At 42.0% G+C, this 125399-nt stretch overlaps 6 protein-coding genes across 10 annotated transcripts; 4 read left to right on the top strand and 2 right to left on the bottom strand.

The window, feature by feature from the left end:
- The first annotated feature begins 4361 nt into the window (after nt 1–4361).
- Nucleotides 4362–10958, top strand: GRSF1 (G-rich RNA sequence binding factor 1). Its single transcript, XM_042870941.1, has 10 exons — nt 4362–4547; nt 4651–4798; nt 5226–5381; nt 5703–5843; nt 7468–7597; nt 9109–9260; nt 9403–9527; nt 9745–9880; nt 10059–10142; nt 10820–10958. The coding sequence occupies exons 1-9, from the start codon at nt 4362–4364 to the stop codon at nt 10115–10117; spliced, it is 1233 nt and encodes a 410-aa protein (XP_042726875.1). The 3' UTR covers nt 10118–10142; nt 10820–10958.
- Nucleotides 10959–11271: 313 nt separating this feature from the next.
- RUFY3 (RUN and FYVE domain containing 3) lies at nt 11272–64149 on the bottom strand. Of its 5 annotated transcripts, XM_042870935.1 has the most exons (20): nt 64082–64111; nt 57387–57574; nt 36211–36384; nt 34837–34954; nt 32096–32197; nt 31010–31133; nt 30661–30722; nt 29238–29303; nt 29051–29120; nt 27383–27475; nt 26593–26673; nt 25979–26146; nt 24306–24403; nt 20740–20859; nt 18409–18511; nt 16678–16757; nt 15695–15722; nt 14634–14708; nt 13577–13767; nt 11272–12997 (listed from the first exon to the last, which is right to left on the bottom strand). In XM_042870935.1, the coding sequence occupies exons 2-19, from the start codon at nt 57562–57564 to the stop codon at nt 13624–13626; spliced, it is 1884 nt and encodes a 627-aa protein (XP_042726869.1). In that variant the 5' UTR covers nt 57565–57574; nt 64082–64111; the 3' UTR covers nt 11272–12997; nt 13577–13623. The 5 variants fall into 5 exon arrangements, with proteins under 5 accessions (XP_042726869.1, XP_042726868.1, XP_042726870.1 ...); XM_042870934.1 differs by having other exon boundaries at nt 11272–13767; XM_042870936.1 differs by lacking the exon at nt 57387–57574 and having other exon boundaries at nt 11272–13767; nt 64082–64149.
- Nucleotides 64150–68028: 3879 nt separating this feature from the next.
- Nucleotides 68029–69714, bottom strand: UTP3 (UTP3 small subunit processome component). The gene has a single exon (XM_042871497.1). It carries the CDS (start codon nt 69675–69677, stop codon nt 68100–68102), a length of 1578 nt encoding a protein of 525 aa, XP_042727431.1. The 5' UTR covers nt 69678–69714; the 3' UTR covers nt 68029–68099.
- Nucleotides 69715–74026: 4312 nt separating this feature from the next.
- On the top strand, nt 74027–79778 carry JCHAIN (joining chain of multimeric IgA and IgM). Its single transcript, XM_042871390.1, has 4 exons — nt 74027–74128; nt 76778–76913; nt 77798–77878; nt 78365–79778. The coding sequence occupies exons 1-4, from the start codon at nt 74068–74070 to the stop codon at nt 78564–78566; spliced, it is 480 nt and encodes a 159-aa protein (XP_042727324.1). The 5' UTR covers nt 74027–74067; the 3' UTR covers nt 78567–79778.
- An 11671-nt stretch (nt 79779–91449) lies between these two features.
- SDAD1 (SDA1 domain containing 1) lies at nt 91450–109655 on the top strand. The gene is made up of 23 exons (XM_042871874.1): nt 91450–91485; nt 93718–93939; nt 94014–94118; nt 94651–94749; nt 94890–95000; nt 95756–95827; nt 95911–96011; nt 96748–96805; nt 97421–97495; nt 98585–98686; nt 99137–99206; nt 100158–100261; nt 101372–101429; nt 102003–102061; nt 102448–102524; nt 103243–103340; nt 103733–103809; nt 104197–104329; nt 105294–105391; nt 105838–106028; nt 106536–106620; nt 106930–107091; nt 108569–109655. The coding sequence occupies exons 2-23, from the start codon at nt 93850–93852 to the stop codon at nt 108617–108619; spliced, it is 2076 nt and encodes a 691-aa protein (XP_042727808.1). The 5' UTR covers nt 91450–91485; nt 93718–93849; the 3' UTR covers nt 108620–109655.
- A 639-nt stretch (nt 109656–110294) lies between these two features.
- NAAA (N-acylethanolamine acid amidase) lies at nt 110295–121680 on the top strand. The gene is made up of 11 exons (XM_042870872.1): nt 110295–110479; nt 110639–110803; nt 111659–111785; nt 112553–112643; nt 114768–114844; nt 115594–115766; nt 116599–116661; nt 117250–117316; nt 117876–117904; nt 118661–118757; nt 119566–121680. The coding sequence occupies exons 1-10, from the start codon at nt 110295–110297 to the stop codon at nt 118734–118736; spliced, it is 1053 nt and encodes a 350-aa protein (XP_042726806.1). The 3' UTR covers nt 118737–118757; nt 119566–121680.
- Nucleotides 121681–125399: the final 3719 nt, after the last annotated feature.

Raw genomic sequence — 125399 nt, 5'->3', positions numbered from 1 at the left:
ACTCAAGAGCTCGGACTAAACAAACCTATCAAAATGGCCTCCAACACTTCAGAAGCATGGGTGTTTGATTTTCAAGCAATCTTTAACTAAGCTGGGGCCCACAGTCAGCTCGGGAGTGACACACCTCACAATGGAAGATATGGGCAGCTGCAAACTACTGAAGTAAAACAAAAATCCAGTCATGCCCTCAAGCTCCTGGCAGCTCCTCAGCACCACCGCCACCCAACCTCTGCCCTGAACAGCCTCACCCTGTGTGAGCGTGGGCTGCAAACCATGCGTCCTCCTGCCTGCAGATATTTCAGTACACCACAGTCAGTACCCCTGCAGCCCACGATGTTTTCAGAATAAACACAACCGCATCTTCGCTGGTGTTGTCCTGTGAAGAGAAAACTGAGGAAGCACGGTGTGCCACAGGAGACATCCATGTCACATCAGGCAGTGACTGCAGGCTGGCTTTTCGGGGCATTCATACCCATCAAAACTGCAGGCTTAGTGCCACCTCCTGACAGCAGAAATGACAATTCCTGAGAGTCACTTCACATGAAAATCTGCCTCTTTTTGGCCAGCAAGAAGCCAGATGGATTCCAGAGAGGTAACAGACAGACCACAAGTTCTGTCCTGGGGCCTGCAGACCATCCTGCAAGTAACACACCCACAGGCAGATGAGAGGAAAATCCACTTTGGGATTCATTGCTGGGAAAATTCGGTACACCCAAACGCACTGCAGTCCCATGCAGCACTCAGTTTCTGTCACTGCAGGGGTTTCTCTCAGGTGGTAACAAGAAGACTTGTCAGCTTCTCATGCTTTTAAATGCTGAAATTGCATTTCCTACATTCTGGCTCCTTCCTCCTGACCAAGTCCAAATGCCAGGTCAGCGCATTTCTAAGCAAATAAAAATTACACTGGTGGTTTTGGGCACTTTTAAAATGAAGCATTCTACCAGGCAGCAAAGGCTCAACAAACATTTCATGACACTTGCCATTTTTCTTTTGCCTGTGTTAATAAAAGTGGGCATGAAACGGACCTCAGGCACTTCTAACAAAGTTTGTCAGACTGAGTTGGCCACAGAAATTCAACAGAGAAAAAAAAAAGTACTGCTAATCTTCCTGGCACGTTCACGCTGAGACGTGAATAACCTGCGTTCTCTGTTCCCACCCATACACTTCCTTCTACCCACAGAGCATTTTATTTTAGTGGCAAGTTAAAATTAAATGCCTCTTATTGCCACAGTCAGTAGGAAACACTTTGCCTGGGTGGCTGTCAGGAGAAACGGTTACATAATGTGTACTTTTGATGTCTGAGATTAGCATCGGTCTGCTCATGATGGCTACGGGCCATGAAGCACACGGACTGGCAGTGCTGCAGCCTTACATAAGGGCTGAGCTGCTCAGTGGCTCCAGCAAAGGCGCAGTGAATGTACCCAAACCCCGGCAGCTGTCATTTTGGTTTATGCATTGTACTGTAGGGCTGAAAGAATTGCTCTGAAAAGGCCCTCAAGCTGAGAAAGAGCTTTGGTCCCGAACCAGAGTTCTCAGCTTTTGTAGCAGAGATTATAACACAGCTCAGTAAATGCGGAACACTCAAGATGAACAAAAGTTTGAATAAGAACAGAATTTCAGTTTGAAATATAAATACTCTAAATACTGAGCTCTACAAGCATTCTCTCCACATTCTAGATTAAACCTATAGGTCTGACAATTTTTCAAATCAGGTACTTGACTGTGCATTGAGGTAAGGGATTTAATTTGCGTACAGGCAATCTCTAGAGGATAGCAATAGAAATGCAGCAAAGCGTTGAAGTATAAATATCACACTGAACCTGTGATCTGGACAGGTCACTGTTCTCTAAAAATAAAAATAAAATAAAAAGCAGCGCATGAAAGAATAACAGGAACTGCAAGGTATTATACAGTGGTCACCACATTCCTGAACCTGTGTTGCTGCTGGAAGTAGAAAGAGGAATAAACATGGTACACTGTTGCCTTCAGCGCCATTACAGCACTCGGATGCCACGCCTGCCGCAACCTTCATAGAAACCAGCGATTTGCGGAGGATCATCCCTACAAATCTCAACAGCATTTGTGGCACAGACACCATTTGCAGGGGCTTCATCTTAGTTTACCTTCTCTGCACAAAATATATTCTTTAGGTTTCATCAGGCCCAGCTTATCTCCTTCTGAATGCTGATAGCGTTGCACATACACAATTGTGTTATAGGGCTTTCCATGGAGAGTGAAGAGAGGCCTGATGCTAGAGTAACTTCAAGGAATAGTTCCAGAATATATCACACAGAATATAATTTTTCTCAATGACAGATTGTGCAGTAACCCAATAACCCGGCATCCCAATACAAAATAAGTCTGTTTAGGATGTACTTAGAGTGTTTTCTTTTTTCCTATGATCAAACAAGAGAATAGCTTGTATACACTAACTTCATGGTCAACAGCATGCTAGGGGCATCTTTTCAGTCCCTTTACACTTAGCACAACTGATTTACTCGGCTAGGTAGGCTTCATTCAACATCAGCACTGAAGAGTGAAGAATGCAAGTTCTGTTGCCTTAGGATGATTTTTTTTTTCTTCAGATCCTAGCGACAAATTCAAAACTTCTCCCCCCTCACACCAGCCAAGAAGCCCAGAGATGCTCTGGAAACTTCAATGTTGACAGATGCCCGGCAGAGCGGTGCCCTCTAAAGGTGACTGGCAAATACTGACAGGCTACAGGACGGAGTGGTGTGCTGGTTGTCACTGAACTTGGGATGAAGGTGCACTGGAGGCAAACTGGTCAGAAGACTTTTGTCTGGTAAGGAGAATCTGCCTTACACCTTGCTTGAACCCCAAACCTTCAAGAACAATTCATGTGCATAAAAGAGGAACACATGCAGCGCTCCCTTGACCTGTGGGATTCAAGAATCTGCTTATTCTGTGACAGCTTACAGTTCAGTCTCGAAAATAGGATGCTCAGGGGCCTCTAAAGTGATCTGAAAGGAGGCTGAGGTAAGGTCGGGGTTGGCCTCTTCTCCTAGAGAACAGCAATAGGACAAGAAGTAATGGCCTTAAGTTGTGCCAGGGGAGGTTCAAGTTGGGTATTAAAAGACACTTCCTGTAGGAAAGAGGGGTGATGCAGTGCCACAGGCTGTGCAGGGAGCTGGTGGTGTCAGCATTCCTGGAGGTGTTCAAGAATTGAGGAGATGTGGCTTTGCGGGACATAGTCAGTGGGCATGGTGGCCATGGTGGGGATGGGCTGGGAGTTAGAGGTCTTTTTCAACCTTAAAGATTCTGATTCTATGACAGCTAAAAAAAGGTAGACGTTGGAGAGAAATTACTAATTACCTAATTTTTTTTTTTGCACCTATGGAGTCTGCTTATTTAAAAACTTTAAAGATAAACCTGACGTTTAAAACTTGAAGAAAAAAAAAACACATGAAGATGAACCACTTTAAAATTGAGTTCAGTGCTCCTTTGAAAATGTGCATGCAATTCACATTGAAAACTCAAAAAATACTGGGAATCATAGTATCATGAAGGTTGGAAAAGACCACAAGACCACTAAGACCATCCAGTCCAACCCCAGCCCACCTCCACCATGCCCACTTTCCTCAGTGCCACATCTCTGCATTTCCTGAACACCTCCAGGGATGGTGACTACACCATCTCCCTGCGCAGCCTGTGCCACTGCATCACTACTCTTCCAGAGAATTTTTTCCTAATACCCAACTAAAACCACTCCAGGCTCAGAGTAAGGCCATTCTTGCTTGTCCTATCACTGTTAACCAGGAGAAGAGTCCAACCCCCACCTCACCACAGCCTCCTTTCAGGCAATTGCAGAGAGCCATAAGGTCTCCCCTGAGCCTCCTCTTCTCCAGGCTGAACAACCCCAGCTCCCTCAGCTGCTCCCATAAGACTTGTGCTCCAGACACAGCTCTGTTGCCCTTCTCTGGACACACTGCAGGCCCGATGTCTTTCATATAGTGAGGGGCCCGCAACTGAGCTCAGCACTCGAGGTGCGGCTCACCAGGCTGTGTCCAGATGGAACGCTATTGTCAGGTGAGCATATCCTAATATCATGGCAACGCCTGTCCTATAGGAGTCTGTGACATAAACAGTTTATAAAAGCAACGGCTGGAAACAGCGATATCACTTAGAATAAGTTTACGGTTTTGAAACACAGACAAAAAACACAGAAGGGAAATTAACGGGACGGCAGCACTACGGGACGACCCGCCACCCCTAAAGCCGCAACGCTTTCTCCCCCCGCGCACCTCAGGCCGCCCGCCCGGGCCAGTCGCTTCCCGCCCTCCCCTGCCGGAGCTTCCTGGGGAGGGGAGGCGGAGCCGCGCTTACCTCTCCGCCCGCCGATCATGGCCGCCGCCGTCGCTCGCCGCGGCGTGGCCGCGTTGCTGCTGGGCCGCCGCCCGTGGCCGCTGCCCTCCTGCCTGCGCCCGCCGCCCGCCCGCCGCCGCCTCTTCAGCGCCGCCGCCTCCCTCGGGCCGGGAGCGTCTCAGGCCGCGGCCCCGCTCCTCGCCGCCGCGCGCCGCTACAGCCAGGTAGGGGCCCAAGATGGCGGCGGGCCGAGGGGCGCTGTGGCGGAGGCCGCGGGGGACGGCCGCGCGACTTCCCGCTTTTCCGCTGATGGCTCTCGGTTGGCAGGTTATCGACTCGCCGACACAGGAAGGGCAGCTCGCGGAGCAGGACCCGGAGCCTCCCAAGGAAGAGATCGAGGACTCCGTGTTTCTCATCAGGGCTCATGGCTTCCCCTTTGCGTGTACTAAGAAGGAGATGATGGCCTTCTTTGATAGTAAGGGAGCTGCTTGGCCTCCGTAACGGTTCACTGTGCTCTTACAAAACGTAACGATTAGCTAACAGTTAGTTACCGGAAAGAAAATAATATAAGGGCGTGCATCGTCCATTTACACAGCAGTGGAAAGTGTGAGTCATAGAACCGGGGAACCATGAAGGCTGGAAATGACCTCTAAGATCACTTAGCTAATCATCGGTCCACCACCAACATTGCCCGCTAAGCCGTGTCCCTAAGGGACACCAGACCCCTCTCTTTGTGAAAAGCACTGTGTGTTAGAGTTCAGGGTAGAAATGTGAGTTTCTCAGCATGCGCTTAGGGGAGGGGAACAGCTTTGTGTAGAACTCAAATGTTTAGTCTGGGATCAAAAGCTCCCCGCGCTTGACACAGCTGCACATATCTCTGTCCTGTGTTCCCCCATTTCCAGGCTGTAAGATTCGGAATGGTGAGAATGGCATACACTTCCTCCTAAACAGGGATGGGAGGCGCAGGGGAGATGCCTTGATCGAGCTTGAGTCAAAAGCAGATGTCCAGAAAGCACTAGAAAAGAACTTGAGATACATGGGCACACGTTACGTAAAAGGTGAGTTTGAGCAGCACAAGTTAAATGGAAAGAAAACATGATAGTTGGAACTGCTTGACTACAGGAACAGGCTGGTACCAGGGGGACAGTGGGGAGCAAAAATTGGCAAACAAGGCACTGTGAAGTCAAAGCTTTGTGAGCTGTGTGGGAATAGCAAAGTCACTTGTGATGTGGAGAACCATTGAGTTATATGGGAGCAGTGTGGGGAAAGAAGATGAAGTTGTGCATGTGTGAGGGGGGAAGGAGTGATGCCTTAGAAGAAAGTGAATGCGGAGCTACCTTCTCTGTACCATGAAGGAAAACATGTTTTGTGCCTTGCAGTCCATGAAATTCATGATAAAGATGTAGATGGCTTACTGCAGAGCCTGCGGTATGAGTCGCAAGTCATGAGCGATGGAGTCGTACTTCTCAGAGGCCTTCCGTTCGACTCCACAGAGGATGACATTGCAGATTTTTTTGCAGGTAAATCAAACTAATTTTTGCTCTCTGTTTATGAGGTATTTTGTGCTCTGAGTTCATGTTTAGCTTAGCAGTCATTCCCCTAAGTGAGAGCTGAAAGAGCACATGCAGCCATGAACACTTTAAGTAGCATCACAAACTGCTATCCTCCTGCTGTTAGAAGCAACTAAAGCTTTCTGAACAAGCTTTTGGCTCGAAGATCATTGGCTGCCTTTGACTTTCTGGACGTCTGTCATAATGTCAGTATTTGCAGCACTCATTTAGGGGGAAAAAATAAAGGGAGGAATCTAAATTCAGGTTTTTTTTGCATTGAGATTGCTAATTGTACAGAAATTGCCAGAAAGAAAGATATATGCCTGTTAAAGGACAGAATCACAGAATTGTAGTGGTTGGAAAGGAATACTAGAGATCACTGAGTCCAACCCCCTGCTAAAGCAGTTCCCTACAGCAAGTCACACAGGAAGGCATCCAGTCAGGTCTTGAGTATCTCCGGAGGAGACTCTACTACCTCTCTGAGCAGCTGTTCCAGTATTCCATCACTCTCATAGTAAAGTTCTTTGTTGTGTTAATATGGAACTCCCTATTGCCCATTTTCTGCCCATTGCCCCTTGTTCTGTTGCTCACTGCCAAAAAGAACCTGCCATCAGTTTGACTCCACTTTAGATATTTGTAAACAGTGATGAGATTCCCCCCATCTTCTCTTCAGATGGAAGAGCCCCAGGTATCTTCAGGACAAGAGAGTGCAGCGTAGGGCTTTGCAATATTATCATAACAGATAATGTATGGTAACGTTAAAACTCTAGTAGCTAAGTTTAGTGGGTTTTTACAGTTTGGTTTTTTAAATAATGTCTTGTTCATGTGAACAGTCAGAATCATAGGATCATTTGAGTTGGAAGGGACTTTTAAAGGCCATCAAGTCCAACCCTCGGCAAGGAACAGAGATACCTAACCCACATCATGATGTTTAGAGCCTTGTCCAGCCTGACCTTGGGTGTTTCCAGGAACGGGGCTACCACCATCTCTCTGGGCAGCCTGTGCCACTTCTAGCTTAGTTGTTGCAGAACTGTTCAGCCAAGCAGCTGTTGAGTAGAATGTGTGTTCCCTGCCCTTAGGGCTGAAGCAAGCCAGCTGATTTCTGCATATATTTAATAGAAAAGAAGCTTTCCTGGTGTTTGCAGAAATAATCAGCATTTCTCAGGAGATCAGGTTGTAGAGTAAACTGAAACCACTTCTTCCTTCTGGCGTTTCTCCTACTGCCGGTGGGCATGGCCACAGTTCTCCAGCACTAAGGTTCAATGACAGCCAATATGATGCCAAATGTGAAGGTCACTGGCTGTAGGTTTTTTAATTGATCACCAACGGTCACATAATGTTTAAATCAATCTGTTGCAGAGCTATCACTGGCAATTAAGGCTTCTGCGAAAGCTAACGTAAAACCAATAATTTGGAATTTTTTGAAAAGTTAAAAATACATATATATTTTGGCTGATGGGAAATTATTTCAGGATTAGGAGCTGCTACGTTCATTTGCCCAAACAAGGAGTTAGGGAAGAGATAGATGTCTTTCTAAGCCATAGCACAAGTTCCTAACAATGTAAATGCCTTCTTCTCCCCATCCTGCTAATAGGTTTGCGGATAACTGACATAACTTTTGTTTATCGGGGAGAAAGAAAAACTGGAGAAGCTTATGTGCAGTTTGCAGCTCCGGAAATGGTAGCTAAAGCCCTACTAAGGCATAAGGAGTACATGGAGAATAGGTAGGTGCTTTGCTATGGTTTAGAGGGTAGAAGAACTTGGTATAAAGCATGTGGTGTGACTTATAGCTTGCCTCTCAGCGTAATATCAGCTGCTTTGCCTGTTATCTCATACTCAGATTTAGTTTTTCTTTGTGTTTGTCCCCCTGCCCATGTTAAGCCACTGCTCTGCAGGTGTACCCAATAATTCAGTGACCTGACATATTTTCCTACCCTCCAATAGGGATTAATTAATTCACATTTTGCCATTATTTTCTTTTTTGTTGTGATGGAACATGGAACAAGGCTTTAATTGACTCACCTACCCAGCTTCATATACCTGAGTAACTACTGAAGAAACTATTTCCAAAGTTTCCAAAACTGCTGCCAACATTTTTTGTCATTTGTCCAGAAAAGTTATTTGTGCTGAGCCCTGGTGCAGGATGCTGAGCTGTGAGCTCAGTCAGGCTGTACATGAGATTATTTCCTTTATTGTGTCTGCTCTTGCTGAGAAGAGAGGAAATATGGATAGCCACATTCCCCCCTTCTCCGTGGCATTATTTCTTCTGTTCTGTGGAAATGTCTGACTAAACACCAAATAGTTAAACCTATGTGAGGCCCAGCTGGTACTGTTGCCAGCTCTGAAACATTGGAGGGTCTGAGTAAGGGGCTCTGGCATAGATGGCTAGAGATGGAAGTGCAACTTTAATACTTTATATATGTAATACTTTATACTTAAATTGGGGAATAGGATGTTTTTTTCCAACTATTTCTTTCTGCAGCATAAGTGGGATTTTGCTAGATTTCCATAACATTGCATTACATCTTGGTGTATTTCTCCTGCAACTTTTATGCACACCTTATTACATTTCATCCTACCAATTTCATAGCAGTAAAATCTTAGGCTCCCCTGAAGTATTCAGTATGGTCCTATGCATCTTGTGTATCTGCTTGCTTAGTTAGTCTGCTTTGGGATTAAGTCATATAGATATATATAGATTTTTATTTATTTATTTATTTATTTTAACTGAAAGTTGGAGTGATCAGGATAAACAGTTTGCAGAAGTACATTGGGGGAAAAGAGACTCCTTTATAAGGCTGTTCAAAAGGCTGCATGCTACTGCAGGAAAGAGAATGTCTTTAAGTAGTGCTGCATTTCTGCAGCAAAACATAGCTTTGGCATGTAAGCCATTGATGTTACTCCTGAAAGAATTTCATGTAACACCAATCACTAAAGATCTTGTCAGAACAAACTGGCTCACAGCATGTGGGTTTATACATGAGATTGAGTGCCTCATTACACATTGAAAAGCGATGTCATAGGCATTACTGTGCAATCTAAATAAGTTCTTCAAAAGTACTGCTTGCCAGTTAACCCCAAATTGTAACTGCACACCATCTGTGGCTCTCACAGAAAATATGTGAGCAGAGATGAGACAGGAGAACATTGTGCACAGTAATTGTACTGTTTCAAATGCCTGAGTTCTTTGTGGAAGTACAGGGAGTGCCATGTAATTGTTTCCTTGTAATCCTAGATATATAGAAGTATATATAAGTACAAAGCGTGAAATGCAGAGACATTTGTCTCTTCGCAAGGAGATGATAAGACTGAGAAGAGAGCTTGGATCCACTGTGGAAGAAAGGGAGTTGGATTCCACCAGAGGCTCCAGTGCCGAAAGAGAGAAGGGTGAGCCTGGCCCTGTAGCATGCGTGTGTTCTTTGAGGCACCGTCACTGTCTGCTGCTGAGAGCACGACCCTGCTGTCACAACCTTCATGTAAGGAAAGCGATAATTGTAGGTGTTAATGATGTTTCTCCTCCTTTCCACAGAAGTGGCTAGCGAAGCAGCAGAAAGCTCAGGGCCTTCTTCGCAATCTGGGAGCATCTTATCATCACTACGCACCGTCCACGTGAGGGGCTTTCCTACACAAGTTAGCGCCCAAGACATAATAGATGTAAGTAGCAGTAAAAGTATGCATCAAATTTAGTTGTTGGCTGTGCATCGACTTCACCTGGAAGGGGAGGGAGTCTTGTGTTTCTCATGTGCTCAGTTCCCATGGCTGGATGTGGGTTATGAGCAAAAACGTGAGGTTTTCTGGTAATGGAGTGTATTCTTCTTGATTCTTTCTCACTATATTCACCTTTTGGATCCCTGTTTTTCCTTCTTTTCAGTTTTTTGCTCCTCTGAGGCCCAGAAGGATCCTATTAGAATACAACTCCGATGGAGTTGCCACAGGCGAAGCTGACGTGCATTTTGAGAGCTATGATGACGCAGTTGCTGCAATGGCTAAGGAGAGGGCACAGCTGCGTAAGTAAAGAGGAAAGGAGTTCCACAACTCCAAGACGTAGATCCTCAGGTACTTTGGCCGTTCTTGTCTAGCTACTGGTAGTACCCTATGCAACAGGATTGTTTGAAAACCAGATTTCCAGATTATCCTATCTGCAAGTCTCTGATTACAAAATACCTTTCCCATGTTGTTCCCTAGAGTTTGGTGCTGTTGAAGTATTCCCAAAGGAACATCCAAAGGCTGCAGGACACCACTAGTGACAGCGGTGAGATCTCAGATTTGGTGAGTGCATCCTTCTTTTCAATTGTTCCTTTTTCACTGTTAGTATACTTCATACTTTGAATTTCAAATAGCATCTGGGCTGTTAATTAGAGCAAGTGGCTTAAGCTGATCATCACAGCTAATCTGAGGTGAGGCATCAAGCCTAGGCACACAGGCCTGTGCATTCAGATTACACGAAAACAACTTTTTGTGGCAGAGGGGTAGCAGTGCATGTCTGAGGTGACAGCCAGAGCTGGCAGAGGTTGCTGCACTACAGTCACCACACCACCTCCCTGGGACTCACCCTGGCACAGCTGAGGCCTGCTGGAATGTGCCAGAATGCTTTTTCCACTTGCATTTTCCTCTTCCCCTTGCAGCTGTGCTAGTTTTCACCTGTTAGAATTTCTGATGTGGCTGCAGTCTCTAGCATGGAAGTAGAGGAGTAGCACCCAGAACTGCTTCTGGCTCCCCTCTGTGTATGACTTACTTCAGCTGCACGTGGCAGTTCTCTCTCACAGGCTGTTTGCATCTTATCCTTTTGGGTGACATTTTTTGAAAAATGCTAAATTCTACAATTGCAGTATTGGCAGCAATACTTTGAAATAAAATGCAGTGGTGCATTTTCAGAAAAAGAGAATAATAAGCTGCAATGAAGTAGTGATGGTTTCTCTCTTTTTTTCCCCCCACTGTCTTCATAGGTCAAAGTGAACGCATTCCTAGGGTACAAGCAAAGATGGAGTATGAGAGTTGCTGTTCAATTACAAGGATAAGCTGTATAAAATACCATTTGGATTTATGTAACAGCATGTAATAAAGCGTGTTGATACATCATAGAAAGACTGTCTGTCACAGAGGTAGAAAAAGCTGTTCTGGAGGAATGGCAAATGCTGCGGGACAAAGCAGTTCTAGTCTTAAGCTGCACAGTGCTAACAAAGTATTAACAAAACACCAGTGTGGACAACTAACAACAATCAAGTGGTCTAAGATCCCAATACACAGAAGGCAGCAAACATAGCTTATTCCTTGTTCCTGCTGGCCACGTATCTTTAATTTCTTTGTTGGCATCTGCTACTGGTTTTGAAATACTTTCATAGCCATAGCCAAAGCAGAAGGCCAAAGCAGAAGGGAAAGACCACTCAGGACACAGGAGCCAGATGAGAAAGTTTTTATTACTACATGTGGAACAAAATTAATATCAGAAAAACTGCTATCTGCTCCCCCCACTCCAAATGTCCAGGTATAAACCCAAAAATTCAGCATTACCACCAGTATGTGAGCAAATGTGCCTTGAACATTTGCAGCATCATAAAGCACAACAACCAGTACTTAAAAGCAGAGCCCTTCACTGAGTCAAAGAAATCAGGAAGGAGTTGTGTGTGAACACAGATAGCTGACATCATCATCTCACACCTTTTCAAATGCCAGTTTTAATTACAGCAACCAGAGCCCTATTTTGAAGGATTTTCAGCTGCCTCTGTAAAGGGCTGTTTGCATACTGTAACTGTAAAGGACCTGCTCGAGAACTGTTCTGCTTTAAAGATAAGCAGAATAAAGAATAAAGACATAAAGATCATTTTAGCCTTCACTTCAAGCAAGAATTGCAGCAGCCACTCCTGCTGAACAGTGGGAAGTTATGTAGAGGTCGCAGATAAGCTGTCACTTCAGAGCTGTGAAATTGCTCAGATGTACCAGCATTAAAGTTACTTCACAGTAAGTGCCTGGTTTCCAGTTAAATCCTTCAGCACTGAAATTGCCTGGGTCAGACTTTCTCCTGCAGAATGAGTCTCTCTGGATTTGGATGCAGGAATTTGCAATCTCTTAAGCGTGTACCAATGTGTACACAAAACTTACAAATTTGGTATCTTGTGCCTTAGCTATGGCATCTCACCCTGTGAAAGCAGTGTTTGCTCACACTTGAATTCTAGGCTTCTCAAATTTCAACACCACTCACAATTTCTTGCCTACTTTAAAGGATAGCAGCAAGGTAACTACCACAAAGGGCAGAAAAAGGAAAACTCTGAAGCTTGCTCCCCTTTGTTTAGTGCTCTGTCTATGAAGGGCAATGAGGGGAGGTGGAGCGCTTGGACAGCTGAATACACTGAGACCTGCAAGGAACTAGGAAAGAAAAATTTCTGGGACAAACTAACTCTAGCACCAACCATGTGAAAAACCCCAACTCTGATATACTTTTTAGTGCAGTTCCAGCCAGTCTAATGAATTCCTCTGAGGAATTACACAAATTTTATTAGGGGATAGTAGCTTAGAGCCAGATGCCTTTGTCACATATAAATACATCAATTTTCTATAGTTTACAAAACATCCTGTGGCCCTGAAGACTGATGTAGGCTTCCAGTATCAGACCAAATAAACTGACGTGAAGCATATGTGCTTTATGAGGAAGTCACCAATACTTTTTGGAGTAACGTGTCCTTGAAGTCACAGCAACAAAGATTGATGGAGCACAAAGTATGAAAACTTTTAAAACTGTTTTACATCAGGATATCTTAAAGGTGAAAAGCACTGTTGAGTTCATCTCACTTTCATTTTGATCTAATGCAAAACCAGTGAAATACCAGCTGTATTAAAATCACTTTTTTATGTACACAAAGGAGAGAGGTGCGAAGACGTGGCCTTAAACTCTTTGTGCAATGGTAATTTGTAACTAAACCGTTGGAACTCCTATTCCCCCAGAACATCAAGATAGAGGTTCTGTAGCTCTTTGGATTGGCCACCATTTTGTGGTCACGAAGTCACAGTGAGGGTCTCCAGTAGGAAGGTCAGAGATGCCTTTAAACATTTGTGTGCTGGATCAGTGTGGATCAGTTCTCCAATGTCACACACACCAAAAAAGAAAATCTTAGCCCTCTCTGAAGTCCCTAAAAATAAAGGATCATTTCACAGCTTTGTTTGATAATGATTTGCATAGCAAGCCTACTGCTGGAGGACTGGATCAAAGAACAGTGTCAGAAAATGCTTTTTTTTGTTGTCGTTGGTATTGTTACCTGGACTCCTGGCACTGAAGGAGCACAGTTGAGCCAGATTGTCAAAGACAGCAGGAAAAGGGGAAATGGTGTTTCAAGTGCAGCCAGACATGAGGATTAGAAAATGCTCTCATTTTGCTTTTAGTGAGCCATTGCTTAGCAGCAGCATGCCCTCACTTGACACGCTCCTGCCTTGCACACACAGACACATGGCTCTTTCTTGGGTGGGGGCTCTGTTCTTGCAGCATCCTAAGGCTGCCTGATCACACCTTACGGCCACTTGGTGTGACATTCCTCAAGCAGTTCTCCTCAGCACAAGCCCAGGTCAGAGAGCTGGCAGATTTTTGTAGAGGGGAAGCTCAGGGTGTTCTGTTTGCAGTCTCTTGAGTAAAACAGCATAAAGCTGCTTTCCCCCTCCAAACAACACAGGTAAGCGTCTTCAAATTCCCCTTGAACAACTCCAGAGACAATCACCTGCTACAACAATTTGTATGGTCTCACCACACTCTGCAGCCTGCCTCCTACAAGGGACTGTTGGAATACTGCTGGATGAGTTGCTTGTGACAGGGATTGCAGACACGCTCTGGGTTAATACTGGATGGGAGGGGCAGCTCGTTTGCTGAACAGGCTTCACAGAAGATACCACCACAGTTCTTGCAGATATTCTGGAGGAAGAGTACAGAAAAATTACAGGATACTAAAGACACAGGTCAAAAAAATAAACTTGAGTTTTCTCTCTATAACCTTCAGTTAACTCAAATCCTCTACTGGACGAGAGAAAGATGCCCCCTCTGAAGACCAGAAACTTGTCCTTGTGCTCAGGACCAGGCTACCATGGAGCTCATTATGTCAAAGAGTAGGTGAAGACTTGTAGTAAAGGTAGGTAGGAGTTACCAAAAATGAAGCATTCAAGTTTTAATTGCTTCAGTCCAGTTGCAGCTAGAGCATTTTGTCACAAGTGATGCACATTTATTTTATAGCCATATAAATATACTGGACAGACTAGTCACCACTCTGAAAGCTCCCTAGCCAGGTGACCTTGCTGTGCTCCCTTACTTCCTCCTAGATATTTCCAGGGGCTATTTGGAAACGTGGTACTGGTCCACCTCTATGCAAGAGTGGAGGTCAGAGCCCTGCATGCCAGAAGCTCACTCACACTGCCTGGAAGGAGCAGTTTGTCCCCAGCTTCCCAGCAAAGCCCTCTGGTTCAAATCTTGGTAGGTGAGGTAAACCAGGGGAAAATACAACCAAATGACACCTGCTTCCTCATCTCTTAAGTATGCAACAACAGTGAGACCAGAATGTTCACTGCACTGATAACAGTTTTTAAGAGTGCCTTGACTGTTTCCTTACAAACTGCTCCTCAGCATCAATGAAGGAAAGTGGAGCTGCAAGTGTTAACAATCCTTGCTTCTAATTGATCTCAGAGACTGCCCGGGAAAACACCTTGACCATCTCATTAAGAATATAAATAAAAGGAAATGCACATTCACCACACAGCTGAGATGACAGTGTAAATCCTTGGAGTTACCTTTTTCTTGCTTCGGCTGCTTTCTTCCTGGCAGAGCTGGCAGATCTGAGCATTTCCAGGTCCTGATGGCTGTTCCTGAACCCACAATAAAAGCCAACACATTCTGCTTTATTTGCCTGCTTTCCATGGCTTTGGTAGCAAAGCTCTGTGGATGATCCTTATTTTATAACAGGGATGAAGACTTCACACTGTTGTGTTTTTAAGCCCTCCCTTTTACACAGTGCACCAGGAAGCCACACAGGACTAACACATTTATTTGCAGGACAGCTGCACTAAAATCTGAAGGGTACCTGTAATAGTGATATTACCTTTTGCTGTCCCTCACTAAAAAGCTTAGAAGTAACCAAAATCAACTAAGAGGCTGAGTCCTAAAAAGTCACCCTCTCCTCTTCAGCACTCAGCCCAGCTGGCAAACCTGAGTTCCAAGGGTGGACCAAGAAGCACAGTACAGCTCTACAAGCCATGCACTATGCAGCTTTGTTTACAGACCTACACAGAGATTACTGGGCCCAGGAGCAAGGCAGGAGCTTTGGGGAACAAAATCTCTTTTTTCACCAGGAATAATTGGTGATGATGGTAGAAATTCCTAGTAGATGGGACTAAATGTGCATTGTAGCATCCATTTGAGAGTTGGTGGCTCTAGCCAGGCTTTGCCAGGCACCCAAGGGAGAAAGAGCACGCTTGGGTCAATTTGACATACACAGAAGCAGCCAACCAAACACAAACAAATAACTCTTCCCCTGTAGCCTCCAAAGGAACTTGCAAAACCCTAACCCAGACCAAGGCTGTTACACACTGCCATTTTCACAAAATACAAAATTATGCCTTCCTTGTTCTTTTTCAAGACACTAACCCAGAAAAGGCATGGGGCAAAGGAATTACAAAAGGATTTAATATTAGTTCCAAAATAACACACTTTTGTTGAGGGAATGAAATAGACTCACATAAATGCAGCGCTGACAACTAAAAGCCTTTCTACTGAGATAAGCAGCACTGTAGTGACCCAGGAGCTCCCCCAGCACACTCGCTAGTATTTGAATGCAAGAAAAGGCATCACCAACCTGCTCCTCCTGAGTGCTGCTCTGTAACCTACAAGAGAAAACCATCATTAGTTTGAGCCAGTGCCTCAATCACGCTGCTACTTATGAGAAAAACACAGGGACTATGTATCAAAGGACCCTTCATCCTGTTATTAAAATCCTACCTGCGCTCATTTCTGGTTTTATTTCCTCAAAACCACACTGCCAAGCCTGCTCACACATGAGAGCTGAAGCACATATAAGCTTCATCAAACAGGAAAGCAAAGAGGCAGCAGTGACTGGTGCTCTAGAATGAATACTGCCAGCTGAGGCAGCACGCTCTTGGCTAAATAGAAATGCTTGTAAAATGACTTCAGAAGAGAAGAAAAAAGGGGAGCGTGAATGTGGAAAAAGCAATTTAGACAGCACGCACAGTTTAGAAGTAGCTTTGAAGTTATGACTGCAAAATGTTTGATCCTCTAGATCTGGGAATGGTTATGTTCTGTTGTTATGAAGACTTCCAGACAAATGGGCAGACCAATGTTCATAGCTTACACACTGTGAGACAGGTGCAAAAAGCACAAGACTGGAAGGTATTTAATGGCCAAATAAAAAGACCTGAATAGAGCTTATGATATTTTTAAGACAATACTTTTCCAATCACCATTTTATCAGCATTCAGCACACTGTCAGAGCAGGGCACATTGTCACTGGCATTGAGAGTAGTTCAAAAAAGCTGTCTCTAAGCAACACCCTCATTACAGAGTTCTTCCCTATTTGTCTTTAAACGTATCTTCACATTCAAAAACAAATCTTCATCTTACCTTCCAAATGCCAAACAAATCCTATCACAACAATCTGAAAATGTGGAGAGATTTTAACAATGGGGCAGGAGGCTGAAATGCTTTCTTAGCCAGGGAAATCATGCTATTCCAAAATTCCCATCCAGCAACAAAGAAATCAGAGAAGGAGGAGCAAGAATCAGAAAGAGAGAAGACAAAAATGAGATGCACTTTCTTCCATACTTATGTGGCAGGACACTGTTTTCCTCTCTCGGGGGCTGCTTCAGTTTGGCGTTTTCCTCTTGGATTTTGAGCTTCCCATCCTACCAAAAAGGATTTACTGGTCAGTCAAACGATGTTAGCATGCTAACAAAGAGTTCACCTTTGCCACACTGCTGACACTGCAGAGGGAGACTTTAGTTTTGTACTTGGAGAACACTGATCACACTGTCCCCCCTTGGCATGGGCATACAAAAGCATAAAAACACAAATGCACCCCAGGAGCAGCTCTGTATTTTATTTCTGCTATGAAGAAAAGTTGATTTCAAGTTTCAAAGCTGGATTCTTAATCATGTCCAATGGTTTCCTTTTACTAGAGGACAGGAAACTTCAGTCACTTTTTAAAGTTATTAGTTTGTATAGACTGATCAGGGCAACAAATCCTCTCAGCAAGGAAAGAAAAATCCTCCCTTCCACTCCCCAGCTAAGAACTGGGTCATAGCTTGAGCCAGGCAGGTACATAAGAACACTTGGAAACACAACCAGGTCAAAAACAGTCTGCAGCCTACATGTCAAGCGCTGGCAGTTACTAATGCATGCACGGTTCTGGTGTTGCAACTATAATCTCAGTGAAGCCCTTACATTCTTGAAAATGCAAACTTCCATTGTACCTAGAACCATTTACAAGTTCTGTGGCAAAAGAAAAATCTGTTATGAAACCCCTTTTTTTTTTTTTTTTTCCACATTGCCCCATCTGCTCCCAGCAGGATCACCCTTGCTGAGTAAAGGAGGCAAACTTTACTTTTGTATTTGGAGAATACTGATCTCACTGTTCCCCCCTTGCCATCAGCCACTTCCACACCCAGTGACACACCGTCAAACAAGCAGCAGAAAAAAGCAGCTAGTTATCATGATGTGTAAGTAACTTCACTGAACACTGGATAGGGAAAAGGGAAAAAAGAAACAAAAACAGAAGGGAATGGTTAAAGCAGCCCAGGGGAGTCCAGTAAAGGTAAGTCTCAAGTGCTGCAATGTACATCAGACTTTTGGAAGCCACCTCTGCTATTTCCCAATTCTCAAATTTATGAGTATTGCTCTCCTAAACAACTGCCAGTTCCCAGCAAGAGAGCCTCTTTCAGTTTACAGAAAAAGCTGTAGGGCAGATTTTCGCTTTCAAAGGCAAATGACTTCTAAAAAGGGAGTTTCACTTGGGGACTATCAATCTTACTCATGACATTACCACTTCACTTTCTTTTTTATTTTTTTTATTTTTTATTTTTTTTTTAAAAAAGAAAGCACAATCAATGTGCTAATGCATTAAAAGCACTGCAAGTGACTTGTGATGCCCTCAAAAGATAATTTTGTTTTCCAAATTGCATTGCTTTTCCAGGAGAATCTCCCTTTTTATGACACAAAAATCACAAGTGAGCAAGCTTGCTTTTCATTAGATGAGGTTGCCTTATGCTTGGTTTTATTAAACTATTGAAGGAACTCACCACCACAGGCAAGATTTGGTCAGGTACCCAGCCTGAATGAGGAAATCTGTTCTGCAGTTCAGCGTAATGCTTATAATCTTTTTTCTTTTTTTTAAAGCTCAACCAAATGACTATTTGGCATGTGCAAAAAATGTTCCAAAACTCATCTTGTTCTGACAAATTAACAATGCGTATTTAATATCTAGTAAAGCTCAGGAAGAGAGAACAAAGTGAAACCATAACCAAAATATAAACCAAGAAGAGAAAAAAGACATATTACCGGTTTTAACCAATTCTTTGGGCCTTTTTTGCTTCCTTGGCTGCTTTGGTGACTGTGCGACCATCTCTCTCTTTCCCGCTTCAGTTCGATTTCAAGGTGGCTCCTGTAATATCAAGGTGGAACTGTGAATAAAGTTAATAACACTCAACATCAGGAGCCACTACATTATTAAAACTATTTAACATTCTCTTTACCTAAAAGCAATTGAAGCCTAATTCTAGAGCTAAAAAATGCTTCTCAATAAAAAGTTGTTTAATGTGCATTAAAGCTACAAAATGCCAGGATGGAGGATCTGAATGGTTTTAATCTAATTCTAGCACCACTTCGGGGAAAATAAACCTGACAAATAAGTCTGTGCATCCCTACAAAATACCAAGCTATGAGCACATCTGAGGCCTCCTGCACAACCTGAAGAAAAGAATGACAAAATCCAGCTATTGGTAGCAGACCCTTTACTCTGAGGCACCAGAAAGCTCCACTGCTGCACTGCCAAAACAACTCTGTTTTCTGAAGTCCTTAGCAGTGAAGTGAACAGAAATGCCATAGCTACTTAGGGAACAACACTTGCTCTAAAATCAAAAGCTTGGAACTGGTAAATGTACTGGCAAGGCTCGCACCATAAAAGATTCAGAATCCTCATTTCCATTAAGTACAAATGTATCTCTCCATTATTAACCTCATTAGTCTCAATACAGCTGCAACAGATTATTAAATAACTCATTTGACTGCAGTCTCATTAACTACATAGCCTAACTGAAGTGAGCAAAGCTGGTGGAAACTTAGATCTCGAAATGAGGCCTCCTCCAAGTGGGCATTCAAAAACAAATCAGTTGCTTATAATTTGATTAAAAACAACCTAAAACACACAAAGCCTCATTTCTTCTTAAAGGAACACAATTCAAGCAGCACTACTCACCACCATCCGTCAACTCAGTGCATTAGAATCTCACTTACTTACATCAGTAACAGCCCCCAATAAAGTAGGCACTGTTATTTTCATGCTGCCACTTCAATTTAGCATAAGGAAGACAGTTATCAGAAAAAACTGAATTGATGCAAAAAAACCCCACCACTTCAACAGCTACACTAATTCAGTAAAACTGCAGACATAGTGCTAGATGCACATACAGATAAAACGCATTCCCCACCCACACCTAGTGCTATCACTAAGCTCACCCACACACACCAGGGATGTGGAACAGATTTCTGATCAAAGCCATTTGCTGGCTTTGTGGGTGGCCTCTGTAGCTTTGAGAAACAGGAGACAAAAGCAGATGTGCCAGGATGTTAGAATGAAAAAAGAAAAAAAAAAGAGAAAAAAAAGCATCCAGTAACACATCCACACTGTTCACTTCAGCAACCTTGTTGCAGAACAGAGGATACCTTATGTCTGCAGACAGAGAAGCGCTCTGCCTCTTTAAGATAAGAAGACTTCTCTGTTTTCCCAGCATTGATAAGCAGGAAAAGACGGACAGTTCTTGCTAAGATCCCTGCATTTCACTTCCACCTTTTTAGTTGTCACTGGCAAAATTCCTATTGGATTCAACTAGAAAAATCTTGGCAGTTTGTCAGACCAGCACCCAGGATTGCTTCCCTTGCTCCTTAACTCTTAAACATCGGCTCTAGGCAAAGACTTCTTCGAGCTACATCCCTGATGACAAGCAGCCAACAAATCATCTGCTTCAGGTTCAAGGTTACGTTATTACATGACAAGTCTGGCATAATGCTAGATTTTGGAGAAGTTTGTATGGCAGAGGCCTTACAGCACTCCAAAGCACATATCCAAGATAACTTGAGATCCCCAGAGTAAGTTAACTCGCAAGCGGAGGTGCCTCCAGGCAAATGAAGAACCAACCAAGCTTCTTCCCAAACAGGTTTTGGATCACTTATGGTGGTGATCTCCATCCTTCTGCATCTCTAGCACTGTCAATTCCCAAAGAAACTGTTATGGGCAGATGCCCAAACCATAGCAAATATGCATGGAAATTTCCATGTTTGAAGGGAACATCTTGACATTTCATTTCTATTCAAGAGATGTTCTGCAGCCTCTTTCTGATAACTCACTCCTATACAGATTTGTACCTTTGCTCGTGGCTTCTGCTGACCTCTCAGTTCTTTTGCATTTCCTTCCCATCAGATTTTTCAAGTTTCAATTTCAAAAGCCTTACTACCTCTCAAAGCATTCTACCTCCCTAGCTTTAACACCATCTGGCGCATAAAACGCCATTCATCTCCTTCCAGCCCCTTGCTCATTTTGGGACCGACCCGCCTGGTTTCTTCTAGACACAGGAAGAACAGCCCAGAAAATAAATGAGAAAAAGATCTTTTCACCGCTGCCTGGAGAGCTCTTCCACTTCTAGCTGGAGGCTGTTGATTTTGTCCCCAAACTCCTGCTTGAAGAGACGGTTGTCCTGCTGTGCCAACTGACGGTCTTTCTCCGCCTGCCGCAATCTGGATTTGAGCCACATGAACTTGTGATAAAAAACAAAAGCCATGGTGGGGAGGAAGACCGACTTTAACCAACAAATAAAAAAACCCAGTGAAAAGGTAAAGCCAAAAAAAGGGATGGTAAAAACAATGGGAAGGGGGAAAATATTTTAAAGAAAAGTAAAATGTAGGTGAACCAGGCAGAAGCTCCGATTTTCAATTTTTCTTTTTTATTCTATTACTACAGTTTACAGCCATTAGATGAAAAACATAAAACATCACTTTTATCCAGATTCAAAGCAAACCTGAAGTACACAAAATTTTAAGTCAAATTTGATTTTAATGTACGTTACATCTCAGCTTTACACATGTAGCTGGAACTTGCAACATAGGTTAGCTAATATACTTAGAATTAGTGCATCTTCCTGGTCTCTTCCACTGACTGTCACACTGACTCAAGTGCCTGGGCATTAAGACACCAAAGCTTCTGTGCTTTGGGCCTGACATCAAACTGCCAGATGCTTAATTCTGTCTTATTTTAGCATTGTTGTGACAGCAAACAAAATGAGCCCAAATCCCAATTTCTATAGAAGAAATGTGAGGAGAGGGGCAGGGGTGTTAACTGTTCTAACTAACTATTTGGATACCTTGATGAAAGCTTTCGCCATTTTTTTCCCCCCCAAATAGTTTAAATGCATTCCTAGTGAAAGATTACAGAAGGTTAAGTCTATACTCTCAAGCATGAGGCTTGGGCATCACTAGAAGATTTAAATCCAGTCTCCAAGTCTGCTCATGTGCAGGAGTCCATTAAACAAGCTAAGCAGTGGAACGCACTTGTGCGTAGGAGGACTAGGCCGAGCCTCAAAGATTTGTAAATATATCTAGAGAGAATTAGTAGATATTTTTTCCCAGTTGTATTTCAGTCGCATCTGCTGTCTGCTGCCCTCAGGAAGCACTATCCAACAAGATAAATGGGGAACTGGCACCAAATAATTTCTGTAAGTGTCTCATCTGAGCAAAAAACTCTCGATTTTACTCAGAAAAACCCCAACCATTATTCTCTTGAAAGAAAAAAAAAAATCTCTAGGAGCATTTTTAATGTAAAGCCTGTAACAGTCCTGCACCTTGAGTTTCTGTGGCTACAGGGAAGAGGACATTAAATTTATAATTGTCCACACTACAGTTGCTAAATGTTTTGCACTGGAGTGTTAAGATGACAACTACTTTTCCCATTCTGAGATGTTTCCAAGCTTCAGTTGTTCTTTCGTCTTTCATCAGCAAATTCCATATTTGAGCAGTGGAAACATAGAAGCAAATGAAAGAAGTTTAATAGTAAAAGGCAACTCTTCTTTTAAGCCACCAACTACTCAGATAAGGAGCAGTCAAGTACCAAATTACCATTTCCACTCCCCACCACTGCACTTTTTTTTGTTTATTTGTTTGCTTTAATCACTAGAGTATAAAGATCAGATTTGTTGTTGTTGTAAAACATGTAACTTCCCATTCTAGAAAGAGGAGAGACCTATCAAAACACCCCTCCTCAGCTTCCTTCAGTAAGGAAGAACAGCAACATATGTCTAGAGGGATTCATGGCAGAGGTAGAAGGCAATGCAAAGATAAGGAGGTTTTCACTGAACTTACTACTCTATCATGTTACTCTAAGACACCTAACTACTAATTTTGGACACATGAATTTTAAAGGAATAAGGAAAGTCCCCCCCCCGTTTCCCCACCAAGTCACTAAGGCAAAATCATTGCAAGCAGTCCTGGTTACAAGAGGGCTGATCTTCGTGGTGATGAGCTACTGGCCGTGCCCATCTGTCTTAAGACTTGGGGCTGAGCCCACAAAACAGAAGTGAATGGGTAACGGCTTGGGGTACGCACACAACTACTTTCAACAACTTCCAGGGATGCATTTGCTCCTCTAATTCACAAAAAGGGTAACACAGAAAACTAGTTGACTTTCCAGAGCTGGCCAATGCAATATTGACTTGACCAACGCACCTAGTATCCATACATGTTGAAGACTTGTGCTGCTGTATACGGCATGCATCACCAGGATGTACAGAGCCACATTCCTTATGCTTTTCTGGTGTTTATTGGCCAACTCGCTGGTATTTTAACACAGTTTAAATGGCAAAGTTAGGGATTTTTATATCCAACTAAATCTCTGAAGAAAAACTCACTAGTTTTAAAAATTCAGCAAAATCCAAATCAACTTTAGGTGACAATTAACATTTTAACAGTTGATCTTAGCAATTCTAAAGTTCTCCTCTCGTGAGTTCTGATGTCAGAGCTGTGAGGTGACCAGACACAAAAATGTCTAATGATGCTTTTGGATCAGTTTGTTTGCTGCACTGTTTAAGGTTTTTGCCTGTTTCACCAAATCCTTTTCACTGTGTAAGTAAGTTAGAATGAGGATGAAGAGGAAATGGAAAAATAAGAACAGCAAGAGAAAAAGAGCATATCAATTAGCTGAGAAGATATAATGCATCATAAAATACAAATTTTCTACAAACAAACTGACCTATGTCACTAAGAATCATTCAAAATGCAAACCTTAAAAATGAGAATATTTACTTAATGAATAGTTTAACGCACTAAATTAATTTCAGACCCATCTTGCTGAGACCTAAGCCTTCCCTTGGTTTGGCTTGGAGCTACCACTGCAGTCAAGGTAATTCACAGAGACTGAAGACTTTGGCCAAATAAGAAAAACGGGAAAAAGGAGCACTGCTCCTCACTTCAATTCAACTTCATTGCTGAAGCCATCCAAATTACGTGATATAGTAACACCAAAGCAACAGAGATATTAGGATGGGACTTGTCTCAGACCAAATAGATGTTATACTTACAGGATATTTTTACCAGCTTCTACAGACAATCAGCCTGTTCCTTGACTTATTTTCATGTGAGATTTTTTTTTTTTTCCCCCAAGCATATCTTCCTCAGAAACTATAGGGACCTGATCATTTGTCTGCTCTTAAAACAAATGGTTCAAAATTTGGGGTACTTTTTTCAAAACGGTACCAAAAAGATCTGGAATAATCATGCATCTTCAGAATAATTTCTGTTTTACCTTTCTCCTCCCTGCTCCCACTGCAATACTGTCATTAATAGTCAAGCACTTCTTTAGATGCTTATCAGTCTGCTCACTATCAGAGATAGTAATTGACTTACAATGTCTGAATAACATACAAATACGCAGCTGACAGATAAACAAAGCTGCTATGTTAATTACTGTTTTAGTAGTATATTCCTTTTTTAATGGAAGCTCCCCTTGAACATGCAAAACACTTCACACCATGCCACAAAATTATTGCTCAGACTGAATCCTGTTCTCTTTGTGTTTCTCTGTTTAGCAGTGTCTTAGCAGCACAGTAAGGTTCTCATCTTTTCTATGAAGTTCAGTGTGACACTATCACTAGTATAAACACTATTATCATAATTGCAGAAGTTTCATTTTTTACCTTTGTTCAAGCTGTTTGATGGTAGCAGCCATCTGATTTGTTTTTTCTTCTAAACGGCTATTCAGTTCACTCTTCTGTTTCACTCCCATGTCTGAACTCTACAAAAAGTAGCAATGTGTTTTATATAAGTATCAGTAAAACCAAAATAAGCAAGAACAAATCATATGGCAAATGGCTAGTCGTAGACAGAAGCCATTAAGACAGAAGGTGCTCAGAAAGCAAATGCCACATCAATATAGCATCCTGCCCTACAGGTGTAGGCTACATTTGGACCTCACAGAACGTCAATATTATAATCAGATCTGCTTCCTGTAAGTGGTGGTAATGCAGTAACTGTTAATGCCCCTACAACGTTTCACATGGAACAATTGGCTCAAGGAGCACAGAAGCAACATTTTTCTGTTCTATAATTTATGATTTGTTTCCATGCACTGTGTGCTACTCTGTGTCCTAAAGAGTCTGCTTTCCTCATTATGTAGTAATGTATAAGTAATATATTTCAAATAAGGCAGTAATAGTTCAGTATCTACATCATAAAAACCAGAAGATACTTTCCTCACTGAAACATGCACATTTCTGAATTACCATCAATCTTTCTCCACAACGAATAGCATTTTCTTTCAGCTCCCCAAAAGGGACAATTGCTTAAAATGCTACAGCTTCTTGTTTGGCCCCTCAGTAGCTCACGCCCTCTTTAACAAACTTTTAACAGTACCACTAGGAGTACAGAGCACAGCCACAGCCTAGAAAGCAGCCTGAACCAAACCCCCATGAGAAAACACTCTGTATGGGAAGTACTGAATCACAGCCCTGAACCTCTGATCGATCACCTGAGGGAAGCACTGAGTCAGCCGTGGGAGCACAGGTGAAGGCAGTTCAGCTCTGTGACCAGAAGGGGTGGAGCCAGGCTGCACCTCTCCTAGACCCATTAAGGGCTGACTGCCACTGAGGAAGGATCTCTCTCCGGAGATCGCTCCTCTTGGAGTTTTTCCTGTGAACCCAGGACTTTTCCACTCATTTCCTATTATCCCTTTCCAACGTGATAATCTTTCCAGCTATACGTTCTCTAAAGACCAGCCTAACTTCTCAGTATATTTGTCAATCATACATCTGTTTACTCGTTGATTATACACACTCCCAAATGAAGAGTAGCAAAGAACAGCTCACTACTGAGATACCCTTCCCAAAGCATGCCTACTTTGCATATACTTCCCCACAACAGGGAAAATCCAATGTCCACTGCCAGATAATGTTACTTAACTGAAACAGACACCTGTCAAGGTAACCTCTGTGGGGAAACATTCCTTTCAGTTAAGGTTTGTTGTTTTGTTTTTATTTTTATTTCCCCTGTAGGTTTACAAATTTGAAAAAGGTAAAAAGCCTATCAGTGCACATGTTATTAGAAAATTCTTATCTACCCTAAAGATTCTTACACAAATCAAATTTAACCAGCACTTAAGAATGCCAGCCCAACATGATCAACAAACAGAAACAAATGCAGAAAAAAGTGTGGGTAGGGATAATTTTGCAAAGGAAACAAGACAGAAGTATGGAATATATCCAGTCACTCTAGTACACACCCAGTACTTTTCAAACACAGACGGGGAAGAAAAGAACAAGAGCTACCACTTTTATTTGGAACTCATTCTATTCTTTTTAATTATTTTTCTTACCTGCAGCTTGAAAGACAGTTCATGCTTCAGGGCCCTGAGATCATCCAGTTGCTGTCTGAGTGCCACCAGTGCATCTTGCTTCTCGCAGACATCTTTCTCCAGCATCTTCATGGCTAACTCCATCTCCTGTCTCATCCCAATCTGTGCCTCCAGTTCCTTTTCCACATCCTGAAACACACAGCACAGTCAGTTTTCTTCCTCATCAACAATGTAACCACTCTTAACTGGTGCTTTAGCAATGAAGTCAACACCCCTAAGTGTGCTACACTGTTACAGCATGACATTACAGATTTGACATACCAGAAACAATTAAGGACAAAAAATTCACAATTTTAGTCCAACATTAAAGAGTGATTAAGTATGCATTCTGAGTAACTGAGTAACGTTTCTGATAGTGGCAATAGCAGTACCTGCATGGGGGATGTAAAAACAATTGCACTGCCCATTTTGAGCCACAAAATTAACATCACTACCAACAAGACTGTCTCAGATCAAACTGAAGTAGACAGGCAGAAATGACAATAAGCCGCTGGTCCTGAAAAATAGCTGTCTGGCATGCAGGAATTATGTAAAAAAGCCAACTGTAGGGAGCTTCAAGCTCACACTGTCCTTACCAGCCGCAGCTGAGTCTCCTCCTTTAACTGTTTTCGTGCCTCAGTCAGTGCCTGTCCATCTGCAGTTCTGTCTTTAGCGACCTAATTTAATGAAGAAACTTCATCAATGTAATGACAAACACTAACAATTCTCACATTGGCTGATCTGCTTATCCCACTTTTGAACCAAATCGTGCAACTATCTGAACACAGCGGCTCTATTCAGATAACGCAACATGCAGCTTGTGAGAAATCTGTTGCTCAGTGCAATTCAGTGCCTATAATTAAAATGGACAGACAGACCATTTTCAGACCTGAGATAATTGCTAAGTACGATTAGAAAAATCTCAGAAAAAATACCTTTCAGGTTTTAAAACTAAAACCAGATTCTATCATAGTTACCAATTTTCTCAGCAAATAAACTGAGAAAAGACTAACATATTTTATCATCCCATCCCTTCATTTCCAAAAAGTGTAGCATATCAGGTCAAAAAAGCAGAACTCCTATTTCTGAGCTTTTTTGCCACATCTCAGTTAGATCACCCTTCCTCCAGTCTGTTCTGACATCTTCACCTGGCAAGCCATAAAGATGCCGTGTTAGTTTTCAGCTCTGCACATGTACAAGCTACCACCAGGCAGGATTTACTACGGTCAGTGTCCATCTGTTACTCTCTGCAGAGGATCCACCTGGAGTCACCGTTACTTACTACAGGTTTTTTGTGACATGGATAAGGAAATTAAAGCTCTTCAAAACAGCTACTTTATATAAAATTCTGCCCAACGGGTTCAGGCATCATTTGCATGTACTGACCTTACGATTGGACTCCAAGATGTAAGAACTTTCTTCTTTAACTCGTTCCATCTCTTCTTGCAGTGTAATAATCCTGTTGTTTGCAACAGCAAGCTGTGAACAAACAGAACATTAATATATTAAAAACATATTTAGCAGATTTTTTCTTCTCCAGACAGATTATCCTGTACTTGTTTGCTAACATTCCCAGTAAGAAAAAAAAAATATTTCAAGTAAAAAAAAGACAATTTAGCCCCTAACATGGGGACAGACTATCTGAAAAAGTATCAGCTATCAGTGAAAATCTATGACACTGGTAGTAGAGCAGTGACTTCCTGAACTACTTCTGTTTGTGTCTTTTAGTAACATTACTAAGTTCTCTAGGTCACTATGTCCTAGACTCTATATAATGTGTGGTTAATACAACTCAGTGCAAATCCTCATTTCAATAAAAACTAGCCCAACAGAAGCATGAGCCTTTGGTACAACTCATGCCAAATACACAAACAGATATGACATGTGACACAGTTCATTAACTATTTCATCCTGCAAACAGCTCCAGTTGGCACAGCAAGTCCCAGTGTCGATTTAATTCTTAATTTGAACTGCATGCAGACTTGACTAAGAGAAAAGCAAGCTACTAAAAACATATAGATCAATAAATACCTCAAGTCAACACTGTAATCAGTCTCATGGGTATCATGATTAGTGGACAAAGCATTCAAATATGGACGGTAATAAATCAAAAGCCATTTATTGTATCAGCACCGAGAAACACAGCCTACTCTAAGACACCTTTCAAAAACTAAAATTATCCTTTTAAATCACAAAAAAAACCCTTTTTTACTTTACCTGCAAGAGTACATACGCTAACTTGCCAGTAAAGTTTCCCATCATTTGGAACACATCCTTTAGAGAAGGTGTTACAGAACCAGACACACACACCTCTCTGATGAGAGTGAACAAGCAAAAAAGAATTTCTATTTCATGTTTGTACTGCCGGAGCCCTGAGTTGTCCTAATCAAAATCATTCTGCTGAGCAAAGTGACATGCTGACACAGACACCGTCAAACCTTTAGGACGACACTTACTATTATCACTCGTGACCTAAAAATTATTTTATTACATTTATGCCATTACTGATGAATTGCAAGACCAATTTTAAGACACAGGTTACACCTACAACTCACGTACCAATGCCTTTCCATGCTCAGAGTGAACAACGTTTTGATATTTTATTCCTTGCAAATTTTGACAGACTAGAGGAAAACTCATTGATGCATGCAAGATAATATCAACACAGTAGTAAACTTCTGCATCTGTCAAAATAAACAGAAGTTTAGAAATGTCTCTGCCCCAACCTACTTCAGCTGTATGGCAATTCAAGACACGTCCACTGTGTAATTCATTTTAAGATATTTTCCACAAAATAGAAAACATTCAGAAGACTTCAGAAGGAAAAAAGTGGATTCATCAGCTTTTGATTTTGAGCATAAGCATTTGGCTGTTTTCCATCTCACATTTAGTTAGTGGCAGCTAACTGAATTCTCAGCAGTTCAGTTATTCCTGTTTCATCTTTAAAAAGACATCACAATGTACACCAGAATTCTGAAAATAAATCCTCCCTTTATCTTTTCAATTTCTAATTCAAAAAGGCCAGAACATCAGGTGCTTCCCTATTACACTTACCTCCTCAGTCAGTTTAGTGTTGGACTTTTCTAAGGCGTCCACTTTGGCCTGCAGGTTGTTTACTGTAGCACTGTTGAAGAGGAAAAAAAAAAACAAAAAACAACAGAAACCACATCAGTAATTCCTTCTTTTTTAAAAGCCTATTGTTCAGTCCCACATAACAAAAAATAAATAAATCATGTATTACCTTAAGTGCCTATTGAGTTCTTCTACATAATTCTTCTGGTCCAAAATAGCAGTTATCTGACCATCTCTGGAAAAAAAAAAATACCCTCAACTCAGCCTGAGTGTAGCCTTTCATACCTACAAATGCTGACTGTGTGGTGCATTTCTGAAGCTCCCATGCAGACTGGAAGGCCTTCTCCACCATATAAAAAGATTATAAGACAGAGATGAGTCAACTCCAAGTTATCCAGCCTACTTTTACCTCCACATTCCCCACCCTGATTGGCCTGCATGGGTTTCTGGCCCATACTATGCAGCATAACAGAGGCAAGCTGTCACTCTAAATACTTATGCAGCATTAAAGTCTACAAAAGGAAGAAATAGCATAGTTTTTCTTTGACTTCAAACCTCAATATCTGAATTAATAGATGTAAAGAGATGATGTAAAAGGTTTAAGAGGAAATGTGCCTGTACAGCTAACGTATCCACCAAAGCACCAAATGTCCTAAGACCGGATGAGTCTATGTGTTGCATGTGAAACAGCAAAGCTGAGTTGCAGTCTATGCCCTTCTCATCAGTTACCAACTTCTCAGAAGCTGCAATTACTACATTCAGGGATTTTGTGACACATTAAAAGAATAATTAAGCTGGACAACGTTCCAGTCATTACAACAGTACTTAAAAAGACTGGTTTTGAACCATATTTATATTGAAGAGGGACTACTTCACCAAATTCAATTCAAAGAAAGCTGTCAACAAACATGTATTTTGCATACTCTTACAGCAGGAAATCCTAACTAAATAAAAGCTCTATAAATGCATTTATTTCATCTGTAGTTTCAACCAAAACATCTGATATTGAGGTATAATAATTCAAAATATATCTGAATGTGAAGTGGCAGAATTTCTTGAGAAGAAGAAATACTCTTGAAAGCCTCAGAAAAATCACAATACATAAAGTGTGGATATGCTGACACACAGATCATTTTTCACCCTCTTGCTCTAAATGTTGCATAGCTACATTTATGTATGCTAACACAAGCACTCTGAATTATTATTACAATTACAGTCATCTCCAACAGCAGAATTTATTTCTGAAGATGCTATGGTGCTAAAAACCAACTCCTGTCCTCTGATACACAACAGGTAAAAGTTACTAAGCTGCTTACCGAAAATGTTTTCAAGAATGGCAAATTTAACTCAAAGAGTCACTTTTAAAGTATTTTCATCTTAAATGGCCGGGAGACTTTCCTCAGTCCTTCTACCTCCCATCACTTCCAATGTATTATTTACACATTATGCACTTACAAATATGAGCAATTTGTTCTCTATGAAAAATAAACCCTGAAGTGTTTTAATGAAAAACTTAATAGCTTGCAGGTTAGCTCAACATACTTGAAAACAAGTCATCAAGAGATGAGCAGGACAGCTGTGCACATGCTTACCCTTCACTGCCTTTTGTGCTGTTTCCATCTTTCAAATACATTGAGAAATCAATAACTCCAACCTAGGAGAAAAAAAATTGCATTTTAAATTAAACACTTTTGATATGACTAAACACTGTTCATAGCTGTGAAAGTTTAACTGTCATTCAGTTAAAACATCAATACATACTGTGTCACAAGGATTCATTATACTACTAATCTAGCCAAAATGGAGGAAAATATGAACCAGTTCAAGCAAAAATATGCTATAAGAGAAAGCAAATTGGCAAAAAAATCTTCAGAGGTAACAATAAGTTGAATTGTTACAATTTAAGTAAGTAGAAAAAAACATTAACCGAACACTACTCACCTGTGAATCCAGGTCTTCTCCCTTCATGCAGAAGTTTGCATCAATGACATTCAAACCTACAAGGAGGCCAGCAATGATCGCACCCTCTTCTTCCATCATCAGTGCATTAGGCTCATAAAATTCACTACAGGATGGACAATGAGAGAAAAGAAGCGTTGCACCTTTTAAAAAATCAACCAGAACAATGACAACTAGCATGCATGCCCTAGCATTTCACAGAATGCAATGCAAAGTTCAGGCTTAATGAAAAGCCAGGCAACAATAATTGACATAATTCACACAGAAGCGTACTGCTGCTCTAACCAAACATCTCTCAGTACTGTATAGCTGTTGGTGACACAAAGACCCATTAGAGGAGATCTGGACTCTCGGCTGTTAAATGGTGATGCAAAAAAAGCATAAGCACTGAATAGCAGTTCAGCGCAGTGAAAATTCAAGGCTAGGCTTAATATTGGAGTTTTATTAATAAGCAATACTTTCGCTACTCCACTAAATGCTTCTTAAACACCAGCTGCCACATTTTCCAGAGGAAAGTAAATTGCAAAGTAGGCTACGGATTTTCACAGTCAATAAAGACCTATGTCTGAGTAAAGAAACACCAACATATTTATCAAGTTCTACTAGTTCACACAAACATAGTAGTTCAAACCTGCGGACTCCTAATTACTCTACATAGTTAGTGCTATTTTTATGAGCGGGGAAGTAGAAAGACAGAGACTGATTGACTTGCTCCAAGTAAGATGGTGATAAAGTGACAAGATCAGAAATAAAACTACAGCCAAGATCACGTGAACAGAGAATGCTGTATTGGTCTGCAAGAGTTTTTCAACTGAACTGCCTCTTTGGACACAAAATTTGTTTATTCTAATAGATACTTGAGACACTAAGGGTGGAAATGCTGCCTCTCCTAGATACAGAAAGAATATTAAGCATTTTTACTCTCTGAGATGAAACTATGTTTCACAAACATTACCACTTCTGTGGAGACATGCATGTATCCTTCCCATTTGGATGCAAAACTTCTTCAAAAGATCTTAGAGGGCAGAAGTGAACCTTACCCAATCTGAGAGAGAGTTCAAGGCTCACCTGAGAAGATCCTTTCTGTTAATCAAGGCTTTCATGTACTCTGAAAGTTTCTTCTGCATTAGAGCAAGGCGAAGCCAAGCTCTTCCTCTACCCACAGGTGTCCTACAAAGGCCAAAACCAACACAATTACACATGTACTGTAATGCACACTCACAAATGACATTAATAACCCTACTTGGTGTCAAGTTTCTGTATCTTAAAATACAGCTGATGTTGTTGAAGAGAGGGATATACCAGATGTGTAAGCATAAATAGTTACAGACAGGATTATCATATAATCTTAGAATGGTTTGGTTTTGAACAGACCTTCAGAGAGCATTTAGCAAGTAATTATCTAAGCAACTATTCCTTCTCTCATAACTAATTATATATTTGTTACCACACTAAGAATATTTTCCTGACTTTACCCTTGCTGGATGCTACTGCACAGAAATCAGTTGCTTCAATAAATCACCTTTTAACTCAAATTCAGTTTTTGCAAGTCAGCAGAACACGAGTACACTTCAGCTCAGTGCTAATGTCCAAATATCAATCCTTTGAGTGTGTTAAGCCTACTAGGAATCTGTAAAGACAACTAAAAGCATAAATTCGCTGCTGTTCAAGTATTTTGCTCATAATACATTCATGGGATCCAACAGGGTATGGCCTTTGCTTCTCCAGACCACTTTAGACACATAGCTTTAAAAATACTGAGAACTGATATGACGCATCACTGTTCTGGCTCATCCACCCTGACATAGTGGCTGGGAGCCAGTACCAGATGCTCCAAAGGAAGGTATAAATCCCCTATGCTGAGCAGAGCTCCGAATAGAAAGAAATTTCTTTTCCATCTCCAGTAGTCAGTTGTCTTAGAGCAAATAGTATGTAAAACATTTTAGTTTTCAGTCTTAACTAGTATATGCAGCAATTGCACATGGAAATTATCTTCATCATTCCCCTTTATGGTCTTGACCTCAACTAACACACGACATTTTGTTTTTCAAAGGGTTAGTATGTGTATGTAAGACTGTTTTTTAGAGAATTATTCAAAAACCATCTTTTATTTTACCACAGAACTGTAGAGGTTGGAAGGGACCTCCAGAGATCATCGAGTCCAACCCCCCTGCCAAAGCAGGTTCCCTACACCAGGTAGCACAGGTAGGCATCCAGGCAGGTCTTGAACATCTCCAGAGAAGGAGACTCCACCACCTCCCTGGGCAGCCTGTTCCAGTGCTCCGTCACCTCACTGTAAAGAAGATCCTGAGCACATTTGTGCGAAACTTCCTATGCTGCAGTTTCTGGCTGTTACCCCTTGTCCTGTCTTCACACACTGCTGAAAAGAGTCTGGCCTCGCCACTCTGGCCCCCACATCTTAGATATTTATAGACCTGGATCAGGTCCCCTCTCAGTCTTCTTTTCTCAAGGCTGAACAGACCCAGTTCACTCAGCCTTTCCTCATAGGAGAGATGCTGTCCCTTCACCATCTTTGTGGCCCTCCACTGGACTCTTTCCAAGACATCCCTGTCTTTTTTGTACTGGGGAGCCCAGAACTGGACGCAGTACTCCAGATGAGGTCTTACCAGGGCAGAGTAGAGGGGGAGGATCACCTCCCTCGACCTGCTGGCCACGCTCTTTTTAATGCACCCCAGGATGCCATTGGCCCTCTTGGCCACAAGGGCACACTGCTGGCTCATGGCCAACCTGTCATCCACCAGGACACCCAGGTCCCTTTCCGCAGAGCTCCCCTCCAGCAGGTCATCCCCCAACCTGTACTGGTGCATGGAATTATTCCTCCCCAGATGCAAGACTCTACACTTGCTTTTGTTAAACCTCATCTGGTTTCTTACTGCCCAGCTCTCCAGCCTGTCCAGGTCTCGCTATGTCATGCTCCAGTACTCTTCTACAAGAAAAGCCAGGAGCTGTGATGTGACTCTCCTAGTACTCCATGTTGGTCCCTAAGCTGTTCCAGACAGATTCCTATGTAGTCCACCACTAACAGCACTTTTCCAAAGGTACATCATTAAACAATGAACTGAAATAAGCTGTTATCAAATGTATTCGCCTTTTTTTGGGGGGCAAAGAAGATTTGATGTTTAGTCCTGTCATTCATACAATGCATCCTCAAATCTTTTTTCCTTTTGCTAGGCTGAAAGCCCTCATCATACTAACAATTCTTCAGCAATGAACTAAGCAAGTCTGAACATGATGTCTAAAATGACTATGCTTTTTTTTTTTTTTAGAAGCAACATATCCTCACACAGGCTTTTTCCTCTCTCCTCTTCAGCAGAAGTCAGTATCTTCTCCACTCTGTGAGCTTCTCTTTTATACAAGCTCTACAGGTTTATCGAAATATATTTTAAAAGAAAAACTACCTCTATCAGGCTCAAATGCATGTAATCTGTAATCACCTCCCTTCCAAGTCCCTTTCTCTTCAGCATAGCTTCAGAAGGTGAGTTGGTAAAGGCTCACTCCATTCCTAAGACCTACTGTCATTCATTTAGTGCTAGCAATATATTTGCTGTTGTCCATATGACCTTTTAATACACAAAGAATGTACTCTTCTTTTCCTTCTGCAGTTTCTTAACTAAGGGAAAAAAGAAAAAAAAAAAAAAAAAAAAAGAGTAATGTGCCATTTGTATAAACAGCAAATGGCAGGTGGATTCCGGAAGATCAGGGTTGTCCTCCCTTCTCTTCTTCAGGATCACTCTTACAACAAAAAGTAAGGTATTAAGCATACTTGAGCAGTAAAAGAATGTACTTACTTCAGACCTGGGAGATCCTTAACACTTGCTGTAATCTCTGCAGCTTCAGGAACAAGTTTTTCTACTAGTTCTAAAGGTCCCCAAAATGACTTATTTTGCCCAAGAAAAGTCTTTTTAGCTAAAAAAAAGGAAAATACATAAAATTAGCCCATTGAGCCTGTGTTAATTATTTATATAATTATTTATATTCTCAAACATGATCAGAAGATCAGAACAGTTGACAGAGAGCCTACTGGCACTGCTACTGAGCAAGTACAAAAGATTACTTCTCATACCCAAAAGTGGCAATTACTGATATCATTCAAATAAAGCAATAAGGGCTTGATGTACATACCAAAAGTAGTTTTATACAAGCTAAATATTGCAAGACAACATCCAGTTATATCCAGCAACCGAGACTCACTGTGAGAGGCAGATTTCTCCTGGGATGTTGCCACTGCTCCTGAGTCATACCCCACATGTGCACAGGAATTTTCCTTCACCATTACATTTCAAGGAAAAGAACCACAACACTTAGAATCTAACTCCTCTATAGTTTCCAGGGACTCTTCTGGAGGAGGCAAGGATGCATAGAGGTTTCTAGTGACTCCTATATTTTAAAACTAGAAACTAATTTGCAGAAGTAAGGAATCTGAGAACTCAGCTAACTTAAAACCAGCAGTAGTGACATCAGCAAGAGAACAGATAAACAACCAAAGCTGAACAGTATGAACACCTCTTCCTTGCACAAATAACCAGCACAGGAATCATTTTGCCCATGTGCACTTTGCCCACAGTGCTGAACGAAGTCTTTTAAAAAAACACCACAGGAAATATGTGCTGAGAGGAAATTTAACATCCCCCACTTTTCATCTCAAGGAAAGGGCAGCAAATCAAGAAAACCAGCAGTTCTTAGCAGTTGCAGTTGTAACTCTGTGTTTCATAGTTAAATATACGCTCTGCTTGCCATTTTAAAAAGCAGCTTAAAAGGTAATAGCTGCAGTAAGTCAAAATGCTCAATTTTGATAGAACTAAGCAGTGCTGCAGATCCTCTTCCAGCAAAAGATGCATTGCTTCTCTGAGGAAGCACAGAAAAAATGGAGTCACAAGTCTGCTGAGGAGGCAGCTTTAGCCTTGATGACTTAGTTATACTAGAGTCACATCTGAAAAGCTGTTTTAAAAGTGACAAGCAACTGCAACAATGGAACTTTTCACCTGCAGCATTATACCTTCAGCAAATTTTCTCCTTTTTCTGTGCCCTGTCAAGTCACCTGTGATCACAGACACCCTGCTCAACCTCTGCTGAATACCAAGCCAGACTTTTAAAACTAGATTGCTCTCCTGCTCCTATGCTGTGACAAACAGGCCAGGAGTGCTCCTCTCAAGTAAGTTTACCTTTCAAGCCATGTTTAAGGCAATGCTCCATCACAACGAAGAACTGCTGAAGAGGTGCATAGTCAGAGTCCAGCGTCCTGCCCAGATTAAGTGCTGATTCGATCAACCCCTTGATACTCAGTTTTGCCATGTTCATCAGGTTCATGCGTTCATTAGCCATGAGATAATTAGGATCTATAGAAAACAAGAAAAATACAGCTGAGTAACAAAAGTTTTATTACAATAAGATATGCCATCTCTCTTTTCATGTCAGTACTGAAGACACTTTTAGTGGCAGTGATAGTTTGATGAGAGGTACTCTCTTCAGTCTTTTCCAGAAAAATCAAAATGAAGTAGCACCTTATGATGAAAGCCACACTGGCACAGGACTATGTGATAGTTTAAGAATTGAGAAACTCTTAAATTAACTAAAAAATCCTTCATTTTTCAAGAAAGAACAGTTTGAAGGCTGACATTAATATTGTGCTTTACATCTTGACAATGTATTCCTGAATGCTACAGCTGACACTTTCCCAGCTCAAAGCCCTGGCTACATCCAGCAATTACAACTCCATAAGAATTCTGCAGCTGTGACTTGTTCTTCACTCTAAAGACAAGCATGAATCCTCTCACACTTAGTCTATCAATGATCTTTTTTTCCCAGTGTTTCATCTTTCATGAGTTATTTAAGTTTTAATATTACAGAGCCAATTCCCATCTCTCTCTTCATTGTATCAAAAGCGTTTAAGTATTTTAACAGCAATAATAAGGAGCATGGCTCCTTTGGCAGCTTGCTTTCACATCCACCACACACAGACCTTCCTCAAGACTATATTCCTCCCTCTAACATTTTATAAAAACTCAGACATGTATACTCATTATCTGTTTCTCACTGCAAGAGATTAGCACTCATTTTCCAAAGCACACCCTATGTACAGAACCATAGAACCACAGAATGGCCTGGATTGAAAAGGACCACAATGATCATCTAGTTTCAAGCCCCCTGCTATGTGCAGGGCAGGCCTCCTGCTCCCTGATCTGTCTCAAGTACAGTACAGCGCACTGATGCCCAGACACAACCTGAGTGCCTCTCTTCCCAGAGGCCTTCAATTCACTTGCAACACCTGAAGATAGAATCTCACAAGAGCACTGGTCCTGTAACCACAGTGAAATTGTCCTACATCTACAAAGCGTGCTTAAGCTTTAGGCCTACAGACAAACAGTAAGAGAGACAAATCCTCCCTGTTAAAAGTATAGTGCCATATAAGCTGCAGATTTTCTGTTTGCATCTGTTCCATATGCAATCTTGCACCCAGTTCTTCAGCTAAAGTTCCTTGGCACAAGTAGCTCCATCTTTGTAAGGGATGTTTATTCTAGGGTTGCTATAAACAGCTGCATAATGGCAAACCAATTTACCAGCTTTCCCAGTGAGTTTACTACACTCAATAGAAGAAAATATGACCCTAAGACATCTAAGGATGGATGCATACCCAGTGCTTAGACATATCATTTGCTGTATTGACAAAGCATGCTTGCATTTAGCAAGCAATTAAAGCAGATACCCAAGCCTTACACCCTTCAATTAGAAGGACTTCCAAAAGGGAGCTGTATTTGTATTTAAATTAAAAAAAAAAAAAAGCCATGAAAATTACTACTAAGCTAAGCAGCGGAAGAATTTGCATGGCTGTTCCTGCAGTCCCTGCAGACTATTACCAAGCAGACCTGCCCTTTAGGGCATTCTCAAGCTCCTTATGACTGCTCAGATACCCTAATTCTTTAATGCACAAATAGCTTAGATAGGTTCTTATGCCTCACTCTGAAACATCCAGCACTGCTGAGAAGGAAATGCAACTCCCATCCTCAAAGTAAACTCTTGCAGATGTACTGCAGACAAGCATGCACATTTGCCACCGAGCAGGTGTCAAATCTCTACCAGATACATAGACTTAAGGCAACTGGGTTGGTCACATAACCCCTTGTATACAGAAGTGTGAAGATTTGATTTCTCTTAATTTAAAATACAACTATTTAGTCAAAAGAGACCATGGGGTATATTTTTTCCAGAATATTGCAAATTTCCCACAGGACTTGTCCTGCTGATGCAAGCCATCACTCTGCTTCACTGGTACTGATGACACCAGTTGCTCAGACACGGGTGAACACAGCCTCTTTGCTATCTCCAATGTACTTCCACTGCAGTGAGGCATCCACCAGCCAAAGACAATATGAGGAGCAAACCCTCACAGAAGCACTCAGCTATTAGAAATCATATCAACCCACTTTCAATTTTGTTCACATCCTGCAGGTTGAAACAGGCCCAGTAACCCAAAGCCAACTTAATTTTAGTGACCTAAAACTATATCCAAAACAAGCAACGAGAACTGTAGCAGCCATTGCCTGACTGAGACTTCCTATGCCAGAAAAAAGGAGATGATGAAAGGCACTTCAGGGTTAGCAGAAGAAAAGCAACTACACAAGTGGAGACAAAACCACCCCCTGAAAAAAAAAATATGAAAGGAGATCAAAACACAGCATTTGTGAAATCTGGTAACAAACAAAACCTGGAAACGAGTGAAACCTGCCTCTGCAGCATTCCACGTTCCAGTGCCCATGGGCCTAAAAGCTAACTGGCACCCAAGGTGGTGATGGCTCATTATTGCTGCATTGTTTTTGATGGTCTGTCCACCAGTGGATGGGTTGTTTTTATCCAGGATGCTGATGGCTCAAAGAAATACTCTGTGGCATCGCTCTAGCAACACTCTTATACCCTAACTATTACAGTTAAGGGCTGTAAAAAATATCCAGTTCAGGGAGACTGGTTGTGAGAGCTGCCACCACTCAAACTCGATACCATGGCTGCTTTTGCTCCATCTCCTCAGAAGCACGTAGGGCAAGGCCAGTCTTCTCACCTTGCTTCTCCTGGATGAAGCAGTACCCCAAGTCTCCTCTAAATTTCACCAGAACCATCCTGGCAGCTCCTGCACTGAGAAGCTCAAGGAGGGAAGACATGAAGAACAGGAAACATACCAACAATGCTGAGCAATGCGAACTGGAATTGCCTTTGATCAACAGCTATTACTGTAATCTCACTCCAGACCACTCCTGCTGCCATGGAGGAGCGTATCTAAACAGAGAAGTCTCTAAACAGAGAAGTATCAGACAAGTTCAGTTGTTCCTGTGTGCATCCATAACGGCTGCCTTCTAAAAGCACGATCCAGCATTTGATCCTATCACAGACACAAAATTATGCTCTGTGTTGGTACCATGATTCAAAATCCACTTAGAATGAGCTCCTCTACTAAAAACCAGCCAGCTTCCTCCTCCAGTACTTCTGCCAGTTTTACTCTACCTACAGCATACCTATGCTTCTGACCAGGCAGATAAACCAGCAAAAAAAATCTCTTATCTGAGACACTTTTCACGTGTGCCCACAAAGGAATATGGTGATGAGGTAAAAGAAAACAACAGGTTTATTATTTAAATACATTTTGAGATCTAGGGGTGAAAATTATTGCTTGCCTTGCCAGGTTTTAAAGAACAGGTCCTATGCACGAGCACATTGTGCAAACCACTCTCAGTAATGAGATGAGAGCATTTAACCTTAACACAGCTAACCGTTAAGTATGACTAGAGCTTAAATCTCATCAATAATAACAGCTTCTAATTCTCATTCCCTATTGGGGGAATGGCAAGATACAGAAAGATGAAAAGACCTTTATCTTTTTTTATCAGTGCTTCTCCCCCTGTAATAACAGCCCTGCTGCAGCACAGAGCTGTGGGAGCAATTCATTGATCTCACCAGTAGCAAGGCAGGTGTCCAAAGGGATTCTGCTTAAGTAGCAAATCAATCATAAACACAAAACTAAGGAAACTGTACAAGATAAGAGTATAATTTTCTACATAGCTATGTTATATGGATAGATTCCAAGAAGACTGCTTCTGAATTAGGATGCTGCTCCATTAACATAACTCACAGGGAACTATATACTTTTCCTCCAGTGTTGAGAGCTGCTGCCTTCTGCAGACTTACACTGAGGTTAAAAGATATCCTGTGTATTTCGAGGCAAGATGTACGGCTATCTGCAGGTCAAAGGTCTGTGACTGCCACGTACCAACTGGGGTCAATGCAACACTAATTTAAAAAGAGAAAGAAAAAATGGATGTGTGTATTTTCAAGACAAACAGATACCTTAAAGGACAAGAGCTAATGAACATGAGAGAATTAAAGCATTCATTTAAAGAAGGGAAAAGCAGGGCCATATGTTCACACTTAAGAGTTGTGCAATCATGGTCTGAAGAACTAACATATCATTTCACTGAAAGATGCTTTAATCACATTAACAAAATAAAGACTGCTTCTTCATCAGTATGTTGTGAATGATGGCACTCTGCGTATGAAGCTGCAACCCTGCCCACAGCACAGGGCTGGAAAGAGGTGACCTTTAAGGCCCCTTCCAACCCAAACAATTCTATGATTAACTATGATAATATCTCAAAGACATACTCAAAATCTAAAATCCTAAATAATGTATATCCTTGTTGTATGTGCTACAATGTACACAATCTCAAAATTGAGTCCGAAAAAGCAGAGTAAGCAAGCAAAGATGACTTTCCCACAGCAAGACTGTCCAGAATAACTCAGCCATCTTCTTCTTCGACAGACATCAAATGCGACTGACACCCCATTGAGATTCCCAGCCTGTGCCAGCATCTCCCCCAACTTTCTGTCTTGAACTGCAAAAAGCTCAGTCCATATTCTACCTACCATAAATGCCATGCTGTAAATATTAAGAGTAAAACCTTGGCCCTTACACTTTGTCTTTCAATGTCTTTTGGATTTCAGTTCAAGTAATCTTAAGTTTGAGACAATATTGCTATTTAAAAATTGCAGCTTCTAGATGATGGACACTTTTGCTAACCAGCAATCTTGAACATGATCACATGCAACTGGGCTTGCAATCCATTCAAACGATAGGTGTTAAATAATGAGATGATCCTGTTGTTTCCCTAAAATACCAAATTCACAGGTTGCCGAAGATGTAAAACTGTGCCACAATCATTCACGTGCAAACAGCATGAAAAGCAAATATTCCTGAGAATCTTCCATGAACAACCTTTCAAATCATCTAAGAATCAAAGGAACCCTGTAAAAATCACAGAAATGTAAGGTTGGAAAGACCACTAAGATCACATAATCCATAGGTGTCCAACCTTCCAGCTTGCCTGGGCTGCATGGAGTGAAGAGGAATTGTCTTGGGCCACATATACGTAAGCTGCTCTGAAAGTAATGTCTCCTATTTATTTCCATGGAAACTAAAACAGCTACAAAAAGCACAATAACACTACCAGATAGAGCAAATTCTCAGCTACAAAACACTACTTTTCCACACACTCATCACCATTGGCTGTGCCTTTTCACCAGTGATGAGCAAGAGTCTTCACGAAGCACTCATATAAATCTGAACCAGTAGAGGTAACCCACTGCCACTGTTGCCACTGCTGAAATGCACCATCAATATTCAGCAGGCATCAATAAACATCAATGGGTGCCACTGTTTCTAGGAATTCAGTGCCACCCCTTTGCTTCATACACACTTCCACATCAGACTCCATTCTATTAGACTGCCCCTCTGCTGCCATCTGTCACACAGAAACAGCAAGGAATGGAATACTGGTGGGGAGGTTCAACCTCTGCTGCTGCACCCCCAACATCCGCCTCTGATGTTGTGGACCTGCATAACAAAATAGGAAGTGCTACTTTCAGAGCAGCCCTCATAAAATACATAATATAGTTAATATATAAGTAAAAAAAAAAAAATCTTAATTTTTAATGTTTCAAGACAAATTCTGAAAAAAAGAAAGGAACAACAGCATAAGAGGAGTGGGATATTTGCCCTTGTTTTTGTAAAACTAACACACCAACCTGGTTCAATGGCAGTGCACACAATTCTCAGTGAGCTCTCAGGTGTTCAGAGATTTTCAATGAAATTTTATTCTTAATGTGATTCATCCTTGGTAACTGTTCACAAATGTGTGTACTGACATAAAGCAATCCCATGAATAAGGTGTGGTTGTGAAGCAAGAGATCTTTAGCTCTGCTAAGATATGGATTATGAAACTGTAGAAGAGAGACACGATCAGATTTTTGAGTAGGATATCTGACTGCAACTCTATGCATTTCATTTGAAAACTTGCAGGTAATGTATTTTTATCAACTGAAAATGATGTCACAAACATAAACGGATGGCTTTTTTGGCAATCTTGAAATGCATTCTCAAACTCCTTTATCAAACCAGAAAGCACAGCTGCATGTACTTGCTGTGACCCATGGGTTGGATAAGCTTGATCTAGTCCAACTGCCAACGCATCACCATACCACTACACCATGTCATTCAGAGCAACATCTGCCCTTTTCATGTACCTAGGAACCTAAAAAATCTGGAAAAAAAAAAAAAAAAAAAAAAACCACCACCAAAAAACAACTTAAATCTGCTCAAAGTAATGCCTATTGAATAGTATTTCATCAAGACTCTCCATATAGCAAATAAATTTTAAATCAAGAATCCAAATCTGAATTCTGCTTCGTATGGCAGAGGAACAATACCTTGCAAACAGCACATGCTCTACTCAGATTAACTGAGACACATCAGTGATGAAGCATTGGCTTTCTATGCAAACCAGCCTACCCACAGCACACTGAGCTTCAGTTCAGCAAATTCGCATTAGGAAAGACATTAGTTCTAGTTGCTCAGACTCTGAAATCATGAACATGTGTATAATTCCTAATAAATGCCTAAAGCAAATCCCTAGATAAATTAAGGACTTGAACCGCCTTGTTCCCAGCCTCTGTTCTGCCACACTTCACAGTGCAGAAGGTGAGAAAGTTCTCTGGGAAAAACCAAAGCTGTCTCTGTGCTTGTTACTGACAGGCAGTCAAGAAGCAGCAGCACAACATGCATTTTTCTCGGAATAGTTCCTTTAGATCTCCTCCTGGCAGCCTCAGCTCCCGGTCTCCTTAAAATTCCTGCACACCAGGGCACGGTACCCAAATTTGAGCTGCCATCAGGAGGCTGTGCTAACAGACTAGCTTTTGGCCAAGGTAACCAAGGTGTGGTGCATGTTCCTCTCTCCCACCCAGGTATTAACAGCCAGATGTCCAGCTGAATGTCACATAGTAGTAAGTGGGGGGAGAGAGGAGCACCTGCAACCTGAGCTATTTGCTTTCTTACCTGATCCACAGACTTTCATTCATCAAGGACAAACAAGCTGAAGCAAACTGAAGCTATCCAGTGCTGCAAAAGCAAACATGGGTTTAACAACCACATGTATTTTTGAAGCTCTTATGTTAGCTGAAACATACCTGGCACTTCCTTATATTCCAAGTCCTCAACTGCCTTCAAAGCAATGCACATCAGACTACCATTGTGAGGAAGAGGTGATACACCTTCTGTTTCTCATGAACAAACTCCCTTAGAAGTAAGCAGCAATTTAAAAAAAAAATAAAAAATTAAAAAAAAAAAATCAATGAATGTTCACAATAGAAAAGCAGAGGCATGTATATTTCTAGATGAAAATGTTATACTGTACTAATTTTTTTCTTTTGTATTCAGCATTCAACCTGCCTACTCTGAAGGATGGGATAACCTGGAAAGCAGTTGTACTAACAGCAGATTATAAAAATGACATCTCATTTCCGGAGAGAAGCAGCACTTATTGAGTTTACACGGTTGCCTCATTTGTTCTTGCTATTGTGCTCTTCATAATTCAGACACTGATGGATTGAAACCATCCTCTGCTAGGCTCTCATGTGATGGTTGGACTAGATGATCTTAGTGGTCTTTTCCAACCTTAATGATTCTATGACTCCTCGTGTTTGCTATGGGGAAGAAAGACACTCCATTACCAGGGAGGGCACACAGCGGGCATCTAAGACTTCCAGAAAAACAGAACAGAGCAATGGTCATGGCAAGCAGGTACAAGGAAGATAGACAGAGGACAGACATTTTGAATGTAGCTTTGAAATACATTTCACCACCACCTCACTCCACAAGTACCAAAAGCCTGTACACACTTTCACGGGGGGGGGGGGGGGGGGAAGAAAAAAGAAACCCAAATCCTTTTTTTCCTTAAACACAAAAGGAAGAAAGCTGGAGGTGCTGGGCAGAAGGAACTGTTGTGTCAGGAGACAGCACATTTCCATGGCTGAGAAGAGCCAGCCAAGTACACCAGCACACCAGGCAAGCGTGACCAGCACAGCAATTCAGAAAGGCGGCACCCACAGAAGGTTCTATCAGCACCTTACAAAACCCAAAAGGTTCTGTTTAGAACCTCAAGTCTTATACAAATGTGCTCCATTTAACTGTACTGTTTGGCTTTACCAAGCGTTATACAATTTATACAGTGTATAAATTGTGCTATAAAGAAACAAATGCAGGTGTTTCATTGATTGGTTGTTCTTTTGTTTCTCTTACTTACAAGACCCTAACAGCAATAATTAGACCAAAGCTGAACAAAACACTGGTAAGAAAACAGCCACTGTGCCACAGCCACTGGTTCAATCCACCAAATTGGCCAAAAGAGCTGAAATGCATCTGCTGGTGTTATTCCTTTGGGATTATCAGTATGAAATAACAAGACGTGTGCTCTCGCACCTTGTGGATGTCAACAGCCCCAGACTGAACTTCTAATCTGGGACGGCTGTTCTTAAGGAATTTGGCATTTGTAGATATATGCCCCATTCACTCTTCTACGTGAAATCTATATTCTTCCTAATGATGAATACTGAAACTTCTCAGCCACGAGAGGAAATCTTCGTTGTCTCCAAACAGCTCGTTAACCTTTTGCTGCAAACACTTCCAGCCCAACCATGCACAGCCACATTTAATTGTTTCTACAAGGTCTCATTTTGATATTTCTGAAGTATTTCAGAATCTTCAGGGTGATTTCTGAAATCTTAATTAAAATTGATCTCCTAAATACTGTTGTACCTTATAAGGTGCATTTATATCAGGATCAGGAAAATAACTGACCCAGAATCCACTTTATATGAGAAAACAAGTCTCTCCATTCATTTTCCCTACCTTCACTTGAAGGTCCAAAACTGGTAGCAAGTCTTCAGTTGGTTGTGTTGTTGGTTTTGTTTTGTTTTTTAAATAAGCAACATTGTCAGAGTACATCCATATTTTCAAAAAGAGATCAGTAAGAATCCAGAAACCAACAAAGAACCCATGAAGGGACTGGTAAAACTTATCAGAAAATCCTTCACAACACCCATTTTAAGTGTAAATTAATACAATTGAAAGAGTAACACACAAATGCGAGTGATCAAAGACATTTTCTTTAGCACACTAACAGTAGAAACCCAACAACCAGCATACATAGCACATTCTGCTGTGAACCTGGTACAACCAGACAAGCACGTTCAGAAAGCCACAGCTATGAGCACGGGAAAGGAAAAGTGCATTTTGCACCCAGGTTCAAAATCATAAATCAAAAGCCAATGGTAAGTGGAAATAGTAGCTGAAAGATGTTGGTGTGGCACGCACCTTCAGTATCATCACGCAATTGCTCCACCACATCTGTCAAATCCTCCCAAGAGTCTTTGCAAACAGCAAAAAGAAAGGAAAAGAAAGAAAATGTCATGCAAGCCATGATCTAAAGGAAAGATTCAAAATCAAGGTACAAGGGAAGGATAACTGAAAGGGAGATTCACATAATACAAAACTCAGTTCATATTAGCAAGAAATTTGCAAGACAAAAGGGTTTGTTAGTCTGCACAAAGCAATACAGAGAAGCTTTTTTTTTTTTTAGCTCAAGACAAATTAAGGCAGCCTTCAATAGAACTTGAAAAATTTTGCTGGGTTCTTGTTTTGTTTTTTTTTTTTCATTAAGACAATCAATGTTGTAATAAAACACATCCTAAAAGGAAAAACATTATTTTTTTAGAAGATCAAAGCACTCAACTTTTGGTATTTATGCAACATCAGCATTTGCTTCAGTTTTTTCCTACCCAGCTCCCAAAAGAACCCCCAAGATAAGAAATACAACTACGCAGAAAAGCAAGCATGGCAAGCTCTGCACATTTCAGGAAAACACCACCGAGAATTTTTTAAATAGGCTTTAGTGGAACTCTTAACTCTGTTACAACAAATGAAAAACGGTGCAGAGGTGATCCAGCTCAGCCCAGTCTTGGGTCACCGGTTTCATGCTGTCATTGCAACTTCGATTCATTGCAGCCTTGATCAGAAAAAAACCCTTTCTCCTCACTGGGAGCCTGCAGGTGGCTGGCAGGCACGGGGAGAAGGCAGGTATCCTGGGAGAGGATCAGGCAGGACAGGGAGAACTTGTTTCAGCACTCCCACTAATTCCCTACCTTTGAACCCACAAAGACAGACAAAGCCCCAGACATCCGAATCCTGCCTATCTCCAGCTCCTTACTTACATGCCTGCTCTCCTGAGCGCTAATCTGAAAACTGGTGAACGTCCAAACCACAAGAAAGGCTCTATTCCCCTTCACACACCAACCATGCCGAAGTCCTGAGCAAAGTACACATCCTGTTAGGACCTCCTCCCTCCCACAGAAAACCTATCGCTAAGCCTCCTTCTGCCACGGGACTCGGTGCTAACAAACAAGCAGTGCATTCACCGTCACTACAGTTAAAGAAAAACACCAAAATACCACTGTGAGCAGTAATTCAGCTGATCCCCAAAAGCCTCTTATGCTGCAATACTATTGACCAGCCATCATCTTATCCTCAGAAACTGTTTTATTCAAAAAGATGATTTTCAGAAATCAGTTTTGCACCAGTTTTCTTCATGGTCCAATGATTCCCTTCTGCCCTTATGAATAAGCATTACTGCAATAATGAGAACAGTAGAAGACAACCCTCCATTGTGTCCTGGCAATTTACCCACAAAACTGATAAACTGCTTTTCCTTCAGCAGGGATTTCTCCTTCTCTTGTTAGGGGCAAAGAGGGGGAGGATGAGTGCAATCAGACCTCCTGACCCCTGCCTTCCTACACACAGCTAAGAGTTCTGCTTGAGAAACTCCCTGCTATTGCAATTGCAGAGCACTGGTGATGCTCCCCCTGCCAATGGCTTCACTTCTGGTCCCTTATTACAGGTGTTAAAGCCTCCTGCAGTCTCAGGAAGTTTTTTGTAGCTCAATGCAGTGGTGAATGGACATTTCTCTTGCACTTTTCCATACCCCCCTGAACTCCTTTGGAATGCCACAGATTATACAGCCCATGGGTTACTTTGCCTTTTGCCTTTGCATATGCTTGTGTGATTCAATAATTCCTTATCTGTGCAAACCCTGTGTAAGACATCTGTATACACAAGTCCATAAAGTTAATATTTTCTAGCTATACTTCTAACATTTCTAACATTAAATCAGGTCAAAATCTAGGTGCACATGTGATCATTTATTTAATAGCACTTTCCACCAGATGTAAAGATCAAAATTAGATTCTGATCATCCCATAATCCCTACCTGACTACTGAGATCAAATTCATTGGTGAATGCTCTCTTATCAAATATTGAGGGCTTTATTCCTTAATCTCAAGCATAAATAGCAAAGAAAATCTCTGAACAGATGTATCTATGTATATATAACAATTAACTTGGCAACGTGTAAAGAGCCAATTGCCAGGTATCAGTAGACCTTTCACATCTTCCTCATTGGTGATTTTGCAGTTTCAAACCCCTCTCTAAGTGTACCACATAGGCACCATGTAAGCCAAGCATTTATCACCTCTGCTCCTCTAGGCCTCCATCTTTGCTCAACTCCACATCCAGCAGCCACCCAAGACCTCCACGTACAATGACAGCTGTGACAGATAGCGATGCTCACACATAGAACAGATTTTTATTTCTCATCAGCTTAAAAAAATACACAAACTAAATAAAGTCAGCAAATTCCAAGCAGTCCAATCCCCCCCACCCCCAACCCACAGACATCAGGTCTGAGCTGAATGTTTCACAGAAAGGGGCAAGAAACCTCTAGTGACTGCCAGCTACAGCTGAATGATCGCCTCCTCCTTCACACTAAAAAACGGAGGCTTTTACTTTTATTTAAGAAAACAATGAAACCAAAACCCTCAGCAAGCAATTCCTGTAAAGCTTACGAACAAATGTGCGGATCTGAGCAACCTGTGTAGCTGTAGGTGCTCCTGTTCACTGTCAGGAAGATGGACCAGATGGCCATTAAGGGTCCCTTACAACTCAAACCATTCTATGATTCTATGAAATGTCCACTGCAGATTCAATTTTATTTGTTTGGCTTTTTGTTTTTTGTTTTTTTTCCATACCGGCAATAATCTCATCCTCTTTCTAGTGAGAAATTCATCAATTTACACTGGCACTGAAGCACTATGGTATTTGCAAAGATTTAGAGGAAAAGAAACAGACTGAATTAGCATCTCCTTGCAAATTTGTGTTCATTGCCTCATGCATTTAACTGAGGCTTTGCATACGTTTATTTCATCTCTTCTTTTACTACGTACAGCTTTCTCCACTTGTCTAGAATATTAAAAAAAAAAATCTTCCTAAAGAAAAAAAAAACAAAGCCTCAACTTGACGGCTCCCATGCTCCTCCTCACAGTACATTTAAGATCAATATAATACTTTTGGTATGATGGTGATAACACACCAGTGATAACATGGATACCAAGTTTAAACCCAGATGAAGTTTTCATAGAAGAACTGCCACGCTCCAACCAGATTCACAGGAAGAGCAGTAGTGGGGAACTGAGTATCACACTGCAGCAAATGAAAAGGCATTGAAGAAACTGAAGCACTTTAATGACAGATATATTAATATGAAAATCCTATCCATTATTTTAAGAATAATGCATTTTAAAGTTATTTTCTTAACCACTGCAATGTCAGCAAAACAGAGATCTCAACTGGTTGGAAAACAAGAGTCAGTCCAGTAGCATCAAGGGCTGGAGCTGATACATCCAGCTTCACACTACAGCAAGGAAGCTGTATACTCGTGTATTACACTGCTATTAAACAGAAAGAGCTCTTGATTATTATTAAGATTGAAATTATGAACCTAGCACAAGGTTGGGAGTAGAAGCCAACTAACACCATACCTCTCCGAAGCCCAGCCAGCTGTGCACCACAATACAATGCTCCTACACCTTCTGGCAGCCCCCAACACCATTACAGAAAAGTTTCATTCCAAAGGTAACACCACTCTGTGACAAGCTGCCACACTACTAAGCAGTGTCACAACAACACACTACATGCAAAAGCTGACTACGTGCAGGGGAAGCCAAGGCTGTGGATTTTCATGCTGTGGGTAGTGCAGGGATAAAAAAAGCATCAGATTCATTTTACAGTGCTTCGTAACAGGTGTCTCAAAAGAAGGAAACTGCTTGAGTTCCCAAATATGCAGCAGAAGCATCTCTGTGGTATTTTAAATAGATCTGAACAAGTGAACATGTGTCTTTTAATAAATGCTCAGCTACACATTGACTATAGAACGCTACTCATAGACCCGAGCTATACAACAACTTAACCTGTTTCCCTCAAACTGCCTATGCAGAACACGTTCATTAAGAAATGATGTGCAACGAGCACTGCCAGCTTTAACATTTCTGACCCATTAGCTTCTCCTTACAGATTAATTAATGACTCTGTATATCTGTACTCAGACCTCAGGTACTGTGCTCAGTTGTGGGCCCTCACTACAAGAAAGTCATCGAGGCCCTGGAGCGTGTCCAGAGAAGGGCATCTTAAGATTGTACTGGATATCACCTACAAGCAAACTCCTGGGATTTGCAGTAAGCCTAACAAAAGAACTGCAAATTCCCCAACACACACTGCCTCCCAGTCCATGTGTTCTGTTCACATCTGAAGTCACTGGACCACTGAATCAAGAAGGCTGGAAAAGACCGCTCAGATCATCCAATCCAGCCCCAGCGCATCCTCTCCATGCCCACTGACCACGTCCCTCAGTGCCGCATCTCTGTGTCTCTTGAACACCTCCAGGGATGGTGATTCCACCATGACCTTGTGCCAGCACATCACCACACTTCCAGATAAGTTTGTCCTATATACCCAACTTAAACCACTCCAGGCTCAGTGTAGGGCCATTTCCTCTCATCCTATCAACGTTACCCAGGAGAAGAGAAGAACCCCCAACTCACCACAGCCTCTTTTCAGGCAGCTGCAGAGTCATAAGGTCTCCCCTGAGCCTCCTCTTCTCCAGACCGAACAACCCCAGCTCCTTCAGCCGCTCCCCATAAGACTTGTGCTCCAAACCCCACAGCTTCACTGCCCTTCTCTGGACACGCTCCAGGGCCTCGATGACTTTCTTGTAGTGAGGGCCCACAACTGAACACAGTGCTTCAGGTGTGGCCTCACCAGAGCTGAGTACAGACATACAGAGTCATTAATTAATCTATAAGGAGAAGCTAACGGGTCAGAAAAGCAATAAGGAAAAAAAAAACAAAAAAAAAACACACCAATTTTGAGAAGTGAAAACAGAGCCTGATACACAAAGTATTTTGGCTGCTATGAGAAACCTGACCTAAATCCACTAGTTTTTGTACAGATGCTTACACAAAGCGTTAACTGTGCTGAAGATTTACAAACAGAAATGCAGCTTGTTTTGGGGTCCCTATGTTCTGCTTACCAATAAAGAGGTTATTTTTAAGGTAGCCCACAGCGGTTGTTGTGATATGTAGGGAAGACATCAGCTAAAGGCCAAGAGCAGGAAAGACAGCCATATTGCATTCAGGCTGTCTCAGGGCACTTCTATCAAACCCCCTCTGCTCCTGGTTATCTGCCTCAACTGACAAAAGCTCTGAGCAAAGCAGTGAGAACAGCTGACACATGGGAAATAAGACCTACAGAAGAGCTGATGAGTCAATTACGGCCAAACAACATACTCAGGAATCGAGACAACAGTGAACTAAATCTAACCAAACTGCAAAGAAAAATGGCAAGCAACAAGGGGAGCTGTCTTGATCCTCTTCTCCCCCTCAGTACACAAACACACTTCTTTCATTTAAGCACCAATACCCAAAGCACTCTGAGATCTTTTTCCTCTGGAAGGAAAGAACACTCCTCTGTGCCTCATCAACAAACCACAGCACTTCTCAGATTCACTCAAAGGTCCTCTGAGCAGTAAGTGGAAACCTACAGCAACCCTAAGTACAACCAGAAGGTACGGACAGTTTCACTGCCAGTTATGCCTTATCATGCCCTAAAGGGAAGAAGCACCATCCATGCTGGTGGCCAGATGGATGTGAGTGGAAGAAATGCTGACACATGCACTCATTAGAATGTAAATTATAGGATTATTTCTCCAATTTTAACTTTTAGTCTGCTGCCTTAAACACTTGCTTGTTTTCTCCTGGGCCAAAGCATCCCACAAGGGAAGAGTTTTCTCAGAAATAGGACAGACTGTATTCATGTCTTTTAGCCTTCCTTCTTTAAGACTAACATTTTCCTTCATTGCATGGACAACTAATAGCTTTACCACTGAAGGAAAGCTATAGTCATATTGTTGTGTTTATTTACATTGCACGATCCCCTTATTTATTGCCTTAGGAATGAGAAATAATACATTTAATAAGGAATAATTAAGCTGGTCAGTAAAGGTATGCACAGAGAGAGGTAATGAGTAATTCTTTCCAAGAGATTTGCAAATCAGGTAGTTCATGTAGCGCCAGCAACAAAAGGGACAACCCAAAGAGGGGTTCAGCATCATGCTGAAATAACGTGCGATCCAAAACCACCAGAAATGGCCACTGTACATAGATCAGAATAAAATAATATTAAAAAAAAAAATAAAACCTACTACCTAAAAATGGAGACAGATAGTCTGCGTACACTAGAAACAAGAAGTCAATTCATTTCAGCCTGCAGTTTCTGCCTGGGCAAGCTATATCCAAAACTGGAAGGTTGAAAAATGGCTACCAAAACTGCTTACCAAACACATTCTCCCACCCTGCAGCACTGCCACGTGCCTGCAAGGCCACAGAATTACACAAGTCCCAGCTCTCTTTGCAGGGCAGGAGACCAAAAGAGAGAACATAGCATGCACAGGTACCAATGTGCCCCCGCAAGCCTCTGCTTGCTCTCAGCTGATGCTGCTGACTCTGGTGCAGTCTGCTCTCTGCAGATAACAGTTGCTTTTATCTACTTCTTCCAGCCATGCATCACACACCGACTCAATCCCTGTGCTGTCACACTGCTCCTACTGCCACTGTTCTCCCAGTCACTGCATCTTACCCAGCATCTGGCCATACAGAGCTGAGGGACATAGTAGGCCTGGGCTGATGGTTGGACCGGATGATCATAGTGCTCTTTTCCAACCTTAACGATCCTTTGAACTGCTTTCTTTACCTCACCTTACAGCACCAACAGCTTGTGCTTTCATCACCAATTGCAATAACTGACTTCAATATTTTATAGTGAAAAAAACAGCACTGTTATGATTTTCTTTTAAAGGCTGTTGCCATCACTGACTTTACAAACTGCAATAAACAAGGTATGTACCTTGCAATTGCATGCACATAACTGAGATCATTTACTGTTTCTCCACAGTCAGTCTTTTTCCAAGCAGAAATTCATGAATAACTGCAATGGGAAATTGCCTATTCTATTTTGAACACATGCACACTGAAAAAGAAAAAGAAAACACACTTTTTTTCTCCAATTTTTCATTTTGCATCTTGGTTGGCACCCAAAATGTTTCTCTGCAGCTTCCAATTATTTCTCAGGGAAAGAAGCTTTCTCCATATTTCCCAAGCTCATTGCACTTCATTTAGGCTGAGCAAGCTTAGAAAAGCAAACAATTCTTGAATGCTATTTGCCAATTATAACATGGAAAAGAATTATAAAAAGTTTAAACTTTAAATCAAAACAGAACTAGAGCTGACGTCACCCTCGTCCTTATACCTTACAGGGCATTCATTTTTCAATTCATTTGAGGACTGGCATATAATACTGATTGCCATGAAGAGCTTTAAAACTTCATTTTCCTTTGGTTTGGAGTCCTGTTGCCTCTGTCCTGCCCTTCCTTCAGCAGCTCCTGGCTTGTGATGGGATTCAGCACAAATGCAGCAAGGAGGACATCTCCTTCCTGTTCTACAGGAGGATGACAGTGAAAAGCAATGCAATAAAGACTATGTGCTGCCTGGATTACATGGCCTAACTACTATTCAAAAGACTGTGATTCTTAACAGAGCGTAATTCACACACCTTACCCATAACCAACCTTACATTTGTTGTATTAAATCAAGTCTCTAGCTCATGCCTATGAGGAGGCTATACGACCTAGGAGTATCTGGCAATCCATGCACTTCTTTAAGCCTCCTCAAACTTTTGCCCTGCTTAGGGGTTTCTGCCACCAGAAGAGGTACTTTTCTTACAATAAAAAAAACCAAACTCATGCGGTTTCTTTGAAAGTGCAAAAGGTCTCTGCTACCCTCAGCAGGGTGCTTACACGAGATTTGTTTTATAATGTAAAAGATACAACTCCTAAAGCCATTCCCACCTCTCCCAGCAGTTTGCTTCTATTCCACACCACTGGAAAAAAAAGGTACAACAAAACAGTTGCCAGAGTTTCCTCCTAGGTGCATTTTGCTCTGTGCAGTTTTATAGCAGGACCTCAGTCCCCACACTTGAGGGCTCGTACCAGGCTGGGCTGCGAGTGTCACACAATTTGGACCAAACTGAAGAGTACTGCAGCTCCCCAGCCTGAAATAAGGCGATTCTCACAGCCCGCAGCATGCAAACTTTAGCACTGAGAAGCTACTTATTTGCAAAACAAAAACATAGCTAATGAGATCTTGCTGCTTCTTTAAACCATTTTGAAACGTGCAAGAAGGATGGAAAAGTAGCTGCAAGCAGATGTTGGTTTTACGGCTCTGTTTAAGTGATACTGCAACACTTGATAGCACACAATTTCAGATCGCACAGCTATTACATTCTTTCTGCTCTCAACTAGAAGCTGATCAGGTGAGGATTAAGATTTCATTGCTCTAGCATGAAGCTCTCATGAAGAATGCTTATTCAAAATAGAAATCTACCAAACAGTAAGAACTGTACAGGTCCATTTGGCACCTTCTCTAAAAGTTCCCATCAGTGTTCAATCTTGTCTATGCAGGCACTTTTTCCCAGCCCAGTCTCTAAGGGTGCCTCAACAACCACTACATCTGTTACAAACAAACAAGAGTACAAAAGCCAATTGTGCCGCATTTCGCCACCTTGTGATGCGTGCACAGCACAGTACACTTCAGAGTTCCTAATTCAGAACTGTTGTTTAAGAGCAACAAGGTCAGCCCTGAGAACAGCAAGCACCAGCGGCCTCTGCTTGGGGAGCCCTTGGAGCAAAAGCAGAGAGTACAGCACTGGCCTCCAGCTCCCCAAAGCATTGCATTGCCATGAGCTGGCACTGCTGAGATATCATCTGAAGTCTCTTTCTCACTGGAACTAAAACATGGGGTTTTGATGAGGGATACAAAACCAGGCTAAGCAAGAATCACTTCCTTTAACTTCCTCTTTCAGATTTAAACCACGTTTCCTAAGTAACCTGCTCGAACTGTCAATAAGAAAAAAAAAGCAGCAGCAATAAAATTAATCCCTGTTTACAATCTGCTTTCACTAGAAAGAAAAATAAACAAATTACTGCAGCTTTTTATTTAGCAGCAATCCAGTTTTTTCAGTTACTTCACTTGTTTTGCACTGACTGTGGTAGAACCACAACAACAAAAAAGCATCTTTAAAAACAAGAAGCAGAGCATCACACTGCAGCCGACCACGTGAAGCAAAGCAGGAAGGTGTCAGGCCTGCAAGATGTACAGCTGAAAAAACTGGGAAGCCAGGAGGAGAAGCCACAGTCCCCAGGTCTCCAACCTCATTCACTGACTGAGTCACCACCACATGTCACATGAGAGCAGCCCAGCAGGAGTACAGACAGCGAGGAGGAGGAGGAAAGCAGGATGGCAAGAGGGCACAGCAAATCAGTGGAGAGAGCCCAAAGGCAAAACCTTTTGGGAAGCAGCAAGAGCTGAAGGACAGCAACAGGGGTTAAATCCTTCTTTCAGAATCCTTCTTTCAGATACGTGACTGAACTACATCCCGATTTTATGTCTTGATTTGTAAGAAAAAAATACAATTTCTCATTACGCATTTGGCAGAACTCCTGGGCTTTTTTTCTTTTTCTCCTTCAGTTCCTACCTTCCTACATTAGAATTACAGGGAAGCTACAGAACAAGCCCTCACTCCTTGTTTTCCCTCTCAGAGGAGCACCCAACATCTGCAAGCTGTCTTCCTGTCCCCTCATCCCCGCGCACAGAGGACACAGGAGCAGTGCTGATGCAGTAACAGCAGCTCCAATGCTAGGGATAAAGCTGTGTCAGCTTTCCTGTTATGAACACGTCTTATCTCTGTTAATAACATAATTTGGATCAAGTCTTTCTCCCTTCCAACAAGCAACGTTACATTATAAATGTATAAATATCTCCATAAAGGTCATTTTCATACATCTCTCTTTTTATTCTTTTTTGACATTAGAATCAATATTGCAGTGAAATAAGCAAATATTGTTTTCCAACCAAACCCTTCTGGTACCTGCAAGAGACTGCCTATAATAAGAGCATTTAAAACAATTATTTTTGTACTTTGGGAAGCTTTAGTCCAGTATTAGTGCTTTCATTGCCTACAAGAGTGCACTTTGTATGCTATAGAGACACATTTTCAATATATTTGGGAAAGGTAATCCAGAAAAACTTAAGGCCGTGCACCGGGGTAGATGGAATTATCTAAGCCTATCCTGCCTTGAGCTTGACTAAAGTAAGGAGGAAAGGAGAGAGAAAGAGACTCGTATGAGAACAAGGACCTAACTAACAGACTTGCAGTGTGACAGAGAGGTTTTCCAGAGTGCCCTAGACTGCTCAGGTCATTTACTAACCCCAGAGTGACAAATCATAAGGGAGGCTAGTGTTTATCAGAAAGACGGAGGAAGAAGGAGACAGAGAGAACAAAGATCAATCTATCAACACTAGAAGACTCTGTTAAAACAAAACAAAATGAAGTCTAATACCATAGAAGACTGCCTAAGTCCATGCCACATACAAGAACATGGAAACTGCAAGTCAGTTGAACTGCTGCACCCTGAGCCCACAGCACCTCACCGAAATGCTGGGATGTGCTTCAGAGGGAATGTCAGCCTCTGCTTTTGAAATCCCTCTCTAATCCCCCATTTGGCAAGCAAATCCAAACCCAACAGCTGCCGCTGCTCAGTTAAGTTTAAAGCCCAAATTCACAGAACAATTTAAACTGCTGCATCCACAAGACAACAGTAGAGAAAGATGTTACTGATTTGACAAACCCCATCAAATGGGCCAATCAAGGCTACTTGGTGGAATCATACTTAACTATTAACAGAAAGCAGCCTGGAGTGCAAAGATGGAATTCCCTCACTGCAGGACTGAAAGATGCTCAGCGTCCCCCATGCGTCACTCAGAACCCAGCAGTATTGATGCTAAGTAACTCTGGAAGCACAAGACCATCTTACAATCAATTTCTGCAGAAACTCTGCCCTACCAAGGGCAAGGAGGAGATGCAGTGGGTGGCTGTCTTCTCCATTTCTGTCTCACAAAGCTTTCAGTTCTCACTTCACGTGACCCGGTATTAAATTGTTTTCACCATCAGCCCAGATTACAAAGCTATTCTCAATAAAAAGCAAGATGTCTTATACCTCCACATTCCAGGCTCCTGAGCTATAATAAACAGCAGCATGCTCAACAGAAGCAAGGGGCAAGACTCATGGTGGCATTATCACCTGACAATAAGCACAGCTGTGCAATCACCTGGGGCTTTCCAAAAATTACCCACTGACCGTATGCAGACAGAAGTCAGCATGCTACCAGTATGCTTTGTGGAATACACATCACAGTACATTCCTTCCTGAGACACAAACCCAATCTTTCCTGATACATTTAAAAAAAGAAAAAAAAAGAAAGCACAGATCCGTCTCTGTTAAAAGGGCGGATTACAAAAGACAAGAGCAGTGAGAAGCACTGAGTTGGCTTTCTGGTACATCACACGATTTCCAGGTACTGCAGGCTGGACAAGAGCATCTCATCCTGGAGACACCCCCTCCCAACTCTTGCAGCAGCGGTAACAATGCGACGGCTGCAGGGATCCCGAGGCAGCAAACTGGACCGTACCTTCATGGGTAGGCTCTGGGTCGGGGGTCAGCGAGATGTCATCCAGCTCGCGCAAGCAGAGCCATTCTCCGTCCATGGACACTCGGAATTTGCAAAGATAGATGGTCTCCATGGCAGCCTGAGTGATCTTGTCGGTGGTGGGGGTTGGCATGTCGCTTTGAGGCGTCAGAGCAGACATGATGACTCAGCTGGTACGACAACAACAGGGAAAAAAGAACTAAGAAGAAGGGCTTTTGGAAGAAGAAAACAAGAAATACCTTGCTATTATAGGTCAGATATGCTCAGGATCGCACAGACTGCTTTGGCCCTTTCATATATAAAGCAAGGTAAAAACGTTGCTCCTTCACGCTCGTCTGTTCCTCCCTCCTCTTCGTCAGCTGTCGTTGTCTTCAGATAATGCTAAAGGCTATTGATCCTAAGCAACCACAGGAAACCTGGCTTCTGCATCAAAGATGGAAAAAAAAAAAAAAGATAAAAAAAAATATTAAAAGAAAAAAAAAATGCAGGAAGAAGAAAAAAAAAAGGGCTTCCTCTGATGGCTACCCAAGCAAAAACAAAGGAAGAACGTAGAAAAAGATCTCCAGGTTTGCTGAAATGAAGCTGCTGGTGCCTTTCTTGCCAGCTCAGGCAGGGCAGCGAGTGCTGCTAGGATTGGTTGTGCGCAGTAAGCAGGGTGTTGACCAAAATGGCTGACTAATGAACTGAACTGAAAATTCAAGCTCATGTGACCAGCTGCTCTGAGCGTGGGGCGAGCAATTCCCAGGATGCTTTATAGGCGCTGCTGATGCAGGGACGGCAATTAGGTCTCATCATCCCCAGCAGCTTCTCATCAGGCTCTGCTGGGCAATTTCCGAGCAGCACAGCACGGATTTCTCATCAGCCGCCCCCGTACTACAAAGAGCAGTGCAAGGAATACAAAGAGACATCTGTATTCCTCTCATGCGCTGGATGCCGCTGCACGAGTGAAGTAAGTACCTTTGTTTTCACAGCAGGTGCGCAGTTCCATTCTATTTTTGTTGTGCAACCCCCTCATGTGGTACCTTTGAGCTAAGATTTCCCATGCATAGAGAAATTTTAGGACTGATTTATCAGCTCGGGAAACAACGAGAAAAAAAAAAAGAGCTCTACAGCTAAGCACTTCAGTAAGGTAGGATTAAGATGTTTGAGAAGGGCACTCGCACAACCGGAGAACAGTGAGGAACAACACAAACATATGGAGGTATGCAACAATCTCAGAACTTCAAAAGCATCAGCTGAAAGCAGGTATTGCTCAGGTGAAGTTCAGGATGAAGCAGCACCTCTCAGCAGGCACAGAAACGGGCTCTCAGTGTCTCAAGAGCCAAACAGCAGTCCCGTGCACCCAGATGAACTTCCTCCATGCCTCGGCCCACACATCCCATCTCTGGGGCACGGAAGGCAGCGCTGCTCCATGCCAGCCCACTGAGAGCCTTCTTATCCTCAGTCACTATTCAGCCAGCAACATGATGCAGGATTTCCGCTCCCGGGAGCTGTGGGACGGTTCTATTCTTGAGTGGCTCCAGTATGTGGCAGAGAGTAGGTGGGCAGCATCCATCTGAAATGGAGGCTCGTCCCCAGCACCCACCCAAAGAAGTGAGCAGAAGCTGACTGTTCACCAACAAAGCACATCGATGGGAACACAGGGATGATTGCTCACAGGACCTCAATTACAGACTGTATACTTTTCCCTAAAGAAATGCCAGAAAAAACATATCCATTTCTAATAAAGATAAAACAAAAAACAATCCCTCGATGCAGAAATCCAAATGCCAACTCACAAAGCTATTTTTTTTTTTTTTATTTTTTTAAGAAAGCACTCAGTATATCAAAAATTCAAAATGAAACTGGAGAAAAAAACAAAACAAACAAAAAAAAAAAACCACAGAAAGTTCACTGTTTTTTCCACCAAGCAAGAGAAAGCTGCTGCTTCCAGTGAAAACTTCCTGCTTGGCACACAGCATTCTCACTCAGCACCTCTTTCTCCCCACTACACTAAAAGAAAAAGCCACGCAGCATGTTATTACAGTGATGGAAAGAAGAATTACATGACAGATAACAACAGTTACTACTGTTCCCTCTGTCTAAGAAGGAATGGGCTTGATATCACATGCTGACACACTAGCTCATATCATACTTGTATGTCCTCTCAACAAGCTCCAGTTTCAGCACTCACATCTCACTAGTCCAAAAACCAGTGAAAGTTGTCTTACACAGCTACAGAACACTGTGCCCTTTGCTCTTGCTTTCTGAAGCAGTCCAAACAAACAGCAAATCATCAGAATAAACTCTTAAGAGTCAACAAATTACCACGAGCTATTTTGTAAACTGATGTATGTAACTGTCAATTGTAACTACAAATAACACTGGGTGCAACCCTGCAGCTCCCACTTCAAAACAATGGTCTTCCACTGGCTTCAGCACTGACAAATGACCCACACAGAATGATCACAGCAGAAGTTTCTTTAGGTATTATTCTACTGGTTTCCTTGTATGCCATCTGCTTCTTCTGACCATGAAGAGATAAAAGCAGCCACTCCGCCCTTTTCAGCCCAGGTGTGTTTTCAGGCTTTCCTTATGCAACGTTTTTGCTCTAAATACTGCACAGGGATTTTTAATCAAGGAAAACTGAAGTGATGCAGTGGCACAGGCTGTCCATGGAGGTGGTGCAGTCACCGTCCCTGGTGGTGTTCAGGAACCATGGAGATGGGGCACTGAGGGCTGTGGTCAGTGGGCATTAGTGGGATGGGATTGGACCAGGTGATCTTACAGGTCTTTCCCAGCCTTCACGATTTTATGAAAGTAAATCAAAATATTGCTTCTGAAATATTTTGTTTCATGAGCACACCTCACACAACACAGACAGAATATATCACCTGTCACACTTTGAACAATTGCTAGACTAGAAGAAACAGCTACCTCACCTCAATAAAAGTTATATTTCCTTGAAGCACAACACCAAAACGTCTCCGCAGATGCTGAAAACCTGATTGATTGTAACTGATTTTACTAAAACAAAACAATAAAACCCCGCAACACAAGAGCTATCCTGTGTGATCTATCGAATCTTCCCCCCCCCCCCCCAGAAAAAAGGACATGAAACCTCTACCCCTACCCTGGGTCTCAGAGTTATAAAGCAACAAAGAATCTTATAAAACAACAGTATCATGTACTTGTAGCTTTCATAAAGCCTTTGAAAAAGAATTCCTCACAACTTGATGCCAAGCGCTGGAGCTGTAGGAGGGTTTGGGTTCAGTGAATGGTCAAGTGCAGGTTATAAGGGAAGGGGAGGTCAGTCAATGAAGGATCTCTTTCTGAACCTTAAACAAGTCAGATGCTTGGAGCAGTCCTAGAAAAATCTAGTACTAACCACACTTTGGCAAAGCAGGATAGAGGCTCTGGCCAGATTACAAAACACAGCAGTTGGCAAATATGTTTGAATTTTAGCACTTCACAGTTTGAAAGCAAACCATTCCACCATCCAGCAGCGTTTCAAATCTCAGTTGTACTGGAGAGTATTTCCAATTTATTCAGCTTTTAAAATGAAAAAAGGTCTAAACAATGACAAACCAATCCCCTAAACCACCTTTCAGACTCCTGAGGGCACCTTTGAGCCCTTGTGCTTCTAGCGCCGGCACAACCAACCTGCCACCACCCCGACCTTCGTTCCTTAGCAGAGAACTTCCCCCCCCCGATGGCTGCACAGGGGCTGCACAACAGCCAGACAGCAAAACGGCAGCGTTGGCAGATGAGATTACTGCTTCAGATGACTGCATGACTTCTGGTTATTTAAAATCGCAGGAGACCACTGAACCATATTTAAAAAAAGAAAAAAAGAAAAAAAGAAAAGCTATCAACACTACACAGATTGGAAGCACTGTCAAAAGGAAACTACCTGACGGCAACAGCTCAGACATACCACAGGGCTCTGAGCAGCTGCTCATCATCTTGAGAGAGAGTACAGGAGCAGATAATTCCACGCAGACAAGATTAAAAAATTATGATGAAACACCAGCTTTCATACCACAGCATAAGATAAGCATGAATCATAAGCAAGTTTGTGCATGTTTTTGTAAAGCAGGTAGCATGTTTGTGACTGATGCATAAGATCAGACAGCTTGTCATTCCAGTCCAGTAAGGCAGCTCCCACACTTTTATGTGAAACAATTCTGGTCTTTCTATTTTCTTCCTTGATATGCAAAACTCTTGCTGGCAGATCCAAGAACACAACTTCTGCTCTCATGCAACCTCTCTCTCCTCCCCTTTGACTTCAGCCTGCACCAACACACCACCAGCTGCCCCGCCTTCCTTTCAGTGGCTGTGCCAGCTGTGACCACTGGAAATTGGGATCAGAATCTGTTTCCTGAACAAGTGACAAACTTTGTTCTCTTATTACTGTGAAGTACAGAGATTTAAGGAATCAAATACCTCCGGCAGGCTTTGAGTGGGAGCAAGGAAGGCAGCATAATCAAGTGGCTTTTACAGCATTTAAGAAGTATTCTGAGTATTTACTACAGCTCAGCATAAGTCTTCCTCTTATTCTCTCTCTGATTGGAACCATCTGTATCAAGAAAGCAGGTGCTGCTGGCATCAAAAGCTTCTGCAACCTACTTCAAATAAACACTACTTCAAATAAACTTTCAAAATATTCTGCAATATTGCCTCCCCACTGCGTTAGTCACTATCCCGCTTTAAGAGGCAAATATCAATACAAAGACATTATTCTTATTGCAACTTATGGAAATGACACCGAAGAGAAGAACTCATGATCTAAGCAGGAAACACCTTTCACTTAAATCTTTTCAGTTTACAGCTAAGTAGAGAGGGATTAGTCTTCACAGAGTACGTCACATCTTTAATCCAGGCACAAGATGCAAAAATAGCCTTCTTCTCACTCCTCAGCTTATCTTAACTCCAAAAATAACCGGAGCACTGAAGAATCAAGGGAAGCAGACATGATCGACTACTTTGGTTGCAGAACAAAGAGCAAAAGAAGTCAACACTGAGAGTCACGTGCCATGGAAATGTGCATTCATGGCACTGAAGGAGAGCCTGTGGCACAGGGTCTGCAGGCCAGCCATGGCCTTCCCCAGCAACACAGGCAGAGCAATCCTGATAGCACAGACCACTGTTACTGACACCACGTCTCAGAGCCACACAGAAGAACTACCATTCAGAGGAGGTGCTGAGAGTGACACCATCTGCAAGGCCACATACTCTACAGGTAGCCAAAAGCAAGGTCAGCACTAAAACAAACTCCTTTCTCCTCCAGAGCCAAGCTCTACCACTGCTTTAACATCAGTCCTGAAGCAGCAAGTGGATAGGCAGAACTTAGGAGCAGCGCCCACTTTTCCAGAGACACGAGAACCAAAACATAACAACAGGCACAATGAGAAAGTTGGCTTGCAGACAAAACATGTGCCAGAAGAAACAGAGCACAGTCCATGACACCAGGCAAATAAATTGTGGCTCCTGTTCCGTTCAGACACAGCTATGACTGAGTGGGCTTCAACATCTGATATTGTGCAGGCAGCTATTACTTCTGAGACAGAAAAGCGCAAGGGAGTTTCTGTACATCTTTCCTAGGGCTTTTCCCAAAGCTTATGCAGGCAGCCAGCGCTGTAACACCAACACAAAGGACGACGCACTGCTCAGTGGCGAGGCTGTACACTAACTCCTGGAGATCTTGAGCAAACAAGCTCACCTCAGTGCCTCAGCTCCACACATCTGCACAGACCCTCCACAAAGGAATCAGAAGAATTCAGCGTTTTTGAACGTTATGAAGTACCATAATAAAGACTAAACACAGAATCACAGAATGGCCAGGGTTGGAAAGGACCTCAAGGATCACGAATCTCCAACCCGCCACAGGCAGGGCCACCAATCTCCACATTCAATTCTAGACCAGGCTGCCCAGGGCCCCATCCAACCTGGCCTTGAATACCTCCAGGGATGGGGCATTCACAACCTCCCCAGGCAGCTGAAATACATTTTTTAAGCGCACGAGAGATTCTCTTCACCTCAAATAGCTCAATCCCTCCTCACACACATATCACACAACTACAGCGAAGAAAGGTTTCCTGATTAGGAAGCATCAGTGTGTAAAAAGGAAGGTTTTGACAGGAAGTTAGCGGCCTGAATGACAGCCGAGCAGGGTGGGCAGGCAGCAGCTGGCAGCAGGGGCTCTTCCTGTAACTAAAAACAAAGGGAAATCATTTCAGCTGCTCCCTGTTACAAAAATCGACTTTTGGTCTCAGCGGTCATAGCTTTGCTGAGTAATAGCTAAATAAAGTGCATTAGCTTCAAAAAGAGAACAGCACAAAGATACTCTCTCCAAAACAAACGGGCTGCGAGGTCTCGAAGGGCCACACGACGCTTCTCGGGAGAGGGACAGAAACCTGCGGCTCCCGCAGCGCCGGCGGCGCCGAGCCGAAGGACCAGCGTTACCCGCCCGCCAGCACCCCGCGTCCCGGCGCCGACCCGCCCGCACGAGGGAGCGGCGAGGCCACGACCGCAGCCTCGGGGGACGGGCGAGTTTGGGGAAGGACGCCCCGTCACAGGAGCCCGAGGTACCGACTGCTAATTCACGCCTGCGGACCGCGGGGCAGCCCCGGCACCCCGCCCCAGCCTCACAAAGGCCCCTCCGCGGCACCTCCCCACACGGCCCCGCCGCTACTCACGGGCCGCGGCGCCGTCGGGCCCCGGGTAGCTCAGCAGCAGCACGGGCAGCGCGGCCCCTCCGCGGGGCGCCGGGGGTCTCCACGCGCCGTGCGGCGCGGCCGCGCCTCCATGGCCGGGGTAGAGGAGGAAGAAGGGCGGCGAGGCGGGGCGCGCCTCGTCCTCCTCCTCTGTCACCGCCGCCTCCTCCGGGCCGGGCTCGGCTCGCCGCTCCATGCCGGGAGGCGACTCGGCTCCCACCCCGGCCCCGTCCCGGGAACTTTCCGCCGGCGGCGGCAAGAGAGGCGCCCGCTCCGCCTCCGCCATCGCCGCCCCGAACCCCCGGCCCCGCCCCGGGCGGGAAGGAGCGCCGGAGCCGACCCCGCCGCGGGCTTCCCCCGCCGCGTGAGGGGAGGCGGCGCGCGGCCCCGCCTGCCTTCCGCGTGCGAGGGGCGGGGAGGCGGTGGCGGCCCCGGAGGTGCGGAGCTGCACTCGCCGGCCCGAGCCCTGGCAGGGGGAGGCGGGACTTAGCGCGTGAGCGGCGCCCGAGAAGGCGGGCTCCCACCCGCGGGAACTTATCTGTGCAACGGGCCGGCGCCCTTCGCTCTGCGTGCGCCCGGCCTGCCAGGGGGCAGGACTGCACTGGGAAAGGCGTTTCCCGATCCTCTGACGAGAGGTGACAACACCGAGCCCAGATGTCGCCTTTACCGCTTATACAGCCACGGGCGTAGGGCTGTGCCCGGGGGCTCTCACTCCAGCAGGAGGTCCCAGCGCGGGGCTGCAAGCGGCAGCAGCAGCAAAGAATGAGACTGTCAGCTCTTTAGAGCAGCCCGCACTCAGGAAGCTGAGGTGAAGATGAAACGCGTCACTTTTCCCTTTTTTTGATCTCACAGAGCCCCGAAGACATCTGCCTGCTGGGGGCTGCCTTCCAGCACTGCCCCACATCATACACTGTGTGCCCGCTGCCTTAACAGGACGTTTGGTTTTGAGATGCATACTGACACTGTGAGCCAGAGTAAAATCACGTCCAAACTCTTGCTGATGGCACACAATGGAAGACAGCTGTAAAAGCAAAATGAAGGCAGTAGCAAATCTATTTCCTTTTGAGTCGTTAAACGCATTTTCCTTACCCTGTGTGAACAGCAAATTCACACTGTGACGCAGAAAGCACTGTCCATCTCTGCTGCTGTAGTTGTTCAGTTCCAATTTCCAAAGGCTTACTCTGGATGAAAGAACAAAAAAATGGTGCTTTAACCACCAATTCACTCCACTTCTTATTTCCTGACTATCGCCTACAGTCCTTCCCATGTTTCACATGCATCTGTTTTTATAGGGGTCTTGAAAACCTAACCACCATCAAGGATTTCACATCAGCACAAAACATACCTCCAAAAAGCATTTATGAGAGCAACATTGTGATGTTCTCCCTCCCACGGTAATAATCACAGTTGTGATTACTCATACACACAGCCGTACTGAAAAGGAGTATTTATGGCTTTGTCCAATCTCTGAGCCAACCAACTGAACAAAATGCCGTGTTTAATCTTCATTTAAACGGGTTGGTGCAGTGGTCCTGGGAGACACGCTGTGCCATCTGCTGGCTGCCTGCAGTGGGCACGCTGACATGCACTGTCTGCTCTCGCCTTGAGCCTTAACCCCAATGTTTCTGGAAAAGCAAGCCTGTAAGAATATCACAATGTATATCCCTTATTTACTGCTCAGATGGAAGTTGCCAGAATTTTGCTTCCCAGATGTCTAAAGCTTTTCAAGGGAATACAAAGCCACGAAGGATACTTGCAGCTTATCTGCCAATTTATGGAAGTGCATCAGCCTCTCTTTTTCACACCAAGTGTGAAATGTGCATGAACAGATGCTGTAGTAATGAGATCGGTTAGCTTCTCCGCAGGACATTTTTCACATCCCCTATAACATCTGTTACCACCAAAGCTGCTTTTTCCCTAACATATTACCTTTTACTGACCTCTTCCCAAAGCCTCAGCACTGCCAGTGGTGGCCTCCATTGTCAGCCCAGTGCAGAGTCAATAGAATGACGTACTTTGGGAAAATGCACTTGTTTCCCTCCATGGTACATCTTAGACTTGTTTCTCATACTGAAGCAGACTTGCACATTTAACATGATTACCCACTCAAAGCCATGCATTTTCTCTGGGAACAGCAGGCAGCTAACATTGTTGATTGCTGCTTACAGTATGAAAGAGTAAGTATTACACGTCTTACCCAAAGCCATGATGTCAGCAAGAGCATTGCTCAAATGAAAAGGTATTTTCAGTGACCTCTTCAAGAAAGCCTCATGTTTGCATTGGTGACACTCACTGAATGAAGATTCAGCAAGTACCCCAACCTGAGTGGCTAAACTTCTGTAGAGAAGTCAGCTGCAGGGCTTCAGATGGCAATTTCAATCTTAAAACACTCACTGCTGTGACTTCAGGTCATGAGAAATGAATCCTTTCTCCCGCACATACTTTCAACCCTTCCTCTCCCCACACACAGACCTGCTAACAGTACAGACAAGTCTCAGTGCTGATCAAAAATGACAAGGTTTACTTCTCCACTGCCATCAACACTCCTCATTAGTTTCCATTACCTCCTGTGGTACAAAACACCACAGCTCTGCAGGCAGGCAAAGACCTCCAGGGCAATTACATGGGGAGGGGAGTCAATTCACAATGAGCTGCAGTAAAAACCTGTTTCAATGGAGCAGCTCTGGTTTTGATCATTCAGCAGTACTGAACTGCTGTTTGGCCTGTGAACAGCAGGGGGCAAACAAATACAGGACCAACGAAGCCAGCAGAACTTACAATCTTGAGCCCACTGAAATCCTCTCTGACATTGCCATGCATAGCTCTTACCCCACGGATTTAGGATATACAAAGACTATAAAAGGTCTCCTTACCTCCATTTCCATACTTTTAGTGTCTGATGTTTTTTCACCTCTAACAAACAGCTATAAAAAAAAAATAACAAAACATTCTGCAGTCAGCAAGAAAGCATGATCCTGGGCAGGAAAAGGCCTAAGATAGAATGGTTTGCATCAAACCCTATAGAAATGCATTTTGTATGCAGAAATTCAGCACTGCTTGCATATTTTAAATACAGCACCTAGCCTGTCATGGGTTCACATACTCATAGTTTGGCTTCTCTAATAACATCATACTAACTATAAGGTGAAAATAAAAGTACTTCTTACCTGTTTCTCCTGTATCAATGTTGTGTTAGATCTGTAATAGCAAGCAACAGTTAGCAAATTAATCATAGATTAAGCTAATGTAGTTATGGTTGATGAATAATTAATTACGCAATCCAGAGGAGTCCTCACTTTGCTTCTCACTGAATTCTCAAGAAGGGGAAATGGTTTCTCAGGTCATATGCAATTTAAGGCAATAGCCTCTGCTTAATTACTAAAGAAAGAATATCCAGGAGAGTGTAACAGTTAATTCTTACATGTATGAGAACGAGTTAATCAGAGCATAAATTAAGAGAAAATACCATAACCATTTATATCTAACCCCACAGCTCTATACCTCAGCTCTATGGGCCAGGAGAGCACAGTAAGGAGATGCTGGCAGTGATAGCCACGCGCTCCTTCCTACCACTCTGGGCACAGTCCCGTTGGTTCTGGCCGCCACGAGTTCTTTTCTCAGCCTACCCTCTGGAGGACCTTCCATCTCTCTCCTGCTGCCCTCAAGTCCTGTCTGATCCACATCCATCCCTTTGCTTGACACAACCCTTGCAGCCTCTCAAAGCCATATTCACAGCACAGGTCATTCCAATAGAGGAAAACACACTAACAAGCAGGCAAAACGAGGAAGGCACCCTGTACTACTTCTAGAGATGGCACCTTCCGAAAAGCATCCTCCTATAAAAGAAGCAAACGAGCACACAAAAAACTCTCAAAGGAGAACTCCCACTCAAGGATTAAAAAAACAAAACAAAACAAACACCAAGAGAGTATCTTTTACAAAAATTTTATTGCATTCAGAACTCTTACTTGAAGCTCTCTTAAACAGAGAGAAATAAGTTTCACTGAAGCTTTCTGCTCTTCTTAACTCCAGCACGAATGCCAGAGAGTTCCCCACCATATCTGTGTATCTCCCTCCGAACCTCTCGGACCTGACCCTTCCGGCGAATCTTGGCTCGCCTGAACTTCTCCCTATGCTTGACCCTGGGGTTGCGATCAATCTTCTTCCTCCTGGGAGTGAGGCCTTTGTTCTTGATCATCTGGTAAGTCACACCTCTCTTCTGGTTTGGATCCTCTTCTGTCACTGGTTCTTCGAGTGTTTCCTGTTCTTCAGTTCTCTTCCTCTTAAGTTTCAATTTCTCTTCCATCATCTTATAGTATTTTAGCGCAGCCTCTCCATCCAGATCAGATTCATCTGCCAGTTCCTCAGCAACAAGCCGGCCATTAGCAAGATCAGTTTCACGTTTTCGTTTGGTTTTCTTAGCAACTGGTTGAAGAAGCACTGGAAACTTCTTCCGCTCCCGGAGTTTTTCCTCCTTCTTATCGTAATAGTTTTTCAGAAGCAGGCGAACCTGTGAGGATAACTTTTGATCTATCACAGCTAGGTCATTGATGATATTTCTGTAAGCAACCAGTCGTTCAATGATGGGATGACTATGAACTGGCATTCGTTTTGACTTTAAAACTAAGTAGAAACTGATGTTGGCACAGTAATTCAAGTAGAGCTGATACTTGGTCTGCAAATAGCGACTGCCTTTCCCCTGTGGGATAGTGCCATTTTTTACCATTTGCAGCAGCGGGTGCAGCTCATCCTTGAGCTCCATCAGTTTGACTTCAAAGTCTTCAATCAGCTGCAGGAGTTCAGGAGACTCCTGCTTCAATAGCTTCAGCTGCTCTTTCTTGGAAAGGGCCTGCAAATCCTTGACAATCTTCTGCCCCTTGCTATCATGGGTTTTCTGTTGCTCCGTCAGGTAGCCCTGGATCACATCCAGCCCATAATCATCTTCCCCCAAGTCCTCCACCAGCCGCTTTTGGATCACTTTAGCCTCCTGCTCCTCTTCCTCCTCCTCAGCATCAACATCTTGCTGGCTACGTTTGCCCTTAGCCTGGGCATCGCTCCCATAGTCTGTGTCGTAGTAGAGCTGTTTGCGTCGCCCCCAGGACAGCTCATGGGGGAGATCAGTGTCCTTACTGCGCTCTTCCAAATCACTCTCCATGGACAGGTCCTCATCCTCATCTTCATTCTCCTCCTCCTCTTCATCATCCTCCTCCTCCTCCTCATCTCCCTCATCCTCCTCCGCACTGCGGTCGAGATAAAACTCAACTCCCCTTGCTTCCTCACCAGGTTCACCTTCCTCCTCGTCCTCCTCCTCATCATCATCATCTTCATCCTCCTCCGGCAGCTGCAGCCCCAGTACTTCTTCCTCCTCCTCTTCCTCGCTGTCCCCGGCCTCCTGCCCGCTCTCCAGAGCCGCCATCACCTCCCGAAACTGCGCCTCGTGAAAATCCTCCACCTCGTCTCCCAGGCCCTCGGGGCCCACCTCTCCGCCGGGCACTTCCTCCTCGTCGTCCTCTCCGGCATCGCGGCGGTCGGCGATGCCCGGTGGCGGTCTCAGGACAGTGCCGCGCCGCGTCCTCATGGCTACGCCGGAAATCGGAAACGGCTCCAGACCCCGCTTTCCGGCGCCGCTGTCGCGCTCCTTCCGCTCGGCCCGCTTCCTGTGCCGTCGTCGCGCTCCTTCCCACCACTCCGGGCGCGGTCCCGCTGGTTCCGGCCGCCTCGAGTTCCGTGCCGTAAGGGAGGCCGGTGGCAGGGCGGGGAGCGTGGCCGTGCTCGGCGCTGCCCGCTTGGAGGCAGCGTGAGGGCCTGGCTCTCGGATAAGGTGTTCTGCGGTTGGAAGAACTGAGTGCAGCCGCAAGTCCAAACATGGTTCTTTCCAACCGAGCATCTTCGGGTATGAGCTCACAGCAGGCGTGGAGCAGTTCTATACTCACCCCTAAGCACCAGCCATCACATATCGGGGTAGCACACGGGGGGTAACACAGAGCCGTGAGGAGCTGGGGGACGTCGTAGCACCACACTGAGATTGTCTCAACCCTGGCAGACACCAGCAATGAGTGATGCTGTGTGGAAAGAGCAGAGTGCCTTTTTTTCCTCTCCAGAGGATTCCCTTCATCTAAAAGCAAAGCCACATCCCAATGCACTGACTCTATGTTCGCGTTGTGACATCAACAAAAAAAGCAAAATAGCACATCTGACATCTGTGTGCTTGCTCACCGAAACTTCTGGTTACTTGGTTCTCTGTAGCCAGGTCAAAGTTTCAGAGAGGAGAAGTGAAAAAACCTTCCTGGACCCATCTGGGGGACACGTATTGACTCTCCGTCTCCTTCTCTTCACTGCTGCCCTCCTGGAGCAGGGGCATCTTCTGGCAGGAGCCATTGCTGGGGATCGGGGTCCACTGCTTGAGGCTGTTGCTTCCCTTGTGCTCCTTGGATCAACCCTTTTAACCCTTTTATAGACAGACATGTCCAGTCCTCATCAGGAAGGTCTTTAAGGCTGCCTATATTCTCTGATGTTTACATTCACATCCTGTATGGCTGCTTGTTTATGTTCTCAGGTACACAGCACCTAGCCTAACTTCCCATCTTATCACTGGGAAATCACATGAATGCTGAGCCACATGCAAGTGGACTGAAAAAAATGCAGACAGCCATGCTGTAAGAGCAGAGGGAGGCACAGTAAAGAGTTTAGTATGGTCTGGGAAACCCCCAGGTCCGATAAATTTGGCAGCTACACAATCCTAGGAAGAGAAGTGCTGTGCAAAACAAGCACAGGTGCTTTTCTCTAGCCACAGAACAGGTGCTGGGTTATTTATACTTACCCACATCCACATTCTCGTGGAAAAAGTCATGTCAGGCAAGCATTAAAGTTAACTGAAACTAGAAGGGGGTGCACTTCACTCACTTTTCGGTGCTTCATTTGGATTCTGGCAGATCTGACTGCAGAGCAGTCTCAGTCTCTTCTTCCAGCTTTAACATAGTCTCATGTGAGTCAATACATTCCGTATTTTCTTACAAACCAAAGATATGGTTTGCCTCAGATAAATACACATTTTTCAAATCTGTCAGAGCCACTTGTCAGGTACCACCTCCTCTGGTTAACAGGGCTGTGTAAGAGACAATAAGAATAACTTGATTCTGGTAAGTGAAACATAACATTCATGAAACTTGTTAGGCAAACCTAGGTAGAATTTTTCATTTTGTGTTAGCTGGCCTCTAAAATACAGCCATCTCTGCCCATCAGGCTTTTGTAATCTCCCTGCTTCGTTCCACAACTTTTTGAATCCCACCCAACTCCTGCATGGTAAAAGTTCTAGATAACTTTTGCAAATGCAACTTCCAGAAATCCAGGCCTTCACTGGGTCCCAGACCCTGAATGTTTCCATGCAATTGCAATGTAACACCCCCTGTTTATTAGTCAGCACTTCCAAATTTCAAAGCTTTGACAGCAGACCAGCTTCCATTTAGATTCTCACTGACTTACATGGATTTGACACATGGTTTCTCGATTCGAGGTGTTTTTTGTTTGTGGGTTTTTGTTGTTGTTGTTTTTTAATGAGCACAAATGAAATATCACCTAGAGACTTTTAAATCTCCTCTAGGACTTGCTGAAACCATTATCCACTTCTGGTGAAACTGGAGAGAACCTCCAAAGTCACAAGGACACACAGTCACACATCCTGGTACCCACCTAGCTTCTAATCTGGGAAATCCTAGTTTAGCACATCCTGGGCCAGCTGGGGGTACAGGGAGCCTGACACTATGAGGCTGGTTCTTAGCTGAAATTCTATTATTTCTTCAGTAGTCTCTGCCCTGCAACAAGCCTGGGAGTCTAGCTCCCCACTCAGCCCAGGATTCAAGCCCGGATTGCTGGTTTGCCAGGCCTTTCCCCAGCTACCACATTTCTTTAATGTCTGCTTGCCCAGATCATTTTTGGGTTATTTAGTGTGTTGCACAGTAAAAAGGAGATAATCCATAAAAGTAACAGTCCATGAAATAAGTACTTTTCTAAGGAATTTACAATCTAGACACAAATCTTCAGAGAAATGCAGGTGGCTGAGTGTGACTAAAAACAGTTCTCAAGCCACCAAATAAAGACTAATGAGACTGTGCATGTAGACGTGCAGATTTAGCAACTGAAATTCAGATACACTCAACACCCACAGTCAGAGAAAAACACTGAAATAATCAGAATTATGCAGGATATCTGCACAGTCTCTCCATTCAAGTGTTAAAATACTTGTGGATGCATCCGCTTGAATTTTATCTGTCATATTTTTATCAATGCAAATAGGCCAGAAAAGGCATCTTTTGAATGTGCTTTTTCTACTGGCACCATTTTCCTTTCTTGTTCAAAAAATCTCTCCTTTGATTAAAAAAAAAAAAAAAAGAAAAAAAAGAAAAAAAAAAAGAAAAAAAAAGGAAAAAAAAAGTGACCAAAACAGTGTTTTCGATAGATGTTGCCCTCCCTACCTCTCCTCACTATGGTTAGCCAGATTTATTTGTAACTTTCTGCACAAGATGGACGTCTTCCTGCTTCAGAAAGAAACTCCACAGTGCTCCATTTGAGTTACTTTCTGGAATGCAGGAGATGAAAGAAAAAGTTTTCTCGCCATACAGATGGAGCCTGGCTAAAAGAGGAGATATGTACCAATTACAGCATAGACAGTGCCCTCCTTGCACACAGACACCCACTCCCTCCCCAGGGAAGCCTTGAGTTTCAGTGCTGCTGATGTAACACAAAAGCTCTTTGCATCATGCAACCACCTTACTAGAAGCTCAGAATGCAGCTGCCAGGCTTTATGAACAGGTCTGTGCTTAGGAAGCTGGCTAGTAAGGTCTGAAGCAATGTTACCAATGATATGAGCTTCTTCAGAGCCCTGGGGAGCCAAGACTGGCATATGCAGTGTGAAAAGCCTGCATATCATCATAGCTGCTCCCTAAGAAGCTGGAGGAGCACAGGATTTGCTGTGTGCTGCTATTAATCAGGAATAAACTAACCTTGCAGCTCTAGCAGAAATTTGCAAAACACCAATGCTATAAAACCCAGCAAAGAATGGCCCTGTTAGCTTCATATCTTGCTCTGTCACCCTTCTGCCTTAAATAAAATTACAAGCAAGGAGTTTTTATTTCATTGTAAGTGTCTGAAATCCCTTGTAAAAGGGAGTTGAAAATGGCCCCTTTCACTGGGGGGACAGTTGCCTGGGACCTTATGCAGAGCCTTCTATGTATCACACATCCCATAGAGCCCCTTCTCCATTCACTAAGAAAGAGAGTCCTAGAAGCAGTAGGCAGAGCGTGGAAGAAGAGCCCAGCTTTGCCCCTGCCGTGCTATTGCTTCTTTTACCCCTCCCACCTCTCATCTTGTCTGATTTGACTGAAAGCCTTGGGTGCAGGTCAGGCTCTTAAAATAAGTTGCACAGCATCTGGTGGAAAAAGGATTCTGATCCTGAAGCCTAGCACGTCAAACTATCCCTGCAATGACTGAAGTCTGATTTCTCAAAACCAGAGAGCAAGAACTCCCATTCCTTGGCTATCTGGACATTTGGGGGTTGGACTCGATGATCTCTGGAGGTCCCTTCCAACCCCTACAATTCTGTGATTCTGTGATTTCTTTAACTCACAATCAATCTCAGGTAGGAGAGCACCTGTAAATTGTGGTAGTAAATTGGCCCCTAAAGACCAGGGTGTTTTTTCACTCCTTGGTTCTCAAAAATGCTGCATGTTGGTGATTAACAGAATAAAAGTGCACAGTGATAGCGCCAGCCCCTACCCCCATTCACCTTTGAAAGACAGAGGTCTCTCTGTATGAAACATGACTGGTTTCAGTCCCCTAGCCACATTTTCCAGTGTCAAAGCTAGCCAGCTGGGCTGTTTATTTTAGGAAACAAATAGCTGTATCATTTGCACGCACCCTTATAGGCAGACACATGCTCTCCACTCACATTCTTCAAAAGAAGCGAAGGCAAGATGAAGAGCTCTTTGCCGTGGGTGATTTTGGCCATCTCCCTGGGGTTCGTCCTTGTGGCAGGTAGGTGAGAAACAAAATCCATGGAAAACTGAGCAGAAAGGGTCAGGGAGGTGCACTGTATGGTTTTTTTGTAATTTGGACAGTAAAAAAAAAAAAAAAAAAAAAAAAAATCAAACTCTAATGCCTGTTCAAGAAGTTTTGCTTCAGTGATGCTAAGACATCTCTGTCTTCCTCCACCACAGAGCAGTGTGATTCTAATTCCTGTCTTGAGCCTAAATTTGCAGCTAGTCAGCAGTCTTTTTATAATTAGCCATTCTTAATCATATTTCTGAGCAACAAACCACAGAAATACATGCTTGTTTCTATGCAATGCTAGGAAGCTTGCAAGACTTACCTGCAAGGTTTTACAGCTTCTAAAATCCGCTTGGTGCTCCCATCACGTGGCTGTGGCCAACTCATTTCTGATTGAAGTCATCTTCATTTATGCAGTTGATCAGTTTAAAGAGAACTACTCCAGCAGCATGCCTGTGTTCCCCCAGCCTTTGGAAGAGGGCAACTTACAGCAATCCAGGCAGGTCCTTGAAAAGCCCTGCTTCCTATGACATGTGTTATAACTGCATGGTAGTAAGATGTTAATAACACAGCTACAGCAGTAATGATTGTACTACTTAGATCCTTTTTTTTTTTTTTTTGTCCAACTGAGCCTCTTTGTGCTTTAACGAAGCAGCTTCTTCCACATACAGCAGTTTGAACAGATTTTTAGAATTAATTTGCTTTTTCAAAATGCAGCTGCTAGACTTTGTGTATCATCCTGTGTGCATCACAGCATACTGCAGGACATTTCAAAAGATGAGAGTTTTTAATCAAAATCTCTGCATAAGTATTTATGAGGGAGGGAACATCAGACTGCAGGAAGCCATGCACTAGAAGATCCAACTTGCAAACATTTAGAAAAAGGAATTTTTGCCTTTATCTGTCTTTTCGCCAAAGTGATTTTACTAGGCAATTAATGGAATCATTGCTGATAAGCCTAAAGGAATCTTATTTGCAGCTTTATAATTTTACTTTAAAAATATAGAGCACCTTTAACTTTTATGCTCACTGAATCTAGTGTTAATACAGAAGAAAATAAATCCAGTGCAATGTTTTTAGACTACAGCCTAAAAAAAAAATCTTTGTATAATTATAAAAATACATTTGTTAATAGCATTTTATGATTAAGATAAATTAAAGCATACTCCCAAAAGGTTTGGGACAATTCCTAAAGTCAATAGGATCTGACAAATGCTGAGTTTAGATTAAGATCTGAGAAGAACTGTACACCACGCTGTGTTGTGTCAGACACCTGAAGATCTATGTGAAGGACAAGGAACTAGAGACTTTCTATAAGAAGAAAGAAAGAACAAAACACAAAGAAGCAAAAGGCCCCCTCCCACTTTAGAGAGAAGTGTTCCAGTAGTGTTAGCAGAAAGGAAACATACAAAGCAATAGAGAATGGAAGATGTACAAAGCCAGATAACTACCATTAAATTGTGAATAATTATCATCTGTGTCACATATTATGGATTTCTCCATCAGTGGTGGCACGGTGCAATCAGAGTTGAGCTTGGACTTAATGTTCTGCATGCCTTGCAATTGGTATTCGTAGAGATAACCAACTGGGTTAGGTACAACACAGAAAAAGCCAGCCCTTGCTATAAAAGGACTAAACAGACACATGCATGTATTGGGACAAAGAAACCCCTGAGAGCAGTAGCAAATACAGAGGGATGTGAAAATGACCATCTGAGAAGGGTGTGACTGAGCGCATATATAAAAGCGAGGCCATTTTTTCAATACCTGGAGATATCAGAGGCTGCTGGGGAAAAACAGATAGGAGAAAACAAGTTATTTCAAATCCATTTGCCTGCTTGTTAAGGAAGAAGGCATTGCATGCCAAGAGGAGCAGTCATAAAGCCTCTGGGCGACATATGGGAAGTTTGGCCATGTTGCTTTGACTGAGTTTCGTATTGAATAAATTGCTAAGAGTACGGGAAACAAACATACCCAGGCTGGCTCTTTTCTATCTGAGTCAGCTCCACAGCTGCCAAATGCAACTTCATTAGAAACTGAAGGTCAGAAAGTCAGGACTGGAGTTTTCTGTATAAACCAGGGTATTATAAGGGCTACTTGACTTCCAAGGTCACTTCATCAGGCTGCCTTCCTGCTGCATCCTCCAGTGCTTTTTGGCATTGGCTCCCAGAGGAATACAGAGGACAACACAGTGAAGAAAAATTGACATACGCTGTGATGACATGGTCACAGATGTTTAGAGAGTCAGATCCCAACTAGGGTTTGCACAGCTAAAACAGACCTGGTACACGATACTGAAATTGGGTAAACTCCTAGCAGAGGCAATTGTGAAAATTGGAGTTTGGCTTCCTATAGCTGGAGGCATGCATTTCATGACAGATCCCTTTTGCTTTGCCTCCATTGTCAGAAAAGCAGTGGTCAGCTTTCCTATTTCCTCCCTGGCACTCCCATCCCTTCTACATATAGAAGCAGATTGTTGGCTGAACAGAGAACTTTTTTGTCAATAGGCTTTTTGTTGTGACCTTGACTTTACACTTTAAAAATCCTATCCTATCTGAGGTCCTCATCACTTTGCTTTGTGACAGAGTTGCAAAGTTTTCCTGTTTTGACCTGAGATTGCATATCCTGTGCTTGCAGGTTATGAATGGAATGATGATGGTGAGGAGCGTGTGCTGGTTAATAACAAGTGTAAGTGCGTAACAGTGACCTCAAAGTTCGTCCCCTCCAAAGACAATCCTGAGGAAGAAGTCCTGGAGAGAAACATACGTATCATGTAAGTGGCAGACAAGTCTTACATGGAGGTGGTGAGCAGGAGAATGTGTGTTGCAAGAGTTTTCTTCTGTTTGCATTTTTTCAGATGTCCCATTGTTTTTCCCATGGGCTGCTTACTATGCCACTCTGCAGTAACTCCTTTTGCTCCCATCTGAGGCTTAATCACCTCACGTGCAACTATGTGGTGCTTATTCCTTCAGCTGCAAGAAGGATCTCGATCTTTTAAGGGGCCAAGTAGCAGCTTCACAAAATAAGCTGTGGATGTAGAATAACATTTATACAGTTCACCTAATCCGAAACAAAATCGGGCCAGTGACACTGCAATTTCCTTTTCAGATTTGATTTGTGTTAACAAGCCTGTAGTTTTGTAGCCTGGAAAAACTAATTAATGACAAAACTACTACCAGGAAAGGTCAGCTCTATGAGGCAGATCTCAGACCAGGAGTAAGACTTTGTCCTCTTCATTCACATAAACCTGACAGAGGTATCTCTCTTGGAAATGGAATGGACAATTCAGGCTCAGAGAACTCAGAACAGGAGAAATAATAATTAAATACCTCTGTCAAAGTCTCACAGGACTCTGCCAGCTCAGATTTTAAGAAAATAGGCACTGACACCTTGAAAGCATCATTAGTGAAAGGAAACACTTTCAGAAATTGCTGCATTACTCTTAGGGAGAGTATAACAGCCTCCAAAGCTGCCTGAAAATCAGGTTAAAACAACATTTTGCCTTCAGGGGGTGCAGAAAGGCCAAGACTTCTTTCTGGAGAAGAGTCAGAAAGGAAATAACCCAAACAAGATGAGAGTTGAGAAGTCATCAAAGCAGAATAGTCCCCTGTATAACAAGTAGTTTTCACAGGAGCAATTCTCTTTCCTCCATTCCAGTGTCCCACTCAAGAGCCGACAGAATATCTCTGATCCCACATCCCCACTAAGAACCAATTTTGTCTACCGCATGACTGAACTGTAAGTATTTCTCTTTGCTAAATTAATTTCCTAACACCCTATCCTCCAGCACTGCACACAGTGGCTCACAAACATCTTGAAGGATAGCTGATAATCTGAAGGAGCATCACAGAGGAAAGTTTTCCTTTTAGAGCCTTGTTTGTGTATTCCATTGTAAGTCAAGAAATTGTTACATCTGTGATTAAAAATAAAAGCGTTGCATTTCCAGGTAAAGTCTCATGCTGACCCATTTCCTTCTTGAAAATCTTAAATATCAAGAAATTACACAGTTCATCTTTAATCCTCCTTTTTATAGGCCAGTTTGGTGAATTGCAGTTTGATACACCGAAAACATCAGGCTGGGAGTTGCTCCAAAGAATGCATGGCTTGGAAAGGCCACAGTACTCAGCTAACTACAGCTGTCAAATTAGAGAGAAAGACTACAGTTTTGTCAGAGGTGTCTTAATCACAGCTCTGAATAATACTTCTATTCCTTATCTCTTCCAGCTGCAAAAAATGTGATCCCATAGAAATTGAGCTGGGAGGAGAGACATACCAGGCCCAGCAGAGCACCTCCTGCAACGAGCCAGAAACCTGCTACACCTACGACAGGGACAAGTGCTACACCACAACCATCCCATTTGTCTACCATGGGGAAACAAAGCAAATTCAAGCAGCGCTGACACCAACATCCTGCTATGCCGACTAGCTCAATCCATTGCTATCCTAACACCTCGTTTCACTCTGTTTTCCTACCACCAGACCATGTTTAGCACTGTAGTACCTGGATGACAGCGTATAAAATATCAGCTCCCAGAATAATGCAAGCTTGCTTCATGTCATTTTTCAATATCAAGAACATATCATCCCTAACTTGTTGGTTGTCAGATTCTCTTCTCCCTGTCCTGATACGAGCAGATATTGCAATATCATTATGTCTTAAGACTTTATCATCAGATAGATAAACCAGACCCCTCAAGCAGCTATAATTCACTAAATCCTCTGAAATCAAGAGAAAAAGCTAGTTAACAACAAAGAATGTTTTCTGACCATCTTCCATCAGTCTGATTAAGACTGCCATGGACATCAGCAGAAATGTCCAAAATGTCCATCTATTTTGGTTGCTTCCTGAACAATGTAATGCAAACCTCTGTGCAACCATTACACAAGACACTTCCATTAATTTAGAGTAGTTTATGTCATTATTAAAATCTATTGTACAATCATCTTTGAGAGAAAAATAAGGCATGAGACTGAATTCAGATTTCAACCTTTTTTTTTTCCCTTTTGTAATTGAGCATTCTATATCCTCCCAGTGCTATGGCTATTGTAAGCTTACAGTCTTCACTTAGATACAGAAAGTAGGTGCCAAGATCCCGGCTCTTTCAGCAATACTAAACCATACGTACATTTTTTCTCATTTCCCACACTTACTCACTGACAGTGATGTGTTCTCAGTTCAATTGAGGTTGAACACAATCAAGCTGGCTTGAATTTGTTGTTCCTTGTTTTGCATTTAGAGCTGCAAAAAAAAAAAAAAATCCTATGAAGCTGCCTCACTTGCAAGAGCAGGGGCCCCAGTTAGAGATTCCTTCCCTTTTCTACAACTGTCTTTTTTTCTGTTCATATAAGAAACCTCCACCAAATAAAGGAGCTGATTCTGTATTGTCCATTGCATTTAAATGCATTACATCTGATATTGCCCATAGACATAATATATGTGAGTGTGTAAGGTGCCTGTTGTTGTATTTGGGATGGTTAACATGTTCCTCAGTGTTGGCAGAAGTTGATTGCAAAGTCTTAGGCTGTTCTGAAAAGCCCTTCTGTGGCTGCACACATTATTGCAATAACAAAACAACAACAAAAAAATCATAGTTTTAGCTTTGTTAATTCAACATTAAATAAACTTCTTTCTGCAGCAGTCTGTTACATTCCAGTGGTGTTCATAAGAAAAAGCCAAGTCTATAATTATATTATTGCCTACTTCACAAGAAACTCTCCCCCAGCAACTGCTTTACTTTCAGATGAAGGCTCCTGAAATACTGAGAATGAAATATTACAATGCACTTGATGAACCTATGACAGATAGAGGTTGAACTGATTTATTATTTTAGCATCAGCTCTGCATAAAAGTGCAGCTTCAAGGCACCCTGATTCTGTGCAGGACTGGGATTTAGAAATCCAAATAACACCCAAAATCCCCCTAAACATTACGATCTGCAGGTGAGAATTTCCCTGCGCTGTGGTAAAATCTACCATTTGGGTATACTGGGGGCTCCTCAACTCAATTTGTATGGAAGATAGCTTTCCTAAAGATAAAGTAATCTTATAGAGGCCTAGTTCTGGAAGGCAAAAGAGGAAATTGGACTGAGGTATAAATTAACAATACACCATAGCTAAGTAAAATGAACTTGGAAAAATATCAGCGTTCCCCCTCCTTCCTGCAAAAGACAGCCAATTCAAAGAAATAAGAAACTGAGACAAAAAAATTCTGCAGTGTACTGACATGGCTATCTAGAAGAATATATTGATTAGGTACTCAGCTTGTTGAAATTTGTCTCACAAAAATGTTGATCTTGAAAGTTCTGAAGCAGACGTTTCCCAACTGAGTGGGGTAGATGGTCACTAGAGCAGGTTGGTTTGGGAGACAAAATTCAGCTCTGGGCCTTGCTGCAGACTGCCTGCGACTGTGTTGGATACAACTTGGGCTCAGATACAGCAACGATCACATTGAGTAAGTGAATGGGGACTCCTATTTAACTGCTACAATAGTTGGCAGATGAACAGGCATCAGCTGAAGCCTCAGTTGCTAGAGCTCTGAGTCCCTAAGCTTCATCTGATCTATAAGGTGCCACACACAACGGAAAGCCTGTAGTATGGAACCTTTCTCATTGGTATCCATCCAGCAAGTGACTCAGCTTGTACATCCAATGCTGAAAAATCATCTAAAATATGAAACCCCTCATATAAAATATGAGATGCCAACACCTTCTCCTTTGCAGAACTTAATTCATCTCTAAAACAGGTCTAAATCTGCAATTCATTTTCACAGTGATGCTGGTAATATAGATTGAAGCAGTAAGTACAATGTGGATGCTTAAAAAGTGGTAAGCTGACTGTAGTCCAGGACTTTTAAGTCAGTATGTTACAGCACGAGTGCCTTTCAGCCAACCTAAGAACAGCTAAGACATCTAAATGGCTTATGCCAACTATTTGATCTTCAAACTACTTCTCTACTTCAGAAAAAAAAAACCCTCAAAACTATCTTTATGCTTACTCTAATGTAAGAATATTTAAGGAACAGCTCAGCTACTAGCTTCTGTTCATTTAAAGAGAATTTAGAAATCTGTGTTAATAGTAGTGGAAGAAGCTTCTCTCATCTTATCTCTTTGGTCATCACTTCTCAAAAGTTTTGAACATCTTCTCTTGAGTTCCACTATAATTTCTCCCAGCCAGCATTTTCAGAAGGAACTGAAAGAAAAAGATTAAACATGCGATTAACAGACTCAAATAATAGATGTTAGAGAGCAATTGAAGAAAGAGCCAAAGACAACACCAAAAGGGTCAACAAGCCGGTGCACACAATGTTCACAGTTGCAAATATTGCAAATATGACGTGAAACCAAACTCAGTGCACTCCTTTCATTGGCCCCCAGAGAAAGAAACCTTTTTCCTGTTTACTTGCTGCCATCATGGTACTGTGTCCTGCTATAGTGGTCCCAGCACCACTTTCAAATTCCCCTGATGATCTGTGCCCCTGGATGCATTATGACGCTGCAGTGTCTGTGAGTACAACAGTCCCACCCCCTCCATAATCTCCAGCACACAGGAGAGAGGGGAACCAGAGGTCCCAGATCTAGGTAACTTTATAGCCAAGACCTTGGGATGACACAGCATTAGCCACAAGCACGATGAAATGGAGGCACAGACAACAAACACCCTTAGCAGATTCTCTTGACTCACCTGAGGCTTTCGGTAGCCCTTTCTTTCCAGGAACTCGTTAAAGGCCTGCGTACTGTAGAGCTGTGCGACTTCTATCCCCTAAATCAATTTCCAGAGTAGATGAAAAAACATTCAAAATTCATTTTTACGTACAGGTTCCACATTCCTAAATAAACTACATGGTGCGTATCTGTCCAGATGTTGTAACTAATCTACCAACAACTGCAGCGTTCTAATTCAGATTTAATTTGTACTTTTGAAAGAAATAAGGTTGCTTAATGAGCTTGCAGTCTTTTGCAAATTATGATCTACAACCCTGTAAAGCTGATACCCCATGCTAGACAAAGTCACTTCTCCCCATCATTTTTTGCTAAGGAAAGAAAGGAGAGTCACTACTATGAAAGTAATCACACCTCCCATCAATAGTATGCAGTGTAATTCCAGGAGGAGGTGGACAAAATTAGCTGGACTTCTATTCTTGGCTTTTATTTTTAGGCAAAATTAACACAACCAAGACCTTTGTCTTGATGTTCTCCTGCACGCAGTTATTCCCAGGCACCCACTTCGCAAAACTTTCTCCTCTGTTTTATAGGCAGCCCCCTTGCACGGGCACGGTTTTCGTCGTGAGCGACTCAGCTTTACCTTTGGAAGGAGCGCCCCCTACAGCACGAACAACGTCCTGCTTCCCTTTTGTGCACACAGCACAAGCACGGAGATAATTTTATAAAGATGAAAATAAACCTAGATCTAAGATAAACCCATCAGTTGAAAAATAAGCCTGCCTGTTCTTTCAACTCAGCCAACACATAAAAACATTGAAGTACAATGCTAGCAACCTTTATTTCTCACCACTCCTTAAAGTAATTTGGGTAGGCACAGTACCACAGCTGAATCCAGCTCCTTTCTAAAGGCAGTTATTTTAGTATTGCAAAACAAAGTTAAAAACACCCTAAATCGTTCTAAAATACTAATTGCTGGCTTTCAGCATGTGAGTGCTTTTTGGCCACAAATACTATTAAGTGCATTATAAGAACTAGACTTAATTTACTTCAACTAAGTCTTGACTTGTAACTGTGTGTCTTCTAGAGCTATTGCTCATGTGAGTGCCATGAAATCACAACCTAACTATATTGACTGAGCCTGTTTGAACCATGGCTATCTCTGCTTGGATGACATGGTCACTTCTATACTTGTTCGCAGCTGTCAGGCACAACACAGTACAGAGATGCTCCCATCATAACATAAGCTCTTCCATAGCTATGTCAAAAGATAGATGTTAGTTTTACATTCATGCTACCTTTCCACTCAAATGGTGCTTCGCATTCCACTTTTTTCCCCCTTTCCACTCCCACAGGAGCAAACAAGCTGCTATTGGGTGTCTCTAGTCTCAAGCCATCTGAACATCAATTGTTTATTTAAGATATAAACATTATTTAATAATTTAAAATTATTTATTAATTTTCATTGCGTGGAAAACCTGGGAAGGAGGTCTGTGAGGCTTACACTTTGGGAATCAGAGGCTGAATAAATGCTTTTTTTGTTTCAAAACAGAATTCATGGACTAAGAGATTATAGAAATACTAGTGTTCAGATTATCCCAAAACTGGCCTAACTTTGACCACTTACCTAAAATTGCTTAGCAGATCTTTTCTATAAAATCCTCAAGTTCTTACCTCAGCTGCTTATAGCCTTTTTCTAGGTATTCAGTGATTAAAATAAAGGACAGCAAGAAATGCAGTTAACAGGAAAGATGGGGACTTTATAGTCATGGTCCAATGCTTCAGTGTCCTCCAGTTGTTTCCACCTTCACCACTTTCCCTGCACTCCTACATCAATGCCACAAGCATACTCTGGACCAAGAAATTTAAGAGACTCCGAACACCTAACAAACTGCATTTGAGGTATGTCAGACATAGTGTACCAGACTTCATCCTAAAGTCACACAACACTGATCCAGATTTTCCATTTATTTAACTGGCTTTGGATACAAGTAAAACTGCTGGGAATTCTCTATAGTTTGACCAGCAAAAAGACTGTATAGCTATACCTTAAATAGTACTCTTCGGTCTCATTCTCCTATTTTATTGCTCTGCTGCATGTAAAAAGTAACCATGACTAAAGAGTTCTTTTTTATGTGCACTGTTTCCCTAAGATAAGTACATAGAAAAGCACAAGTGCTTCAGAAAACCAGGCTCCTTCCTCAGCTCCAGCAGGTAACCTCAGCCAAACGTCATCCAGAACAGATAGACTTCAGTAAATATGAATGTGGGCTCTTTTACCTTAACCTGACATGGCAGGCACCCTAGTTGATGAGAACTCCTGACAGCAATCTTGGGAGGTGAAGCCTCTTGGCTTTTTGACTGCTCTGGTTGTACACAGAGTTTCACTGCACAGAAAGGTGTAGGGAGGGTGACCTCCCTTCCAAGGCTGATGCTGAACAAACTTTTGAGTGCATCTTCATCAATATTCCAGTTCCCTCCTCCCTAGAAGAGCAGCATAATGAAAAATCTCAGAGCAGGAAAAAAAAAAAAAAAAAGCAACATAATCTTACTACTTTTTTGTTCCACATATTTCCTTCCTAAAACCTCAACTTCCAGTACAACTAAACCCTGGTCAGGTGCTTGCATTTGCACCACAGCGATGATCATAGAACACCCCAAATTGTAAGGGACCCATAAGGCTCACAGAGTCCAACCCCTGGCTCCACAAAGGGCATCCAAAAGCGAGACCATATGACTGAGAGTGTGGTCCAGATGCTTCTTGAGCTCCAGCAGCTTGTGGCCATGACCACAGCCCTGAGGAGCCTGTTCCAGTGCCTGACTACCCTCTGGTGAAGAAACTTTTCCTGATATCCAACCAGAACTCCCCTTAGGCAGCTTCATGCTGTTTCCTTGGGTCCCACCACTGTTGGCAGAGACCAGCGCCTGCCCCTGTGAGGAAGCTGTAGGCCCCTCGGTCTCCCCTTCTCTGGGAAGAACAAACCAGGAGACCTCACCCACTCCTCATATATCTTCCCTAGATCTTTCACCATCTTTGTAGCCCTGCTTTGAACACTCTCTAGTAGTTTTATGTTCTTTTTGTACTACGCCACCCAAAACTGCACACAGTGCTCAGTGAGGCCACACTAGTGCAGTGTTGGAGCTAATAAATGAAGTACACATTTCAGATAAATGAGAACTGCTCCCAGGTGAGGTAGTCAAATAGCAACTTGAACATAGGTGGATTCCCTAGAAAACCTTTCTGAAGCAAGTTTACTCTGCAGTGATTTTGTACCGTGATATTTACTTTCTTCACATTTCAGTGGGCTGAGCCCTCTCAGTCACAACACAGAGCTATGTTTCTGACTTTGACTACTGGATTCATGTACCCAAAGCCATGTTTTCACTTCTCAGACCTATAGACATTTGTCCTAAACAAAGTAATTAGATTTTCAAAATGAAAGAACAGACAGTAGCAGTTTTATTTTACTTACCAAAGACATAACCCAATCACAAAAATGCTTGGTTATTTGCTTTACATATTTGCCAAGTGGAGCTGGGTCACACTGTGTGGCCTCTTTTTCTCTTGCTGCTACCTTCTTCTTGGAAAGAGAAGCACTTGTTTTTTTTTGCCTTGAGACTCCTGGGTGCTGCAGGTTTTAAAGTAATAAAAGATGAAACGTCCCTTAATTAGCTACAACAGTAGTGACTACATAGTTGTTACTAGACAATAACCATATAACTATACGTCTTTGTATTAAAGATGGTGCAGTTAAGCACCAGATGTGGCATGGTTTTTGCCAGGAATAGTCTGAGCTATTTGAATTAATTGTAAATAACATCTTCATAAATATTAGGGTCACACCTGCTAGATCTAGCAAGACAATCAAGGTTTGGATGAGAAAAGTTGGGAAATAGCCTGCCATTTTTGAAATAGAAAATTCTTAAAAGTGAAGGCTTAGATATACATGTTTCTCATCATTATGCCTTTTGTTTTTTAGAAAATCTGGGAAGGAGATATGTGAGGTTTATTCTTTGAGAGTCAGAATAGTGTTTAATTGCTGAAAGGGCCTAGGGACAAAACGAGAGTGATTATATTTTGCCTAAGATGGTTCAGATTGTGAAATTAACCAGCAGCAGGAAGCTGACTCCTCATGGCTTTGTAACACCCAGAAGTAATCATGACTTCTTTCTGAACAGGTTGTGAGATATCAATTAATTTATCACTAGTATCACTAAGGCAGTTGAAGGGACATAGCTTAATGAAAATCATCCCCATGACAGATTTTGGAAAGTGCTGGTTGAAGAGGTAAAATTTTAGAAAATGCTCATAGGAACACCAAGCCTTCGACAAAGATATAGACAGCAAGCAAATTAATTAAATCAGCACCAGCTGAGAGGGTTCACTGTACCCAGTTTGGCTTTGTATCATTCAAATTCTGATCAAACCTCCCCACAGAAACGAGTTTCTTTTTTCTCCACACATCTCACCTCAGATAAAGAACATTTGAGGAGCCTTTGTATTACTCTCCTCATCTTTTCCTGTACTCACCATGCCAGTATCTTGCAACTCATTACTTTCATTTGCTTGTCCTCCATTTGATCCTGCCCCTCTTGAAGAGTTTGGTTCTCCTGTTCACAGTGAGCCTTACTCTTAAATAAGATTTTGGGATTGAACACACCAGTGTCCTCATTGAAGAGCTGTAAGCCAAGAAAAAGGCATCTGTTAAAGAATACCTTATGGAACAAATTCCTTTTAGAGGCTGCGTGAAGGACTGTGCAACATGCAAATCTCTTCAAGTACACTAACAGTTAAGGCTGTTCATAGTCCAGAACCTTCAAGCTATAGACTTCTTTCCTAAGTTTCTAAAGCATTGATTGCAACATAGGCTGCTTGCCAGTTCTTGGAATAATGCTCCATTTCCAGTCCCTGTAATCTTCTATGGCAATCTGATGTACTACAAATCAGCTTTTATTTCCTCCTCTCAGTACAACTACTTATTTCATGACACCACTGCTCCAATAAGAACAGCTTGGGAGAGCACTGCTGTTGCCTGATCTTGAGAACAGAGACCCAACTCCCTTTTCCGAACTCAATTAATCAACCTTCCATCATCTTACTGCATCCAAGCCTTAGGGCAGCATATCCCCCTGGGGCAATCTAAATATACACTGAGATGCTTCACACCCAGGGGACCTCTTATATGTTATAGCATGAAGTCTGCCATTTCCAAAACAGACTGCTCACTCTCCTCTCCGTCCCTTTTGTGAAGTACTGGTAGTAAAAAATAATAATAACAATAATAATAACTTAAAAGAAAACAATTTTGTCTGTAGTTAATCACAGTCCTCTGCTTACAACATTCAAGTAACAAAATTCTGGAAATTCACTGTATAATCAATGAATATTAAGATGTTACAACTAAAAAATAAACAAGAGAGTTTAGCAAAGCAGATTATGATAACAAAAAGAGAATTGAGAGAAAGCTTACCTGTATCCTAGGCCCACTCACAAAACTGCAGCAGAGCAGATCTCCAGAAGAGATCCTTCCCCACTGGTAGCCAGCTCTTAAATAGGTCTAGGAGGGGTGCAGCCTGGCTCCACCCCTTCCTGCAGCACAGGTGAATTGCCTTCACCTGTGCTCCTCTGGCTGACTCATGGCTCACCTCAGGTGATCAATCAGAGGTTCAGGCCGTGACTCAGCAGTTCCCATACATGGAGATACTTTTTTCCAAACACAAATAGAGCACTGTAGAGCACATCTGATTCAGACAGCGCCCTATGCACACAACGTAATTCCTCCTGCTTTGCTGTTGAGGACTGAGGTGGGAAAGACAGACCTGTATTTTGCTGGACTTCTTGCTTTTGTTCCACGGAGCTGTGTATGAAGATTTTACTGTGCTGCTTTTTAGGATAATTGAGACAGGTCGCTTTTCACCATACACAACCATATTTTCACATGAAGGAGGGAAGCCATCTCTGAAGTCATCTAGGCCTTTTCTCAGGAATATCCAGTGCCGGCCATTAAGTGAGTTTGGGAACTCCAGTCTGCTTTCTTGGAAATTATGTGACATTTTTGCCCTTCTGTAAGCAAATGCATTAAGCAGAACTTAAATACCGGATTCTAATGAAAAGGAACGCAGTACATTTGAAGTAAAAATGGGTATTCAACTGAAAGCATGCTTATCCATGCTAGCTAGCACTTTGCTACTATTCAGCTTTAGAGAAAAGCTTATAAAACACAGACTTATTCTGCGCAAATAAACAACTGCCAAACATCAGAACTGTCCACACACAGAAATTCCTGGCTCTTCAAAAATTTGTAGGTAAAGAAAGTTCTGTGAAGTTAACAAGTTGTTTTAACCCTCATTTTATGCATATATACTGCTTCAAGAACATCAATATACTGTAAAGCTTAGTTTTGACTTTTCCCACAATTGCAATGTAAATTGTATTATAGCATGTATGTAGTCAAAATCACAGCCAATATAAGGTTTAGATAAAACAATTAAATTCAGACAGGATCCAAGCCAGCACTTTCTGACAGCAGACCCTTCCATCAAGCATTCATAGCTAAGTGTCCAGTCAAGATCGCCCTCATTCTTCTCAACAGCCTTATTTCAGCTGACAGTATCTTTTCCAGCTTTCATTCACTGCACGTGCAATCTTTCATTTGTGGCCTACTGAATGTTTTCAGCAAAATAGCCTCATCCATTTCAAAGAGGTAGAAATTGGTAGCTAAACCAATCTTTATTTTCAAGAGCTTGCAGATCCAGTGTTCAATTTGCATTTTCCAAGTAGTCTCGGGCACAGGCAGGAAGGCAGCCATGGCAACCCTTAACAGGCAGGCTGGAGTAGAAGACCCTGTTTGCTACAGTGGGCAGAAGCTGCACTAACTGCCAGGCAGCAGAAATCCACACTGCCGGATTCACAAGCACAGTAACAAGGTGATTCAAAGTTATAAACACTTTAATCCTTTTTGATCTGCAGGGATTAAATCACAGGCAATAAAGCATTGACTTACTATCCTTATCAGCAAACACTGTCTATTCTGTGGTGATGTAAAGACTCTGCTTCAAAGCAAGTGGAAAGAAAAAAAGACAAGCATTGTTAAACTTCAGCATTCTGCACTTAACCAGGTACTGGCATCTGTGCATCACCCTAGTTTGTTCTTGGCTTCACTTTCTCTTTGGATGCTAGAAAAGGTTTTCTTAATTTCCTCCAAATCATTCAGCAGCTGAGAATTATGTCTATCTAAAACAAATGTTGAGATGCTGCTACAAAGCCAGGCTCAAGCTGATTAGGATTCCCCTAGCGATACAAAGTCAGGTGCAGCCATTTTCAGCTACACAGAGTACACAGTTTTTCATAGATGTTCCAGGTCAAAGTGCTAAAAAGAGCCGTCAAATCCTGCCAGAGATTGCCACGACAGCCACCTCTGTAGGAGCAGCTAGGCCAAAGACAGGCAATGCACTCCTACTTTTCCTTCTTCCTACCCCTTCACAGAGCTCTTAGTGATGCAGGCAGTGACTGTGGACTGGTCTTGAGGAGAGGCTTTTTTGCCTTTCCACCTGTAGATGTTTATATCAAAGTACTGCCCCAGACACTGTAGAGGCTGGATCTGTTGACATATAAAAACACAAATGGGAGCAAATATTCAGTCCGAATGACCACTGCATCCCTGACAATACTTTCATTTTTGCAGTATCTCCTGAATAGCACAGAGGTTCTGGATATATCGCACAACCTCTTCAGTCCCTTTGTGAAATCTGTGACTCCTTGTCTATGGGATTTTTTTAAACACCTTCTCTTCTTATCTTTTATAAGACTTCACATTTGAAAGCCTTTTACTTGGAAGACCATCTCCTTCAGAGCTTGGAGCACCTGCTGAACTGGGACACGGAGACCACACTGGATCTCTAGGGAAAAAGTATTTTGTTGCTTCAGCCCAGCCTACCCATGTTTTGATGTGCTGTCACTCTTTCTTGGCTTGTTTTCATGTCCACAAATCTTTTTCAATGCAGATTTCATGGTTTAAACCATAAATGGTCCTACCAGGTCAGACTGCTCATGAGGCTTGTGTAGTTAGTTTCATGCTCACCTGTATTAGTTTACTTCAGCAGTAGTGTCAGTGTCAGCAACTGACACACTATTTAAATTACTACTTTCAGTGCCTTAGTAGTACTGTTCTTGCTTGCTAAAGCAAACAATACCAAACAGCATAAAAGATTTTCTTCAGAGATAATCAGCATTATTCACTTGTGTTAGCAATGCCTCTAGACAAAGCAATTCCTGAGTGTCTGTAAAAAACCGTGTTCTAAGAAACTACTGTCAAGTACTACAAGAACTGTAAAGAGAGAAGTACATACCTGATATTTATGGATCTATGAAGATACCTTAGGCATGTTATTCTGTAGCAAATGGCAAACAGAAAGCTACTTCAGCATTACTCTGCAAGAAAATCGCCAGAAAATCTTAAAAACCTACAAGAAAATATGTAGAATTAATACTTCTATAGTATTACTTCAGACAAGGCATTTGTTTTAAGTCCCTGCCGGCATGGTACTCTAGGCTTGTTTCAAGAGGGTTGTTGTGGAAACCAGATCCACAACTCTGCCTGCCTACAACAAAGGCTTTTTCACAGTAAGATACACAGAGAGCTGTGTATCTCTGTGGACTTTGGAAGAAAAAAGTTGGAATTAAAGCAGAATCTTATTTTGCCACAATATATATGCTCATTTTTCAACACCAGCACTTATTCAAGAGCTTATCAATCAAAAGTCTTTACTGCTGATTAAACACGACACAATAGACTGTTCAATGTGCCTTTACTAAGCGTTCATTAACATTGCTCTGCAGGATAAACACGGGCTAAGTATGGTACTATCGCTGCTCCTGGTACATTTGAATAAAGACACAAACTGGCAGGTGAATTCTAAAGAAATTACTTAGAACAATTAAATTACATTGCAGTAACTCAGCAGCCTCTGGAATACATTCTGCTAATTCCTGACCACATTCTCATTGTGTTGCCTAAACGTGTGCATACTGCATACTCAAGCAGATTGCATAGGCATCCCAATACCTGTAGACACTGGGTTGATATTCTTGCTGACATCAAAATACATTTGCCCACCACCATATCAGTGTTGCGGTCTTCCATGCTATCCTAAGCAATAAGAAAAAATGGTAATAAAATTTAAAAAAAGTCAGCTCAGGGCAGTATTATGGTGTTACTTTTTCAGTGGCATAGGTCATGCAGTCATACGGTGATCAGACTGGAAGAAAAAGGGAAAAATTTCAAGGCAGTCTGCTTTAAGGTGAGCTCTGCTCTACATCTCAATCTAATGCTAAAGCACAAGCACAGTAGCACTTAGCGAAATAAAATATTTCAGTGACATTTCCACATAGATCTCTGAAACAGGTATTAAAATTTGCACCTGTGCCTGACTGTCCAGAACCACATTAACCCCTTATGCTAGCTGTATGCAGGCTGTGAGTCACAGCCTGAACCTCTGATTGATCACCTGAGGTGAGCCATGAGTCAGCCACAGGAGCACAGCTGAAGGCAATTCACCTGTGCTGCTGGAAGGGGTGGAGCCAGGCTGCACCCCTCCTAGACCTATTTAAGAGCTGACTGCCAGTGGGGAAGGATGTTTTCTGCAGATCTGCTCTGCTGCAGTTTTGTGAGTGGGCCTAGGATACAGGTAAGCTTTCTATCTATTTTCATTTTGTTGTCATAGTCTGCTTTGCCAAACTCTTTTGTTTATTTTGTAATTGTAACATCTTAGTATTCATTGTTTATACACTAGCAAAGCAGTTACTGATTAGGTAGTGATGAATTTTGCGTGGAATCATTCATATGAGTAGTAGGTATAAATAGTAGTAGCACATGTGCAACTGCAGATATTGTCACAGAACTATAGAATCATTAATGTTGGAAGAGACTTCCCAGATCATCCTGTTCAATTCTCAACCCATCCCCAACAGGCTACTGACCACATCTTTCACTGCTCCATCTCTACATCTCTTGAACAACTTCAGGAATAGTGACACCACCACCTCCCTGGGCAGCCTGTGCCAATGCACTAACACTCCTTCTGGGGAAAAACAAAACTTCCTAATATCCAACCTGAACCTCCCTTGGTGCAAATTAAAGCCATAAGGGACAACATACTGCCCTATTAGCATGTTGTGTGTATTCCCAGTTTTGGTCCCCAACCCAGTATTATATTACAGTCTCGGAAATGCATCATTAGACTAAAATGCTATTTCTTTTAAGCATCAATTACTCTCAAGTTCAGGCCAATATTACTGAGCCAAAAGAATATGATGTAAGTGGTAAATAACAAGTAGGTCTCTTTTTGATCAGAGCTAACAATCTGAAAGCTGCTTCTCAGAAGTCGTGCTGCTAGCTACCCAAGGGTAAGCATGTCTATGGTGTCAACTAATCTTAACTCAAACTACTGATCGAGCATGGAAAATCCCAAAATATATGGTTGTGCAGAATTATTTCTGCTTCCTGTAAACCATACCTCTGCCAGCAGTTAGTGATATTCAGCAGAGACCATGCTGTGGCAGAAATGATGGCATTCAGTAATGCAGGTAAGATACCTGAAAACACCTCTGCACCTTTATTGCAAATAGTGATGTTATTGACAGATCCAGACCTGCAAACAAGCTCCATGCTCCTCTGGTTTTGAGGGATGTGACAGGACTTACTGCTGTTTCTGTACCTGCATAGCTCATCTTCAGTTTGTGAGCTAAAGCTGATCAAAGAGCTGTGTTCGCACAGACCCAAAGACACACTCAGCAGCTTCTACACTGAAGGTGTACTTGCACAGGGTAACAAAGGAAACCCACTTGCTTACAAGACAGTCTTAGGCAAGTGAAATGCAACTGCCATGCAAAGGATGGGTCAATGCTGCAGTCACTTAAATATGTGACCTTTAATCTCTTATAAGGTTCCTGTGAACTCTGGAGAAGGTATCTTTCCTGGACTTTGCCACAATGAAGAATCACATCTGGAGGCCAGGTTCCTCCATTTCCTGAGAGATATGACTTTAAGATCACAAAACCAGTGTATATCTCTTCTCAAAGAACACAGATTTCTTGTGCGTCTCAGCATGAATTTTTTCCTTAATCCTAAGCCATATTCTTCTGTTTATCTCTCTGAAGAAAACTTTAGTCCCTTGACTTGAAAGCTGGCTAATGGATAATCACCAACTTAATCAGTGCTTCCCAGAACAGAATCCCCATTTTTATATCCTCACTCCTGTCTGTTATTTGCTATACTGAAACCACTTTCTACTGCTAGACAATCAAGCAATTCATAAGCTGCCTTTAAGCACAGATGGCTCTCTATTACAAACCACTTTCCAAAATCATTTGTAAGATGATAATAACAATAAATCAGTAATTGGCATTTTTGCTCAAGGCAGTAGCTCAAATTGTAGCTGCCCTGAAGAAGACACAAAAACACAGCAGGAAATACTTCATATATAATGATAGCAGCACAGCAAATAGACCATCATAGACTGATCCAGAGCTTTTTCTCAAGCATTTTACAGGGGCAATGTTACTCAAACCTAAAATATGTGCCTCCATTTCCCCTGCTTATTATCAGTTTTGACTGACCATGACTATGGCAGAGGAAGGATGCTCTGCTGCTCTTCTGTATGAAATTTGCTGCGTTCTGTCAGGTGGTAATACCTTACAGGAACAAAGAGACCACTTCAGTTTCAATTGCAGGTGGGTTGCTATGCCTGGCCACTGCAGGCCTCTTGCTCTTGAAACAGACTTCAGTCAAACACGAGCAGCCAGCGATGGGTTGATGGTTGGACCTGGCTGATCTTAGCCTTGTCGAACCGTAAGGATTCCATGACTCTTTACAAGTCACATACATGCAGCTTGCGCCGTTTATTGGTGCCCCCACACAGGAGGGACTGCGCGAAAACTCCGCTACCGAACGAAGTTTGACCCTCGGTGGCGCCCGTTGCGGGGCGGGGCTAAGATGGCGGCGCCCAGTTGGTAGCTCACGCGTCTGGTTGTCTGTACCGGGAGCCGGCGCTATGTCGGGCCGCCAGGGGAACAAGCTGCCCAGCAATCTGCCTCAGCTGCAGAACCTCATCAAGCGCGACCCCACGTCCTACACCGAGGAGGTAAGAGAGCGAGCGGCGGCGGGGTGGCGGGCGTTTTTCCGTCTGAATTAAAGACCACCGCTCTGTGTTCCCAGTTCCTCCAGCAGTACCACCATTATCAGTCCCATGTGGAGATCTTCACCTTCCAGCCCGATAAGCCCAACAAGGAGCTGGCGGAGCTGGTGATGTTCCTGGCGCAGGTAGGCCGACCCTTCTGAGGGGCAACACGTGAGCTGCCATCGGGCCTCTGGGTGCCGTGTTGGTGTGTGGCTGCATTTCGTGGATCCCTGCTGGGACAGCCATTGGCCAGCCTCCTGTAAAACTGCCTTTACCAAGTATCAGCAGTATCAGCTGTTTCCAGGAATGCAGTATTTTCTCTTGAGTTTCTTAGGCAGTTTTAAAAATGATTATACTGTAACTATACTGTAACTATACTGTAACTATACTGTAACTATACTGTAACTATACTGTAACTATACTGTAACTATACTGTAACTATACTGTAACTATACTGTAACTATACTATAACTATACTATAACTATACTATAACTATACTATAACTATACTATAACTAAAGTTACACATCTGGGCATTATGTATCTTTATATGTAGCCAGATTGCTATTGTGAGAATGGCTTTATGGGTTGCTTATAACATCTGTCACCTTCCTGCAGTTGTTTGCTAACTGAGGGTTTTCAATAGAAAGCTGACCTGAGCCTGTCTTTGCCCAGGTTGCCCATTGCTACCCAGAACAAATGGCCAACTTCCCCCAGCAGCTGAAGGAGCTGCTCTCATACCACCACACAGTGCTAGATGCCGACCTTCGAATGGTAAGGCCCATGCAAAAGGCATCTGGGCAGGCTGTGCCCTGTGAGAGATGAGTTCCTTGAGCTTGCTGCTGAGCCTTTTAATAAAGCTGGTAGCTGAAAGGTGCAGTAAGATTTTATCCTGATCTCTGTTTCTCATGCAGACCTTCTGTAAGGCTTTGATGTTGTTAAGAAACAAGAACCTGATCAATGCAACGAGTTTGCTGGAGCTCTTCTTTCAGCTGCTGAGATGTCATGATAAGCTTCTACGGAAAGTAAGCTGTGGTTATAAAAACTGGTCTTGCCTTCCATTGGGTTTTGACCAGCTTAACAGAGTAATGCAGCCCTGGTGGACAGGTGTTCTGCATTTCTTGCTACTGAAATAATTAAGTTTCAAATAGCTCTGCTCTTTTAGGAACTAGAAGTGTCAAAGGGAACACGTGGTTAATACATCTTATTAGTAATGAAGCATGATGCTGTAAACTTTCTTACATGCAGGACAAGCCTCCAACCTGTTGCATTTGCAATTAAGCAGCTAGTATGTGTCTGCAAGTGAGAACCATAAGCACGTTCCTCTCAGAAGGAACTAACAAATTCTTTGTGAAAACTTCTGACTTCAGAAGAAGGAAAAAAGCCTGTTAAGCTTTGTTTCAGATTTTCTGCCATAATCATTAAATGAGTTGCTTTCCATGATCAGGATTATTAAACTTGCTATCAGAATGTGCCTATATTTGCATAAATGAAACAGGATTGGGATTTTTTTAAGCTAAGCTTTGTTATTTCTTTTCCTATCTCACTGTTTGTACTGTAACTTAAGTATGCTTTTTTGAATACGTGAAAATCAAGCATATACGAAGACTCAAAGTAACTTCTTGTTGTTTTTCCATCTCCAGTTAAAATGGGAAAATAGTATTATCAGTGATGAGTCTGGTCTCATTTTAGTACTTGGAGGCTGGGGGAAAATTGTGATGCATCTACTGTGTTCCTTGTGCGACTTGCATAAGTTATTTCTTTGCTCTATCTTTTACAGACTCTGTATACTCACATCGTGACAGACATAAAGAATGTAAATGCTAAACACAAGAACAATAAAATAAATACGGTAAGTATTGTATCCTTCTGATTCAATTTACTACTTCTTATTAAGAAAGATTTATAATAAATTCTTCCCAACTGTTTTCTTAGACACTGCAGAACTTCATGTATACTATGCTGAGAGATAGCAATCCAACTGCTGCCAAGATTTCTCTGGATGTGATGATTGAACTTTACAGAAGGAATATTTGGTAGGCTTGGCAGCCTCGTGTTGTTTCCTCATTTACTGTGGGACACCCATCCTGATGCTGCTTGTGGCATTTAGTGCAAGATGTAATGTGGAGAGCCTTAAACTTAATGTATCTATCATCTGCCTGTTCCAGTAGGGCTGTATTTGGAAGTGTAATTTAGTTGGGAAGAAATACTATTGTGTTTTAAAATCTTGGAGTTACTAAAGTTGGATCCTTGACATTTAGTTGAAAATGTAAATTGTGTGTATTGCAATTGAAACAGAAGCTTTGTTCAGTGTTCTTGTTTGAGCTTCTATAATAGCTGTATAAAGCTGCTAGTAACAGATGTGGCTTATATGTACAGTGGAAAGAAGATATTTTTCTGTTCCTCTGAAGTCTATAGGGTAACTCTAGATAAATACTTCAAGTGATCTGGTTTTGCTGTTGGTTTGTGTTTTGGTGGGGTTTTGGTTTTGTTTTGTTTTGTTTTTTTTTTTGGTGAAGCGATAATATAGCATCTGTTTTTTAGTAGATAAGAGCTTATTGGTGTAACAGTAAGCTGAGAACTATAACAGAGAACTGATGAAAAAAAATGTTGCTGAAAGCAAAAGACTTGCAGTTTTAACAGGAAGGTTTTTAAGTACATGAGACTTCATAGAAATTTAGATTGTTTTCTAGAAGTTCATGCAACTTAATTATCTGACAATACCTTGAAAATTGCCAGGCTTGAAGTAAAAAATGTTCTGTTTTAATCAAGGAATGATGCCAAAACTGTAAATGTCATCACAACTGCCTGCTTTTCCAAAGTGACAAAGGTGAGAACTGAAATAATTTGAAACTGTGGATGAGAGAATGAGAAGCTTGTTTTATTACAAATGCATGCTGGCATGGGGAGGGTGGGTGTACTTCCCACAGCTACTCAGAAGACATTGTCAGGATATAGCCCCTTCATCAGCAGCACCATTATTTGTTAAATGTGATGAGAACTGCTAACCTGCCTGGGGTTTGAGTGCATCTGAGGCTGCCTGTCATCTGTGTAGGTTCTGCACTGCTGGATGCTTTGCAAATGCATGCAGTGATCTGAGATGTTCTTCCACAGTACTGAGCACAGTTGATCTGGTATCAGCTGTTCAGGAATTGCCAATAACTGTGGTGTAGAGCAATTTCAAACTACAGGAAGGAAATGTGTGGCTGGATATGCTCACTATAGAAGCCCAGCTGCCTTTTGGTCCTTTGTGTGCCTGGTTATTGAGAATTGACAGCAGAAATCACCTTTGAATTAAACACTTTGATCTGGTTTGCTTTCTTTTTGTATCCATGCCTATGAATAATAGGGAATTTCTCAGCATAACCCCTGATGGGGTTGTTTGGCTCTAGTAAATACTATTGTCTATTTGTTGTGCTCTACATCAGTTTGCTTCATTTTTCAGGTATTAGTTGCTGGTTTGAAATTCTTCCTTGGGAAGGATGAAGATGAGAATCAAGAGAGTGACTCAGATTCTGAGGTGGGTGTTGTGATTAAATTTTCTGAGGTCTTCAAATTGTGTAAGAGCTATCATTCTGCTGACATTCGCTACACCAATGCATCCTCTTCTGTTTCTCTGACACTTCTGTCTTGTTTCCTCTAGTTGGTTGTCCACCTCACCAAAATATTTAATTGGTTGTCAGTTGGCCAGAAATGTTAGCAGGATGCTTCTGTTGTTTGCCTATTGACTAAGAGCTTCCTTGTGTTCTCATACTCACTTCTAAGGAAGTAATTCATTTCTAAGAGAACTGGCCAGTTGGTTGGGTGTTTTTTTAAGCTAATGAATGTGTAGATGTACTCTTTGAGTTGTGAGAAGAGACTTTCACCTGATGTTTAGGAGGTAGGCTTTTTGTCTTTAGCTCTTTGTCTTTACTTCTCCCTCTTGGATTCAATTTCCCATTTATGTACAAATGAACATAATTCAGTGTATAGAAACTGCTGAGTCATGGCCTGAACCTCTGATTGATCACCTGAGGTGAGCCAGAGGAGCACAGGTGAAGGCAATTCACCTGTGCTGCAGGAAGGGGTGGAGCCAGGCTCCACTCCTCCTAGACCTATTTAAGAGCTGGCTATGGGGAGGAAGGATCTCTTCTGGAGATCTGCTCTGCTGGAGTTCTGTGAGTGAGCCCTGGATAGGGGTAAGCCTTCTATTTATTCTTTTTGTTATCATAGTCTGCTTTGTCAAACTCTCTTGTTTATTTTGTAATTATAACATCTTAATATTCCTTGATTATACATTTCTTTATCCTGAAAGGCTGGTAACTTGATGCAATTTCAGTTTAGAACCTACTAATACCAGGATGTAACTATTTCTGTAAGACTGTATAATAGTCTGTGATTACCTAGCTGTAAGAATTAGTGCTAATGTGCTGCAAATTGTTTGTGATTTCTCTTGTATTAATAGTTGGTTCAATGAAATTGTTATTTTAAAGGCTACTGTCTCTGTATGATGAAACTTACATGGGGGGAGACAATATTCAAATGTAGTACATGATCCCAAAAATATTGATACTTTTTCTGCTTTCTGTTTGAAGTCTGTTTTTACTTGAGTGTTGTTTTCCTTGTGAAGGATGATGGCCCCACAGCAAGAGATCTGATGGTACGGTATGCAACTAGCAAGAAAACCAGCAAGCGCAAGAAGAAACTGGAAAAGGCAATGAAGGTTCTCAAGGTGAGGAGAGTGGTGTCTGACTTGCTGGTATTTAGCATTTCTACACGTGAAAGATTAAGCTATTTGTCATATTAGTTATCTTTTATTAAGTGAAGCTCCTTAAGTGTTCTAGCCCCCATTGGTCAGGCACTTGCCATGATTGTCTGACAACAGCTCTTTTGAAATTGTCTGAGCACTTGTCTAAGTTGTGGACTTGCTGAGATCTAGGGTACCCCTTGTGTGATCCCATACTAGGAACAAACTGTCTTGAGAAGTAATTTTAATGAAGCTCCTGTTGCCTCTTAGGTCAGGTAGCTGAAAATCCTATGCAATTGAAAAGAATGGTAGCTTATTAAAAATTGAGGCACTTCTTTCAGAAGGGAGTAATGAGAAATGGCAACCTGGTACTGAAGCACCTGTGGCTTTTACATGGAAAGAAAAAATGTCTCACTTATACTTTTTGCCATGCAGAAACACAAGAAGAAAAGCAAGCCAGAGGTATTCAACTTTTCTGCTATTCACTTGATTCATGATCCCCAAGGTAAGCATGTATCACCTTCTGTATTTTCTGACTTATTCTGTATTTTTTTTTTTAACTTTGTGTTAATCCAAGACATGGAAGTTTGGGCAAAGCTGCAAGGAGTCACTGGTGACAGTGTAATACTTCTAGAATCCTTTGTCCTAGAGTTTAATAGCACTTAAAAATGTGAGATAATGTTATCACAATTGTCATAGTGGAACACTTCTAGTAGGGCAGATAAGGAACAATATTACATTGTCTGCCTCAGGTTGCTACAGAACAAGTGGCTTTTAGCCTCTTTCTTATATGTGTAAAGGCCATAATTTGTGTGAAAGTGGAATAGTTCATTCCCATAACTTTTTTTGGCTTATCCCTTTCTAGAAATGTATTCTTAATACTAGTCTGGCATTTGTCTAATATCACTTGTGTAGTAGAATTGCCAGGTCACAGCCTCACCTGGTGGTTAAGCACCAAGTGAGAAGATGTGGCAAACCCAGGGAACTCAGGTGCAGGCAGTGTACCTGAATGATCTGAAGTTGGGGAGTCTGGATCTGCCCCTTCTCCCCCTCATTTATGGGTTAGCAGCTGAAGGAGCAACATCTCTCTGGATGGTGATCACACTCCTATCACCTTCTTTTGCCATATCACTTAACTCATTCACAGTCTGATCTAGTGATTCATTTTTCAGATGGATCCAAATGTATCTTAAAAAGCCAGAAAACCTCTAGCTTTAAATATGGACTGTTTTCATGATGTTGGAGAACTTCTAGTTTTCTGTTGGACCTGTATACAACTTCAGGTCCTCTAGGCATGCAAGAGGAAAAATAATGGCTTGGGAGCAGTGCTCTCAGCACCTGTGGTTTCTTCTGTGCAAGGACACTAGAACTTGAAGCCAAACAACAAAACCTTGACTGCCCCTCTTAATCCAGCTGAGTTGTTTGCAGTCTACTACAAATCTATTATTGCTTCTAGATTTTGCAGAGAAACTACTGAAGCAGCTGGAGAACTGTAAGGAACGATTTGAAGTGAAGATGATGCTCATGGACCTAATATCTAGGCTAGTTGGAATACATGAGGTACAGTCTTTTCATTCTGTAATGGCCTGATGGAAGCTAACCTTAGTTGGGTGGTGATGTGCTGTGGCCTTTTGGTACTGGGGAATGGGTTTTAATTTTGCTGTCTGTTAGAAAATGAAGATGAGTATGGCCATGCAGTTGCCAAAGATCTTTATGGTATGACACAATGATGTGGACTTGTACTGAGCTCTGCTTGAGAAGGCTGGTGGTTTATAATAGCTTGAGCTGTCAGGAATAATGGGAAGATGCCTATTTAAAGACTTGTGTGTTCCTGGGAGGTTCTTCAGCATAGAGGTTTTTTAAATTGAGTCCATCAGTTGCTCTTGAACAGCACTCTCTGAGGTACAGATCGAATTTCCTCAAGAATCTGTACCTTATGTGGGCTCTGGGAAGTGAGGGAAGCAAACTTCCTTGCAGGTATCTGTAAGGTTAACAGGAAGGGAAGAACACTCACTGTGGCTGTATGTATGAGTACCTATGAGCAATCTTGAATATAGCAAGCATGAGAAAGTAGTCTGGTTGTTTCGTGACCCTTTGTTGGGATCATAGCTAGGCACAAACATCTGCTTTATTGTACTTTAGTCTGCACAAATCAACCTTCCCAATGACCAGAATATCTGAAACATAAAGTCTTGCATATCACATAGACCCAAGCATTGCAGTGGTGTCAAGCCTTTCTTCATTGCATAAAGCTTAAGCAGAGGAACTTACAAGTCTGGGTGTGGAAGGAGTATGAGATACTTCTCGCTTGGGAGGAGTGTGTCCAGGTGATAGTCTGCTCCAGTATCAAATACTCAGCCTTGCTGGAAAACTTAATGAATGGACTCAGATGCTAAATTGACTTGCATTTAGGGACAGCCTGCTTTGGGAGAGAAGATTGTGTTCCTGAAGCTAGGGGAACATACAGCAGAATACCCTAATTGGTATTGGTCCTTTCCTCACCTTCCATGTATTTCACACTTGGAACTGGAGAACATGACGTGCAGTTAAAATCAGAGGCATTTGAAGAGCAGGCTATGTAGAATCATTGATTTTTACAGCATACCAGATTATGAAAATGATTTTAAGTTAAAAGCAGCTAACCTGTTTAAAATTTTATTGTCCTTGCAGCTTTTTCTTTTTAATTTCTACCCCTTCATTCAGAGATTCCTGCAGCCCCATCAGAGAGGTAAGGAGTTACTAGTAAATGCAATCTTGCCCATTATATATGGTTGGTTTCTAAAAGTGGTGCTATGAGTAGGCAGCAGTAACTTAGTAGGTGGTAGGAAAGTAAGGGTAGTTCAGAGAGTGGTGGATGATAGAGACAGAAGGCTGTGATTGTTCAAAACAAGGAATGGACTTGATTTTCCTGACTCAAGTGTTTGAGAATCTCCAGCAATAGGATGAAGTGAAAATTCCTAGTTCCTTTCAGTTCCTCACTAGCTGAGCAAAGCTGTGAGTGCTTTTTGCTGCTTTGTTTTCCTAATACTTTGGTCTGCCATGGGAATGCATGCTTTAGTGTAGCTGGCTCTTAAGGTCTGTACTGCTGCTGTGATGGAGAGCAGTATGTGTTCCTAACGCATGGTGGGACAGAAAAAATACTTCTAAAAGATGTCCCAAATAATTTCAGCCTGAAATGACTTTGAGACTTAAGGATCTCATGGAAGTATCTGTGTTGATGAGTGTGGTTATTGGCCAGAGTAAGTTGTGCTGACATACTTTGACATCTTTTTTCCCCCCCCCCCTTTCTCTTTTCTCTCAGAAGTGACAAAGATTCTTCTGTTTGCTGCACATGCTTCACACCAGCTAGTACCACCTGAGGTCAGTACTTCACCTACTTCTGGTGATGTTGAGGATGGACAATGGGCCTGCATGGGAATGCTGGCTGTTAAGCCTTCTCACTGGGGATGAGGAACAAGGAATCTCGTCAGATTATTTTCCTTGAAAAGCCTAAGGGGATTTTTTTTTTTTTTTGCTCCCTTGGGTATATTTGTAAGTTCTAAGGCATTACTTTGCACAAGAAGAAATAATCCCCATGCTTGAATTCTTCATTTCTGCAGGAGAATTTGTCCAAAAGTTAGTTGCTAGCTATTGTGGCGTGTCCTGAGCTCTGCCTTTCTGTGGAAAGGGCTCTGTTGTCAATAAGATATGATTTTCACAATTGCATTAAATGAGTAGTAAATGTATTCACTTTTTAAAACTTTCAGATTATTCAATCAGTTTTGATGACCATTGCCAACAACTTTGTCACTGACAAGAATTCTGGAGAGGTCATGACTGTAGGGTGGGTACAGAACCTTGTTAAAACTATAGAACTCTGTGTGTGGAAGAAAAAAATATACACCATTTGCAGCCTATTGCTGTCATTCATCTCTGCTTTTAAAGATCAGCTGGATGCTTGAATAAAAACAAGTTAGGACTGTATCTAATCATAAACTTTTGCAAAAGGCCTGCTACAGGCAGAGTAGGAAGAGTAAATATACTGTAAGAAAAAGAGTAAATATACTATATAACTTAACTGTCTGTCAAGATTACTGCATACAAGCATGTTTAGAATATTTCTTGAACTATTTTTCATCCCTGTGGTGTTAGTTCAGTAGTGAGTTTAATGTACTGATGTACATGAAGGTAACTTAAAAGGGAACTTGTATTAGAACACAGGCTCTCTTTATTGTTGTCCTTTGTCTGTCCATGGTTGACAGCAAAACCATTTCTTCATTTTCATGTCACTATCCCTGGTGACTGTTTGACAGCTTTTTGTGAACGTGCTTGGACCCAGACTGTAGAATCCTGAGGTCTAAGATCAGAGAAAATAGCAGATGCAGGGTGCAGATGAAAGTTTGTTGAGAACTATGGCAGAGTGCATCCTGTGATGTTCCTCTTTGTTATAGTTCCTGTTGTATAAAATGCGTCAAGTATGAGATGATTCAGTCAGTTACTGGGCCTGTGAAAGTTTCTCCTAGCTGTGTTATTCAGGAAAATATTTCATTTTGAATTTTTAGAATCAATGCAATAAAAGAAATCACTGCAAGATGTCCATTAGCCATGACTGAAGATCTGCTTCATGACCTTGCTCACTACAAGAGTCATAAAAATAAAAGTGAGTGTATTACATGGATAATACTTATATATCCTTATATCTTTTTTGCTATATCAGCTGGCCCTCAGTTGTTACAGCTTTCATAACAATTCTGTGTTATTCCTTTAATGTGGACTGAAATGTTTTGTTTTCAATATGGCTGTTGGGCTGTTGTATTTCTGTGCATACACATAGACAAAAACAGTCACAGGTAGTTAAGGCATAGGGAGTAATTGACAAAAGTAGAGAAGATCAGCTACTAGCTAGTGAACATCTGGCTCTAAGAGAAATCAGTGTGAAGCTGTAACTCAAGAAATCGCATGAGCAGGCTGTAAATAATGATTATGGGAGTGAGCTTTCAGGTTGCTTTGGAGTTATTTTGTACTTAATCCTGATCCTTTTTTTCTGGATAGATGTGATGATGTCTGCAAGAACTCTGATACACCTCTTCCGTTCACTGAATCCAGAGATGCTGCAGAAGAAATACCGGGTAAGGGTTGTTTTCCATGCAGTTCATTCACTGTACACATAAGCTCACGTGTTCAAAAATGATGATGATGATTAGTCTCATAGCCTCTTGAGAACGTGATGGGACTGTGTGGTTTTTCTCTCCATGCCTGTTCCCTTGCTGCATTTTTACATGGCTTTCTCTTGTTTCAAGGCTGCTTTAGTACAAATTTATCAAATTCATTGACAGAAGTGTTACAGAAACCTGTCTCCCTAGAATTTGAGTATAGTAGAGTTACTGAACTCTACAGTAGTTGAAGACACCTTTTAATTGCTTCATCATGCAGAACTTTTCTATAACCCCCATCTAGCTATTTTTAATGGGAATTAAAATAGCAGCCTGCTTAGCATGTGTTTTGTTTACTTACAGGGTAAACCTACTGAGGCCTCGGTGGAAGCCAGGATTCATGAATATGGAGAACTGGATGCTAAGGACTACATTCCAGGGGCAGAAGTACTGGAGGTTGAGAATCAAGAGGAAAAAGGAGAAAACCAAGAGGAAGGTAGGCCTTTCTTCTTTATTACTTCAGTTTTGTGCATCATCACCACTAAGGTTTTATTCTTAAAATGTGGTGTTTTCTACTGCGTGGCTTGCATATATGTTTGTCTATTAAGAAGCACTGATACTTGTCCTTGAGTTAAGTGTAGTTTATCCAGAAAGGTCTGATGGTCACTGTGTTTCTTCATACAATGTATACTGAGAGATGGAAGAGGGAACAGTGTGATACAGTTAACATTTGCAAACTAGTGCATTTCTTCAGAGTCTCTCCAAAATGCAGTTCATTGTTTTGAGAGCCTTTAACATAAAATGAGAGTTACTCTTTACAAAGCATAGGTTACAGTACAGCTTGCTGCAATGCTAGCTTCTTGCAAATTCCTTAGATACCTTCTATGGTTTGTTCTGAGTAAGTGAGGTCCCTATGTTGCATGTTTATTGTATGTTCATAACAACAAAATGTGTTAAGGAGACTGCAGCTCACAATAATAAGATAGGACAGGTGCTTTAGAAAGTTTATTCTAGAAGTGTGTGTTCAAAGACCTTACACTGCAATATGTGGTTATCACTATACAAAAAAAGTCCATAACTGTAGGTGTGCTAAGAAATCAGAGCTGTAGAAAGACATCTCAGCTTCAGGACAGTCACTGCCAGAATTGTGCAGTGTGAGGCTTTGGAGTTGAAAGCCAGATGTAATTTGGTTGCTGAACTTGTCAGTGGGAAAACATTGGAGCTACTGGTCTGTTTGGCTGTGAATTTATTTTAAATTGACCAGATGTGTGAAGTCTCAATGTGTGGTTCTGATGCTGGGATGCCAAGATCCTGCAGCTCACCTGTTCAGTGAGCATGTGCCTGGGCATATAGTTAGCAGATAAAGATGGTGAGAGCTTGGGATCTGCTCTTAAATTGTCTGAAACTCAAAAGTTGAACCAGGTTTGTACTAGCAGCTCTGTATTTCTTCCCTTGAGCAGATGGATGGGAAAGTGCTAGTATCAGTGAGGAGGATGACGGTGAGGATGGAGAGTGGATTGATGTGCACCACTCTTCAGATGAGGAACAGCAAGAAGTGGTGAGTTTCAAGTGCCTTCTACCCTAAATAGAAATGGGACTTGTCCAGATTCTCTTGCTCTGTACTTGCACGTGACTGCTTTAAACTAACTATGGAGATTAATTTGACCAGAATCATTGAGGTGAAGTATACTTGTGCACCTGTGCTGAAGTGTTTATTGTCAGGATGAAGGGAGAAAGTTGGGGAATTCTGTTCCATTGCCAAGCTATAATGTTTGCATGGTGAGTGCTTTTATCTGCTTTGAAATATTAAGAAATTGAGGTACTGCTTTCTTCTAATACCACATGTAGGATATAAGTCCTAACAACTGTTTAAATCCTTTCCAAGCATAAGTTATGTAGATGTCTACAGAATATCTCATGTAGATATTTGGGAGGCAAGGGCCATTAATTATAGCACAGAATTTGCTTGCGAAGGTCAGGATGATTTTTTTCTTATTTTAAAAGGCAGAGAAGATCAAAAGCATGCCCATGGAGGAACGAAAAGCCAAAGCTGCAGCAGTCAGTACAAGTAGGCTGCTAACTCAGGAAGATTTCCACAGAATACGTCTTGCCCAGCTCTCCAGAGAAATCAGTTCTGCACCAGGCAAAGCTGCAAAGAGGAAAAATATTGAAATAGATGATGAAGAGGAGAGCAGGTAGGATATAAAATGCTAATGAGTGCTTTCTTTCACTCGGAGTCTGGTGAGGTAACTTCTGATGTCAGCAGATGTAGGACTTGGTCATTCATGGCTGGTGACAGGTGACAAACAGCCACACAGCCTCAAATGGATCCTGGCCTGAGGAATTCATTTAAACCCATAAGAAAAAACAAGAAGTTCTGATTGAAGCAGTAGGACTAGTTTCCTTGTTCAGACCAGTGGGTGTGTTGTTATTCTAGCAGTAGTTGCAACTTTGTATCTCCAGGTTCTTAAATGTTGTGGTTCAAGCTGGTCTTGAAAAACAGTATTGAAAGTGTTTTATAGGGGTTGCCCTAAAAATGACGGTTAGCCTGAGGGAAAGAACAGGTGCTTTTGTGAGTGAGTATAGCAGGACAATGGCATAAGAGGTGAGTGAGAGACAAGAGTCAGGAGAGCATTTTGTTTTTCTGGTCAGAAGATGCTTTGTGTATGATGATTGGATTTGTTGGATTTTTGTGTATGTAGAGGAGAGTTGCTTTCACTCAGAGATATTGAACATCTCCATAAGAAGCCAAAGTCGGACAAGGAGACAAGATTGGCAACTGCAATGGTGAGGAACTTGGCTATTTCATATCCTCTTTTAGACTTCTTAAAGGGCTGTGGGTTTTATCTGTTCTGAAATAAGGAAGTGGAGCTGCCATCTGTGTTCTGATTAATTTTTTTAATGTTGCACCTTGGCTGTAACAGAGAAACAATCTCTTGCTGTTAAATATAGGCACCTCCAATTTTCACTGTTACTTAATACAGCCAGCATGGAGGGATATTGAATCCAGATTTATAATTGCTACCCTAGAGTCTAGCAGCTTATGTTAACTGTAGTGAAAAACAAATGACTGTTATATTGTGTTACCTATTCTAGGCTGGAAAAACAGATAGAAAAGAATTTGTGAAAAAGAAAAAAAGATTGAATCCCTTTGCCAGCTCAACCAATAAAGAAAAGAAAAAGCAGAAGAACTTTATGATGATGAGATATAGCCATAATGTCCGGACCAAAAATAAGCGTTCTTTCAGGGAAAAACAGGTAATATTAAATACATACATCAAAAGCAGGGATCCATGTGCTTAAAACAATCTCCGTTGTAGTTTTGTGTGTGTGTGGTTTTTTTTCTTTGAGATTACAATGATTCTTAAACTTGGTTTGCTGTTTCTAAAGAGCCATCTGGAATGGTTTCAGTACTTGTTCCGGATTTAATGTTTTGAGTTTCAGTGCATCAGCTAAACAGTGAAAGGAGGGACTCTTTCATACTTACTAGACTACAGTACCAGTTGACTGTGATTTGTAAGTACCAGTTAAAAGAGGGTTGGAGTCATGTAGTTTTAATATACTGTGTTCTACTGCCCTCCTTAGTGGTAGAATAAAATGGAATGTTCTTTTAGTCTAGAGCTAAATCTTCTTACCAGCTAAAACATATCTAATGTATCACTTCAGAGAGATTTTGTTGTTCATGGCACTCTTTCTTCCCACCCTTGAAAAGCAGCTTCATAATAATCTTTCCACAAATGTCTGTTAATTCCACTTACCTTTCAGCTGGACTGAAGTTTCTTCTGGTCCCTTTATGCTGAATTAATCAGTGGAACAAGTTTGTTACTCTGTCCTTTTCCTAACTATATAGGATGTTAAATGACATACTGATGCATTGATGAAAGACGTTTTTTCTTTTAAGCCAAACTCACTCCTGAAATGTAAAGTTGAACCAAGCAGCTACAGCATTTCTGCCACTGTATCTATGTTAGCACTTGCAAGTTACTGCTCCCAGCTTTAGCTGAAAAATCATTGGTGTTTCTTTGAGGTTGAACAAATGATTTTTCCTTGGTAATACACATTGTTATTGAAAATAGATTAGTGAAACTTATACAAAAACATCTGCTTAATTCTAAGCACAACCCAAAGTTCTTAACTTTACAGCTAAAAATATTGTTAAAATACAATTTTCTGTAGGTATTTGTGGAAAAATTTTCATTTGCATTCTGGTATCTTACTACTTTCCAGTCCTCGCATCAAATTTGTGTTGTTTACCTTCAGAGATAAAACAATGGCTTTTGAGCTTGGGTGTAAATAATCATGAAACTGCAGTAAGCAAGAGCTGAGTGTGACTAACTTGCTTGTCTATGATCCACTGGTTCCTCAATGCTGTTACAGTTACAGTGTTATTGCACCTGAGTCAGATGGTTTAAAGCTAATTCAGGTTCACCTTGCAGGGCCACCTCACCTGTAATATGTAAGCTGCTTTAGATGTGTTTTATAGCACAGATGTTGCAAGCTGTTAGCTGTACCTTTCTCTTAGAAAATCTGGTTTATTTATCAAATTCTCTACGCATAGTTTTAATTGATCTGTATAATTTTAAATTCTGATCTTATCTACAAGTATGTGTGTACCAATGGGATATGTGTGATGGGTGTATTGGGAAGGATTGTTGGTGTAGTAGTCTCCTTACTTATAGTTACAGGTGTGAGAGTTTGAAATACCTGAATAATCTTCTCTTGTTTCATATTCCAGCTGGCTCTTAGAGATGCACTTCTGAGGAAGAAGAAGCAGCTGCTGAAATAAAACAGTAAAGGAATAGTTATCCTTGAAGAAACAACTCTAGAAATACTTTTCTTCTCTCTCAAAGAAGTAGGGGGGGGAAAAAATAACTGAATTGCCTTGTGAATTCATTTTGATACCTCTTCACTCTGTTCAGAATTAGAAATTGAACACTGCCAAATTAGATATTGCATCTATAGGACACTGAGGAGGCCTTAATCCTCGTAGGATTTTAATTTTTAATCACCTTTTCTAGAGTGCTCTACCTTTTTACTGAATATAATTTATTTACGGCTGTTTTGTGTAAGTATGAATTAAAACATACAATTTTATTATAAAAATATTTTACTTGATTAAATAAATGAAGATGTAATTGGAAGGAAAATGAATATTCCAGCTCACCCCTTGAAATATGTGTATGCAATGTGTATGCCTGACTTATGGGTGTGATTTCATAGACCTAGTAAGCCATTTCCAAAGTGGTTGTTTTCTTACTCTTTTGTTCATAATAAAACCAAGTTAAGGGGAAGAACTGCTTTACTATAGTGTACTGGGGGGGGGGGGGGAGAATGAAGTTAATATAGAAGGAGGCTTTCACATTCTCATTTAAACAGAAGTATCACATGGAGGCAAGATAAGGTATCTTATTTTTCTCTATCAGTACATCATGTGGTGGGAGTTGTTCCTGTTTGATTTCTTTTTTTTTTTTTTTTTTTTTTGAAGTGTGTGTGGGAACAACATTGATGAGTGGGTTCTTTACCTTGATGTAAAGGCTGAGCTCCTGCTTCAGCCTTAGCTTTGGCTGGGAATGCTACTGGCTGTTCTGTCACCCACCTATTTCCATGATAACTGAGTTACTTGTACTACCCTTTGCAAAGCTCTGCTCCCCTTAGTGGGGAGAAGTGTCATGCATGGTGTAATAGAGAAGCAGTTGGGGTGGTGGTTTTGTTGTGTGTTTTTTTTTTTTTCCTTTATTAGGAAGCCAGACTGTTTGTTATCCCATACCAGAATTCATTTGGCATATGTGTTTATATTAAACACCCAGTTGTATCAATTTGAATTCTTATGCATTGTTATTGTGGTTATTTTTTATTTTCACTGTCCTACCTTGCTTACCCTAGAGTATGAAAGCTAATGGAGGGTCCAGGCTGCTGGTGGAGATATAAAGAGGAAGGAACTTATTGCAGTTGGTGGCTGGAGACCACAGCCAGGCAAGAACATGGGATGAAATTGCACAGTTGTAGGAAATCCCCTTCTCTCTGTTCATTAAAAGTTGATTTAGAAGTATTTTGTTTTTGAGGTTGGAAGAAACATTTCTTCCCTGCAGGTGTTTTATTTCAGCTGAGCCGGGGCCCCCAGCCTCTAGCAGCTGTGTCCAGTTTCTCAAGAGCCTCCTTTCTCTCACTTAAACATGAGGAACTCAGGGACTTGAAATTGACGCTTCCATCGCCTCTCGCTTCCTCTGTCATTTTTCCGTATGCTTTCCTGCAGCGTATAACATCTTTCCTGACGTGCCCGTGAGCTGGGGGCGGGCGGGAAGGGGCTGTGAGGGGCTTTCCCCGCGGGAGGCAACCATTGAGCTCCGCGCCTCCACCTCCTGGCCCTTCCCCCTGAGCCGCCCCTCAGGGGCGTGAGGCGGCCGTCGTGGCTCGGGTCCCGGCTCGCACGGCCGTGCCCTCCGGCGGCCGCGGCGAGAGAGATGCGGCGGGGAGCGCTGCGGGGGTTGCTGCTGGCGGCGGCGCTGTGCGGGGCGGCGGCCCGGCCCGCGGCGGCCCCGCTGCTGTGTAACGTGAGCCTGGACAGCCCGGCCGAGGAGCGGTGGCTGCCGGTGCTGCGGCACTTCGAGCCCGCCTTCTTGCGCGCGGCCGTCGCCCGGGTCATCGAGTGAGTGCGGGGCGGGGTGGGGTGGCCGGGCGGCTGCCGGGCGCCTCCGGGCGGCGGAGAGGTTGCCCACGGTGTTGTGCCGCGGGCTCTCGGTGTGATGTAAGTAGCAGACCTCGTTCTCGCTCTCGGCTCGCTAACGCCTTGAAGCGTGTTTTGCAGCGAAGCCGTACCGAAATGGTTCCACGACGTCATTCGTCCGATAGCGGCGGAGCTGGAGTCCTTCATGCCGCAGCCCTTTGCTGGGGAAATTCGAGGGCTGTGCGAGGCTTTGGGTGTCAGTCTGGGCGACGGAGTGCTGCTCAACTTCGCCTACGAATCTACGGCGTAAGCGGCAGATAGTAGTGGGGCCTGACGGGCTGCGCGGGTTCGCTTCGGTTCGGTGTGGGAGCGCATGTGAAAGGGCAGCTGGGGACGGGGCAGATAAATTGCACTCGGCCGGGGCGCCGTTTCGTGTGTCCAGCCGAAGGCGGGCTGTGCGCGGGTCGGGACGAGGCGCAGAGCCTTGCGGCCGCTCCGCTGCCTGTTGTACGCCGGCTCGCGGTGCTTCGGCGGGCAGGCAGCGTTGTGAGCATGATGAGGCGCGTGATATTTTGACTTTCTCAGCTCTATCAGTACTCAAGAGTAAACATCAACCACGATCCAACTGTCGGTCTGCCATTATATATATATATATATATATATATATATTTACCATTAGTATTTTAACAGACAGTGCTGTGCATCACCGGGATGACAAACTTACAACTCCTGAGAAAAGGAGTTTTGAATTCCCTGCTAATTCTATCATAGAACCATAGAAGATCTGAGTTCAAAGGGATCCGTGAAGGTCACAGAACCGTGGCACGGTTTGGGCTGGAAGGGATCTCGATGCCCACCCAGTTCCACCCCCAAGCTGTGGGCTGGTGGCCCCCACCAGATCAGACTGCCCAGCATTGTAACACCTGACCTGGAGGGGATGGGATTTTGGCATTCTGAGCCACGTGGGATGTCCTAAGTTAAATACTGTACTGTTTTACTGTGTTAGACTTTTTGGGAAAGGTCTTCACTTCGTGGGTTCTGTACTCAGTTACTATAGCTTAGTTACTTCTGAAAACCTGAGCAAGTTCAGCCAGACCAGAACATTGAAATTGTTGTCATACTTTTTCGTAAAATCCTTCTTTCACTTTTTTGTCCTTTAAGGTTTTGCACAAGTATTATCGCTCAGGATAACAAAGGAAACATTTACCACGGACGGAACCTGGATTATGATTTTGTAGATATATTAAGCAAGATTACCATTGATGTGCAGTTTATAAGAAGTGGTCAGGTATAAACTGTAATTGATGTGGTTGAGTGGTGTGTTTGTGAAGCAGCAGTGTACTGTTGTTCAGCTGCACAGGCTGTGGTATTTAATTTAGTAATGAGGTTCATGACCCAAATTCACTGAATTATCAGAATGCCACCATTCCTCTCTGGGAATGTGGGATGAGTGCTGTTTTGTTTTGTTTTGTTTCTGTCTTTGTTTTTCTGGACTTCTAGTTAGGGGTGACAAATTGGAACAAATTAAACAGCATAATCTTGTGTCTCTAGATGATTATTTGGAAAGAGGAGTAGAGAGAAGAAAATGCCAAGATTCTGAAAACGAATAAATACTAGCGAATATAGGAAATAGATCCATTTTGGCAGGGAGAGATTCTAAGGTATTTTTCTAAGGCCTTCTTGATTGTCTTGATTAATTTAATTGCCAAAAATAAACTGTTTGCTAGTGCAGTCCTTGCTGGTGTGATTTTTCTTAATATTCATTTGTACTTGTAAACAGAATTTTTTCTTACTTGGCCGCTTGCCAACTGAGCAGTATTTTTTGTAGCAGTTGGTGATCATTAACAAATTAAATGCGGTGTATTTTGGTCCTCAGAGTCTTTTTATAACTTCCCTTGCAACATTTCCTACAGGGCAAAAGGTTTTAAAGAGGTTTTCAAAATGGTTCATGAAAGGCACAGGAAAAAGTATGCTATACTGTTTCAGAATGTTGCTTCTCTTTCGAAAAGTGCTCTGTTCCACAACGCTGAAATACTCCGTGTCTCCTGGTTTCAGATAGCATATCGAGGCACTACGTTTCTTGGCTATGTCGGTTTATGGACTGGGCAAAGTCCTCGCAAGTTCACAATCTCCGGTGATGAACGAGGTAAAAAAAGAAAATAAAAGCCTGCCTTCCACACTTGACTTTAGGTATGCGACTTCAGTTGATTTCTGCCTACTTCTGATCTTCTGCCGCATTCTCCCAGAAGTGAAAGCTCTATGAAGATTTTCAAGAAGGAAATGAAACTAAATAACTTCTCTGTCTCTTTGGATAAAAGCGTGCATGCTGCAGCATTTGACAGCTGCAAAGGGAGAGAGGCATTTGTTTATCAGCACAGTATCATCTGAGTATGAAAAGCGTCAAAGGAGACAGAGAACCTTGAGAAGACAGTAAAAGACAAATACAGTTTGAGGCAGCAGAGTAGATGTAAAGAGAAAACGACAGCCACGTGTAGTAAATAAACTGCTGCTTTCCTATTTCTTTGTTCCTTCCTCTGTCTTGCAATTTTCTCTATCCCCTTAAGGCAGCTTGAAAGAAAGAGTGGGAAGAGAAGCATGAGACTGAGAGCCCTATATAAATTTGGCTGTCACTATGAGTGGGAATTCTGATACGGAACACATACACCTTTTAGTTTCTGTTTCCTTTGTTACTATTGCCTTGTTGTTCTCTAGATTATTTAATTGCTTACATTCCTGTTTTTAAGATTCTGCTTCTGATGCTAGCGTAGTTATTTGATTTTTTTCAAAACTGAACTATCCTGAGCTAATACTAAGAGATATGAACTGCTCTTAATTTGTATTGAAATCACCTTGGAAGTAATATCTTCAGTTTGTAAATCCTTGCAAAAAGGTTGATTTAGAAAGATTTGCATACCTAAGTTTGTGGATGGGAACCTGGAGACAAAATCAGTGTCATCCTATTCTCCCTGCTTTATCTCTCAGCAGTGTGCTTCACTATTCAGTGTAAGAATCACTTGGGACCACAGTGAGATGGTTCAGTCAGTGGCCAAACCTATTCTGCAAACTTTTGTGAGAGATGAACCTGTTTTGTCCATCAGGGACTGACGTGCTGATGTCTGCCTGCATGTCTGTTGCTTTTTAACTACACGCAACAGTAATTCACTCAACTTATGCTAAACCTCTGCACATGACAGTTTGCTTTTCTATCTGTCACCATGCAATTGAAACAAGATTTAGGGAAATGACCTTGTGAACTATGACTGAAAAGGGAAATGAATTTAAGGTGCAGGTCTCAAGCGATAGGCATTTTTCTGCTGGCTTTTTCTGATTTTTTAAGTACAAAGCTGACCTTCATTTTTCTAACTTTCTCGAGTAGCACATGATCAATATCTATTAGCTATTTCTGTGTAATTCTTATTACTGTAAGAGTTCAGTAAGATGAAAATGAGATGATTTATGCAAATAAATGAACTGACAGATGTAGACTATCATATCATATGAACAGACTTACAATCTTTTTGGCCACATATCTACGAAGTGCTGTTCCTTGTTACAGTAATTTTCAACTCCTCCTTGTTCAGTATTCAGCCGGGGGGTAGGGCTGGAAAAAAAAGAAAAAAAAAAAACTGGTGAAAAATTGAGAAGCCAGGAAGTTATCAGCACTGGAAGGAATGCAGTAGTTTTTGATTGAAAGTGGCAAGTTCTGCAAAAAAAAAAAAAAAATCACATTCTTGTGCAATTTTTTTTTTCCCTGCAGTTTTTCAGTTCCGTTTCAGGCTGATGTTAGGTCCTCCGCTTCTCAATCATGTTTCCTACAGTGATTTGCTTGAGATCTTCTAAGTTAAGCAAAGAGCAGAAGGTCCATGCGCTGCTTACTGTGGCTTTCTTCAGCAGCTTGCTGTCTGTAGCCCTTTGCCAGATTCTTGGAACTAAAACTGCTGATGCCAATCCCAAAATCACTGTAGTTTTCTGCCTGGAAATGGGAATACTGATGGTAGCCTTGTAAGATAAATCTTTTAACTTCAGAGGATGATTTCTGATAGAAAACTCTCAGGTGGGGTGAGAGTTCTATTGCTCAGTAGCTTAAAAGGGTTTCTAATGTAGTAGAGGGAAAGACTGTAGAGCTAGGGGTGGGATGTAAACAGAAAGGAAGGCAGGAGCATAAATTTTACTGAGCATAACTAGCATAGATATGTAATAGTTTTTTCCTTTTTTCCTTTTTTTTTCCCCTCATTTTTCCTTTCTTTTCTCTTTTTTTTTTTTTCCTCAGAGGGTGGTAGCTGGTGGGAAAATGCAATAGCTGCATTTCTGAATCGAAATTACCCTGTCAGCTGGCTTATCCGAGATGTAAGTGCATCTATGTTTTAGTCTGTTTTCACAGTGATGTTTCAACTTCTACAACTCCAAGTAAATTTGATTTTTCGTCTACTGTTTTCATGGGAAATGCAATAAATGCAAAGTAAACATATTTCGGAAGTGCAAATAGATATTACCCCCAAATCAGAGCTCGCTGTTGAGTGGCAGGAGTTACACTTGTTATATAAAGCATGTTTTATGAATATTGCATTAGGTTACAGTAACAATAAATCAGTTTCTCAGATTTGTGAATTATAGCAAATTTGAGTTCTGTCTTGTAAGTGGCCTCCCTGCAGAATTGGGGTGTCTGTTGCAGACCTTATTTTTCATATTTTTTGAGTTGAAGATGCAAGTTGAAACTGTGATTGAGACTGCTAACTGCAGTGTTGCTGTCAGAAGTAATTAATGGTTAAGAATGATAGCAATTGTTTTTGGACTTTTTTCACTTTTCCTCATATGCATACATATATGTGAGTTATATATGTATATTTACTTTTTCCTTTGTGTATTTGCAAAGATGGGAGAAATGATTTCAGTTGTGAGTTGCACTCATTTCATGTTATGTTCTATTGGAAAGCTCTTTTCAAAGAAATATTTTCAAATGGTACTTTATAGTTCATTCTAACTTGCAACTGTTTCATTTTTTAAAGATGTCCCAGTGCTTAATTTTGTGCAAAAGTTTTTAATTTTTGACTGTGCTCTGTGATTTTTGTTTCATTGTGATTTCCTTTTTGCATCAGACCCTGAGCAGAGCAGAGGACTTTCAGTCAGCTGTTCTCAGACTAGCTGACATTCCCATCATTGCTGAAGTTTACTATATTGTAGGAGGTGTATCACCCAAAGAAGGCATGGTCATAACAAGAAATAGAAGAGGGCCAGCAGACCTCTGGCCTCTTGATCCTTTAAGTGGAGCGTAAGTAGAGAAAATGTTTTGTTATACCTTTTCCTACTCTCTCTTGAGTGATAGGTGAGGATAATGGGACAGCTTTTGGTGTAGATCGAGGTTCATCTCTTATCAGTGCTCACAGCTGAGCAGGGAAAGTTTGGGAGCCCCTGGAAAGAACTGTGATCCCTTCTTCTTGGGAAGGAATGACAGCACCATGTCAGGTTGGGACAAACAGAGCATTAAAGGTGGCAAAAGCTTCTGTATACATTTGTTTTTACGTAGATTCTAAAGGGGACAAGAGCTGAGGGCTCATCCTGGATGTCTGTCTGCCAAGTATTGCATGATAAAATTCAGCATTCCTAAGTTAGTTTTCACCAGCATGATAGAAGAAATGAAGGCTCAAAAATAGCGGTTTCTATGAATTTTGTGATGTTGGCAGCATAATATGAGAAGATCTGCAGCAGCTGGCCTGCAGTGAAAAAATGGCACTTAATGACTGTTATCAGGCAATATATATTGGCTCAGGTATGGCCGAATGGCCTGTTGGCTCTGTATTCTGCAAAATGAATGCTTCAGGCTGCATGCCCATAATCTCTTCTCCAATTATCTCTTTGAAGATCTAACCTTACTTTTGTTCCAGTTGGTAGTAGTTTTGCCACTAGCAGTTCAGTAACCACTCTTTCTGTGTGTGTGTGTGTGTGTGTGTGTGTGTGTGTGTGTGTTCAGAAACACAGGGAAGAGCTGTCTGAGAGAATTCTTTTTTTCCTTTTGGACATACAGAAATATTGATTCTTGGCTTTTATTAATTACCTGCTGATGCAATTTGTGTTTACTTTTATATTTGTATGTTACACCACAGATGGTTTCGTGTGGAGACAAACTATGACCATTGGACTACCCCTCCTCCTTGTGATGACAGAAGGTACAATTAGTTTGGAGCTCTGTAGTGAGATATCACTTTCATTTTTAAAAAGCTTGAAGACTTGGACATTTTCTTCTCTGAGTATCCGTGAGCTTGCTAAGCAGGCAGTTAGTTCTGTTTCTCTAATGCCACTCAGATGGGAACAGGTAAGCTAAAGGGTGATAATAACTTATGCCAGAAGAAGGTCCATATGGCGCTGAATGGCTGCAAGGTGAGAAGTCTCAAGGATATACTGTGTATCAAAAATCTCTGTATAAAGCAAAACGTAGTAAAAATTACAGGATTTAGAATCATACTGAAAGTATTTGATAGTGCTATTAAGAGACTTGTTGATGTGATAAGGTCTTTAGGATGTGTCATATACAAAAAGCTGCTGGCAGATTCCCTATTCTGTATTCATGGTGCAGTAACATAGTGACTTCAGCAATATGAGGCTACCTTCAGTCACACGGAATTCTGGATTATTTTAGGCCAAAACGGATATTTTAAATTCGAGACATTCACTGGGGAAATTCTTCTCTATTTAATCCTCTATAGTTCTTTGGAACAGTGCATGGTATTTAATGACATTGCACTATTTTCCCACAGAACGCCAGCCATGAAAGCTCTCAATGCTACTGGACAGCAGAACATCAATTTAGATACACTCTTCCAGGTATTTCTTTTAAATTCTATACAGCATGTAGACTTTCACTTTAACTGCACTTCTGCTTTGGAAGAATTTTCTTTGTTGTCAGAAGTTCAAAAGCCATGCAAGGAAGGGATGGTGAAAAGGATGTGCTGCATGATCATCTTCGGAGAATTTAAGGCTGATTTATATTTTATATGTTAAAATGTTTCTGAACTCCACACATAGTCATTTCATAATAGAATGCTGTTGTAAGTTGAAAGGGTGAGAGATGAATCCCATCACCATCATCTCTGCAATTTCATTGTTCAGGCACAATTATAAAAATTACAGAGGACAGCTAAAGTGTTACGTAAGAATGAGATTTACCATTTACTTTTGAGAATTTAAATGTTGTGTATTTCAGAGTTTTTATTAAAAAAAAAACCTGAAATGGTCTGATATTAAAAAACAGAGCTGAACAGCAAGAATACTTCTAGATTTTCCCATTATATGGTTTCATAACTTTGTCCTATGTTGTTTCTAAGTAGTCTTTTAATTACCTACTAATTTACCCAAATGACAACACTTCAAACTTTTTGTACAGGTACTGTCAGTGAAACCAGTCTTAAATAAGTAAGTATTAGCTTCAGAGATGTCAACCAGTACCTTCTACAATGCATCAGGCCAAAAACTTCCTTAGGATTTTCATGTACCTCTGCTTGAGTACCTTGTTGTTTCCCAGCTATGATTTCTGCTTGTGTATGTGGTGCTGCGTCTTCACTTCCACAGAACTCTTCCTCTTCGGTCTGTCCCTTTCCAGCTAAGAAATGGCACTTTGTTTGGCTTAGTCTGGTAGCAGGAAGTTGCTTTGTAGCAGAGAAAAATCTGACCGTTTAGGTGTTCAATCAGCAGTACTTTCTACAGTTCTTCTGGACAAGTCACTTGTGCCTTTGACTGCTGGAAATTTTAGATTTGTGGTAGCACCGGAAATATCTCCTTTTGGTGCTTCTAATGTAGCTCTGCTTGATGTGAGAAAAACTGTTAAGTAGTAAATGGGTACATAGCTTTTAGGCACTTTTTTTTTTTTTAATAGATTTACTTCTGTTTAACATTATGGTTCTGCATTGTTCTACAGATTGCACCTTTGCAGGTTATCCTTTTGTGTTACTTTTACATGGAACTCAGTACTTTCTCTAGATCAGTCACTTGCATTAGAGCTTGGCAATGGCTTCTTCAAAGTCTCTTCCTCGCTTTTTTAACACTTCTGCATATTTATATGCAGAATGTTTGTTCCACTGAAATTTGTTCTGCTGCTTTGTTAGTTTTATAAATGAATCATCTTGTCTGTAGAATGATTTTGACTCACTCATTTCTTCTTTTGCCTACCAGTAACACAGTGTATACTACAGTAATGAGTGCTGCATTTCCAGAGAAGTACCAGACATGGATCAGAACTATGGAGTGAGGAGGAGTAAATAACATGCTGGTATGCTTAGCTCCTTGTACTTCAATAAAAATTCCAGCTGACGAGTCATTGGGGGACAAAGCACTGCAATCATACTGAATTGACCCAGTCTGAATCCCTGATTCCCTTGGTTTGCTTATTGACCTTGGTTAAATACCTTCCCTAGTTGATTTAGAGATAAGAGTTAAGTACTGACTTTCTTTGCAAAACCCTTTGAGATTACTATAGGAAAAGTACTTTATTAAAAGTAGAGAGGAAGGAGTGGCTGCCGGGGTAACCTACTGATAGTTGTTTGCTAAATGAAAGCTTTAAGTATTGTTTTTACCAGCTCTACTACTGTGATACATTTGGTGTATCTTCAGGTGGCTAACTATGCCAGGAAACCCTGCTAGTGGTGAGCTGAACCTGAGCAGGTGATGTTCAGCACTTGGCACAAGCAAAGATTGAGTTTAATTTGTGTCAGCCTCTCACAGCCAACTGAACATCAGCATCCTTTGAGATTTTTGTCCTGTCCACTTTTGGAAAAAGTCAAAGTGCTTCTGCTCGCACAGTGTCTCATGTGGTAGCTTTACTGTGTTCAAAGGAAGATATTAAGTTATGTATATTTCTTCCAAGAAACTCTGGTTGTGTGGACCTGGCAGGACCATAATAAGCTGCACTGCATTTCAGATAGATTTTTAAATGTTCATTGGTGTTATATTCATAGTAGTTATATCAGACATTAGATTTTAGCAAGACTATTTCTTTTACAGATTCTGAAGAGTTTGTTTCTTTCTACGCATGTATACAGACGAGCTCTTATGTTTATCTGTCTATCTTTTTATTTCAGCAAATTGAACAGGAGAAAAGTAGAAGCTTTCCAAGACCAGCATATGCTTTTAAAAACACTCCCAAAAGCAGTACAGTTGTTTCAGATTACTAACTGGGCGAACCATTCAGGCAATAAAGACTTGTTAGTACTTTAAAGTGTTGCAGATGATACTGTTAATGAACTGTAATGGAAGTTTGATTTTATTTTAATTATATTGATGTTCTAGCAGATATTGATAGCTAAAATTTGCTATTATTGTTTTTGGGAAGAATTGTGCAATTTGAATATACTCACGTTCTGACCAATAAATAAAAAGTTGATCTATTTTGTGTGGAGTGTAGGTGTGAACATAGTGAAATAAAAATACGCAGCTGATTGCTTGATTTATGGAAACCTGTGGTGTTACTGCTAACGTCATCTATATCTGACTTGTATGGAGTCTGTGGTCATTAGCCCAGCGGCATCACTCAGTGCCCACAGTGAGCTGACATGGGTGCTGCGGAAGCTGGCAGGCCAACAGGGTTGCTGCAGATCCTGAGACTGTCTCAGCCTTTGGCCATCCTGTCCTAATGTGCTCTGTAGACCTTGCTCAGCACAAAAATTACTGCATCAGTGCAAAGGAACGTGACTCTCCACGGTGTGAATACCGCTGCAGGTATCTTTCCTCTTCAGCTGCAGTTCTCCAGTGCACAGGCTCTTCAGCTGTTATTCCTGGGCTTCTGAAAGGTGTCTGAGAGTCATGTAGTCACGTGGAGGTTCCCAAGTGATTTGAAGAGTACTTGTCCTCTAGTAGTAGGTAAGATGTTGGATCATAGAGACTTTCAGTCTGTATAAGGAATAATTTTTTGGTGTAATGTAAGAAAATGGGGCTAGAAGGAGTAGCTGTGTGCATAGCCATAGGCTACTGTGCGTTTACTTATCAGAAATTGGGAGTTGTTTAAAGAGATGTGCTGATAAAGACTTTTGCCCCCTAATAGATGAGGGAGGCTTGTGCTGGAATAGCAAGTGAGCTTAAGAAACGGTGTCATCAATGGAAACTTGACAACTCACTTTTTCTGGTGCAGACAGGTTTATTTCATTCTGGTTATGCTATGACTGCATACCATGAATTGAGGCACTTCCTGCAAACATCCAGAAATACAGAAGGATTTAGAGAGTTGAGACCGATGGATGCCTACATAAAGCTATTGGGGTACTGGATAAAATTGTGGTAAATGCCTGCTAGAATTTTAGCTAGGCGACATTCCTGAATATGTGCACTGTCATTTGCAGTGGTTGTACTCCAGTTATGCAAACTATTCCTGAGAGAGCATTCTGGAGATGTGGTCCCTTTATCTCCTTGTACTGAGTCTGGCTGAGTGTCATAACCTACTTACCTGCATCCTCTACTTCTGCCTGGATAAATGCGTGCCAGCTTTGCCTTGACCCAGTTAGTACAGCGATGTTAGCAACTGTATACCAGAACTGATAAAAGCTGAAGAACAGATGTTTCCCGGAGGAAGATGTAAATAACAGAGGCCAGGATATCTCCAAGATATCGAGATGGCAGTGCTTTAATTCACAGAGCAGTCCCTGACTCCTCGTTCCAGCAGGTTTTCGTTATGTAACTGCCACCCACAAGCAAAGACGAAATGATCCTCACAGGTATAATTTTGCATAGTCTTCTTGACCTCAGCAGTGTTAGGCTGATTACCTTCTGGTAATGGCATGCTGGGATTCTCAGTGATTTATAAAATGAAACCAATGTATTTGTTTAAATGTATACAAACAGATCAGAGTGTATAAATATTTGGGATCCGTGAATTTTCAGCAAAAGTTTTCCACTCCTGTTCATGTCTATCAGTTGTTCAGAAGTTGCTCAGGCTCACCCACAGAGCGTGTTATTGGAGGAAAAAAACAAAAAAACAAAAAAACAAGTGGAGTACAGGAGGCTAGATTTGGAGAAATGCAGTTTTACTTCTGTTCCTTTTGCTCTTTTAAAATATTTTCTGGAAGCTTTGTATTGTGTTTTATCACTGCATAGATGTCCAGGCATCCTGACTGCCAACAAAATGAAGCTTTACTGAAAGTATTTATTTACTGATTCCTCCAATCAGAAAGATTTACATAACTAGTTGAATTATATGCTAAAAAGATGAACAGTAAGTTTACAAGCCAGATGATTTAACCCATTAAATGTTTCGGGCTCTTTTTGTGTAAGAAGTGAAATCTTTTATAAAGAATGCAGAGAGACTGGTTCTTATTTTATAGCTTAAAAAAAAGCCAACAACAATGGTGGCTATGTAAGAAAACATTAAATGTAGCGCTGGTTATTTCTGGTGGGTTTTGGTTCTTTGTGAGATCTGCTTGGTTTGTTCTTTAAAAGAAAGGAACACTTGTAGTTACTGGAATTGCTCGCTGCTCATCCTTGTCTGACATTTCATCTGCTTTGCGTGCTGGCTTTTTAGAGAATGGGAAGTAAAACAGCTTTTCTGCTTTCTCAAGACCAGTTTTATGTCAGAATTGATAAGTAATAAATAAAAACTAAGTGGCATTACCCTTGCTTCCTCTGTTCTTTCATGTCTGTAGCCCAGGCTCCCTAGTTATAAAGCACCAAAGACTTTTCGGCTCAACATGGAGAACAGGTGAAATGTTTATTTCTTTTTCTTTGAGAAATCCGCACTTAACAAAAAGCATCTTGAAAGTGTGTAAGAGCTCATTCTTTAAGATGAGAGAGGCCAACCTACCGTCTTTCTCATTCCTAATCCTCCTCAGTAATCCTAATCCATTTCAGACCTGTAACCTTTCTTAAGCATCACATGGGAGAACGTTCTTAAGGCTGCTCAGAACAACTGCAGTAAATAAATCGAAGGATCTGCGCTCCCTGCACAACAACACGTGTTTTATTCTGCAGCTCTTGAAGGCAATGGCAGTTTCTTCTGCATGCCTAAGGGAACAATTTAATTATTCAGATATCTGAGGAGGAGTTTCTGAATCTGTAATCAAGTAAATCAGAGACTACTGATCACTTTGTTACTGAATGGAGATTATATAAGAAGGAGGAAAAAAAAAGTGGAGAGCAAGCTGCTTTTGTGCGTATTTTAGCAAGTCCTTAAGCTAGCAATTGGTGGCAAGGTAAGTTGTATTTTTCTTTTCTCTGTAACAGGGTTTTTTGTTCAGAAGTAGCCACTCGGCACCCATAGTTTGAGGTGAAATGTCCTTTTATATGTCAGGGTGTATAAATCTATGGTTGGGACTTTCTAAGTTCTCCTTTTTGGCTTTGCTGTACCTGTGCAGGTGCAGAGTTCAGCGCATATATAAAATAAATTGTTTCACCATCATGTTTCCAGCTATGAGCAGCGCCAAGTCTGATGTACACGTGGGACATGAGTACTTAATCTAGGAGGGAAAGGAAGGATCATCACTTTCTCTAGTGCTAGTGAGCATTTTATTCTTGTGAAAATTATTTGACTTTATTTATTTCGTTGGTGGCTTCTAAGTGCCATGTTGATAAATTTTGTTTCACACCTTTCTTTCCCTGTTTTCTTCCTAGCAAACTCTCAGTGAGCGCATTTTGTTTTCTTGTTGCCTTCCAGATTCTATTTACCTCTTCCCTCAGTCACCCAAATGTCTGTAAAATGTAGTAGTGGGGACTCAGTTGTGCATGGGATATGAAAAATGTGTAGTCTTAGTTAGGAAATGTGCTGCTTTGATGTTAGCTCCATGTGCATATCAGGAGGCTTTTGATTCACGGGGGAGGAGCCCCAAATTCTGCACAGATCTGTAGTCTGGACAAGCTCAGTGCTGTTACAGTGCATAGAATTTGATTCAAAATGATGTCACTTGCATTGGCTTTAAAATGATAAAATTAATACTTGCAAAAAACCCACTTGCAATGGGCTTTTGTTGTTGCTGTTTTGGACTGGTAATTTGTTCACGTTTTGTTTGTGGGGTTCTTTGGTAGTTTTTTTCTTTAATTGAGACACGAGGATTTATGCAAGTTTTCCTTTATTTGCTTTTGTGTGTTATTATATCATAGGGTAGTATTAAGTCATCAGCTTGTGTTGCAAAATCAAATATATTATCCCATGGCTTGGGAAATGATGTGGAGTACAGCTGTTAGATAGTTCTGGCTTTCCAGTGCTGACCCAGGTGAATGGGAAACATGCATCTCCTCTTTGCATCTGATCTTCTGCTGTTCTGTTAGTTGTCTATATCCATGTGCAGCTTTTCAGTCCATATGTTTTTTAATGTTTTAGTTCTGATGTAACTGCATACGTGAGGGCTCGCCACCTGTTTTACTTAGCGTGTGTTTGTTAGAGGATGCTCTATGCAGCACTGCATCCCAGGGGAGAGTCACAAGCTGAAGGCAAATGAATGTATTGCAGCTTCTCAAAAGAAGTGCAGGAAGCCTGTTTCAGAAGATTTCTGAGTGCACCAGACAAAACCTCATCATCTCCACATGAGGGGAACAACAGGAAGAACAAGACAAGGAATAGGGAGCCAACTGTCTCACATATGCATCGTTTTATCTCAAATACATATGTAATCTATATTTGAGGCAATGCCACTGTCATTGGGTATTTCAGCCTGCATTTTATGGGTCAACTTTTCTTTGAAACAGTTTTAGGTATAGGAAGGATGAATTTCACTGTGGGGTGGATGAGGAAGGATCACAGGTGCTGAGCAGTTGGGTTGACTTCATTTCTTCCTCACTCCTCCCACCCCTGAAGCAGGTTTCATTTCTTTGGATTCTCTGATTTATTGCATTGCGCTCTTTTGCTCAGGCTGGGGCCCTCAGAAGAATCTGAGACAACAAAGTCAAAAAGTGGCTGGCTGCAGGAATTGCTTGGGAGAGACCTTTTAAACAAATAAGAGAACTAGGTAGGAGCACTCTACAGGCGCTCCTAATACTCGATCATCCCTCTGTTTGGATGGCCAGAACTTATCCTTAAAGTAGGACTGTGCAATAGCAAATGGTTGAGTTGGTGTTGTCTGGTTTTGCTGGAAAGGGAGGAAATAAGGAAGAGTTTTATTTTGTGTCTCCAACAGTGATCTCAAATTCAAGGTCATATTTGATCAAAACAGATACGTGGTACCCCTGAACACACTGTAGGTATTTACTTAAAATGTGTTTGTTGTTGTGTTTGTTTGGTTTTTTTTTGTTTGTTTTTTGTTTTTTTAAACTGATCTGGCAGAGTTCTAGCTCCTAAAAAATGAATTTTTCTCATGCTGGTATTTTTAAAGGTATCTTTAAAGCATCCACCTTCCTTTGAGGCTGGCAGTGTCAGGTCCCTGAGGTGCAGCTAGGCACACAGGTTGTGTTGTCCTGCCCTGTGGAGCAACAGTTGGCCGCACTAGCTGCCTTTCTGGGCGCTTTTTTTGTTTTTTTTTTTTGTTTTTTTTTTTTTTGAACTGGCCTGAATCTGCTCCTGTGAATTAATTGCTCCCATTTAGTAGGCAGAGCATGTCCTCTGGTGTCATCTCATCTAAAAGGAACCCGTGCTGGGCTGTTTCAGATCGCCCTGCTGCATATACCAGAATGCAGTGAGTAGAGATGGTTGGAGATGTCTCTAGAATGAACCATTCTTTTGAGCTGTTAGAGGATATAGCTCATAATTGTTGAAATCTTCAGATGTGTCTCTTTGGGAAGGCATTTTTCTTTGAATATCCATACGGGAATTGTAAGTCTACACATAGAAATTCTGAGCTTGAAAATCTGTTCTTCCTGAAGTGGGATGTGCCATACAGGAGGAGACAAGGAATGGCCTTAATTGCTTGAGCTTTGGATTTTTTTGTGTGCGCAATTGTCTGCTTAAGTAGTTAATAGTCTGAAAAGCTGTCAGAGTAACTGCGTTATGGAACATAAATAC

The sequence above is a fragment of the Lagopus leucura genome, unplaced genomic scaffold, assembly GCF_019238085.1.
Source record: "Lagopus leucura isolate 7727_CA_CO unplaced genomic scaffold, USGS_WTPT01 Super-Scaffold_100004, whole genome shotgun sequence".
Classification (NCBI taxonomy): Eukaryota; Metazoa; Chordata; class Aves; order Galliformes; family Phasianidae; genus Lagopus; species Lagopus leucura.
The sequence above is the reverse complement of the archived record's forward strand: the minus strand, read 5'-3'. Positions and strand labels throughout refer to the sequence as shown.

Excerpts from the sequence above, each read along its gene's own strand:
- SDAD1 (XM_042871874.1), top strand. The coding sequence starts at position 93,850 with ATGTCGGGCCGCCAGGGGAACAAGCTGCCCAGCAATCTGCCTCAGCTG. Across the intron at positions 103,810-104,196 it reads TGCTGCAGAAGAAATACCGG|GGTAAACCTACTGAGGCCTC; the intron begins GTAAGGGTTGTT and ends GTTTACTTACAG. Across the intron at positions 105,392-105,837 it reads ATGAGGAACAGCAAGAAGTG|GCAGAGAAGATCAAAAGCAT; the intron begins GTGAGTTTCAAG and ends TTATTTTAAAAG.
- RUFY3 (XM_042870934.1), bottom strand. The coding sequence starts at position 57,564 with ATGTCTGCTCTGACGCCTCAAAGCGACATGCCAACCCCCACCACCGAC. Across the intron at positions 32,198-34,836 it reads AAGGATCTCCCAGGTCTGAA|GACACCTGTGGGTAGAGGAA; the intron begins GTAAGTACATTC and ends TGGCCTTTGTAG. Across the intron at positions 15,723-16,677 it reads AACAGTGTCCTGCCACATAA|GTTACAGAGCAGCACTCAGG; the intron begins GTATGGAAGAAA and ends TTTCTCTTGTAG.
- JCHAIN (XM_042871390.1), top strand. The coding sequence starts at position 74,068 with ATGAAGAGCTCTTTGCCGTGGGTGATTTTGGCCATCTCCCTGGGGTTC. Across the intron at positions 74,129-76,777 it reads GGGGTTCGTCCTTGTGGCAG|GTTATGAATGGAATGATGAT; the intron begins GTAGGTGAGAAA and ends CTGTGCTTGCAG. Across the intron at positions 77,879-78,364 it reads GTCTACCGCATGACTGAACT|CTGCAAAAAATGTGATCCCA; the intron begins GTAAGTATTTCT and ends TATCTCTTCCAG.
- GRSF1 (XM_042870941.1), top strand. The coding sequence starts at position 4,362 with ATGGCCGCCGCCGTCGCTCGCCGCGGCGTGGCCGCGTTGCTGCTGGGC. Across the intron at positions 9,528-9,744 it reads GCGCCCAAGACATAATAGAT|TTTTTTGCTCCTCTGAGGCC; the intron begins GTAAGTAGCAGT and ends CCTTCTTTTCAG. Across the intron at positions 9,881-10,058 it reads TAAGGAGAGGGCACAGCTGC|AGTTTGGTGCTGTTGAAGTA; the intron begins GTAAGTAAAGAG and ends GTTGTTCCCTAG.
- UTP3 (XM_042871497.1), bottom strand. The coding sequence starts at position 69,677 with ATGAGGACGCGGCGCGGCACTGTCCTGAGACCGCCACCGGGCATCGCC.
- NAAA (XM_042870872.1), top strand. The coding sequence starts at position 110,295 with ATGCGGCGGGGAGCGCTGCGGGGGTTGCTGCTGGCGGCGGCGCTGTGC. Across the intron at positions 110,804-111,658 it reads TTCGCCTACGAATCTACGGC|GTTTTGCACAAGTATTATCG; the intron begins GTAAGCGGCAGA and ends TTGTCCTTTAAG. Across the intron at positions 116,662-117,249 it reads CCTCCTTGTGATGACAGAAG|AACGCCAGCCATGAAAGCTC; the intron begins GTACAATTAGTT and ends ATTTTCCCACAG.